Genomic DNA, 144179 nt, shown 5'->3' with positions numbered 1-144179 from the left:
AAAACTATTTACCAAAACAGTAGATGTAGATTGAGTATTATATAGAAATATTTCCACATCTCTAAAGAATTAATAAATGTTATCTTGTAATATACTGCACTAACATTCTTTGTTGATTGGACAATATTCTTGGTAAAGTGGAATTTATAAAGTGTTTGTACAGTTGTTATTTTGGGAAATACAGGTAGATGTCAAGGAGATTGCTTTTATTTGTGCTAAGTAACCTTGTTTATTTCAACAAGCAAGATTTTTTTGGTGAGTTTATATTAAGTTACTATATGAATAGTTTTAGACTGCAGCATGATAGTATTGTGATATGTTGATACATTGATATCAAATTACCTTTAGATTTGACCTACTTTTCTTTCAGTGACTATCTTGCAGGCATATATTTTGACCAATTTTTCTTTCAGTGACTGTATCTTGTATACATATATTTTGACCTACTTTTAATACTATCTTAAGTTTCATCTGCTTTTTGAGCTACTTTTCATACTCCTTTGTGTGTGTGTGTGTGTGTGTGACTATATCTAAAATATATGCCTTGTTTAATCACCTACTTTTTGTACTTTAGGTCACTATATCTATAGCCTGTGCATTTGCATCTGCTTTTCTCATTCCATTGACTGGATCTTGAATCAGTACATTTTTCATACCATGCATATTTTGAAGTTATACATTCTGATTTGTTTATCATTTTTTATTGAGAATGCATGTACTTGTAGTTTGAATAAAATTCCATTATAATGCCTGTTTCTTTATCTTTTTGTTTTATTTTGACTCTTGATGTCACATTCTGATGATAATGTGTTAAATTGTCACATCTTGAATCAGTACGTTTTTCATACCACGCATATTTTGAAGTTATACATTCTGATTTGTTTGTCATTTTCCATTGAGAATGCATGTACTATAGTGTGAATAAAATTCTGTTTTAATGCCTGTTTCTTTATATTTTTGTTTTATTTTGACTCTTGATGTCACATTCTGATGATAATGTGTTAAATTGTCACATCTTGAATCAGTACGTTTTTCATACCACGCATATTTTGAAGTTATACATTCTGATTTGTTTGTCATTTTCCATTGAGAATGCATGTACTATAGTGTGAATAAAATTCTGTTTTAATGCCTGTTTCTTTATCTTTTTGTTTTATTTTGACTCTTGATGTCTCATTCTGATGATATTGTGTTAAATTGTATGCTTAAATCCATCTATTCAGCACTCATTGGGACTAACAAGCACTAACCGGCTAAATTACAAATTCCTCATCTCTTGACTGCACAGTACTCCTGCTAGAATGAAATAGAGAAATGCTCCCCCCCCCCGCCTCAACATTGCCCTTATTGGTTTTATTTCCCTTCCTCTCTGCCTCTCTCCAGATTACTAAAACACAATTTTTTAAAACTTAATTTTTAATTTATTAGTTTTTTCTGTTTATTTAAAGTATATGACTGATACATTTATTACTTCTAAGAAAAGATGACATTCTGAATTTCAATTGTAAGACATCATTGAATCAGATCTTTTTATTTCAAAAGTTCCCCTGATGCTCTGAATGCTCATTTTGCCCTATGCTCTATAAGCAATTCCAGGATTGAAACATACGTGTGGCGAATTCAAAATGCGAATGCCGTTGATTTGGGTTTTCAGTGCAGGAGATGTTTTTATGGACAAATTGAAATACCAGTGCAACTTTCTTCACCCAAATTTAAGATCAGTTTCAACATTTTTGCTGAGTATTCAGAAAAATTGAAAACAAAAGATCAAAGAGAGGAAAATATTGTTTTTAGAAAAGGTGTTTCCACCTTTCAAGGGAAAACAATGAATGATTACTTCATATACTTACTTGTAAGTTAGGTCCAACTGTAAATACTATTATTCAGATAAATGTTGAAAAAGAAAAGATCAAAGAGAGAAAAATAAAAATATTTGAAGAGGTATTTCCACATGTTTTGTTTTGTATGGAAAATGATGATTGATTACAGTATATACTCTCAACTACAAACAACATAGACCGTGATCTGTAGTAATCAGAAAATCGATTGTGAAACTCCATAATTGATTGTGTGTAAAGGGAGACTACTTCCTTTCAGTTTTAGGCAAAACACAAAGGTTAGTAAAACTCCAAGCCACTAAAGCTGATCTGAATTATTAATTCCCTTCACAACTACAAATATAAAACCACACCATATTCCATAGGTGCAAACTTTCATAATTTGGAACATATAGTTATGATTATATGATTAAGTTGTTAAATTCTTGAGTTAATAAATTTAAATACATTTTGATGATTTGTTTCAGTTGAAATGTAAAAACCTTTGTAATATTTTTAAATAATGACAAACAAGAAAACTGTGTCCTTCTATACTTTAAATTATAGACACGTCACATATGAATGAAAGAATGTTGGGAGATTGCAACAGTATTTTAGTTACATATGGTTGATTAGCCATAAAAGTTTGCTTTGATTTAACAGAGTTGTAGAAAAAAAAATAACACAACACAGTAGAAAAAATATTACATTATTATCAGGTTAAAGTATACATTTCATTAAAAGATATTACTCCTGTACTTTTATTAACATTTTGAACTCTTGATCATTCATATAACTGTATAAAAAACAAAAATTTAAATTTGCTCTTAGTAATGATTATAATCAATTATCACTTGGTTAAGTGGAACTGATTATCAATTATGAAGTTCTAACTGATTCCCATCACTAGTGAGTGAGTGTGAAACCAATAAGAAAACTTTAATTTCTTTAGCCTGGTTAGATATTAAATATAAACAAATATAAAATGTAATTGTATCCTACTAGTCCTAGTGCCTTGCCATTAAGAGGTGATATTTTATCATATTAGAAAAAAGAAAAGAAACCCATATGGACGGTATCTACGATGCCACTTTGCATGCACAGATTTATTATATTTTTGTTAAAACCAGTGAGAAGTTCAAGTGTTTATGAAGTTTTGATTCAGTTGTCTTTGGAAAAGATGTAAACATTTAGTTATGTACTAATTTCTGATTTTCCTGACCACATCATGTGGGACATTTAAAATGCAAGAGAAAGTTGTTGTTGTTGTTGTTGTTGTTGTGGGGTTTAACGCCATTTTTCAGCATGCGATAGGCTATGCATGGTGGCCAGTATTAATGGTGGAGGAAGAACACGGGAAGAACCTCCGACCCACGAGAATTTACTGGCAAGCTTTCTCACATAACCACATTGGCCGACAGAGGTGAGATGGCAGTGATCCGTAATGGAGAGCACTTTAGACCACTTGGCCACTCGGGGCCCCGCAAGAGAAAGAACTCCTGAGAAGAAAATGTTGAGGTGCCTAGAATAATAACATGTGCTATCAAAAGTGCATCTCCAGCATACCTGTAATGAGGATTCAATTTGAAAGCCTGAATTCTGACTGTTGGTATATGCAATATTTTTTTGTAGATGTCATCATGGAAAATACATAAAAATCAAACCAAGAGAAGAGTTAATGAAATCTGAAAATAAAAATGTTCATACAATATTGTAACAGTATAAAACAGTAATTAATCAGCATTACAGGACCCACATGTTCCTAGTTAAAAACAGGCCAAACCAGCCAAAAGACTTGAACTTTAGGTTGGGTGGTGTACATGTTGTGGGCAAATAAATACTAGAGATATATCAGGTTAGTGTGGAAACAAAAAGAAAGTGACTAAATGAATATCTTGTTTGCAGTTAAAAAATTGTGGTCCACCTTAAAAAGTTGGCTTGAAATGATTGGCCGGAGTTATCCATTGAAATTCCTGGCTTTGTGTGTGTGTGTTGGATTTTAATATAACTTTAAATAGTTTTCAGTCATATTGCTACAATGTCTGCAGTGTGACAGTTTATAGTAATGTCTTGCATTGGGGCATCATGCCACAGAGATAAAAAATCATATGCTGTCCCACCCAATCCTGACACCTGTCCTAACAGTAACCTCATAATGCTGAGTGCTAAGCGAGGCAACTGCTTGTACCATTTTTATAAGTCTTTGTTATGACTCAGCTGGGGTTGGAACCCACAACCTCCTGCATCAAAGGTGGATGCTCTAACCACAAGTCCGTCAGAGCAGTCAATTCATGGTTTTAATATGGTGCCAAGTTACTGTTGTTCAGTTTCTGAAAGTAAACCTATCAAAAATCAAATCTAATTTGATTAAATCTTTATGTATAGAAATGAAAACTAAACGTGATCAACAAATGACATTGGCTTCTATTGTGTAGAACAATATTATTCAGTAATTTTTTTAAATAATTCTGAAATGGAATGCATTACCTGTAGAATTAACAAAGATAAATACTTGATACTGTTATATTAGTGATCAACTCTCACAGTTCATAAATGCTTCAACAAAGTATACAGTACATTTTTTTTTAAAAAATATTCTGCACATTTTTGCCTCCACCCCTTACTCATTGAAAGTCATCATGTTTCATCACTATGTCTTAAAAGAGTATCCTTGAAAAAGTGCATGAAAAGGGTAAAAATATATGTGACCTTGACCATGGAGATTCAAACTTGGCTGATACATGAGATGCCATTGGAATGAGAAACATAAATGGGGCAGTGTTTATTTTTGTATCTCAAACACCTATCATGATATAAAGCAGGAACACACAAACAAAAATCAGAAAATATGTGACCTAGAACTTAGCCTTTAGGATAAGACTGTAAACATGCAATGCAGTATCTTCTAGGAACTAAATATAAGTATACAAAGCTTCAACCATTATCTTAAAAAGCTGGTAGGTTTGAAAGCAAAAGGGCAAATGTGACTTTAACATTAGCTGTTGATCTATGATCTGGACCTTGAAGATTGGACCCGCCAATGGGGTATGCAATACACCTTTTTGTGATGATATATTGTTCTAATAAATTTAATTCTTTCACCTCAAATATCACTAAACTTAAAGAAAGGGAAAGAAAGTGAAGCATAAAAACTAGGATGTTGAAGATAACATCCACAATGGTAACACACCTGCTAATGACAACATACTTATCTACTAAGTTGCATGACTGAATGACTTTAAGTTACAGAGATAAGTGTAACAGAAAACAAAACATGTTGAACCTTGACCTTAAAGATAGCACCCCAGATGTGGTGCATGATGACTCACCTTTTGATGTACAAGTATACCAAGTTTCATCCCTTAATCTCAAACGGCATTAAAGTAATAGAGCAGAAGAGGATAATGCATCTTCACTAGCCATGGTTCTGATAACCCTTTCTACACCTTGGCATATAAAGCAGATATTTCTGAGCTTCAGGTCTGTGAATTTCATTGGATGCTGTGGCAATGCAGTGGCAAGCCACTGCATCCAATCAAACTTAAATTGATCAAATTTGAACACAGTTCCTACTTGATGGAGACAAGGGGAGCATATAACTTGAATGGACTGATAAACAAGTAATTTTCCAAAGTTGGTCTGTGTTTTCACAAGTACCTTTCACTTAAATACACCTGTAATGACTTCCCTCTGGTACATAGTCATACTTTTGATGATAAACTTCCAAAGTATTCTTTTTAGGTCAATTGCAACCACTGTTTTTGGTGGATGTACAGTGCACAACACTATTGGTTAGTTGGCATTACATACTAAGGGAGTTAACACATGAAATTCAATAGATGTTGCTAGGACAAAGCACAGGTATAGCTATTCAATCTGCCAAGGTGTAGATAGAATTATCGGAACCTTAGCTAGCGAAGATGGGGATAATGTGATGGAACACAAATTGTTCAGCCATAACCTTTGACCCCAACATGGTACACATCATATCTTCTAGTGATAATGTTTAAGTACTGGAAGGGAAATTGTGATGGAAATTAAAAACTATTGGTCATGATCTTGATTTATAGAATAGAATCCCCTAAGTGGTATGTGTCATACCTTATAGAAATGATGCTACAGTATACCAAGTTTCATTGCTGAGTGTCAAACAGCTTTAACATTATAAAACAGAAAGGAAAGTAGGATTGATGGATGGACAGAAGCTCAAGATAGTTTGGGATAATGATTTATATAATAGTATCTACTGATCTGGAGTGAAACAGAGATGGCAGAACACTTTTTTTTGGATGGTAGAAAAGAGAGTGTTTAGTTTAAAGAATGTTTTCTTGAATAAATATTGTATGAACCAAGTACAATCTTTAGACTGTTGAAATTATTCCATTTTGAAAGCTCACATTGTACATGTGACACCTGATTTACACCATAAATGTGTTTTAAATTGGCATAAATAGAAAGTAATTCTCCTATAAGATACTAGTAGATGAAGAAAATTGTTGGGTAGATTTTCAATTTATGTTTATTTATGCATTTTCAATTAACGCATACAATACATATGTGAGCTGTACATGAGTTGCAGCACAAATTTGTTCATTAGAAGTGGTATTAAAATGAAAGCGCTTAAACGAAATTGGCATATAGCGAGTGTCACCTGTATATACATTTCCTTTTGCTCCCACAATTGAAATTTTATTACTTGAGAACATAATGTATGCTAACAAGAATATATTCATGTCTGTGCAAGATCTGGAACATTATCATAGCTTTTTCTGCTAAGAAATACTATTATCAAAATTATACCATAACTGCCAATACTTGTGTCTGTGTGTGTTTATATATATGTGTGTATGTATATATATATATATATATATATATATATATATATATATATATATATATCATCATCATCATCATCATTGGCGACTCGGTCTCGAAAGACCATGCGAATAGCGCCCTTGGGGTGTTGCCTGTCTCTGTTGGCAACGTCTGCTGTGGCTGTGCAGGCCTATACGTGAGTGACAGTCCCTACTGCAGTTGGTGCAGACATACTGGGAAGTCTGCATTACTGTGGTTGCTGTTGCGTTCTTCTTTCTCTTACGTTTCTCTGCCACCAACTGGCCTCTCCTCGCATCAGCGACTGATATGCCATTGTTTACCATCAGTCTCCAGGTGCCTCGGTCCTCAGCCAGCTCTTCCCAGCCATCGGGTGAAATGCTGCATGCCTTCATGTCCCTCTTGCACACATCTTTGAAACGGAGTGAGGGGCGTCCGACTCTTCTCATGCCAGTGGCCAGCTGTCCATATAAGATGTCCTTTGGCAGCCTTCCATCCTCCATGCGTCGGACGTGACCCAGCCATCGAAGGCGGCGTTTAATTAGCAGGGAGTACATGCTGTGGGTACTTGCACGCTGCAGGATCTCGCTGTGTGGAACACGGTCTTGCCAGCTGATTTTCAGGATGCTTTTTAGGCACCGTATATGGAAGGAGTTGAGCCGGCGTTCTTGCCTCATGTAGGTACTCCACGTCTCACTTCCATATAGAAGGGTGCTAAGAACGCAGGCCTGGTAGACTCGGACCTTGGTGTGCTCTGTCAGCGCGTTGTTTTCCCAAACCCTCTTTGTTAATCGAGCCATGATGGTGTTTGCCTTTCCAAGCCTTCTGTCCAGCTCCATATCAATCGAGAGAGTGTTGCTGATGGTTGACCCTAGGTAGGTAAAGTTGTTGACTGCTTCCAGGGTGACACCGTTGATTTTGATTGAAGGGGCAATGGTGGTATCTTGCACGCTGACATTTGTTTTTTCCAAGCTGATTGTGAGACCAAAGTGCGTGCAGGCAACAGCAAAACGGTCTCCCAGTCTCTGGAGGGCTTCCTCGGTGTGGGCCACAAGAGCTGCGTCATCTGCAAAAAGCATCTCCCTGATGAGCACAGCTCTCACTTTGGTCTTTGAGCGCAGTCGTGCCAGGTTGAACAGGCTCCCATCAGACCTGGTGTGTAGATATATGCCATCCGTGGACGTGTCGAAGGCGTAGGACAGGAGCAGGGAGAAGAAGATCCCAAAAAGTGTTGGTGCCAGCACGCAGCCCTGCTTCACACCACTGTTAATTGGGAAGGAAGTTGAGGATGATCCATCATACAGGACTGTTCCCTTCATATCTGCATGGAAAGAGATTATCATGTTGAGGAGTTTTGGGGGGCAACCGATCTTACTCAGAAGTTCAAAAAGGCCCTTCCTGCTGACCAAGTCAAAGGCCTTGGTGAGGTCGATGAACATCATGTAGAGTGGTTGACCTTGCTCTCTGCTCTTCTCTTGGAGTTGTCGTAGGGAGAAGATCGTGTCTGTCGTCGACCTGCCTGCTCTGAAGCCGCACTGTGATTCCGGGTACACACGGTCTGCCAGCAACTGCAGCCTGTTGAGTATGATGCGGGCGTACACTTTACCAACAATACTCAAGAGCGAGATCCCTCTGTAATTATTACAGTCACTGCGGTCGCCCTTGTTTTTGTAAAGGGTCACAATTGTGACATCACGCATGTCTTGGGGGACTACTCCTTCCTCCCAGCAGCGGCAAAGTAGCTTGTGCAGTGGTTTAATCAATGCTGGTTTTCCACGTTTGATAGCTTCGGGCGGGATGCTGTCACTACCTGGTGCTTTGTCGTTTGGAAGGCAGTCGATTGCTTTGCTGAGCTCCTCTAAGGTTGGCACTTTGTCGAGCTCTTCCATGGTGGGCAGATTCTTTATGCTGCTGAGGGCTGCATCAGTGACTGACGTTTCTCTGGAGTATAGTTCTGAGTAGTGCTCCACCCATCTGGCCATCTGTTGCCCACGGTCTGTGATCTTCTCTCCCGTCAGGGATTTCAGGGGAGCGACCCCTTTCACTGTAGGGCCTAGAGCCTTCTTGATGCCACTGTACATGCCTTGGATGTGTCCGGACTCGGCATTGCGCTGGATCCCTTCACACAGTTGTTGCCAGTACTCGTTTTCACACTGTCTAGCAATGCGTTGGGTGTTACTTCGGGCACTTCTGAGAGCAGCAAGCGTCCGTTCATTAGGGCATTTTTTGTAAGCTATGAAGGCTTTTCGTTTCTCCTCGATTTGTGGTTCCATCCTTGATAGGTGTGCATTGAACCAGTCCTGGCTGGGTCGTTCCTTCTTGCCAAACGTTGACATAGCTGTACTGTAGATGGCACCCTTCATGGCGTTCCACTTGGCTGTAGCGTCATACTCAGGCAGGTCCTGGAGAGCCTTGTTCAGGGCAGACACATACTCCTCCACCTTGGCAGGGACTGACATCTGTGCAGTGTTTATGCGAGGACATCCTTTTGGTTTTGTGCGGTGTAGCACGTGTGGCTGTAGTCGCACTCTGCTGCTCACAAGGGCATGGTCGGAGTCACAGTCTGCACTGTGGTAGGTTCTGGTGGAGAGGACGCTGTTAAGGGCAGAGCGCCTGGTGATGACCAAGTCGAGTTGGTGCCAGTGATGAGATCTGGGGTGTTTCCATGACACTTTGTGTTGTGGCTTACACTTGAAGAAGGTGTTTGTGATGCACAGGCCATGGTAGGTGCATAGCTCCAGCAGTCTCTGGCCGTTTTCGTTGGTCTTTCCAGTGCCACGATATCCGAGGCAGGTAGGCCAGGACTCATGGTCCGCACCTACTCTGGCATTAAAGTCGCCGAGGAGGAATAGTGGTTCATTTTTGGGGCATCCTTTGATCTGTTCGTCCAGCTGCCCATAGAACTGATCCTTCACGTCTTCTGATGACGTGAGGGTTGGGGCGTAGACACTGATGATGTTGACAGGACCTGAAGTAGTGGTGAGGCGGATGGACAAGAGACGCTCAGTGCCCCTGTTGGAGGTTCAACCGAGGCCAGGAGATTGTTTTTGATGGCAAAGCCCACTCCGTGCTGACGGGGCTCCTCAGGTTATCAACCCTTCCAGAAGAAGGTGTAGTTTTCCTCTCTGAGGGAGCCACTAGAGGCGAGCCTGGTTTCCTGGAGGGCAACTATGCTGATATTTAGTCTGGTGAGTTCTCTATCGATGATGGCCATCTTTCTGGTGTCGTCCACTTCTCTGAGGTCGTCGGAGATGCCTGTACACATGGTGCGCACATTCCAGCTTGCAAATCGAAGAGCTGGAGTCTTCTTTATTGGTTTCTTGTTTCTTTTGTCTGGTGTGGAATTACCGTCTGCTTGTCATGCTGAACAACACACTGAGCTCCAGACACCCACTGGAGCAGGCAGACGATGGCGGGTCAACACCTTATTGACCGGGGGCTGCCCGGCTTGAGGCGGGCGATAGTTGGCCAGTGGGACACGATGATCCCTCCCACCATCAAAGCTGACCCGTGGCGCCCCTTCCCTATGCCAATCGGGTGGGACTTATAACCCGTAAACTGTCAGCTTCCGTGTTGTTTCCTCACTCAGTAGCGAGACTGGATTGTCCTCTCCAGGGCGCAAGCCTGGGCGTGGAATATGGAGATCCTGGGCTGCCCAGACATCAGGATCCCCCTCTCGTCCTTGCTGGTGGGGTCCAAAGGAATGCTGAGCATGACATTTGGCACCAGTTTGGATGCAGGAGCTGCCGGAAGGAGGTCGTAGTCGACCCCCAGCCGCCTTAGGGGCTCCACTCCTGATTTTCTGTCTGGGTTTACTCCCGTAGCCTTTCCTTCTCCCGAAGATATCCACAAGGCAGTGGAGCCATAATCCAATGGATGGGACTTGGTTGGTTTTGAATCAGAGTTTTCTTCTCCTAGATGAACTGCCTGACAAGGTTAACGAGCTTCATCTGCCCGGGTTTGGGGTCAGAGTTTCCTTTCTCTTAGACTGGTTGCCTGCCAAGGCTAATGAGCCCAGTCTGCCCACCCAGTTATACCGCCGGGTACTCGGTCGCGCCACACAGCAGGCTCTGTTAAAACAGGGGGCACCGCGTGAAGGTGCTGCTGTGGACACAATAGTGTAGGAGAGGCCATATGCAAGTAACCTCCTGCCCCGCAGAGCGAGACAGTGGTCCTGCGGCGATCACTACACCTGGGAAGGAGAGGCTATGAGAGACGCTTCACTTTCCTTTGGCAAGCGGGACGTCAGGCCCAGGCCACGCACCCCCCTATATATATATATATATATATATATATATATATATATATATATATATATATATATATATATATATATATATATATATATATATTATTGATTGTTGTACTTCTGCCTTGTTTCCAATGGAACCATTATCCAGATTTGTGATATTTTTAGACTGTTGTTTGGGAGACTGTGAAGAATCTCAAAAATTGAACTGTTGTACTTGTATGAGACAAATGTTATTGAAAATAAACTAAACTGTGTATTTCTTTTGAATCTTTATTTCCAAATGATCTGCCTAAAATACCTTTCACAGCTTGATATATGAAACACATTTTAATTGTAGAAAGTACCTGTTATGTGGGTGTTCAGTGGTGGTGTGAGAGATGAGTTAGAGCGGGCAATTGCCCCTAGACTACAGGTGACTTTGAAGGCTTATTTTTCTTATTTGCAGCTGAATTTTTCATAGTGTTTCACATTCATCTTAGAGTAACTTTGATAGTTCTTGGCAGAACTTATATGGGGGGGGGGGGGAAGGAGGCAGGTCAGCAACTGACATACAGACTGTTCTCTGTAGAAAATAGGGGTGCCACAAGAGAACTTTGCCCCCAGGTACCTCAAACCTTCACACTGCCACTGTTTGACTAGTTCAGTGCAATTAAAAGATATAATATTTATACATAGCTGTTGGTTTTATGACATTAAGAACTTGTTTGTTGTCTGTGTTACTGGTATAAGCACAGTAATTTTGTAAAACATTAATGCCACTCTGATTAATTAATTGCCATGAATATGTTGAACTTCAAAAATGTTAATAATACGTTTAGAGAATTAATTAAGTGTATAATTTAGTCAGAACTGCAAAATAAAGTCTTAAACCTGATGACTATGTGATAATGACCAATATTTCACCTAAATGAGAGAACACTTTAAATAACCCAGATGTAAAAAAAAAAATATTTTTTTTTACTGGGCTTGGGGTTCTCTGAAGCAGCTGTAGGTGTCACTGACAAGCCTGCAGACTTGTCCCAAAGCTGTTTTTTACGTCATTGACAAGCTAGTATATTTGCCCAAAGCTTTTTGGGTGTCATCGACAGGCTTGTATATTTGCCCCAAAGCCATTTTGGTGTCACTGACAAGCCTGCATATTTGCCCCAGAGTTGTTTTGGTGTCATTGACAAGACTGTATATTTGCTCCAAAGCTGTTTGGGAAATATTTAAAAGCTGACGAGTTCTCCTCAGGCTTTTTAATTGTAGTCAGTTGAATGCAAGTTTTGAAGTGGTATTTGTTTTGACAAAATTAAATGCCCTTCATACATTGTTTCATTAAAAGGATTGAAATTGATAGATGATTTATTTTACGGTATACAACAGTAGATAGTCTAGTTTGTTTAAAGGGTATATAATGATAGTCTGTTATGTTTCTTTTCTATTAATAGGAATATGATTCGTGAAACAAACTTTTTTCTAAAGCTCAGATGTATTCTGCATTAGTATATAGATTTTTTTTTTTCAACAACACAACTTTCTTTGAGGGAAAAGTTTTTGTCATCTATATAAGCCCTTTTTATGGCAAATAAATTAAATATGAAATTATTCAAGTTATAGTGTTAAGAAAAACTGGAGATTTATGATCACCCAGGTGGGAGAATGGGAGTTTTATGGCTTTTCAAAGAGACTTCCTGAAAATCCAGATGTGTCATATGAATGTGGTCCAGAACCCTCATACAGGTGTGTGTGTGTGTGTGTGTGTGTGTGAAAACATGGATTTATATTTCTTTGTTTTCTGATTGCTTAATTTGAGATTAGATATGTTGTTCTCTATAGTCGGCCCATTACATTTATTATGAAATATTAATGATTATGGAGATTAAAACATTAATCAATATTCCATTTTTCAGTGGTACTATCTCCTTCCTGAGTAATATCATTTCACAGAAGATCGCCCCAAATCCAGATGGGAAAATAGCATGGAGGAGTGTCGCAGCATACACCTCTTTTGGGTAAATATTAGTTTTTAAAAAAGCAGTGTCTCTATATATTATTGTACATTATTAGCTTATCTATATAAAGTAGAATAGCTGTTGTACTATCCAATGCATCAGACAGTACTGTTTGTCAGTGTTTACATCATCATTAACACATAAAAACCTATACAGCCTAATAGATCTAAACCATTCTGTCTAGGTCCTGGGCAACAATCAATAATCATGAAACTGAATGGATAATCATGAAACTGAATGGATAACAATGGATAATCGTGAAACAGAATGGATAATCATGAAATTGAATGGATGATCATGAAAGTGAATGAATAATCATGGAACCGTATGGTAGATCATGAAACTGAATGGATAATCATGAAACTAAATGGGTGATCATGAAACTCAGTGAGTAATCATGAACCTGAATGAATTTTCATGAACCTATGTGGATAATCATGAAACTGAATGGGTAGTCATGAAATTGAATGGGTAGTTATGAAACTGAGTGAATAATCATGAAACTGAGTGGATAATAATGAAACTGAATAGATAATCATGAAACTGAATGGGTGATCATGAACCTAAATGGGTGATCATGAACCTGAATGGTTGATCATGAAACTGAATGGATGATCATGAAACTGAATGGAAAATCGTGAAACTGGATATTCTTGAAACTGAATGGTAATCATGAAACTGAATGGATATTCAGGTGTTCTTCGCTATAACACGCCTCATTAATACCAATACCACTCTTATTACTAGCTTATTACAATTGTCATGGATCCCCTTATATGGACATGGATCCCATTAAATTGTCATGGATCCCCTTATAAGGACATGGATCCCATTAAATTGTCATAGATCACAAAAATGGTCATAGGTCCTATTAAATGGTCATGTATCCCTTTAATATGGTCATTGATTCCATTAAATTGTCATGGATTCCCTTATATGGACATGAATCCCATTAAACTGTCATGGATCACAAAAATGGTCATAGGTCCTAATAAATGGTCATATATCCCTTTAATATGGTCATTGATTCTGTTAAATTGTCATGGATTCCCTTATATGGTCATGGATTCCTTTAAATGATCATGAGTCACATTAATATGGGCATGAATCCCATTAAATTGTCATGGATCCAATTAATATGGTCATTGATTCCATTGAATTGTCATGGATTCCATTATATGGTCATGGATTGTGTTAATATGGTCATGGATTCCTTTAAATGATTATGGGTCCCATTAATATGGTCATGGATCCTATTAAATTGTCATGGATCCAGTTAATATGGTCATTGATTCCATTGAATTGTCATGGATTCCATTATATGGTCATGGATTGTGTTAATATGGTCATGGATTCCTTTAAATGATTATGGGTCCCATTAATATGGTCATGGATCCTATTAAATTGTCATGGATCCAGTTAATATGGTCATTGATTCCATTGAATTGTCATGGATTCCATTATATGGTCATGGATTCCCTTAATATGGTCATGGGTCCCTTTAAATGATTATGGGTCCCATTAATATGGTCATGGATCCTATTAAATTGTCATGGATCCAGTTAATATGGTCATTGATTCAACTGAATTGTCATGGATTCCATTATATGGTCATGGATTCCCTTAATATGGTCATGGGTCCCTTTAAATGATTATGGGTCCCATTAATATGGTCATGGATCCTATTAAATTGTCATGGATCAAATTAATATGGTCATTGATTCCATTGAATTGTCATGGATTCCATTATACGGTCATGGAACCCTTTAAATGATTATGGGTCCCATTAATGTGGTCATTGATCCCATTAATGTGGTCAAATTTTGTTATATCATTGCTGCATAACTTAGTTCAATTTATTTTTATTTATTGGGTAATGACAACCAATTACAGTGCATTTAAAATCATTGAATACCCTTTCTTTATGTTTAGAAACACTTTGGGACATAGCCTTGTTCAACATTCCTGAGTATAAACAGTTTGTGCTGGACAAAACAGTACAATAGGCAGTGGAACACCCACCTCCCACCCTACCCCCAAAACAAAATACAGCAAGCTCCAGAAATGGCATTCCCTGGGTGGTTGTCCATGTCATCTGTCTCTTAGGATGGCCCTGAGTATAAGGCTCTCTCACCCATAATGTGGGTCACTTTTATTGCTTCTTTGAATATTGTTATAAAGAAGGAGCAGTATTTATCTTGGAGTGTACTAATAACCATGGGAAAAATAGCTCACATTAACCTGCTTTTAGTGTTCCATTGATTACATTAAGATGCTGCAGTTACCTCTGTTTCTCTGACACTGTTTTATATACAGTTTTGAAACTTCATGAGTATATTTATAACTGAGGTTATTACTCATTACCTGTCACATGTAGGATACAGTGACCTACTTTTCACATATTATTAATTGGTAATCTAGCTCAGTTTCTCTGGTACTGTTTTATGTATATGGACAGTAATGAAACTATGGGTATATTCATCATAGATGATGCTACTCACCATGGACAAAGCATGTCACAGTGACCTACTTTTCTTGTTCTTATGATTTTGTTAAGTGTTTTATTTATGCCTGTTGGAGCATAGAAGACAAAGCATTCCTTGGAATTCTTCTGATGTAGTTTTGATTGATATCAGAGCAACTATTCAGATCTGATCCCAACACCAGTTTGTTTAATACACCAGAACTTCTAATTTCTACTTCAAAAGTCAATGGAGACATGTATTTTTGTCAGATTGGACTAACATCCTATCTTACAGGTATACATCAGACTGTTTTCTACATTTCAGATTTTTTATAACGGGGCCACTTTTTCATAACTTCTACCTTCTCCTTGACAAGCTGTTCCCCAAAAAGGACAAGATGGCTCCACTGAAGAACTCGGATATTGCCAAGATGATCATTTTTGACCGGTTGATTCTTGCACCACCATATCTTCTGGTATTCCTCTATGCTATTGCAATCCTGGAGGTATGTGTAGATAGGTTAGCAAAGTATTTGAAGTACAATGAAACCTTTTTTTAAATAGACTCAATAGCTTACACATAGCTATTGTTTAGCTTTCTTTTTCTTGCCAAAAAATCACACCATCCATTTGATATGCATACATACTCCCTTAGAGCGAAGAATTGTCAGTATGACACAATTCCTTATGCAACTCACCTTGTTCTTGGTATGTTATGAGTGAAAGAAGCAGAGATTGTTCATCTTTTTCAAGGATGTTGATGTGATCAGACATGTGTCAAAATCACCAGAGAAAATTTGCTTTTAGCAGTGTTTTTTTAAACTGCAATTGCAGCCTGGCCTTTACAATAATTCATCTCTAATGGTGTTACATTATCTGTTCATTTTTTCCCCAAATCTTTACTTGTTAACCTTTACCCTCTAGTTTCAGTTCCTTCAGGGACTTGGGATTACTTCGTGTACACCCACAGGGGTTAGATATACTTAGTATCTAAATCATTTTATATCTAGGTACCGGTAAGTCACTGTATGCAAGGAATAATGACAGCTTGCTAACTAACACTGTGTGTTCTTCAGTCTAGATTGACACTTCTAGAACCACATTGCATACTGTATCTATACTAGATATTTGATTCAATGCATTGAATTTTTTCACATTTGCTATTCTATGTATGCATGCATACATCCTTTATTCAATAAAAGCTGTATAAAACACTAAGAACTCTCTTTCTTACATGGAAACAAAGATTGGTAAATTTATACTACTGTTTACTACATCTATAGAGAACACAGAGATGTACTCCATAGGTGGTACATACAAACAAGATGAATTATATGTGACCTGGGCTGTAGAGAGCGATCATGGGCCCTTGGGTAAGAAACACCCGGGCCTCTCCTAGTTCTTGTTCCAAAAGAAAATTCTTTTATAAAATTAAAAAGTGTTGTTCGACCGAGGCCCACTTATGGACCCAAGCCCTGGGGATATATCCCTGGTACCCCCCCCCCATTGTTAGCCCTGTATGTAACATTATAAATTGTTTAATTTATTTACTATATTAAGGAATAATGTCAACACAGCCTGTGGGAAAGTGTGGCCACAAGAATCTTCTTGTGACTGTCATTCAGACTGTATTAAATGTTCCAGATGTACAAGTTGACTATCCTGTATCCTGTGATCTTCACACTAAGGCCTCATAGTACAGGGATGGGATTCTGACTGAATTGTCCCCAATCCATTCTCAAGCACTTCATTTTTAACATTGGGAGTCTAACTAGCAGGCTCAGAATAGGCTAGGGGATCGGATCTGTATCTCCCCTTTCCTGTTATCCAAATGAATCCATATGGGATATGGGGCCATTCACCTCAGGGGCCTTGGTCATGTTTGCATCCTGGGGCTTTTGGATCTTGCCCTCATAACAGAGGCAATATTATGGTTCATGTCCTGCCATTTCCTCATCACTGGGTGGAAACCATTAAGAAGACTAGAGGCTTTGCTTCTTCCAGGACTGACAGATGTTTTCATCTTTCTCCAGCTCATGCCACTCCTTTAGCCCCTACTCACCAAGTTGCAGCATGGGAGTTAGCACAGAGTGTTCCTATACCCTCTTCACCTCCTAGGGACTTGGTGATGCCCACACTCTCTCCAGTTGTGTTCTGAATGATGCTACCTCCATTCTGGTAGATTCAGATGAGTTTAACATGGAGGAAGTACAAGTGATGGCTGTTGTTATGCCCACTCCTTTGTGTTTGTTAGATGTGGATGTTATGGTCTTTTGACAAGGCAATAAATAAAACCTATTGCCTCTTATGCCATGACATGTGCACCAATTCTGCCACACAGTCCATAAAGATCCTTTCCAGTCTAGTAAAGATCTCAAGGGCTCAACCTCAACCAGACCTCCTCCTTCTTCATTCTTTTACAATTGAGAAAATTGCTGAGAGGTTTTTGATGGGCCTAAATATTTCTTGACAACATCAAGGGTGGGCCTTTCCCTCCTGAACGTTGCGACCCTTTGTCTCTTTTGCCAAAGTGGTCCATGAAACCTCTCCAACTTAAAAGATATTGAAGCTATGAAACAGAAAGTCCAATTTCGTCATCATAGCTTCACATGCCCACCTCATCTCAACTGCCTCTTTTCGTCTGCTGAGAGAAGCCTCCTTGAACCCAGCCACTCTTCAACACATGTTGGAAGTGGTGGCCAAGACATCTCAGCATGCATTTTCTGTTTCTATGGCTTTGTTAGCAGAACCTCACATCTGCTGTGACATTGCTTTGGACTCCTCAAAGGTACTAATTGATCATAGTAAAAACCTCTCCTTAGGGCTTCTCTGCTTGAAGCTGAGAGTCTGTTCGGAGGCCTCATTCATAGTGTGGCATCTCAAGATTTGTTGGATCATCAACATAGATCCTTCACATCCACTACTGGTCCATCACATTGGCTAGCAAGTGTCAATGTGAATGACCCATAAGGGCTTTCTGTCAAGATCTTCAAACAGACGCAGCCCCAGCCAGTATTGCAACCTCAAAATGGAGCTCCTCATTCTTGTCCCTCTGGCTCCCAGAAACAGAAACACAAAGAACCTGGAAAGGAAGGGGACATCTCTAGGGACCTGAACCTCTCTTGTCACAAATCCCTCACCCAGACATTCCTGTCAGAGTTCACCTTGATCCCTTATAGTGAATAAGGGGTACTGACTCCAGTTTTGGGAACTGCCTCATCTATCAGGACCACCATCTTTCTCCACCAATCCAGCCTAATGATTGAACAAAAATGGCAATTGAGAGGGTCCTGAATGATCTGTTGTTGTTGTTGTTATATGGTTTAATGCCATTTGTTGGCACAAGATAGGCTTTTCATGGCGGCCGGTATAAATGATGGAGGAAAAACCAGGGAATATCCCAGAAAGAACCACTGACCCACAATAAGCTACTGGCAGGCTTTCTCACATACCCACATTGTCTGAGCCCTAGACTCAAACCCATGCAGACAGGTATAAGAAGACAGTGATCCATAATGCTGAGCACTTTAGATCACTCAGCCACTCTGGGCCCTCCTGAATGACCTGGCATCTGCCTTCTATTTATGTATCTTCTGGTCACCAAGAAAAGTGGAAAGTTTCACATTATAATTGACCTCTCCCTCTCCCCTTTAAACTTATTTCTTCTAGAAAAACCTTTCAAGATGGAGACCACCTCCTCAATGAAGAATGCACTTTGACCATCCAATTGGGCAATCTCCATCAACCTTCAGGAAGCCTATGTACACATCCCCATATTTCTCATCACTTAGACCAGCCAGGAAGTTTTTCAATTCTGGGACCTGCCATTTACAATTTCTTCCACACCTGTAGTTTTCCCCCAGGTTATCCAAATAGTAGCATTATACCTCCATTTACAGGGAATACAAATTATCCAGTATTTCAATGATTGGCTAATCCACAATGTTTAAATCCAGTCCTTTCATTAGGATTTGTATGACAGACACAACATCTGTGGTAACTCGATTTGGCCTTTTGCCCAACCTTGAGAAGTCAGAACTCACTCCATCACAAGACTTCATTTACATGAGGATGAATTTTCTCACAAACCAGAAATTATAGTTCCACTGGATTGGAAAGTTTGAACACCGGCTATGCTAGGGATGCTATGAGTAAAATCTTCTTTGTCTGGGAACCTTGAACACTGCTGCCAATGTGGTTCTATTAGGACATCTTCATATGAACTTTTACAGTTTCTCCTTCTCACAAGATGGAAACCTCACAAAGTTTCTCTATCAACACTGATAATTCAGGGACCAGCATTTCATCACTATTTTCAGTGGTGGATGAATCCTCAGAGATTCATGATTGGAGTCCCCATGCACATACCTGAACCCCCCACTCCTGTCTGTTCACAGACATGTCAGATTCTGGTTAGGCCACTCATTTAGAAACAGAAGGCATAATTCTACAGGGTCTTTGGGACCATCCGAATGATCACACCACTTAAACAACCTAGAAAGGTCTCCTCTGGCAACACATCCATTGTAGCTTATCTCCAACATCAAGGAGAAACACATGCCCCATTATCTTTGTGTGGAAGTCTGGAACCTTCTGCACTGCACTCAAAGTTGAGCATATTCCGGCCAAGAAGAATGTTTTGGCAGACAGTCTTTCCAGAACTGGCAGAGCCATCCTCACAAAATGGACTGTTCACCACTCTGTTTCAGAGTTCATTTTTTTGCTGTGGGAAAAGTCCCTAGTGGATCTATTTGCAACCAGGCTCAACAACAGACTTACATTTGACATTTCTGCTATCCCAGATCAAGGAGTATGGGCTCTGGATGCTTTCATTCTCCATTGGGATCGGCTGTTCACTTGCACCTTCCCACCCTTCCAACTGACTCCTCAAGTTTTCTAAAAGTCAGAACTTCACTGTGGTCTCAGCACTTGTGGTTCAACAATCTTCTTGACTTGTTGATTGCTTGACCCATTAGTTATAGTTCTTGACCCTCACAGAAGTGATATTCTGTCACAACACCAAGGATCCTTCTTCCACAACAGACCACAAATTCTCCACCTTCGTGCTTGACTTATCTCAAGCGTTCTTTCTGCAGAACAGATGTTTGGGCTGAGTTGTCAACTGCATCATTCAGGCAGGAGACATTCAACATTCCAAGGTCTATGATGCCAGGTGGAGAATCTTCTGTGATTGTTGCAGCAGGAAATGTGCTGATCCTAGCTGTCCCTATATAACTTCTGTTAATGATTTCCTTTGTTTCTCTTTGAAAATAAAAAATACTCTGTATCCACTATAAGGACTGTAGAGCTGCCATTTCAAAGACAATTCAGTTCTCTCAAAGCACAGTAATTTGTTTGGATTCACACCTTGCCAATCTTATTAAGTATTTTGAGCTGCAGTGATCTGTCTCATGCTCTCTTATGCCTGGATTGAATATTTCTTGTATTTTATGGTCATTAACTAAAAATCTCTATGAACCATTGAGTGAGGAGGCTTTTCAGGACCTCACTCTCAAGACTGTGTTTCTACCTCAGCCCAACGAGGAAGTGAGGTTCATGCCATATCTTTTGACACTGGCTGTCTCCAGTTTAATTGGAATTATGATTTGGTTTCCCTCCTTTGTCAGCTGTGATTTTTAGCCAAATATCAATGCATTTCAATAGCTGTTTGACCAATGGAAATCCTTAGTCTCAGTCATATTTGTGCTGTGGATGATACAGATTTTTTGTTCCATGAGAGCACTCCATTTCTATCTTAAGGACCCGAAAGATGGTGAACTATGCTTGAGTAGGACGAAGCCAGAGGAAACTCTGGTGGAGGTCCATTGCGATTCTGACATGCAAATCGATCGTCAGACTTGAGTGTAGGGGCGAAAGACTAATCAGACTAAGATAGAGTAGGAAGCATCTCATGGGCTCCATAGACATTTCAGCTGCCACTATTTCACAACTGATTGTCATGATGATCAAAAGAGTGAACCAGTCTCTTACTGATCGAGACCTTAAAGCCCATGAGGTTTGAGCCATTACTTCCTCCTGAGCCTACCTTAATCAATCCTCCTTTTAGGACATCATGATGGCAGGATTTTGGCATTCCCATACTACCTTTCTTCCTGTTACTTCCGCTTGTTATAACAACAAAGCACAGGCATTTTTTTCTCTTGGTCCCATCATTAAAGCACAACATGTGGCCCCAAAATTACCAACATTCCATATCATGGACCTCTGGTGAGTACTTACCATTTTCCCCGATTTTTTTTCTTTAGTTTAATGGAGCATCAGCCAACCCTCCTCACAGACAAATTTAGCTAAACAATAGCTATCGGTAAACTATTGCTGCTATTAAAATGTAATTAATTATAATTATCCATAGGTAATGTCAAATACCCTCCTCCCACCCCACTCTGATGTCCTGATGTATAAGTCATCTGTAAAAATGATGAACTACCTGTGCTTGTTTCGTACATAACATACCAAGGACAAGGTGAGTTGCACACGGAATTGCATCATACTGACAATTCTTCACTCTAAGAGAGGATGAATGCACATCAAATGGACGATGTGGGGTTTTTAGGCATGAAAAAGAAAGATAAATGATAGCTATGGGTAAGTATTGCATAATTAAAATTAGTTTTACTCCCCCCCCAAAAAAAAGCCCCTACATATTTATCCAGACATTGTTTATGAGGGCATCAAGGGTCGTTGATGCAGTTTATTCCATGTCAAGCTTTGGTATATGTAGCTAGTCAAAAAATTATATATTGCTCTCTATGATTGGACACAGCTGAATAGAAACCTGATCCATTAAGATTGTTTATTCAATTTACATTGGAAGATAGTTGGGAATAATGTTTAACATGACCTTCATGGACAATTACATGTTGAATATTAGGAATACGATCTCCATTAAACCTTTCACACACAAGTTTTTTTATATTTGAATTGTGTAATGCATCATAATGATTGCCTAACATGTATAACAGACACTTTCATTGGTCAGTTGATTTAGCTTGCTTAATAACAAACTCTTTCTTTTGGTTTATCTTGCTTGGCAGTAACCCATTTATTGATCAGTTGATTTAGCTTTCTTGGCAGTAACCTATTTATTGATCAGTTGATATAGCTTGCTTGGCAGTAACCCATTTATTGGTCATTTGATTTAGTTTTCTTGGCAGTAACCTATTTGTTGATCAGTTGATATAGCTTGCTTGACAGTAACCTATTATTGGTCAGTTGATTTAGCTTTCTTGGCAGTAACCTATTTATTAATCAGTTGATGTAGCTTGCTTGGCAGTAACCCATTTATTGGTCAGTTGATTTAGCTTGCTTGACAGTAACCTATTATTGATCATTTGGTTTAGTTTGCTTGGCAGTAACCTATTTATTGGTCATTTGATATAGCTTGCTTCTCAGCAACCCATTTATTAGTCAATTGATTTAGCTTTCTAGCCAGTAACCTATTCATTGATCGGATGATTTAGCTTGCTTGGCAGTAACCCATTTATTGGTCAGTTGATTAGCTTGCTTGGCTGCAACCTTTTCATTTATAAGAAGGTACTTGTTCAAAACAGTTTCAACAATGTAGTTACATGTGCCAAGAATTATTGTGAATTGAAGTGGATCACTGACCCTTATTCAGCTATATTATTCTCAGTAAGCTAGATATGTGGTATCTGTAGATGTACCTTTAAATTTTACCCTTTTGTCTGATGCCTGGTTATGGGGAAAATTCTTGAAAATTGTCAGAAATGGAGTAATTTGATAATTTAGTTCATTATCACTTCTCTTTCCAGACTTAGATACTACTACTACTAATAATAATAAAGGTTTTTTTTTTCAGAGGGTGACTCAGTTTGTTACAAATGAGAAACTAATCTACCTTGAGGCCGTCTATTATGTTTGCTTAAGATGCACACTAATAATAATAACACACACACAAACACACACACACACACATCTTTATAAACAATTATTCGTATAAATGCTACATTGCAGCAGAAATGAAAATGTACACCATTTTCTTATGATTTCATCAATCAGATACACCTATTGTGGAAGGAAGAGATTCCTGTAGCCGATTTAATATCATGTGGAATGTTATTCCAAACAAGTGCACCTGAAAATTGAAAGCTAATTTGTAATAGCTCCTAATTTTGCCCTTTTAATAATCACAGATTTTGGGTACCAGTAGATTCACTTTCCTGGAAAATGGTGTGTAAACACCTTGAACATTATTTTGGCCTTTCTCAAAAATATTCTTTCATGTATTGGTAATACTTTGAATGCAAGCATTGCAGTTTGACATTTTCTGTTTGATGATTAAGAATTATTTTACATTCCCTTTCCTGGAGTCTGGAAATTTTTCTCATATTTGTAGCAGTTATGTTGTCCTCAAATTATATTACGGTAGTCAAAGTGTGGTTGAATGTAACTTTTTTGTAAAAGGTGTTTATTTTCTTTCAAGTGTAATTTATATGGTGAGACCACTGCAAGTTATTATCTATAAATATCCCAAGAATTCTATCTAAACACGTCATTTTCAGACCAGCGTTGTCATAGAAAACATGCAGCATATTGCTTTGCAATCTGTCTTTTTTCTGCCATGTAGTTATCAACAAAACTTTTGTTTTGTCCTTTTGGGACCACTAAGATGGCCTAGTGATTAGAGCATCCACCTCGGACGCAGGAGGTCGCAGGTTCAAACAACAGCTGAGTCATACCAAAGACTTATTAAGAAAATCATGCAGGCAGCTGTCTCGCTAGGTACTCAGCATTAAAAGGTTAGTGTTAGGACTGGTCAGCCTGGTGTCAGGATAATGTGACTGGGTCGGACATCATACTACATGTCTGCAACATGATGCCCAAGTGCTAGACATTACTGTAAACTGCGACACTGCAGACATCATAGCAATATGACTGAAATTTTTTAAAGCTATGTTAAATATCCAAATCACACACATTTGTCCGTATTGAGGATCATACCATTTTCCTTGCACCGTATTTGAAGTCTGTTAAGAGCAGTTTGGTTTTCTTTTCAGCTTCAGTAGGTTTGAGCATTAAAAAGATAGTGCCATCAGCATACATGTCAGTTGATGAGACTGCATCTCCTATTTTTAGGGGTAGGTCATTTATGGACAGAACAAATAACAAGAGCCCCAAGATAGAACCTCGTGGTACTCCACAATTTGTCATTTTAGTTTCAGATAAATGTCCATTTAATGTTAAACGGTTGAGACCTTATTGCTCAAATAGGATGTGAACCTCTTAAGATTATCTTCACTACATTAATAGATTTTAACTTTTCAGAAAGAATTTTGTGATCTACTAGGTTGAAAGCCTTTTGAAAATCAATCATTACAGTACCAACTAACTTTCACCCACTTGTCAATCATACAGATAAGTGCAGTTTCACAGGAATGATCATTTTGAAAGCAAATTAATTTATTGAAGTAGATTGTGATCATTGAGATAGTTCATAAAAAACAGTGTACATGCTTTTCTAGTAATTGGGAAAGGGATGGAAGAATTGATATTAATCTGTAGTTATTCATGTCCACTTTTGATCACACTTTATGTAGTGTTGTTACTTTGGCAGTTTTCCAAAATTGGTGAAATTGACTTGTTTTCACACTGTGACTACACAGAATGGTAAAACTGTACTATCAGCAATTGCAGATGCAGCTGCCTAACAAGTCTTGGACCTATCATATCAAGTTTTGTAGATTTAGAAACATCTATGTTTTTGAGGTAATTGCAAACAAACTCTGAACTTATTTCTTCGATTTCAAATTTTGTATCGTTAGGAAGTTTTGTGGAAAAAAAATTACTTTGTTCAGAATGATCAGTCTAACTTGTGTTTTGCAGTCTCAGAGGCAATGTTTACAAAGAATTCATTGAAAACATTTGCAGTGTCATATGGGTCATAGACATGGTTCCATCATTAATTAGGGATGATATATGTTGTTGTTTTTTCTTGTCATCAAGAATTTTTTGGTAGTGGTTTCTCTTTGTTTGTTTAATCATTTTGTTTACTTTATTTCTCCAGATTTTGTATACCTCTTCATTACCCAGATTTCAAGTCATCTCATCTCTCATAGTATTTAAATTTCTGTAGTGACCTGTCCAGGTCGATGGTCATATTTAAATCCATGTGGCTTCAAGTTTATTAACAACTTCCAAAAATTTATCAGGCCATGTGCTTAAAATATCTTCTGTATCATCAAACATTTTGATAGTGTCCCAGGGTATTTTTGTCTAAATACTTGAAGAAATGTTCATTATTCAAAGATTTAAAAGACCTCTGTGCAATAGATTTATGAACATTCTTTTCTCCTACATTGTTCTTGTATTTTATTTTGAGAAAAGTTGCAAAATGATCACTTAAAACAATTTTGGAAAAGAAACTCTTTAAACATTTTCTTTACTATTTGTGTACATATAGTCTATAAGTGTTTTTGAAATGATGTTACCCTAGTGGTTTCTTTGACTAGTGAAATCCCTAAAGGTTCAACAAAATCCAACCAATGTTTCTTTATTTGTTCATTTAGAAGGTCCCTAATTATGTCACCTAATAATGTAAAATTCTTTTCATTTATAATTTTCTCTATTTGAAATTCAAAATCTTCATTCCAGTCAACATTTGAGGATGGATTCTTATACATGAAACCCAAAGCAGGATCCATGCTCCATCTATCATAAAGTATTATTCTTACTATTGCACTGAAATGTTTGACTGACACTTTTCTCTTTTAGGGTCAAGGGACTGAGGTTGCCTTGAAAAAAGTGAAGGCAACTTTCTGGACAATCCTAAAAATGAACTGGAGAGTATTTACTATCATTCAGTACATCAATTTCAGATATGTACCAATGAAGGTAAGAAATGCATTTTGCAAGATTTCTATGTATTTAGTTCATAATCTAAATGCAATTTTTAAAAAAAATTCTAACTGCATGTCCAGAACCCATGATTTTGACCTCTGGACCACACTAATTTGACCCATCACACTGTGTCTCAGTTGAATGATAATATTGCACTTTTTAGATGAAAATATCTGCAGAAATGTGAAACAAAACAGAGGGATTGAACAGGAAGATATATTTACAATTATAACTAGAAAGAAATATGTACTAGATTACATGCTTGATGAGACTTAAGTGACCCATAACACATAGGACCATTATATGTCTTATCAGTTTGTAAAGATGTTTTTGGATCGAGTCAATTTTGGCTGCACTTTTTATTTAACATTTGTGTTTTAACAGATCCAAAACAAGTGTCCTTAAGACCTAAGGAATATTGCAAAGTCCAGCAGCTTTTCCTGTTTTGATGAAATAAAAATGTGTTTATATCAGCTTAAACATTGAAAATGTGGCAAACATAATAAACCAACTTTAACAGTAAGCTAATTTCAGCATAGATACAGAGTAAAAAGTAAATATGCCACACATTGCATGAAAAGAGAGATGTGTAAATCATTGGGATTCGGGAATGTGATATTGTTTACCATGCATCATCTGTCTTGCATCCCAGCATCATCAGTCATGCACCCTGATATCAGCTATCATACATCCATCCTGGCATCATCTGTCATGCATCCCAGCATAATCTGTCATGCACCCCAGTATCATCTGTTGTTCACCCTGGTATCATCTGTTGTTCACCCTGGTATCATCTATCATACATCCTGGCATCATATGTTATGCATCCATTCTGGCATCATCTGTCAAGTATCCCTGCATTGTTTGTCATGCATCCCAGTATCATCTGTCATGCATCCTGGCATCATCCTTCGTGCATTCCAATATCATCTGTCATGCATCCCTGCATCATATCTTGCATCCCTGTATCATCTGTCATGCATCCATGCATCATCTGACATGCATCCTTGCATCATCTGACATGCATTACTGTGTCATCTGACATGCATCCTGGCATCATCTTTCATGCATCTATACCTCATCTGTCTTGAATCCCTGCATCATCTTCAAAGGCTGCTATTTTCATATTCTATTTTAAAGAAACTACTTGACCAGTTGCAATCAAAGTTAGCAGAAAGGATTACTGTATTAAGAGAGTTTTCAGGTATAAACAAATGCCAATCTGCCATTAGATATTGCCATGGATTCTTTAAGTGGCTTTTCAAGTAGCTCTAAATAGATAGGTGAGCTAATTTAATAACGGCTTTTTAAATTTACAAATGATGCTATATTGTTATAAAACAGACACCATTACTGGAAATAATGATTGAAGTTCTTTTTTGCCACCATTGCTAGAAAAAATGTATTTTTTTATATAAAAAAAATTCTTTTTTTTCAGTATCGAGTTTTGTTTGGAAATGTGATAGCCCTGTTCTTCTCCATATATGTTGCTGTCAAAAGGCGTCAAACACCAATCGGAAAATAAATGGCATAGTTGATGGGACAGATTTTTATATTACTTCATTTACCTGGAAAATGCCATAACATTACACAACAAAAATTATTTTTTTACCCAACTCCTTGTCAAGAAGTGTGTTGCAAGTGTTACATGTATTTGGGGACCTAGTCAGATTTTTTTGTTCTGGGAAATTCTGAGTTTTAATGTTTGAACAAATTCTAGATGTTTATGTATGTAATGGTTTTATTTATGGGCAACTCATTTTGTAGTCTTTGCAATAATTTAGACTTTAAAAAAGTTTTTCTTAGATTAATTTGTAAAATATTCCTCCATTGTCTCCCAGTGTAGGAACTTAAGTGAAAAAAATAATTTATAGTCACAGAAGGGACTTTAAGTCCCTTTTTTGTAGAGACCATGGCATAAATTTCCATAGGTGAGATGTAACTGTCATCAAGAGATTGTTTACAGTATGTTGTTTACATTTTGTTTAATTATTTTAAAAGCTAAACATTGTACAATTATTTTCATGGATATCAGTTTTAGTCATTTATGAAAACTTACATGTTTGCTTATGCATTATATTTTGTACTAGCATGTAAGTCAAGTCCAGCTGCAACCGTAATCAGCCAGTGCATTACGTGATTACAGATTTGGGTCTGTGCAGTTCAACTCCTCTCATCAGCGATTAGTAAGTTGGTGAATATGAACATTGATTATTTAATATTTTGGCTATGGATGGATCATTGATTTTGGATGTTTAACTTTATGGTTTGAAACAACCACAACATAAAAATATCGGCAGCTTCCAATGATATTAAATTTAGTTTGAGATGTTAAAGACCTAGGCAGATATTGTTGAGCCCATTTGAGTAAAACCACAAGCTCAGGCTCAAAATGCCAAAATCAGAGATATCAGTGAAACTTCGGGAACACCTGTGCTATTAGAACTTGGGTCTTATAGAATGATGCATGTTAAGAAAGTTTTGTGGTTCTAGTTTTGTTCTATAAAACATTATACATTCTCAGAGTGTTTGGAGTTTGAGTAAGAGTTTCAGAAATAAAGGGCCAGAAATGAGCTATGTCATACTGTATAAGGTCAAGGTGGGGGTGGGGATATTTGATGATGGTATTATAAATAAAACATTAATATATTCATCATACTTCATCATATAGATCATCACCATCATAAAACATTAGTGGAAAAGATCTGTAAGTTGCATTTCTTTTGCCAACCATTTAACATGCAGGTCAAAATACACATTGTGATGATACATTGCAAAGCAGTTTGTTGTCCAAGTGTGTGCTTTTAAAACTCTGCTTGCTTTACGGTTACCATGGTAATAATTGCATTAAACTTATTCTTATACAGGTATGTATTTGTTGTTCATTTATCACATTCAGAACTGGTTATCATCTTAATTCAGTGAGTAATGTTGCATAATGTGTTCTTGCTATGCATTTAATAAATTCTACTCCGACTCATTGGATCAAACTAATCACAGTATTTTTCTTGAATATAAAAAGACCAGGCCTTTTATTCACAACATATATATAAAACTATCTCAACCTAAAAGTCATGAAACTTTGAGTCTAACTTTAATAGGACCATTTTAGAATATTCTTTAATTTTTCTCAGCTGCTAATTTTACAGACATAAATGTGCTTTAAGTGTATAATCTGTGTGACTTTTTTGAGTTGGGTTTCATTCACAAAATTGTTTCAAGAATACAGAGCCTAATCTTATCAGGATAATTATAGATTATCATAACCTGTGAAGTTTGCTATATATTTTTTGGTATTCATTCATATTTACATGAAGTCACATACACACATGTAACAAATTGTTGACCAATACATGAACATTACCCACCTCACATTCATTTATGTAAGAAATGCAGAGAAATGCTGATGTGCAAGTGTTGTACATGATTTCTTGTGATTTTTAGTGATGACTCCGATTCTGTGTCAGTCACACAGGTTGTAAACAACAGATTTTTACATTTAATATAAATTATCATTCTGTGATTACAAAGTTTTAATGTATAGTACATATTAAATCTTCTTTTAACATCATTGACCATTAATCAAATATTCCAGTACAATACATGATTGATATGAAATAAAAGCCTTAAATAAATCAAAATCTTTTGACATAATAATTATGTATAGCAGGTAATTTTCACATAAAATTGGGCAGTTTAATTTTCCCACTTTTATTTGAATAATATGAATATCGACATGAGATCTTATTTAAAAGTGGCCAATTTTTGTTGGATCTGTTTTTATGGTCTTAAATTTTGAGCACTTAATTGTTAATGTCTTGATCACATTAAAATCCTGCTATATATATATTTCTACTTTTTTGCTCTTTAAAAGGCACTTGAGTAAACTCATGAAATCAAAATTGTCATTTAAAAATTTGTGAATTTAAAAATGTTTAACACTTTTAATGGAACTTAAATCTTTTTTTAATTTAAGTTCCTTGAAATAGTCCCAGCTGTATTTGAATATTGTTAAGGACGCATGCAAACTCAAATATTGTTGCAATAACATGCATAGATATAGACCTATTAAATGTCATTGTATAAAGACATGATGTAATACACTGTGTTTTATTACAGATTTAGTAGGAATTCAAACATTGTATTATTCATGAAATCATTATCAGTGCCACAAAGTTTCATTTTTAGACCTATGCTTGTTTGATTAGTGTAAGCTTGCAGGTTTAAAACACTTTATAATCAGCAATGAAAACACATTTCATAACCATAGAAGCATAGTTCTCTTTTCAGTTAACTCATTTGACATTTATTTCACGTGGTGAAAAAGTTGCTACTTCTCTTCGCATTTACTTTTAAGAGTATGATTTCTTATAATGTAATGCTTTTTTATGTGCCTATATGCCATGACTTCCATGTTTGTTCTTCCACCTGTCTGTATGTTACTAATTTCCTTTCTGCACATCAACTTGAGTTTTACACTATTTACAAATACCAGGCTTTGTGGATGGCTTACACTGAGGCTAAGGAAGATCCTTATAGATTTTGGAGTCAAAAGGTCAAAGGTCAAGATCACTGTCAAAATACAGATGATTTCCATGCAATAACTTGAGTTTTCTGGCATCTACATTTAGCCATCTTTGTGGATGGCATGTGCTTGGGGTATGGAGGAACCTAATAGATTTTGAGGACAAATGGTCACAGGTCAAGGTCACTGTTACTTGAAGAAGATAAATGGTTCTGCGCAGTAGCTAGAGTTTTCCATGATCTACATTTACCACACTTTGTGATTTTGAGGTCAAGACCACTATCGAGGAAGAAAATAGTTTCTGCACAGTAACATCAGTTCTACTCCAAAGACCTGTTCTTCTGATGGAGGAAACTGTTGATTTTTGGGTCAGATGATTGAAGGTCAAGTTCACCTTGAATGAAAAAATAAAACTGTCTTCTGCACCAAACTTTCAGTTATCTGCATAGAGGAAAATTTAGCACTGGGCAAGTATATAATGTGCTATTCAAAAATATTCCTATATACAGTATAAAACACCACTATACTAATTTCAACTAAACTAAGAGAAAATCATGTTGTTGTAAAGGCCTTTCAAGTTCATACATAAAATGCCAATCCACTATCAAATTTTGCTGCCATTACTAAAGGTTGATAACCATTTTTATGACCTTTTGTGTAAAAAATTTGGCTGATTTCAACAAATTTGAAGAGTGCTTGCTTGCTTGAAGGTTTTCAAAGTTAATACAAATGATGTTAATTTGTCATCAGATATGACCACTGTTAATAAAAATATTTTTTAAACAAAATTCAACAACTGCTTCTCAAAAGTGCTTTGCAAAATTTAACTAATATTAATGGGGGCCCCGAGTGGCCGAGTGGTCTAAAGCGTTCACCGTTCCAGAACACTGCCATCTCACCTCTGTCTGCGTGGGTTCGAGTCCAAGGCTCGGCTAGCATGGGTACGTGGGAAAGCCTGCCAGTAGCTTCTCGTGGGTCGGTGGTTCTTCCCTGGGTTTTCCAGGGTTCTTCCTCCACCAGTTATACTGGCCACCATGTATAGTCTATCTTGTGCTGAGAAATGGTGTTAAACCCTACAACAACAACTAATATTAATGCAGAGCATCCTTGTATGAAGGTCTTTCAAGGTTATATAAAGGATACCAATCTGCCATGAATATGGCCACTGTTACTAAAAATAGAGCATCCTTGTATGAAGGTCTTTCAAGGTTATATAAAGGATGTCAATCTGACATAAATATGGCCACAGTTACTAAAAATAGAGAAACCGTTTTATGACTTCTCAAACATTACTGAACTGAATTTGACCTTCTTACTAAACCAATTTTTTTTACCCATACAAAGAAAAAGGAATTGCTCACAATTTAAAAAAAATAATAATTTCTGAATTCCTAAATTTCATCAGATTTCTTTGATAAAAAGTTTGTTCACCACAGCACTTTACATTGTACTATTTAGTTTGAATAAATACATTTGTATTCTCAAGCATGTAAAATGCGAGTGATATAAGAGTCATCTGCTGAGTATCTAAAATGGGGGGGGGATATAGCTATCATTATGTCCATCTCTTTGCCCATCTTTAAACCATTTGAGTTACTTCAAACACATTTGGTACACATTTCATACAAGATGTCTGTAGGTGAAGTTTGATACTTAGAATTTCCACGAAGTATTAGGCAACCATGGGGAAAATATAGCATATGTATTAAATAAACTGGGGGTGCTAAACAAAAGAAGTATACCAATTGAGAGTGTTGGATATTTACCAGGATACAAACTGGGAGTCCTGGACCTTAAGTAGTATGCAAATTGAAAGTGCTGGACCTTAAGTAGTATGCAAATTGAAAGTGCTGGACCTTAAGTAGTATGCAAATTGAAAGTGCTGGACCTTAAGTAGTATGCAAATTGAAAGTGCTGGACTTAAGGAGTATGCAAAAATTGAGAGCCAGACCTTAAGGAGTATACAAATTAGAGTGCTGGACTTTAAGGAGTATACAGATAGAGAGAATACTAGAGGAGAGTGCTTGACCTTAGGTTGTATATAAAAATTGAGAGCTGGACCATTAAGGAGAGTACAAATAGAGAGTATGAGACCTTAAGTAGTATAATTATTTAGAATGCTGGAGAGTAAGTAGTATAGAAAAATTGTGAGTGCTAGACCTTAATTAGTAAAGCAAAATTTAGAGTGCCAGATCTTAAGGAGTTTATAAACTGAGAGTGATGGACCATAGGAGTAGTATACAAATAGAGAGGGTACTAGAACTTGTAGTATACGAATTGAGAGTGCTGGACCTTAAGTAGTATACAAATTGAGAGCATGGGACCATACAGTATTCTCAACATGCGTCTTTATTTGAGTTATAAATTGGGGGATGTATCATCTCAAAATGATATGTGTGTTTATCATACTAATCAAGTGCTTATATCTGTATATTTTGTGATTTGAATATGAATTATGTTTTTCAATCAGATATATGATCCTCTTTAATTGCAACCACTTGCATATAACAACCACATCTGTCAAAAGGTCAAGTCTTGTATGTCCTATTAATACCAAATTAGGTATTCATTTACATGTATTTAAAGATTAGATGATCCTCAGTGTTGTTGTACACAAGATTGAGTGTACATTACTGTTATATTTTAATTAGGTGATCCTCAGTGTTGTTGTACACAAGATGAGTGTACATTACTGTTATAATTTAGTCTTATTGAAATTATTTTGTTATCAATTTGTTATTACTGTAGTATTAATTTTTTCATTACTTTGATCACAATATTAGATATGGAGAAATTAAGTCTTTTGCATGCTGGTAAATGATTATGTGATTTGTAATTGTTTAATTCAAATGTTTGCTGATTCAATATTCTATGTAATAATTAATGAAAAATATGTTTATAAATCTATACACAAAAATTTTTATTAACTTTTTGCTTATGGTGATTTGTCTTTCAATAAGTCTCTCTCTCTCTCTCTCTCTCTCTCTCTCTCTCTCTCTCTCGTTCGTATGTGCCCTACAGGCACATATGAAAGAATTCCTACTCTTTCAACCTTTCCGGAGGATCTGGCTAAAATCCTTTTAATGAACATTTTTACTTTACTAGCCATACTGTATGCCATTCTTGTTACTCACAGTAGTTGTTTATATTTCGTTTTCTGTGTGTGATCAATAGCAAATATGAGCCCTAAATCAAACAAATTTTAAATAGATACTACCTCAGTTTTATCACATCAAAATACAAGCATGTAATTGTCACACATGTATCATTTGTGAGGTTCTGTAGTACTTTAGTGCACTTCATGCTATTCGAAAGACACTGTAAATTCTTTCAAGACTGATCCATTTTTACCAACTTATTTATATTCACCTCTGTCTGCGTGAGTTCAAGTCTCAGATTCAGCTAATGTGGTTATGTGAGAAAGCTTGCCAGTAGCTTCTCATGGGTCAGTGGTTCTTTCCTGTATTTTCCCGGGTTCTTCCTCCACCATTTATACTGGCTGCCATGTATAGCCCATCTTGTGCTGAAAAATGGCTATAAGAATACTTGAACATGAGGCTGTTAAAAACTAAGTTTCATGCTCCAGTAACTTTATCTACATATTTTCTTGTCTCCCCACCATAATGCAAACAGTCATGTCGCATGTGCTTATTACAATCTGTAATTGTACAGGGGCCGAGATCAAAACGTTGACAGGTATGAAGATTTCTCAGAAAGACTTCGTGAATTTGTAACCAACTTATTACTTTTCATTGGAATACCTTGACCTGGTTAAGCAGTCCATGGTTGACTTGCACTTTCCTGCACATGTAACCGAGCACCCATTCCCAATTACAATATATTGTTGTGATTCTATCTAATAATATGCTGTTGTTGAAGGATATATATATATATATATATATATATATATATATATATATATATATATATATATATATCTGGATGAGAATCATCGATGTGCTAATGGAAAACTTATCAAGTTTTCTCAAACTCAGAGTTATTGCAGTTGAATAGCACGATTAAGAATAATAATAATCATAATAAAAATAATAATAATGACAAGTTTGATTAAAATCAGAACTCCACTGTCTTAAGTGAAGATCTGACACTGACCTCTTAGGGCTCATGTTCTGGTGACCTTTGAAATAGCCAGGGGTTTCAGAAATCTGAGAGCAAATCAAATGGTTTGGTACATATTGTAGAATCGTCCCCTGTCATCCCCAGGCTAAACACATTGATACTCTTAAGACATGCTGCTCGGTCTCCCAAACACAACGATATAAGACCTCATTTGATTGGCTGATAAGATTTGCGATTATTATTATTAGGGCTGTCAACGGTTACCCGGGTACCCGACCGTAGTGAAAAAGCCGGGAATTGAAAATTAATGACGAGTACCCGTTCACAAAAATAATTGTTGACAATAATATCAAAATATCATATATCATCAGCAGTACGCTGGTCTGAGTTGCAGCTCCAGTCTATATTTAGGAGTAGGACTACCCATTATGCATCAGCGGCCCACTACTAAACGGCTGCTGCACGATGGGCTGTGCGAACGGCTTCACAGTTCAAAACAATACTAATATGTGGACTAAGCGTGTTAACATATCACTTACTCATCAGTCAGCTAACGACCGACAAGCTGTGGCTGACTGCGACTGGGGGGAGGGTGGCAGGGCTAAATAATCTAATGCTGCTATATGCACAGGTTATACTATAGACTCCCACTGCCAAAAAGTCTAGCTTGCCCTATTAAATTGTTACATTGTATAACAAGTAGGCGAAGTGGTCCGCTTGCGAAAATGAATTATTTCTTAGTTCATTCATTTTTTAGTTTTTATTTCATAAAAACATTCACAAAAAACTTTATTTTATTCTAGTTTGAAATTTTAATATTGTAATGTTTTGCTTACTTAAGTGTAATCCTTCTTTAGTATTCAAGTTCTCAACCGGAAGTTGACTTTCACCGCCATTCGCCGTGAGTAATAAATAACAAAACACGCAGTGGAAGTTGTTGGAAGTTTATTAATAAGTGAAACGACATTGTAATATTAATTCATTATTATTGACAAAACAAAATATTATAGCACAATTTATAATAGATAATTTGAAGTACAACAGGAAAACAAATTATCTCCGTCGACAGGCTATCAGCCGTCTCCCATTGGATGTGGGAAAAGTGCGAATGTGAAAATGCAAAAGTGCGAATTGGTAAAATGCGAAAAAGAGAATGCGAAATAGTGGATAAAGTGTGGTAAACAATGTGAAAAATGATGTAAATAGTCCGTTCGTTTCGTTACCCTACAACAATCCAGGTTTGTGAAAATTTGACAGTGGGGTAACTAGGGTTGTACATGTCTTTCATGTTCTAACGGGTACCCGGTTACCCATTAAACGGTGCAATGGGTACCCGGGTGAAGTTTTCCATGTTCTTGACAGCCCTAATTATTATAATAGCATATGCCACCAGAACATGACTCCTAAGTGGTCGCTGCCAGATCTATACGTAGGACAGTAGAGATCTGATTTTAATCAGATTGTAATAATGACATATCACGACGTTAAAGCTTGTCGCAGTGAAAACAACATGCAGAAATTAAAACAATAATACACTACTGCGGGCTCACATTAAGACTCTCCCCAACAAAATTAGCTGGTAACTTGTGGTTGACCTAAACGCAACTTAATTAGTTCATATCGTCCAAGCTTAGTACCTCAGTAGTTATATACATGTCCATGTTGGAAGTACAATATTTCCATTCATCGTGGCAATTCCTATGTTAGTGTCTGCATTTCCTGCATTTCAAACGTGGCTGAGTTAGGGGCCATCGGAACCGCACCTGGGATTGCTCTGAAAGAGGTGGTTAGCATCTTGTAGACGAATAAAAAAGTAAAGGTCTTTGAGTATACAGTCGGAACCAAAGATTCGCCAGCAGTTGTGGCACGCTGTTAACAGCCACGGAAGTGCGCCCATTGACCAAGTTTTGTTTACTCGGAATGACAACGTCAATCAAGTATTCCAATGTGTTTTTATGCTAGATTAACTTGGGCTGATGATACATCACAAATGGGAAACCGATATCTTTAACCTGGATTCAAGAACAGGACCTGGAATGCATCTGGTTGTGTATGTGGTAACACCTCATGATCTGTTGTATTTTGATTCGTATGGGCTTGCACCGCCATATGAAAGTAGTTGATTATTTACATCAGGTTTGTGTAACCTACCGTCCACGGCCTGGTTGTATCCGCTTATTTATATCATAAGGTGTGGCTTTAAATATCGCTTATCCGGCCCACATCCTGCAGAAAGTTGCACATGCCTGATTTAAACCTTGCTTTATTCAACGCTACCATAGCAAACTCAGATGGTCGACTCACAATATGGACATCCTGCTGTTAAAAAACCTGGATGCACTAGCGAGAAATCCAGCCCCGCAAACACTTATTGATTTTGCATTGTTGCTTAGAAGTTGCACTTGAAACATATACAAAACACTTGAAACATGTAAGCAGTGTTTATTGACATTTACCGACACGATAGCGCAGCGATCAGACGCGATCCTTCGCGGTGCTGAGGATTGAACCATGTTTGTCACCAAAGCGGATTTGACCGAGTTTGGCAGCTGGGTTGTTGTTGATGTTGACCCGGACGAGCTTTTTATTTTCCAAGAGCAAACTGAAAAACAGTAAACGTCCAACGTGGACATTCAGAATTTATCTTTAAGTCATCAGGCGCAATCGGGAGAAACCTGACTAAAATCACTGAGTACCAGTGAATCAGTAACGCCAGCGTGTCGGTTGCCTTTATTTTAAAAAAATTATATCGGTGTTTCCAAGGCTGCGACAAAGCAATACATTGATGCAAAGGTCACCAAGGTGCCCTCGCTAATACTCACGGTAACTTTATTTAGCATAGTTAAAGAATGATAACAGAATAAACAATGACGACTTAGCAAATGGCCAACTTTTTTTCAGTACTTGAGGAGACTTTGTTACATCTAAAAAGTGCGCGGGCCTGAATTGTACTTATTCATATTAGTCGGATATAGAAGTGGGTTGGGTACAATGGTAATAGCGCTAAGTAAAGACCAAAGTTAAGGAGCAATATGAAAGCATCCCATCAAACACTATGTTCCAGAACTCATCACATTTACGATAGCCTTATCAGTAGTCGCCGAAGATGAAATTCAGTTTGAAGGATTCAACGTCTATTCAGTGTGTGTGTGTGATTATCGCCTCGATGTCTGCAGCGTGGCAGTTTATAGTGATGTCTAGCACTAGGGCATCATGCCGCGGACATGTAGCATGATGTCCCACCTAGTTACATTATCCTGACACCAGGCCGACCAGTCCTAACACTAACGTCTTAATGCTGAGCGCTTAGCAAGGTAGCTGTGAGTACCATTTTTGTAAGTCTTTGGTATGACTCGGCTGGAGATCGAACCACGACCTCCCGCTTCTGAGACGGACGCTCTAACCACTTGGCCACCGGAGTGGTCGTTTATTCAGAAGGGTACTTAACCGTCTTTGGTGTTTGTGCTTGTGATTTACCAATGCATATACGTGACGGGTTCTAAGCAGCCACGCGATGACGATGTTGAGTTGACAGATGAGGTTGTAGATCGGGTGATGGGGATGCTAATATGGATGGTAATTGTGTTCCACTTGTTAATGCATGTTTACTTCAAACTTATGGCATGAACAGACCCTCATATACACACTAATATAATCGTATCAGGTGCCAAGTACAAATTGAAAGTTGGAACCCCCACCCACCCCCGTATGTTAATACCCAATCAAGGCCAGCTTAGAATCATGGCATTGGCATGCGAAAACGAAAGAGTGGAATCCACTGACAAAACCACGTTTCCTGTCAATTTTATTGCACCAGCATTGACTCAGCCGAGAAGAGAGCAATCTCGACTATTTTTCAACAATGACGTACATGTCAGTATACTATTTCTTGGGGGCAAACGAGACGAATAAGTTCTGACACCAAGCACGTGCCTAATCACTAATCAGTATCAATCTATATTAGCGTGGTGCCAGGCTCCAATAATGCACAATCGCCGGCGACTTAAAGATTCCCCAAGTGGATATTTTCTATAATTGCAAGACAGTTATACCTGTAAGAAAGGGTAATTGCACTTGGACGTAATAAATCTGGACAGGGTCTGCCTAGATAGCATTTGTATTTCGCTGTGACAGTGACTATGACTAGTATACCCTGAAAGTTACCGACGCGAAAAAATAATGGAAGCGGAACAACAGCAGTGAGGTGAAATAACCAAGACAACCGCTTAACTCACAAATTACAAACCCCTGTTTGTAGTTGTAGATGCTATTTGCAGAATCATCGCCGGGACCACTGATGTTACGATGGAGCTGATAAAATAATATCGTTACGGCTGCGTTCGCGAAGACGCATCTATGCAAAAAAATTCGCGGTGGCACAAAATAGTCTCAGCAAATTTACCAAGCTGTACTCGATGGCCATAGAAGATAAAACGATGAGCATGAATGAGCTCGAAATGGTGCTGGTTGAAATGGAAAACCACCAACAATTTCGTGCGTCGATACGGAGCCAGGACAGGAGCGAACCAACAATTGATTTACGGGCAATGCAAACTGAGTAATTGGTTGCCTGTTCTATCGATCTGTCTGCGAGCTCACCGCACTGCAGCTCCCAACCCATAAAAAGGATATCTTCCACACGGGCGGATTCACGTGAATAAGAATCACAGATGCACACGTATGCAAAAATCCACAGTGTGGAAGAGTTATGGGAATAATGAAGAGATTTCGGAGCTGGGAACCGGAACTAATAATCCATTCTTAAGCCCCCATTGTTATACTAAGTGCTGCATACAAAATGAAATCATACTTTTGAAATTAGTCAGATAATTTCAAATGTTGTGTCTGCTGTAATTACACTCGAGAAGTAGTAATTTACATGTTTAGATCATGTTGCCTCATTTGGGAATACGGGTTATTTTTTTTTTTTTACAGGACATTCATTATAAATTTTAATGCGGAACGGAATCATCGGAAACTAAACATTTTTTCTAATTATTACAACTATCTTACTTTAAACTTCAAAAATGCAGTTGTAACGTTCAGTGCTGTTGCATATATAATTTGTGTTGCAAAATGGAAAATCGGCATGCGAAAGGAAGCATTGACAATCAATAGCTCATAAGTAACTCAGTCAGTAAAATCATTAACATTATAAATATTTTCGTTATTTAACATGTACGTATTTTTTAAAGCTTGTCCTATTTGTAAAAAATGTAAATTCGTAACGTAAAACGGAATTTCGGCATGCGAAATTTAATAATTTCTGTGAAAGTGAGTATCAATAAGAAACAAACAATGCGTTCAATTAATACTTTAAATTAAGTATTGTATGTTACTAAGAAATTTATATAATGTAAGCAGAATAATAAAATAATTCAATAATAATAAAACTAATTGCAGACATAATTCCCTTTCGTATGCCTAAGATCCATTTCGAATCACGAAGACTGCACTCTTTACGTTTCCATTTGAAAAAAATTATAAGTGGACATAGGTTCCTACCAAGCGGTTAGGGTTGGTAGCTCAAATGTTTACTGTCTAAGGACCGTGTTAAGATACCCCGGTCAATTTCACTGAGTCGGAATGCTGTTCCTTTGAAGTTTACACTGACATGGGGGGGGGGGGGGGGAAGGAGATGGACGCAGAAAGGTCGAAGTGACCCTTCACAAAGATTTTTCTGGCTTAAATGCGATACAATTTTAATACTCAATGCATTCAACCTTAAAATTTTCTGTAATTCAAAATTCAACACTTGACACAACGAAATGATCGAGAAACACTCTTATATGTTATGATTTTACTGACTGACTAACTTAAGAAAATAAGAAGTTATCGACCATCAATGATTCATTTCTCAGTTTTCCAGGTTGCTGCACAAAATAGTATGCGACTGGATTGAACGTGATAATTGACTGAAGTAAAGTTTGCATTAGTTTTTTGGGTAAAATAGCAAGAAATAGTGTGAATACTTCATAAAAACGTTTATTTTACGATTCCATTTCGCATAACGATCCCCAATTTAGCGCCAAAAAGTTACGTGAGAAAAGTTATTTTTTCGATATTTAGTTGTATTTTTAATTAGGTAATACATTCTTTTATGTAAACGTTTTTTTTTCTTTTCTAGAATTTAATGGAGAGGAATTGTAACAATTCGCGTATGAGCCAAATACATTTTGCACAAAAAGTCTTAAAAATCAAAATATAATGTGATAAAAGGTCACAATATTTTAAATATTTTTTAAAAAATGGCAATTATAATAAATAAATAAATAAATAAATAAATAAATAAAAAAATTATGCTCAATAATTTTAAATTAAATGGCTATTTCAAAGGTGTATTTATGACAGGAAAATAGTATTATTCCATTCGCACAAAAACTGTTCGATTTCATTGCATTTCGTAGAACTCCAATGCGCGTTTCAGACCTATCCGTCCATAACCGCTGTTCTGGTTAGAAAACATCAACATCTCTGTTTATGTACATGACGTTGTGTTCATATTTTTTGTCTCCACTTAGGGCACGTGGCTCTTCCTCTGATTGATTGATTGATTACTTGGATTTACGTCGCGTGCGCCCAAAAGGGCATGTGCGACGGGTTTATTCCCATACAGAGGGATACTAAATATTCCTGGGGAAAGGAATTAGTGCCACGTCCCCCAGGCGTTTATGTGCTCAAGGAGCACTGCTAATTTAGCCGTCAGGTCGTAGGACTATATGTCCCTAACGACCTAAATAAAGGGCTTTCATGAGTGGTAATGGGCCCAACACACACTCACGTTAACAAAGAGTTGATTTCAGTCCGTTATTGACTGAACTAGGTGTAGACCCAAGCAGTATGTAACGCCCGTTGCGATTGGTCGCAACGATTACGTCACATCGGGACACCTTGCTTTAAGGGGGTGGAAAGTGTTCCACATCTCCGACGTTATACGATGTCCAAGAGAGGCAAGAGGGCAATAACTCGGCAAGCCAGCCATGGATGTTGTGCACTCCCAACTAGGCCAGCCCGTACTCAGTCAAATTTAGTCTAGTCGTACTAATGGACAATAATAAATGCCAATAATGTGTTAGCCACCAGTGCAATTGGGTCCAATCAAAACAAGTAAAATTTTCCTACGTCTTAACAATCGTAAAAATTCTAGTACATAGTGTACGTTGTAGATACGCTACAAATGTTTAATAACTAATATGTCTGAGCGACATATAAAAAGATGGGTCACTGTTAGGTCATAAAAGGTTTGAATTTTGAAGCAGTGGATTGACGGATCAAGTTAGCGTACATAATAGTTTTATCGAAACGGGATACCAAGCCAAAATGGTTTTATGGATAAGAGGCAATATTGGTAGCCCTTAGAAGGGCTTTTTAAGCAGAAGTTCCCCTTTTTTCTTCTTCTTCTTTACATTTCTCCGTAATCCTTTTTCCTCTCAGGTAATTTCGGGGAAATGGTAGCTGTGTAGCGTAGACATGTAGTTAGCTGCTTCCGCTGCTGGACAGGGTGGTTCTTGTAAGCCTCTTGATAGAATTGTGTAAGGATTCTGACGCCATAGTGCCTCTCGCTATTCGTTTATTTTTGCTTGTATTTATGTTAGGTGTTTCATGCGCACGTTGCATGCTTATTTGTGTCCGACTGAGGCAAGGGAGCGAGTGACCAGGAAGCCAGGCGACTATATGCAGGCAGGAGTCCGCTTATTCCAGGGTACTGGTCTAAATGGATGTGCTTGCACGAATTTTAAGTTTTGGTTCTTGTGTCCGAAATTGTTCTAAAGATGAGCTAGGTTGGATTGGATGGAAAACTGTGCTGCTTTAGTGTTAGTATGGTCTGTATCACAGAAGTAGGCCGCAGTATTACCTTGGACGTCTTTCATGTTATAGTTAGTTAGAGAGCAGAGAAGAAGTTTTGTTTTTTTAATATTATTTTTATTGATTTTTTTAAGGATATATTTGGGATTTAAGAAGACGGGAACCTTTGCTGAGTATTCAAGTCCCTAGGGACATATCAAAAGCGCCTGTCTGTCTACGTATATTAATCTGGTTTTAGAGAGTATTTGAGTGGGTTGGGTATGCTTTACAGTTTGTTATTTTTAAGCCAGAGGGACACCCTTGCTGCGTACTCAGGTCCCACAGGACATGTCAAGGGTACCCATCTGCTAGTGGAAATATATTTTTAAGTAAGGTCGGGTTGTTTATTTTATGTTTTCAGGGTGTTTTATATTTTTTCTTTTAGCTTGGATGTGTCTAGGAATTTAAGTATGTTTTGGTAGGTCAGATTTATGTTGGGGTTGTTATTTTTAAGGAAATCTGGCTAACTGGTAGTAAATCCAATTTTATTGGGGGGGGGGATTTTTGAAATTCCATTCTAGCTACCTGATATTTTGAGCAGCTATTGAATATACGTGGCAGGTCTTCAATGGTTTTGCAGTGATAGCAATTGTTATTAACAGGCTTGGGTCATAGACGTTTGCCAAAACTTCCTGCTAATTTTATTTTTCCGGTTACGATGCGCTTGATAATTTTTTGGTCCAGGCTGTTCACTTTGGGTGGTTTGATGGACCTATTGGTTTCTTTTATAATGGAGTAGAGTATCCTGCCTTTGCTAGTGGAGTTCCAGTGCTTCTGCCATTTCTGGTTAATATGTTTTTTTTATGCTTTGGGCTTCTGTTATGTTATATCTGAGTGGAGCAGGGTTAGGGTTCCCTAACATGTTTTTTTGCGACTTTGTCGGCTAGCTCATTACCAGGGATTCCTCTGTGCGAGGGTATCCACATGAATTCAACTATCTGATCCGCTGTGGATAATTCCTTATGCATATAGAAAGCTCTAACCAAGAATGAATTGCTCTCTTGAGTTGGTGATGTGAGATTTGATGGATTCTATTACACTAAGTGAGTCACTGATGATAACTGCTTTTGGAACTTGTTGGTCTTTAATCCATTTTAATGATTCTGTTATTGACCATAACTCAGTGGTGAAAGTAGAGCAGTGGTCTGGTAATCTGTATCTCATTTGTATGTTGAATTCGGGAATAACCACTGCAGCTACTCTTCTGGGGGGTTGGGGGTCGGTTGTTTTGGATCCGTCAGTGAACATTTTTACGAAGCTAGAGTAGGTGTCTTGTATTTCCATTGCTACGATGGTTCTGAGTTTAGATTCTTGTTCCAGTTTGTTTCCATAATTGGTGACTCTAGTGTTGATCCTATGGATAAAGTTGTCCATTGGGCGGGGTCAGGGGAGTGAGTGTACTCTTCTTGTAGAGCAAGAGTTGGCAGCTTTTCCCTGAGTTCTAGGATTTGTTTGCCACCTGATGGGTTAGGAACTTGTTGCGGCTAAACGGTTTGTTTCATTTGCTAATGTTTACTTTTGTATGATGCGAGACTGGGTGAATTGTTAATCGATTCGAATATCGGAGGAGCATTTCCTGTCTTCTTATTTTTAATGGCAGTTGACCGGTAAGGACTTTAAGTTCGTCAATGATGTCGATGGTAGAGTGCCAGTGCAAACAAATAATGCTTTCCTTTTTTATGGTATCCAGTTTGTTCAGTAATGTTTGTTACGCTGAGTTGTAATCTTGGCATCTATAATCTAGCTTCGACCTTATAAGTGATCTATAAATGGTTAATAGGGTTTCTTTATTGGATCCCCAGGTGGTCCCTTTAAGATTTCTTAAGAGATTAATATCTTTATTGCAATTTTGAATTAGTTGTTCAATCTGGTGTTTCCAAGTTAGATGATTATCGAAGAACATACCTAGGAATTTTACTACCTTAGCATATTTGATTAACTGGTTTTGAATATAGAAGTTGGGGTAAATTGTCTGGTTATTGCGTTTAGGGGAGATTATTGCTACCGTTTTTTCATGTGAGATCTTAAGACCCCATTTATCTGTCCATCTCCCTATGTTATCTAGGCTTTTCTGGATTTCTTTGACTACATGAATGCTAGCTGGTTTTTCTGCCCTCCAGATGCCGCTGTCATCAGCGAATTGGGAAATGTTAACCCGTTTTGTCGCTAGGTTGAGGTCAAGTTCGTTAATCATGATGTTAAATAGCGTAGGACTGAGTACACTCCCTTGTGGGGTAACGTTTTCAAGGGGGTATTCTTTTGAGGTTGTGTTTCCTACTCTAGTGATTATTCTGCGACCTGTAAGGAAGTTTTCGATCCAGTTAAACATGCGTCCAGTAATTCCGAAGTGGTTGAGTTTTCCTATCAATCCTTTGGTCCAGACAAGATCAAACGCTTTTTCAAGGTCAAGAACGACTGCTATAAGTTGTCTGTCTTATTTTCTTTTGGAGCTGAAAGCTAGTTTTGATATCCGCTTCTAGTCTTAAAAGTTGATATGTGGTGGAGCGCCTGTTACAGAAGCCACGTTGGTTTTCCGAGAGGAGTTTGTTACTTTCTAGGCGGTGTTTTAATCTGTTGGCTAGGATTGTTTCCATCATTTTACATATGTTATTAGTAAGGGAGATAGGACGATACGAGTTAATATTATTAGGGTCTTTACCTGGTTTAGGGATTGGGATGACATTTGCTTGTTTCCAGCTGAGTGGTAGTTTTCCACTTTGCCAAATTTGTTTGAGCAGTTTTATAATGGTTTTTGTAATGTTGTTTGGAAGATTTTTGTATATGATATATCCAATTTGATCTTTCCCAGGTGAGGTTTCTTTTTTAGACCCTAGTGCTATGTGATTTCGGAATTTAAATCTGAGTTCTTGAACCCAGGGACTTTAAAGAGGTTAGGAAATGTGGTTTCAGCTTTCCGTCTGTGTTCTTGGAAGTTCCTAATGTGATTGGTATTACTGCTCATGGCCGAGAAATGGTTAGCAAGTAGGTCAGCTTTGTCATGGTTGGTTGTAGCATTTTTCAGCTTAGGTGCTAAGTTAATAGCTTTCCCCCAGATAGATTTTATTTTGTCCCATACTTGTTTAGAGTTAGATTTGAGGTTCAATTTAGAGTAGAAGTGTTGCCTTTTTTTTTCTTTGGCTAGTTTTATGATCCCTTTAAGGTGTTTTTCTTTGTCTTTATATTGCATGAAATCTATTGAGTCTCTTGTTCGCTTATATTTAAGTGCTTTTTTATATCTATATGTGCTTTTTGACATATCGAGCTCTTTGGTATTAACAGCGGCTAGGGTGTTTCTAAAGTTATCCCAGTCAGCTTTATCATATCTCCATTTGGGTGGAGCTTCATGTATGTTGTGCTAAACTGATATTTGGAGGAAGATTATGATGGGGGAAATGGTCGCTACCTAATGTGTTATCTTGATCAACCCACCAGTTTGCAAGTTGGGCTAGTTTGGGTGCGCATATAGTAAGATCGATTGTTGAGAGGGAGCCATTATCAGGATTAAGTCAAGTTTTAGACCAATCATTGAATCTGGTTAGGTTGGATTCAGCAATCCATTCTTCAATTAATTTGCCTCCTTTATACTTTCTACTTTCTCCCCATAGTTCATTGTGAGCATTGAAGTCACCACAAATGATTAGGTTTCCAGACTGGTTAGTGGAGCTTTGTCGATAAGATTCTAAGTCGATTGGGTTGTCATTGCCCCCTGGGTCATATATATATATATATATATATATATATATATATATATATATATATATATATATATATATATATATTAGTTATTATTATATTATTCGATCCAATGTTGACTAATACAGTTTGAATTTACATTTTTTATTTATGTCTATTGGCATTGAGATCGTTAATGTTCCAGAGTAGAGCAGGGAGTCAGTTAGAAATATTGCAAGTCCTCCTCCTTTTGTCCCCATTGCTACGACTTTTGAATATGGCTAGTGAGTATCCGGATATTTTGGGTATATGTTTCGTATTCTCTGGTAAGTGTGTTTCCTGGAGGCAGATTATGTCAGGTTTATTGATTGCATTATGGATTTTGTGTATTACATCAGGTAGGTTTTTGGATAGGCCCCTGCAATCCCATTGCCAGATAGTAAGTTTTTTAAAAAATATTTTTATAGTTGTATTATCCATTGAGATTGGTGGTGGTTGTTATTATGATGGTGGACTGAGGAGTAATTAGCATGATAATGTTTGGTAACACTTGAGTTTAGGTATTCTACTATGTTTTCTAATGTGGTGTGTGGTCTGGTGCTGTTAGATTTAATTATCTCTTTGAACAGTTCAATCCACATCTGCAATGTGATGATGTTTTGATAACCATGGTGGGGGTATATGACTGTTTTTATTTTTTTTGTATTGTTATGGCTTTGATTTTTTCCTGATTGCATTCCTGCTGATTTGGTTTCAGATTTTGGTACAGTTTAGGGCGGATTAGTTTTTTGTGGAGGTGGATTTTTTTGTGTGTGTTTAGAGTTGAGAGGTTAGGTGACTTCCTTTGTTTCAATTTGATGGAAGTTGTGTTGCTGTTATCAATTGTTCATCTGAATGAATTACAGTAACCAAATGCTCCAAACAAGAGCACAATTTAAGTATGCTCTTAGATTATGTAAGAAGGAGGAAGCAAAACATAGAGCAGACTCGCTAGCACAAACATTTGAAAATGTCGACCAACGTGAATTCTGGAAGTAAGCTAAACAAATTACTACGACAACTTCCAATAAACTACCGATCTGCATTGATGGGAACCATGGTCAGAATAATATATGCAACATGTGGAAAAATCATTTTGAGGACTTACTCAATAGTGTTAAAAATGATTCGAATAAGAAGCACGTGCTTTCAGCATTGAATACCCCTTCTGCTCGTATTGAGGTAATCACACTATCTGAGATCCAAAGTGCAATAGCAAGACAAAAAGGCGGTAAATGTCCAGGATCAGATTTTTATATGTGGAACATTTTAAATTTTCAGATACTAGACTTCATGTACTATTGATGATTTTATTTACTTGTATGTTTGTGCATCACTTTGTACCAGATGATTTCACAAAAGTTACAATTAAACCGCTACTAAAGAGCAAAACTGGTAACCTGGCGGACAAAAATAACTATAGACCTATCGCTCTTACGACTATTATTTCAAAAATATTTGAATGCATCATACTGCAAAGATTTGACGTCACAATCTCCGATAATCAGTTTGGTTTTAAAAAGCAGCATTCAACAGATTTATGCATATATGCCTTTAAGGAAACTGTTAGCTATTATGTAGAACATGGCAGCCCAGTGTTTGCATGCTTTTTAGACGCTAGCAAGGCATTTGATAGGGTCAATCACTGGACACTCTTTAAAAAGTTGATTGATATTAAAATACCTGTCTACATAGTTCATACTTTAGTTAACTGGTATGGCAATCAGCTGTATTGTGTGCGATGGGGAAGCGTACTATCCAGCGCTTTCCATGTAACCAATGGGGTGAGGCAGGGGGGTATTCTTTCCCCTTTGTTATTTTTGTTATCATATATATATATATATATATATATATATATATATATATATATATATATATATATATATATATATATATACGAATTAAATCGTAAGCTCTGTCAGTGTTACGTGGGGTTACATGTGGCACCAAATGCGTTGTTTCTTAACAATTTTAGTTTTGCTGATGATATGTCATTGATAAGTCCTTCTATCACAGGTTTAAGGAAATTATTAAAGATATGTGAACAATACGCATTTCCTGATATCAAGAATCATGAGACTAGGAGTGCGGGAAAGATCGTGAGGGCGAAAGAGAGACGTGGTACCTTCTAGCAGAAAAAACAGCCCTTTTTAGGGCTCCAAAAGATTGCCTTTTATTAAATAGGGAACCATATTTGGCATGGTATCCCTCCTTGACTAAACTATTCTCGAAACAAACTTGGCCCATTGGAACACCACAACAAACTTAACTTGTTAAACTTAACAGTGACAAAACTTGTATATGTCGCTTAGACATATTAATTTAAATAAGACCAGTATGGTTATTTTTATGTATACTAAGTACTGATATTAGATAGATACGTTAGGAAATAGGAAATTTAACAGACTCGTTATATTTGAACTAATTGCACAGGTGAAAAACATATTATGGGTACTTTTTGTTGTCCATTAGCAAAAAAACGGGACTTGATTTGAAATAAGTACGGGCTGGCGTTTTGGGGAGTACTTAACATCCATCGCTGGCTTGCTGAGCACCTTTACACCTCCTTTACCACGCTCGGACATCGTACACGTGGCAGAATGTGGAACGATTTCCACCTGCCACACGCCCATGTGTCCTAATGTGACGTCATCGCTACCGACCAATCGTAGCGGGCTTTACATACTGCTTGGGTTGACACCTGAGGCATTTCAAACCAACTAAGAAAAATGAGTGTGTGGTGAGACTATTCCCACTCATGTTTAAAGCCTTTCCGTCAGGTTGTTAAGGACTAGTTAGTCCTACACCTGAGTGACTAAATTTAAAAGTAGTCTGCGAGTACATAAAAGCCTAGGGGATGAGGCTCTCTTTCCTTCCCCAGGAGTAATTAAAAATCACGCGGTGCGTGATTAAACCAGTGATACATGCTCCATTGGAGCGAAAATCACTTTAATTCAAGTAAGTAAGTTCGGGTACCGTCTCTAGCACTCTTGATGACACCAACTGTCTGAGTTATGTTCTTTCTTGCAAGCCCCTATGTTCCACTTCTGTTTGTGATAATAACTTGTGATACTTCACATTTTCTAAAGTGGAAATCTTTACAAGCCGTACAAAATACAAAATTTATATGACTTTGGCTTTTGACACTTGCACAGATTCTTCACTTTATAAGTGTCACGAGAAAATTGTATATCCAATTTTTACCCTTTTCCAAAACACGCACACACTTGCAGCTTGACCAGAAATATGTACATCTTGTTTTGTGGATAAGTCACAGACAAGTCCAAGCATATATAGGTGATTATGAACATTAGGAATATCCCCTCATTTTTTCAGAAATATCAAAGCTTTTATGTGCATTTTCCCTTTTCCACTCTATATTAGTGCTTAGATTTGTTCCAAAAAAGAAAAAAGAAACGAAACAATTTTGAAAAAAAACAAACTGAATTTTGAATTCAGATTTCTCTCTGTTTATAGTTTTTTTTTCAAGTTGATATTGCATGACAGATTACATTCGCCTACCTTTCCAAAGTGAGAGACATTTCTTCACATGTCATTGCCTTTGTTAAATTCGGTTTCATTGGTTAGTTATCGTTAATCTTTAATTTTTTGATGCATTTCTTTTTGATAGAAGATTTAAGGCTTTCTGGTGTTGTAACGGTATTTATGTTGTTTAGTCTGTTGATGAAATTATTTATAGCAAAGTGCTTAAGATTTTTCAGGTTTTTTTTATTATTTCAAGCCCTACAAAAGGAGACCAAGCTTGTCTTGAAAGAGGATTGAAACTCTAAATTACACGGGCGTGAAGGAAAACATCGCTGTGTTCGTTCTAATCATGCTTGCCGTATCTCTTTGTGTTTTAGAGGTCATATTTCTTCTTAAGTAAATACACGCATCAATAGACAGACAGATTGGGTCATTATCCTTGAGGTTCACTGTACTTTCGGTTCTTTACTTCATACAAACCCCAAATTTATTAGTTTGAAGAAAAAAAAGATAACATGCCCCTCAATACTGTAACACGTCTGTTCTGACTCTACCGATGTGAATGTGAGTGTTTATGTTAAAATGTTTAAGTAAGATATAAAAAAAATGGTCAGCTTGAAAACGCGAACCAATACTGTGACGCTCAGTATTTTGATGTGGTAAGAAGAAATGGTACAATACACAAAGAGGGCTTGTAAGTTTACATTCCAGTCTGTCTGCACTGTAATGGTAACAACGCAAGAGCGTAGGGATTATTATGCCACACAGTCCTAGAACAAAACAATGCATCACCCGTTGTAAGCCATTTCATTGGCTATACTTATTTTCTTACCGCGTTCACTTCGAATTGACTTGAGTAGCTATTCACACAGTGACGAGAATGGCCATGCTTTACTGGGTCTATCCTATAGGCGATTTATATAAAAAAAAATATTTAAGAAAATTAAACTAATGCACGAACAATGGTACCATGGGCGATCCCATGGAAATTGTGTCCGTCTTATTGCAAAATACATCAACATTTAATTTAACCGTGCAGATCGCTAGAACAAACCTCTAATAATACACATTTTGAAAAGTGTTGTGTGACACTGATCGCCATTGTCGCTTAGTGTCTGCTTTCTTCTTCGAAAAGAGATCGTTTCGTCTTGACTATAAAAATTTAATTTGACTAAGTTTTACGCACTACTTGAACTCATACATTTCACGTTTTAGGTGTAAGCCGTCGTTCTCAGTTTTCTGGAAGTTCGTTTTTGCGTTTCTCAGGTGTGATACTATTTTTATGGACCGAACGAAATTTCTTTTGGCGTGAATCAGGACTCGTGGTTTTGTGGCATAATTGGAGAGCATTGATTAAAGCTCAGTTATGTCGTCTTCGAAATCGCTGACACGGATCTGAGCTAACACTTCAGGTCTTGTGTGAGGCGACACGGCACGTCATTGCCTTTTACTTTCTCAATTAAATCGTTTCATCTTATTGCAAAATTACATTTGACTAGGTTTCATACGCAGCAGATCCCTGTATATAAGGAGAGTGTCTTAACGTCAGAGTATTCATTCCACTCTCAAACTGTCAAGAAGATGGAAGAGTCAGCACAGATCGACCTGTTAATCAAATATATGCTAAAAGTCATACGAAAGCATAATTCACAGGCGAAAGTGGCAAACAAACTTACTCTTTTGGTCGTTGATTTGATGAGAGTCATACGAAAGTGTGTAAGTGCTGATGAAGTATGCTATATCTGCAAAGGTAAATGGGTATTTGTCTCCATAATACCTGCTTCGTCTAAGAAAGAGAGACAAAAGTCAAGATACCTAATATCGTTGTCAGGAGAAAGGACACTGGGATTCAGAGTGCCCTAAGAGAAAAGAGAAGAAACAGAAACAAGACGAAAAAGAGAAGAGGGATTCAGACGAAGAAGAAGTTGAAGATGAGGAAGAACTTGTGCCAGTGAAGACATGGAAATGGAAAAATTGACAATGTGAGCCGATGCGTTGGCCCTGATGTGAAATTTCATACTACCTTCTAAAAGAGAATAGACCAGAAAGAAAACGTAAGTATCTCTTGGTCTTGATATTCTATAATAAGGATGACGTGTTTTGTTTTTAACTCACACTTTATGAAATTGCGCTCTTTCACCTATCTCTATCCCTCTGGAACATGTTTTAGTTAGAATTGAAATGAAAGGATGTTTTCCTTCACGCACGCTCTTTAGGCATGCAAGTCGGTAAACAATAGTCAGTCTATTCATCCATCATTTTGTGTCTTGATGTTTTCTAAATCACACACTGATGCCATAAAATAACGGGTTATATGGGTTTTATAGTGTTGGGGGTGGGGGTGGGGTGTAGGTGTTTGGCAGAGTTGGTCATTGCAGTTGAGGGCTTAGGTGCTTTCAAAAAACTTTTTCTTCTTCACTCTGTTTTGATGGAATATAATGGGTTATTTTCTTCACTCTCTGTTGATAGTATATATAAAGGGTTATTTCTTCACTCCGTGTGGATAGTGTATAATGGTTTTCTTCTTCCCTCTGTGTGGTTAGTATATTATGGCTTTTTCCTCTTCCCTCGTTGAGGATAGTGTATATTGGGTTATTTATTTCTTCTTCCCTTTGCGTGGATTGTAGATATGGGGTTTATTTTTTTAAATCTCACCTCTGTGTGGATAGTAGATATGGGATTTGTATTCTTCCTCTTTCATGTAGATAGTATATTTGGGGTTTGTATTATCTCCCTTCTGTGTTGATAGTTTATTTGGGGTTTGTATTATCTCCCTTCTGTGTTGATAGTATATTTGGGGTTTGTTTTTTCCTCTTCCGTGTGTGTGTGTGTGTGTGTGTGTGTGTTCGTGTACGTTGTGTAGATAGTATATTATATTTGGTTGTTTTTTTTCTTCTTCTTCCTCCCGAGTGTGGATAGTATATTTGGGGTTTGTATGCGTTAGCGACGGTGTGTGGATAGTGTATTTGGGGTTTTTATGCGTTAGCGACGTTGTGTGGATAGTATATTTGGGGTTTGTACGCGTTCGCGTACGTTTGTATAGATAGTATATTTGGGGTTTATATGCGTTCGCGTCCGTTTGTGTGGATAGTATATTTGGGGTTTGTATGCGTTTGCGTACGTTTGTGTGGATAGTATATTTGGGGTTTGTATGCGTTTGCGTACGTTTGTGTGGATAGTATATTTGGGGTTTGTACGCGTTAGCGACATTGTGTGGATAGTATATTTGGGGTTTGTATGCGTTCGCGTACGTTTGTATGGATAGTATATTTTGGGGTTTGTATTATCTCCCTTCTGTGTTGATAGTATATTTGGGGTTTGTTTTTACCTCTTCCTGTGTGTGTGTGTGTGTGTGTGTGCGTATGTCTGCACGTGTACGTTGTGTGTGTGTGTGTGTGTGTGTGTGTATGTATTGGTCTCTGTTTGTCCCTATAAAACTCACTTTATCCCTATCAGATACACTCTACCTACCTACCTGCAGTAGCGTGTATTCAGGTCAGCCACTTGCAACACTATTGACATTTATCGCCTAGTGTTCAGTACAGTGACGTCACTGACGCTGGAAATTTCGAGACTATAAATATGGACTTGGGGGTTTCCACAGGTTGTAGCTATACATATTTACTTGAGTTCATAAACAGGAACGTCACTCAAGCTGAGGCTATAAAAAGATAGTAGGGTTTTCCAAAGGAATAACCCACAAGTTATAGCATAAATAGATAGTGGGATTTCATAGGAATTTTAGCTGATTATAGTTATAAATAGATATATGGGTGTTTATCCACGATCGTCACACAAGTTGATATTGTAAGTAGTTACTAATTTTATCCATTTTAGTCTAAACCATTGTAACTTAATTTTCGGGGATATGTTTATTTTCCTTTAAATTCTGGGACAATTTCGTCATTTTAGCGTTACTTTTAGTCACATCCATTTTGTCGTTGAGCATTTCCTTGATTATAGCTATTTATAGCATCATTACAATTATGCAAATTTTTGAACACCCCAGCAAGATTTCAGGTCTTGGTAATGCTTTATATATAAATCTCACGCTTGTATTAGTGTATGTATGTCTCTGTCTCTGTTGTGTTTGACCATCTACCATCATTGTCCCTAGACAGTCCCACCATGTTCAATTCCCCTTGACGCTAGAGTGGCCCATGAGTTTTCCCCATGTTCAATTTCCCTTGACGCTAGAGTGGCCCATGAGTTTTCCCCATGTTCAATTTCCCTTGACGCTAGAGTGGCCCATGAGTTTTCCCCATGTTAAATTTCCCTTGACGGTAGAGTGGCCCAAGGGGTTCTGTAATGCTAATTCCCCTTGACGCTAGGTTGGCCCACTTCACTACTGTCGGATAATGAAGATATGATGAGACATTACCGATTTTGTGTACTCGAACAAACATGCTTCTACGTAAATTTAAGAATTATTCATTGAATATCAAAATTAGAATATTCAAATCTTATTGCTGCACTATGTATTGTGCTCCTCTGTGGACAAACTTTAGTGGATGTATGAAAAGAAAACTAGTTATTGGTTATAATAATAGTCTTCGTTTTCTATTTGGTCTTCCTAGGTGGAACTAATTGGAACTATGACATTCATTTAAATTATCATATTATTAGTAGATGGAACAAATTACTCTTTAAATGTGCCATTTAATTTCTTTCTTAACAAAGTATGACACACTTAATTGTTGTAGATGTATCCGTATACTTGTATTTATGATATTTATGTTCTTTTATGTTTACAATGTTTTTACTTTATAATTATAGTTCAGTTTAGAGGTATGGACTTCGTAGTCTGAAATAAAGAATTTTTATCTTATCTTATCTCATCTTATGTTATCTTATGTTATCTTATCTTATCTTATTACTTATATATTGTTTATAGGTAAATGTTCTGAAACAATATGACCCATTTGTACATATACTCGTGTTAGGATTTTTTAAAAAAGACATCAATTTTTTTTTTAAAAGTGGTACTCGAAAACTGAATCTGTTGGACTTATTTCAGATTTCAAGCCTAAAAATATTATTTTTATTTCTTTTCCACTCACGTCTAAGCGTGGTTCCCCATCTCCCCACCCTCAACCAAAATACCCGCGGAAATTAACTCGTTGATAATCACGAGTAATATTCTCGATGTTAGAGTAATTTCCCCTTAATTACGTTTTCTTTTCTTCAATATAGAAAGTAGTGACATATTAGTATTCATGTGTTTTTGCAGACGTATTCCAAAGTAATATGAATGGTATATCCCAAATTTACACGATACATTTTGAGTATAACGTTAAACACTAATTTTTTTGAATGGAATTTTTACTTACTATTAAGGAAAATGACTATGTATTAGACTTTGGTTTGAATATCGAAAATAGGTGACGCTGTCCACTTGATGGATTAACTAAATCAGTAGGTTTTAGTTAAATAAAAGCTTCAGTTCAGCGATTCCTGGACCATGTGATTATAATTTGATAGTTCATCTTGATCTTGGTCTTGATTAGTTGTTGATTTCTAACGGTGTCAATCTGGTTTTACAAACTAATTTTTGGATGAGAAAAGAAGTCGGTATTTTTTTAAATAAAGTTTTTAATTTCATAAGACCATCAATTTACCGCACAGATCATCCTGTTGCACTTACTTCTACTTACTACTTTTGGAAGTATCAGTTCTTCATCCAAAGTATGTTCTTCACCACATCTGTCTATCCACACCATATATTCAAACCTATTGCAAAGTTGAACAAACTATGGAAGCAAATCATTATTATGGTCATGTACAAGATAAAAATGATAAAACTCAATGACAGTAGGTATACTCAAATACAAATGTCACAAACAATCACAAACACCACAGCTTTTATAATATGATGGACTATCTTTTCTACTTGACTAACAGAATACTTTTCATGTCTTTGGTTATGTGAAACCATTCCAAAATCAGATGTTAGTGATTCTTTCACAGTTGAAGGTTTTAGTGTTAAGCAGAAAAACAGAACAAATCAAATGGCGTTGGTTTACACATGTATAGTAATATATGCTCAAATTCCTTGGCATTTATTAGGTTAGTAATTCTGTGCATATTTTCTTCAATTATAGTAGCATACTGATTCCTTAAAGCACTATAAATAATTTTATATAAAAGAATAATAGCCATTTATTGCAGTTCTTGATATGTTAAGGTAATACATGAATTGAAAGGAACATGATGGAGGCAGAACCATTTATCTCACATTCATTTCATATTCTTAATTCTGGGAAGACATTGTAGCTTGGGTGGTCAAGAATCAGACTCATAATCCAATGTTTGTGAGTTCAATACCTGCCTGGTTAAGCTGTCTTATGGAAAGGCAGGTCAAGGATAATTATCATTTGTGGACTTTTAGATTGTTTGCGAAAGTTACTGTAGACATGTAGACTAATTAAAGTGAGTGTTATTTATAAATAATTTATCAATTTCTTCCTGTCTATACTCGTGTACTAATTACTAATCCACATACATTTAGCAAATTTGTGGGAAAAACTTTTAACTGCAGATCCAAGAAGTAGCAAAATTAAATTTATGTTTTTCATAGTTTTCTGTAATTATGGCATGTACTATATAGATTGCTCTTTTTATGCTCAGATTACACTCTTTTACCATTTATATTAGTAATAATTACGCTTATACCTCTCTTTGGGGTTGGCACATGTGAACCTAAAACAAAGCACTTCAGGTTCACATATAATACAGTTTCCCTAGGTTCAGGTACCCGAGTAATCGATCGTTAGGACTACGGGTACCCAATAGAAATTTCCCAAAGTTTTGACATCTGTAAATGCACTAGTCAGTTCCATTTTGGCAACTGGTACGGTCTCTTTAAGATACAGTAATAAGGGAAACATGTATATATGTGGAGCAGTTCCAATCCATCATGAATTAAAATAACTGCAACATCATTAGCCAATTAGAACACAGATAATGTTCTTTTCCAGTGTATTCTTTTCAGTAAAGCTTTACACTCTTGTGGAATGTGATATACATGGTCTCGTATTAGAATGTTTTTTTGATACCAAGTTATTACTTTTCAAATTGTCAGTTTGTGGAACAAAATATCAGAAAGAAATTCTTTTCCCTTCATCAACAACTTTTTAGATTTTAGACTTTGACAGGTATCTGAAAATTTAATTTCAGATCTTTTTAATTGACTTCCTGAAACCTTGAATGCCATCAAGACTAGTGTAGGGACTTAATATTGATTGAGATTTACAGCAAACTGCTTACCTCGAAAAATACTGGTATTATAGACTACTGTCTAGAAAGTTTGTAGGAGTGAAGGAGAGACAAAAAAGTAATAAAAACATTGGTACATGCTGCCTTTGTATCTGAACTTGCATTAATTGTGCAAACTTTTTTTGGCAATAATTGGCAAGGATTTATGCTGACAGTGGAGGCAGCATGACAGAGTCCAAAGTAGTCCACAATGTACCAACGTGCATACAGAGTTACAGCTGGGACTGTGGGCTGGCATGCTCATCAATGGTGCTCAGGTAAGTACACCTTAGTAATTCCATTTTATTGCATGTTTATCCTCCTTTCTTTTTTATCTTTTTTCTTCTCTTCACAAATGTTTTTTTCTTCCTCAAATATGTTAACCAATCCTAATACCTTAGGAGAACTACTACCAGCAGGCAAATCCAGTACTCCTGAGCTTAAATTTGTTAGCTAAAAGCGATGAGTTTTCTGCCCACCAGTTAGATAGTGATTATTTTGCTTGTATACTGAGTAGCAAGCACGCTACAGACAGGTGCTTCACAAAATAAATTAAAGTGTTTTAGTGTAAAAATGTTAGAGGAGTTTCTGCTTTGTAGAGCAGTATGCTTCATCTTTACAATTCCAACTTTCTGTTCTTTCTTTCATCAACAACAAAGTTTCTGAATTTTCAGCATTATCACTTTCCTGTCTCCGCAAACATAGTGGTGCATAACTGCATGGGCCATGATGGCACACCCCTCACATTGCTATAGATGTAATTAATAGGTTCTTGTCTTATGTCCACTCCATAGTTATTACACGATGCTTTACTTTAACTTTATAGAACATCATTAGGCCTTTCCTACAGGTAACATTGTCTTTCAATGGATATTGTAGCAACCACTTCATAAGCATCAACAATGACTCTTCAGTGCTTTTTCCGTGCACCATCCTTGACATTTTTCTGAAGCTATTTTGAAGGTAGCACAAGAGATGTCAGCTTTAATACCTTTATGACAAAATCTTGCTCTCACATTCCCTCATATTTATTGGATTTTACTACTCACATCAGATATTTCTCTTCATCCTTCCTCTACAATGCCAGCCTGGTCTACAGTTCCAACATCATATGATCATTGACTAAAGGAAGAACCTACTTTCATTTGCTTCCACAGCTGGCAGAGTTACTGATGTCTTGGGCAACTTACATTTTCAGTTACAAGGCCCAAGCATCATCCAACACTCTTTGTAGCAGACACCTTCCCTCGAATGGTTGTTGGCAGTTCTCCAACAAGTCTTCCGGATCTGGTTGTTGTTGTTCTAGGGTTTAACGCCATTTTTCAGCACAAGATAGGCTATACATGGTGGCTAGTATAGCTGGTGGAGGAAGAACCCTGGAAAACCCAGGGAAGAACCACCGACCCACGAGAAGCTGCTGGCAGGCTTTCCCATGTACCCATGTTAACCAAGCCTTGAACTCGAACCAACGCAGACAGAGGTGAGATGACAGTGATCCGGAATGGTGAGCACTTTAGATCACTTGGCCACTTGGGGCCCCTCTTCCAGGTCTGGAACTCAATACTCGCGTAAACAGAGCATGTGTTCCTCAGGTACGAGAATTAGTACAATGGTGGCTTTCTTGCTTATATGGAACAATCCACCTGTTAGAGAATTAATTCACCTGCTCAGTTTGGTCAGTGTGGCTGTAGATATTTTAGTCCTAGGCCACCTTGGTCTTCCATTACAATGATTCTTAGGTCCAAGTGAAGGCCAAACCTTTGACTATTGGACCAACTTTAACAAGATCTAGTTTGCAGGGCTGGATTTGCAAGGTAGTAGTAGTTCTTCTAAGGTACTATGAGTGTGTAAGGATTATGGAAGAAAGATATTTTACTAGAAAAAAATTGTTATCTTAATTTCTTTAACTTTTATATCAAATGGACAATCAAGAGTACTTATCAGCAAGCTGTTTAGTATTAAAACTGATAGTCCTTGCATACAGATAAATATGAATGCTAATTGTATAGCATAATAAAGGCTTTATGATGCTAATAGATTTGTATATTTGAAGCTTTGGTTTGAATAAATTTGAAAATGATTTAATGTAACTATGTAATTGGTAAGCAGGATTGTGTGTGTGTGTGTGTATGTTAGTAATAAAAGGCTTAATTAGGTATGCCACTTACTGCCAGCTGATGACATATTGGCATAGCTAAACATTGATACAGACCTATTATATAATGTAGTAAAATCAAAAGTAACACTGTTTTTTAGTTTGTAGGAGGAACCTTCTAATAGAAAATGGGAAATTGCCTGCCTTCATCTCTGTATTTAGTGGGAACCTCTTTACCATGCACATCCCCGTGTTTTATTAAAATTGTATTCGATGTATTTTTGTGACTGATTTATTTTTTATTTAAATACTACACTTGTCATTTAATTATTCATTAGAGATTCCTCAGTTTTAGAACAGTTGTAAAGAACTTATTGTCATATATATATATATATATATAGAGAGAGAGAGAGAGAGAGAGAGAGATAGAGATAGATAGATTGATAGACAGACAGACAGACAGACAGACAGACACACACACACACATACACACAAGGTTCTCAGTAGATATGTATATTCAGATTTTGATGCTTGGAATATAAATTTTACCCATTTCTAGTAATCAAAATTCCAGTCAGTCTGTTTTTATGACACATGTTGATTTGGGCTGTAGCACGAGTCTTAATTATCCTTGGTTTACCTCTGGTATAAATTCTACTGATTGAACACTATCCATAATAAATTTACTGTATGAGCCAGGGATTGATATTTGCTAGACTGCTGTCAACACCTTGTCAGCCAATAGTATCACATATATGAAAAAAATCAATATGAATTGGGCAGAGCAAACACAGTGCTCAAAGAAAAATTTCTTAAACATAGGCCCAGGGCTGGTGACTTTCAATAAATTACTAGCCCTGACTCAAATTCCATAAACCAGACTCCTATTTCCATATGCCCAAAATTGCCCTATTTTTTATTTACTGTTACATGTCACACAATGTTGCAATTGCTATAGTTTAAATATGAAAAGTTAAAAAACAACCATATTAAATTGACATGTTTGTTTATTCAGATCGCAAAATATTTCATGTCATGCAATGTTTTCCTCCAGCTCCTGAGGTCAGCCATCGTCTAATTGCTTTGTTAATGCCCTCCTTGGATCAACATTATTTATGTTCATTATGTTCTGAAGTGTGTCGTGCTTTATACATTTCTCAATATGCTTTTGATGTTGCTCATAGGTGCCTCATAATATGGGTAACTAGTGTAAGAGTGAGCATGAGACAGCTTCAGTTATTATTTTTTAAACTTTACCTCGAAACCTCTTGAACTTGAACAACACAATAGCTATTAAACAAGACCATTAAAAAATCAAAATGCTTTATTTTGTGCCATCTTTGAAGACTTGAAAGCCATCATGGATTACCTTTGATCCCTTTATTAAGTATGACACCTCAGAAAACATTTGGCCTTAGCTTTCCAGGTTACAACAGTAATTTAATTAACAGCTTATGTACACATGTTAGCCTTAAATTAAATACTCAGCCACATATAATTGTACATGTTGCAAGGACTGTTGGAACAGTTTCAGTCCCCTCGATTCTGGCTGGTTTCTGTAACGCATGGATAGAATGAATAAAAATAAAATTATTTCTTTCAGTTTTCAAAAGCAATAGATTTCAGCTATAAAACAGTGTGTATGTTGTATGCAGCTTTAAAAAGGCATTTTTGTCTTAACTGCCACTGTCATAGTTTATACCAAGGCAATGGCATTTGATGCCACCCACATGAGGTCCCTGGGGATCCCCATCTTCCATTATTTTCAGTGACTGGTTGTTGCACAGTTGCCTCAGAGAGTCTCTCCTACAAGATCTGTCCTGCAGTTAGTCCAGTGACTCAGCTAGGACTTATTCTGAGCCTATAGTTAATGGAGCCAGACCCTTTGCAGGATTTTGTTTATATAGGAATAATTTCCACACCAATCTTGGCTGAGTTCCACTGGACATTATAGACAGAATCCTGACACTTTTGGCAGTACCTCAAGCCAAGATCTCATCAACTTGTCAATGCTTATCTCTACTGGGGACCTTGAGCTCTGGTTGAAATATTACTTATCTCTCCTGGAGTCTTTGAACTCTGATTGAAATATTACTTCTCTCTCATGGGGACCTTGAACTCCGGTTGAAAGATGGTCTCTTGTCTTCATAATCTTGGACGAGTTCAGTAATGAGCAAGCTGCATATGCATAATGAGAAAATTGTGTATCAGATTGGCTGAGCTTGTTACCACTCTGGACACCATAATTTTGATCTGATTTGGATCACTAAAAATTTCAGCATGATCTCACATAGATAATGCATGGGATTTATCATATTATTGAGATGGTCTTGCATGTGACTGGCTGAGCTGTTGCCACTCCAGAGACTATTTCTGATCCAGTTTTGATTAAACTTGGCGAATAGGGACAAGTCCATACATACTAATGAGGAAATGTTGAATCTATATTGACTGAGTTTGTAAATACATTAGTGACTATCAAACTTTAGAAATAGGCTTATATTTTTTTTATGATATATGATGTGTTGCACTGTGAGCAAAAGCTACACATTAATCAGATGATCTTGCTCATGACTGGCTGTGATTCTTATGACTTGAGAGACTTTGTAATTAGGTTAACATCATCAAGATGTTTGATGATTTTTATTATGTGAAAGACTAATGCATATTTCATTTTTGCCACTGACTGACTGGGTTTGTTTTACCACTCTACAGACTATTTTTGATGGAGTTGAGATCAAACTTGGTAAATAGGCGTAAGTCATCAATATCTTTATTTAATGAAGTAGTCAGTAAATTCATGCATATTAATAACATGACCAATGCATCTGGTTGTCTGTAGCAACTATATTTTCATAATTTGATCAAACTAGTTAAATAATCTTACATCATCAAAATGTTATAAGCAAGATCTATGTGTATTTAATGAGGTAATCTTATATTAGATTAGCTAAGCTTGTTGTCACTCTGGAAACTGAATTCCAGTTGGAGTTTACTTCATCTTGGTAAATAAACATAATTTGTCATTGTAATAGAAAGTGAGATCTGTGTATATTATCTCCAGATCTAAATACTTGATTTCTCATCCGCTTGGTAAATGGTTGTTATATCAGGAGGATCATGGATCACTTTAGCTATGTGCAAGAAACAATGCATAATAAAGATGTTCTTTTCTTTTGCATGACCTTTTATCAGGATATATTAAAGTAGGTAAAATTAATACGATAAAAAATTTGGAAGGTAGTTTACATAAATTGTGTTCTTTTAGTACAGGATAAGCATGCTCAGTAAAATGGTCTATTGTTAAAGTATTTTAAGTCAGATGAGAGATAGCAGCCTGATGTGGGCCTCCTGTTCTCCTAAATATGACATTTAAAAACTGGAAACTTGAGCATTGGGTTTATGTTATGAGTGCTATAATTTAATTTACATGTATTTATACAATAATTTACATGTATTTATACAATAATTCACTGCTTATGTTTCTGATTGCAGATATCTAGGTTTTGATCCTCACAATGTCTACACCTCAGACCTTGACTCCCTTCAGTGTGGTGAAAGGTATGAGTAAAAAAAAAGGCCCCAAATGTGGTTATCTTTTCATCTGCCCATCCATTTTCTATTTGTCTCAGTTAATTATTTTAACTCACAAATCACCTGTTTGACATATTTTGTCAAGACTGAAATGTAAATTATCTCACATATTATGATGTGCTTTCTAAGACTTTGATGTCATTGTCTTCTATATTCTGCATAATAGTGGTTCCTATATATTTAATTAAGGTTATTAGTTTGCCTAGTTTATCTCTGTTTAGTTTATATATCTTAACAGCTGTACATATTTCTTCATCATAAAGTTGAAACCATTTTGGACCCCCCATTTTTTTAAAGACTAAAACTCTTACCCTCAAATTTTCACCAAAATATTTTTAATTTTTAAAAAGAGGAATGGACTTAAATATGATCAGTGCCAAAATTATGAGCAAAATTGAATGTTCAATAATAATTTTATTTTGATTTACAATTATTGTTATGACATGTTAACTTAACTTTATTCTGGTATCAGATTTCCTACATTTAGTCAGGGGGCCCCGAGTGGCCGAGTGGTCTAAAGCGCTCTCCGTTACGGATCACTGCCATCTCACCTCTGTCTGCGGCGGTTCGAGTCTAGGATTCAGCCAATGTGGGTATGTGAGAAAGCTTGCCAGTAGCTTCTCGTGGGTCGGTGGTTCTTTCCGGGGTTTTCCCGGGTTCTTCCTCCACCATTAATACTGGCCGCCATGTATAGCCTATCGTGTGCTGAAAAATGGCGTTAAGCCCCAAAACAACAACAACAACAACAACATTTAGTCAGGAGGGCATAAATTTGATTGGCTGAACAATTATAACAAATGATATTCATGATTATGCTGTATTACCTATCTCACCCATAGGCAGTACACCCAGCTGTAAAGATTATTCACCTATATTTGCTATTCTATAAAACACACCCAGCTAAAAACATTATTTGTCCCAATCTGCCACTGCATCATACACACCAAGCTGGAAACATTGCCCCATCTGCAATTGCATCATAGACACCTAGCAATCAACATTGTTCACCCCTACCAGCCAATGCATTGTACACACCCAGCAGTAAAGATTATTCACCTATATTTGCTATTCTATAATACACATCCAGCTGGAAACATTGTTTGTCCCAGTCTGCTTATGCATCATACACTCCAAGCTGAAAACATTGTTTGCCCCATCTGCCACTGCATCATTGACACCCGGGGCAGGCGCCAGACCTGGCCAGACTATCTGGCACCCTAGGCAAGGTTAGATTCTGGTGCCCCCCCCCCCCGAAAATATCAACTTCAAAATTTATAAACAATATATTTTTTTTTAAAAATGCGCCTCCTGAAATCAGCGCCTTAGGCGGCTGCCTAGTTTGCCTATATGGTAGCGCCTGCCCTGTAGACACCCAGCTGAAACATTGTTTGGCCCATCTGCCATTGCATCATAGACACCAAGCAATAAACATTGTTCACCCCTACCTGCCACTGCATCATACACACCCAGCAGTTAACATTATTTGTCCCTGTCTGTCATTGCATCATACACACCCATTTGGAAACAGTGTTTGTCCCAGTCTGCCACTGCATTGTACACACCCAAATGGAAACATTGTTTTTCCCTATCTTTCACTGCATTGTACACACCCAGCTATAAACATTATTTGTCCCAGTCTGTCATTGCATCATACACAATCAGACAGCCCTGTGTGCTGTCATCCCTTTGAGTATTTGTGCAATTGAAAATTTATACTTGAAACAATAATCCCTTGCTAGAAGACGCCTTACAATTAATACTTAAGGGCTACAAGAGCTGATTTCTTACCACAAAAGGTGCAGATTTTGTACCAGATATTTTGTATAAAAAGTTCAACAACTTGTTATGGTAAACACCCAGCTGAAACAAAGTTTTTATGGAACCCAGATTGCCTATTACAAGAAAGGGATTACCATATTTTACATGATTTCCTGAAAATTTAATAAGAGACAGGATTCAAGTCAAGCTTCTTCACCTTTGAGTTGTACATGTTACTGGTAAACTTTGCTGTCTTGTTTTCCAGTATATGGACCATTGATCTTGCTGTCTTGTTTTCCAGTATATGGACCATTGATCTTGCTGTCTTGCTGCAGAAGTATGACATTCGACACAAGCTATGCACAGTCACACTAGGAGTGGACAAAACATACTCCAAAGAGGTAATAATGTTGGTAATCTCAATTTTCATACATCATCAAGCCTTAACAAGTATTAACTATTCTTTATCCTTTGATTTTATATCAAGAGAATATCATTAACATTTTGCTGATTTTACGTACCAAAGAAAATTATAATTAATTACTATATTACTTATAAGTACTTGAACACATAAAAATCTAATAAAAATAGTGTATAAAACATTGTGCTCTACATTGTTCCTTGTACTTACCATACAGAATTGAAATACTCACTTTGGTGTGGGATACATAAAAATTAATTGAGGTATCAAGATTGTGTAGTGTTAACACATATAGAGCCATTTTCACCCGCAGAAATTAAGACTTCTTCATCATATTGGCTAATCAGCTCTGAGATTTATTCATTTCTACCAAAACTTGCTTTCTTCAATTGCAATTTTGCAAATTTAATGTTTGGATGGACTTGTGAAATAGGCAGTTTCTGAGAGTGACAGGATAACCCTTGAACTTAAGACTCCTTTCTGTGCTTTTTTCTGTAGATTCTTGAGAGTACAGCTCATAGTCTGAACTATTTGATTTGTAAATTGTTATTTTCTGCTTAGTAAGTGTTTAAATGATTAGGAATGATATTTTCAGTACAGCATATCTCACATTTCTTGTCTTAAGAGCTATTGCTGGACATTACAGATATCAAATTCAATCACTTGTTTTACTGAAAGTATCTTTAGGGAAGAACTCATAGGCTTTGTCATCTATATCATCTGTACTTTCAAATGGCTCAAACGGCTTATTTAGTTCATCCATAGACAGATCTAATAATTGGAAATACCCGACATATGTTTGTTTTTTTTTTAATATGTCCAAGTGGCCTACATTCAAGCTTTATTGAAAAATAGAGATCCAGCATCATCAACAGCAAGCATTGGTTCACAATAACCTTTGTGACCCAAGTGAAACAAACAAGTGCAGGTTGAGTTTTAGTAACCTCTTTCACATCTGTCTTGTTTCTGTTTGGTTGTTGTTGTATGGTTTAACACCATTTTTCAGCACAAGATAGGCTATACATGGCGGCCAGTATAAATGGTTGAGGAAGAACTGGGGAAAACCCCGGAAAGAACCACCATCTGCTACATGAGAATCCATTGTTTGTTTACAATAAAAAGTAGGTCTAACACTCAATGCTCTGTTTTTAGATGCATGTGTCATCCAGTATGAAGGAATGCAGTATCGAGAATTATTGCACAATTCTGAAAGTATAAAGTTAATGGGGAGAAAAAATGAGTATGTTTAATAAAAGAACTGATGTTGTTTTAATTTGGACATTATTTTCCTCTTCACTTAAGAGGCAAAAGGATTTGCCATTGCCAATATATTTTGAACTTTGTCTTTCGTTTTGTAAATACAGTCAATACCACATTCACATTATAAGTTACATTAAAATGAAAACTAAGATAGTAGTAGAAAACAACGTGGTTTTAATGTAGTTTTGATCATAGAGAAAGGAGTAGAAGAGAAAGCTTTAAGGGCAGAAGGAAAATTTCTAATTACAATGAGTGCATCATAATTGGCAATCATCATTTTTACCAAAAATTACACAATTCTTTAGCCTAAAAAGAACTTTTATAAAACAAAATAAAATTTGTAAAAAAAACACATAACTGAAATAGTAAACGACCAGAAATAACAGAAAATTGAAGCCTGCTTACCCCAGCAAGAAGAAACCATGGGACAATATGACAGCTTTTTTAACATTGTGATTGTCTTGATCATTCGAGGATCAGTTGAATGCATAGTGTTTGCATTTGCAGAGGAAAGAATGGTGTGGAATCATTAAAACCAGTGTCAGAAGAACTTTTTTCATCCATTTTGAGGGCTGTTGCATTAAAAGATTTTTAGATGCAACACTGGATACTATTCATAGTGGCAAAATGTAGGAAATTAGGAGCATATAGAGATTGCCCTCTATTCCTGTAAATCTGAATCATTGAATCATGTATTTCATAGAGGTTTATAATCATCTACAGCATGAAATGATGATGAAAAATCTCCATTATTTTGATCAAAAGGCATTTTTAATATTTTATTTATGACTATGGTATACAGGGGAGGTAAAAGGAGCAATAATAGCAGCAGAGCATCTTCTCAAAAGGGAGAGCACTCTGCCCTGCACATATGCAAACAAGTAACTGAATGGACGCTGTACATATATTGTGAACTTCTGAGAGAGTGGCAGGTGTAAGGTGAGGTTGTATACATTTGCAGCATGCACATTGGAGAGATTGTTGGTTTTACCCTTTTGTTACTTTCATGTATTATGGCTGAAATTTCTTTGGATATTGTACTTGTGGAAATTGTACCTAATCTTAGCACACAGATAACTAAAACGACTGTTCCCTTGTGCTCAAAATGCCAGTCTGAATTTGCCTGCAGTACACTGTCTTTGGCAGTTATTAAAATAGGGAAAAGGAATTTTGACCGACTAGACAATACCAGCTTCTGAAGGTGCAGTGTCTGAATTACCAAATATATAAAATGTAAAAAAAAGTTTTTGGCTCTTTTTTTACAATTTGCCTTAGATGTCCAGGAAGTGAAAATGAGCAAGCAGAGCTAGCATATATTTCAAAGGTGCTCATCTGAAGTAAGGCCAAGCTGTATATTCTGTTACCCATATTACACACATCAGTCATACACTAAAATAAAGGGAATTAGTTCTTTGAACAATACCTAAGATATACAAGGCCTTTTTTAAATAGCCAGTATATCCATTGATGAAAACTGGGGAAATTCTTTTCTTTAAAAATCTAACCCTGTGCAAAATATGAAACTGTTGAACGTAGCCTGAATAACATTAATCATATAGCTAGGTGATGGGTAAGTAAATGTTGTCACATTTTTAGTGTCTTGTCATACAGGATTGGTAGCAATTCAAACATTTTCTTTGGAGGCCTGATATTGTAAAGATTGTTTCATTATGCTTTCTTCATTTGTTTCAAATTGTAAGATGGTGTGTATCTGAATAAAATGTCAATCAAAATATAAAGCAGCAATCTTAATATTTATTAGGTGTATTTTGAAGCTTATGGGCAGTTTCCACAATAATTAGGCTAATATTTTAAAACACCGTGAGTATTAAGAACTGCAGTGTTAAATATAATATTTCATCTCCATGTGTCTTGCTATAAATGGTAATTTTCTTGTTAATTAGGAATACCTAATCATCATGGACTTTATTAATAGATTATATTTTACTACGGTTTTAGAGATTTTACAAGAGGCGATTCACAAGTGATGAGGAGCGAGTCAACAAATTGTTCCAAGATGCATTCACTCTGGGAATAATTATTGAGAAAAGGCATGTTACACCTTTTTGCACAAGTTTTGATAACTTCAGATGTTTTTCTTCTTTAATTTCAGATCTACAGCAAGAAAGAGCTTTGAAAAGAATTTTGAAAAGGTTTATAGTAGAACTTTGGAAATAATGATGTTGGCTCTAAATTTGTGTTTTGATTTGTATATGCCCTCCATAAAGCCAAATGTATTATGTTATGATGTTCACCATCATGATCTGTCTGTCATCAGTTTAGTTTCTGTACAATGCCAAATATTCTGGATAGCTTGCCCTTCAGCTAAGGAAGAACCCTATTAGTTTTAGGATCAAAGGTCAAGGTCACTGAGACTGAAGGAAGATAAATTGTTTTTTTACACAATAATGTGAGTTCTCCACCATATTCAGTTACCAAATTTCTGTGGTTGGGTTGCATTTGGGGTTTAAAAAAAGAACCATGTTGATTTTGAGGCCAAAGGTCGTGGTCACTGTGACTTAATGACTGAAAATAATTTCTGTACAAGGACTTGAGTTCTCCACCATCTACAGTTACCAACACATGTGATTTTCTTGCACTTTGGGTATGGAAGAACTCTTACAATTTTGGGATCAAAAGGTCAAATGTCATGGTCACTGTGACTGAAAGATCTATTAGGATTGATATTTTTGTGATGTTCACAATAACAAATTATTGCACTCATTTCGGATCCCAACAAATGGTTTAACATCTTTAAATTAATTACACAGGGTTTAATTTTGCATGTAATTTTTCTGTTTTTATCACTACTAAAAGTTTAGCGGTGTTTTATTTTAGCTTCCCTCTTTGAGCCACATTGTCTTGATAGTTGAATTGTTATATATAAAGCTGGTTACAGAACTATTGTTCTTATGACCTGATGAATTTAACAATATTTATCCAGTGAGAACTCTTTTCTGAAAATATATTTTGTATGAATTTATTAGGCTCGCCACCAGTCTATCTCTTTGTTGGGAAATACTGCACATTGTACAGTCTAGTCTACTATCTGTTCCATTTAAACATACATGGTACCCAGGGAAGGCAGCTTTTTAAAAATATATGTCAGGGTACTTTGATTTCACAGAGTTTATATTAAAAGGATAAGAAAATTCTAAATTGCATCTATTGTGAGTACCCCACATTAAAAGTGCCTTCCTTGGGTTCCATGTATGTTTTAATGGAACAGCCCTTTTCTGATTTCATTTTATACAGTTACAGTTATTTATATAATACTATGATGGGAACTACTAAATTCATGTAAAATGCACGTAATACTGCAATTGGCATAGACCCAGATGGTCCAGAAAGTAAAACTTGTTTGAACCGATGTCCCTGGTATAAAAGTTAAAATTTGGTTTTAATTTCACTTACTTTTTTAGGGTTTAAGGCCTGAGAGGTTTCACTGTATATTTCCATGCTATTCAGAGTTTAGTTTTATGAGACAAAATTTTAATACCCTTAACTTAAAGTTTTGTAAAAACATAGGTACAAAAAATTTATCATTTTAAGGCTTAGCTTAAATTACCTCCCTTGACTTGTCTAAGTACCATTCCAGGTCAGTTACCATGGAGGAAATCATAGAACATATACAGATGGGCAATATTGCAGTATTTCTGGTAGATTGGAACTACCTTGAATGCATCTGGTGTGACAGACATAGATGTAGGGTGAGTCAAAGATCTCATCATGCCTTCATCAATTTCAGAATAAGTTGACATCATAAAAGAACTTCCTCATTACCTTTGAACCATCAGCATACCTTCACTTTATTGTTTTTGTACCTTGCATACATTTGCATATATAGTCTCATTTTTTTTCTCAAATGTTTTAATGCCTATTAACGGTTTTGCCTTTTCAGGTCAAGTAATATTGGAGTTATTGCCTTTGTACATCAGTTCTCTATCCCCCTCCCCCCATCACCATATCTTTGTACTCTCTATTCTGATGCAATTTGGTGTACATGTCTTTTCAAGCCAAATGTGCCTTTATGGATTTTGTCTTATTGGACAGTTATGCCCTTACAATGAACATTACATCTTTACATGGGTGCTTGTAATTGGTAAAGTTCAAAAACCAATAAACATATTATGATGCAGTTTGGTATGAACATTGTCACATAAACCTACATTTGCCTTTTATGGATTTTGTTTTGTCCATGCTATTTTGGATAAAGTTCCTTGACAATTAGCATCACATCTTCACTTGGGATGTTGCTTGTAACTGGCACAGCTCAAGAACCATTCAGCTTATTCTGGTGCAATTTGATATGAACATTGTCTTCTATACTTACATATACTTTCAATGGGTTTCATCTGAGGTAGTCCAATTTGGAAAGAGTTATATCCCCGTATAAAGCAGATTCTTGTCATTTGATAGAATCTTGGAATGTTGCTTACAATCAGCATACATCAGGAATCAGTTGACAATTTGGTAAGAGCAATGTCTCTTAGACCTAGATGTGTGTTTTACCAGTTTCATATCATCAGCACCGTTTTGGACCGAGTTATGGCTCTTGTCAATCAACTTTATGGATTGCTTGTAATAAGCACAGCTTAAGAGCCATTCAACATATTGGGATGCAGTTTGATGTGAGCATTGTTTCATAGACCTATGTGTCTTGTCTAATCTATTTTGGACAGAGTTATGGCCCTTGTTAATCAACTTTTATCTTTATCTTTACATGGATGCTGTATTGATGAGACCTAGATGAAGTTGCATTTCATTTAGAGGAGCCATGGTCCAATAATCCTCATATACTCCTAAATGGATTTCCAACTTCTGTATCAGGCTCTGAGGAACAGATTGTAGTTTGCAGGATCCATTGCTGTTTTCATTGTGGGCTAATGACAAATCAGATATTAAATAAAAGCAGCCATGATAACACTCAACCCTTTCTAATTACCTTTTATTACATGACTACTGTATTAGTTAGGGTAATATGCCCATGTCATAATTTTTCTATATATGTAATTTGGGTCCTGCTTGTTGAAGTCTCATCCCCTCCATCTATCAGTCTATCTGGATGTTCATCCATCCATCAACAACTTGATTTATACAGGAAAACTTTAGTGAGAATTAATGGATTTTAACCAAATTTGGTATGCAGCATTGTAGTGACAAACTCTTGAAATAGTTTAATTGATTGCCTTCGATGTCATTGTTTAGAAGAGTTCTAGTCTCTTTTGGCCCATTGTCCTAAGTTTCATTTCCTATAACTTTACATTTCCAAGATTTTTGTTTCTCAGTCCAATTTTTTATGTGGTTTTATATTAATGGGACCTTGAATAAGTTGAATGTCCAGCATTCTAAGACATAATTATCACAAATTATGGCCCCAATTGCTCATCATTCTGACACTGCAGACATCAAAGCGATATGACTGAAAGTTTTTTAAACCTACATTAAAAATCCAAAGCACGCAGACACACACACACACATAATAATACCTTGGTTTGTTACTGCTCTGGTGGTATCAGTGATTAGATTGTCTGCCTCGGATGTGGGACATCACATGTTTGAACCCCAGCCAGAACACACCAAAGACTTATAAAAATGGTATTAACAGTTGCCTTTCTAGGCACTTTGCATTAAGAGGTTAGTGTTAAGACTGGTTGGCATGGTGTCAGGATATTTTGACTGGGTGGGACTTGATGCTACTTGTCTGCAGCATGATGCCCGGTGCTAGACATCACCTTAGACTCATATGCTGCAGACATCATAGAAATATACTGAAAAATTGTTAAAGCTACATTAAAAATCCAAATCACATGCACACACACACCTTGGTTTGTTAGATTTCAACTTGATTTGGCATGTAGGATTATATTCATGGAAACCTGAATTGAATTTATTTTCATATTCCCTATACTCATTTAGAAGAGTTATTTCCCCAGATTACTTATCCCCCAAGCTTAGTTTCATAACAATATTCCCTATTATCATGTAGAAGAGTCATTGCTCAGACTGCCAGTCCTCCAGACCTTGGTTTCATCGGCATTACTACTTTACCAACCAGATTTAGCATGCAGCTTTGTACTGATGAGTTGAGACCTTGTTGGATTTCAAAGCTGTTCTTTGTTTCTTAACACATGTTGATCAGTGTAAGGACATGCTGAGCAAATTGTATGCTTATACATCTCTCAGGGGTTGGCATGTATGGGTTATATCTGTAATAATACTTCATGGCTCATAAATGACATTATGTTACCATGCAAGGCAAAGACATAAAGACTGAGGAATCTAGATCTACTTCAAGGTAATTTCACTAGCCTGCTGTTTCATGAATGAAAATGAGTATTTTTCAGGTGTGATAAATACTCTTACATTTGTGCTAATTGCAAATGAAATTTATGTAACTCTTCAAATAACTTAAACCTTTTAGCATTAATTTAACTTGTTTTATTAATTTTATTTCAGATCATCACTTCCTTAGCCTACTTGCAGTTTTGTAATTTATCAGATCAAAAAAGAACTCTTGTTATTTAAGTTTTGCCTTATAAGACAAAATAAACTCTATTAATCTAAAAATTTCAGACATGCATGTGCTTTCCATGCCTGAGTGCCTGTTGTGATGGATATCAAGGTAAATTTATTAAACCAACTCAAACCTTTAGATATTATTCTTGCATTTTACAGCCCAGTATCTTGCAGTTTAAACTTATAGCAAAATCATAAATAATAAGGTCTAATAGCTGTTATGATGGGTTTTTGGAGACTTAGATGTTGGGATATACACAAACATTAAATATACATTTTGTTTTTGGTAGGCAGAAAAAATGTATGTGGTATTGCATAGCGATATGTCATGGTCATAAGGCTGACATGTTTGTGTAGTCACTGTTGATACACTCCAGTAATTGGTTTAAGCAGGAAAAAAACATTATTGGGTTAGGAAATACCTGACCTCAGTTTGCTGATTGCAGAAAACAGGTGACCATTATATACATTAATTTTAATATAAAATATACTTGGGGGGAAATAAAAACGACCATTATAACCAGATGACTGCAATATAAAGGTGGCTGTCAGGACAGGTTTGACTGTAATTCCAGTCTTAGTGTGTGTTACAGGATTGTGGATTCAGAATCTTGTAGAAGGGCTCAGTCACCTGAAGAAATGTACAGCCTAATTTATTTGGAAGACATTTCTGGTCCCATTTTGAACAAAGTGGAAATATTGGTTCACATCATTAAAATCTTGGATGGGTGAGGTTCTCAAATGTTAATTTCATAATCTCACATTTGATTGACTGTGTTTGTTACCACTCTGGATGCCATATTTGTGATCCATTTTTCATCAAACTTAGATTATATACTTCTGCCATCAGGATATTGGATGGTTTCAGTAATGAGTGAAATCGGTACATATTAGTTAGGTGATGTACTTAAATGCCTTGGTCATTCACTAACCTGCAATTTTCTGGATTGTCCTGCAATTTCCTTGATGCCCTGTAATTTCCTGATGTCCTGCAATTTCCTGATGTCCAGAATATTCTACAAGCTTCAGGACATTTGTCCTAGGCCTCATGGAACCATCTGAAACACTATTATATATTTGCATTTAATAGTATGTCAGCACAACAATGGCTGTATGGTGCCAGTTAATAGTTAAAATGTAAAAGTAAAATCAATTTGTATCAAGTGACCATTGTAGTTAAGAAGTAAGTTTATCTCCTTCCCGATGGTACATGCTTAATGCAGATTTCAGTTGTATATTAGAAGGTTATGTGACCATGAATAAATTTAGCATCATCTGTTGCAGGACATTATGTGGTTGTTTGTGGTTTTGACCTCAAGAAGAGGAGACTTTTTTACAAAAATCCTGCATTCGATACAGGTAATTCAGCTATTGCAAATCAAAAGCAGATAATTGTGCATCTTGTTTATTCATCTCATGCTTATAAGACCTATACAAGATTGTCACTTTTGCTAATGTTCTAGGGATCACAAAATTTTAATTGTAGCCTTGAGTACCACAAAGGTATAAAACTATTAAAACCTGAAGGATTAAATTTAGAAATCTGTAATATAATGTTGACATGGAAAAGTAGAAATTTAACAAGTAACACTCTAGATGGATAAAACAAGTAATGTATTAGATTAACTTGGAAAATATCAGAGTGTATGCAGTCTTGGGAATTTGCTGTGTTATATCTGCATGCTGTATTATGCTGTTTAGGCAAGATGATTTTGGGGGCCCCGAGTGGCCGAGTAGTCAAAGCACTCTCTGTTACGGATCACTGCCATCTCAACTCATTTTTCCTCTGGTTCGAGTCTCGGATTCAGCCAATGTGGGTATGTGAGAACGCTTGCCAGTAGCTTCTCGGGGGTCAGTGGTTCTTTCTGGAGTTTTCCCAGGTTTTTCCTCCACCATTAATACTGGCTGCCATGTATAGCCTATCGTGTGCTGAAAAATGGCGTTAAACCCCACAACAACAACAACAACAATAACAACAAAATTATGATGATTTATAGTGGATTTAAACCAGCTAATCAGGAAACGTTTGTGATACACACCACTAAACTCAGGTCCAACAAAAAGTAACTTAAACCTTTCAAAATGTAAACTTTCCCAAAAAAATATTTGCACATTTTTGCCTGAAAGACTTCCAGATTGAATTAACATCAAAATTCCTAATATCTCATTATTAAAAAAGCAAAGAAATAAATGTAAGATTTCCTTGATGTTTTGACCAGATTGCCATGAAATGTTACAACAGCCATCTTCAAAATCTTGTTAGCACTAATGTGCCTGATTGGATGGTCATGTCAGCATGAGGTTTTCACTAAAAGACTTCTTGTAATGCCTAGTTGGTCATAGATGAAAAAGGTGCTTATGTGATGTCCAAGATGGCCACCACTACAGCCATGTTGTAAATCTTTTTATCATTATTCCTTCTGAAAAGAGAGTCATATCAGCATGGGGTTTCCACCAGAAGACTTCTTGTGATAGCTGGTTTGTCCTAAAAGAAAATGGTGCTGCCTGCACATCCAGTATAGCCACAATAATGGCCATCTTGAAAATCATGTTATTAATATTACATCAAAATGGATGGCCATATCAACATGGAGTTTTCAACTTAAAGATATCGTATGATATCTAGTTAGTGCTAATGAAATGGTGCTAAATCTGATATCCAATAAGGTGACTGCAGCAGCCATTTTGAAAACAAGAAATCACATCAGCATGGGATTTTCATTAGAAGAATTGTTAAGGTGTCTAATTGGTCTTAAATAAAAAATTTGCAAATATAATATTCAATATAGCGACCACGTCCACCATCTTGAAAATCTTATCGCTATTCCACCTAGCTGGAAGTAATATAAGGTGTTCGTGAGAAGACTTGTAAAGATGTCTTGTTGGTACCAAATGAAAATGGTGCCAATCTGACAACCATTAGAGCCTCCATGGTGGCCATCTTGAAATTCTTATTATTGCTACTCCTTCTAAGTGAAAAGTCATATCTACCTGGGATTTTTACTAAAGGAGTAGTTCTGATATGGTGCCTATCTAAAATCAATTATGCCTGCGACAATGAACATACTGAAAATCCTGTCACTAATTGTTTAGAATGGAAGGTCATATTGACATGGAATTTGTACCAGTAGTCATCTGATGGTGTCTAGTTTGTCCTAAAATGGTTCCAGTTTTATATTCAATGTGGCTGCAACGTTGGCTAACTTTAAAATCTTGCTGCTTAAGAATATCAGAGTTGGTTTCAACATGCTGCAGTTATAAAGAAGAAATGGTCTTATCTTTAATTCCTAGAAATTCTTTTTGGACAGTAAAGACTAAAGTGAGGGCATACTTAGTTTACAAACACAAATTTAGACTTTTTCAAGATTTGCTTATTAAGCTTCTTTTTCAGAATTGTGTTGCAGTAGAATGGACAAGTTTGATATTGCCAGAAAAAGTTATGGCACAGATGAAGATGTTGTGTTTGTCTATAAGGATGAAAAGTCATGAAACAAGAAACTGCATAAATGTTAATAACAAATCAAACATTTTGGGGATAATTTTTTATAATTGTTCTAATTTATTTAAGAAACACTTTCAAATGATGCGGCAGAGGTGTGTGCATGCAATCACTTTAAATCTTTAATTTATTGGAAGGATTCCTTTTTATATGCATGCTGTAAGATAGAACATATCATGCTATGACTACCATCACCTTCCTAAATTTTTTCCTCACATTAACTCAAGTTATCCACCATTGACAGTATCAAACTTTGCAATCAGCTTGGACTTTGGACAAGTAAGGAGCTTTCTAGTTTTAAGATGAAAAGGCCAAAAGTCATGGCTAATGTGACTGAAGGAAAAATAGTTTCTGCATAATAATTTTAGTTTTCTACATCACAAACCTGGTCTAAATTTTGTAGATTGCTTGCTTTTGGAGTAAGGTACAAACGTGCTTAATTTGGGATAAAATGGTCAAAGGTATTTGTCACTGTGACTGAAAAATGAAAAATGGTTTCTACACAAAAATTTCAGTTCTGAGCCACACATTAAGAAAGAGTCCAATTGATTTTGGGGTCAAAAGGTCAGTGGTCATGGTCATTTTGACTGCATATTTTAACCAAGGTTTGTATGGAGCTTGCACTCAAGGTAAGAAAGGTGTCTATTGATTTGGGGGTGAGAAGGTCAAAGGATGAGGCTAGTGTGACTCAAAGATAAATGGATTTTGCACAATAATTTTTGTTTTAGAGTAAATTCCTTGACCAAACTTTGTGGATGACTTGTACTAACAGTAAGAAAAGAAACCTATAGATTTGGGAGTCCTATGGTCAAAGATTCAAGGTCATAGTGAGTCTGATAAGAACATAATGTTTCTTCAGAGCATGTTTAGTTCAACATTGCATACCTTTACCACAGGCCAGGTCAGTAAGACCCATTGGTGAGTCATCTCCAGAGGCAGCCATACCTACTAGTGTCTACAAGTTTATAATGTACCATTTATGGTACTCTTGTTCAAATTTGAAAAGTGGAATCATCTTTTAGATTTAATACTGATATGGGACTTCACCTTAATTTGTGTAGTAGTGAGTTTCATGGATGTTATTGTTACTGCAAATGATAAGTTTTAATAGCCAATGTAAAATGACTGCCATAAATACTGATAGCTGCGTCAGAGGCATATCTGTAAATATAAGTACAAATTTAAATACCCAATGTAAAATGACTGCCATAAATACTGATATATGTGTCAGGTATATATGTACATTTAAGTACAAATTTCAGTACCCATTGTAGAATGACTGCCATAAATACTGATATCTGTGGCAGTCATATCTGTAAATTTAAGCACAAATTTAAATGCTCAGTGTAAAATGACTGCCATAAATAGTGACATCTCTGTCAGAGGCATATCTGTAACTTTCAGAACAGACAAAAATAGTAATATTTTGTTACACCATGGGAAATGATGTCTGAAAAACTAATTCATTTAGAGTATCATGAGTAGACTTAACAATATAATGAGCAATTTCATCAATTTTTCATAGTAATTACTCCATTAAATGCTGCAGTACAGTGAACATAGAAGATGTAATGAGCATTTTCATCATTTTTACATAGTAATTACTCCATTAAGTGCTGCAGTACAGTGAACATAGAAAATATAATGAACATTTGCCTCATTTTTACATAGTAAGTACTCCATTAAGTGCTGCAGTACACTGAACATAGAAAATGTAATGAGCATTTTCATAACTTTTCATAGTAATTGCTCCATTAAGTGCTGCAGTACACTGAACATAGAAAATATAATGAGCATTTTCATAATTTTTCATAGTAATTGCTCTATTAAGTGCCGCAGTACAGTGAAGTTAGAAAATGTAATGAGCATTTTCATCATTTTTACATAGTAATTGCACCATTAAGTGCTGCTGCACAGTGAAATTATAAAATATAATGAGCATTTTTACATAGTAATTGCTCCAGTAATTCCAGAGTGCTGCTGTACAGTGAACATGTAATGAGCATTTTCATTATTTTTACATAGTATATGCTCCATTAATTCCAGAGTGCTGCCTTATAGTGAACTTAGAAATTGTAATAAACATTTTCATCATTTTTACATAGTAAATTACTGCAGTAATTTCAGAATGCTGCCTTAAATCATGTTATAACTGTACCTATTTACCTTATGTAACTTGACTTATTGACAGCTGTCAGCCATTGACTGCATATTAGTAGTCTTGATTGATGGCTAACTGAAGGTATCAAGTGCTGAATCACTTTGTCTTTCAGTGCATTTTCCCCCATGTTCACATTACAAAATACTCCTATATAAAGGGGAAATGAGATTATGAATTTTTTTAATAAGGCTCTTCAAACATATAACACACACAAAAAACTGTTAACAGGGAGATTCACCCAAACAAGAGGGTGCTCACCAGTTATTATGTACTTTTGAGAGAGTGACGTATATAAGATGAAGTTGTTTGCATTTAAAACATGCACAGTGGAGAGAATGGTGGCATACCTGTATGCTATATTAATGTAATGTGGATGATATTTCTTTGGATATTGTACTTTTGGAAATTGTACATGATTTAAAAACACTGCTAAATAAAATGAATGCTCCCTTGTGCTAAAAAAATGAGCCTGAATTAGTCTAAAGTACACTATCCATAGCAGCTATTAATATAGGGAAAATGAATTTTGCCAAACTAGACAATACCAGCTTCTGAAAGTGCTATGAATGAATTACCAAATATATAAAATGTAAATAAAGTTATCAGCTCTTTTTTATACCATTTACCTCTGAAGTTCAGGAAATGAAAATGACCAAGTAGAGCTAGCACTTTTTTGAAAGGTGCACATCTGAAGTAAGGCCAAGCTGTATACTCTATAACCCGTATTACACCCATCAATCATATACCAAAATAAAGGGAATTAAAGGTTCTTTGAATTATACCTAAGATATACAAGGTCTTTTTTAAATAGCCGGTATAACTAGTGAGGAAAGCCAGGAAAATTCTTTTTCTTTAAAATCCTAACCCTATGCAAAATGCAAAACTGTAGAGTGCCACCTTAAAGCAAATATAAAAATGTATGCAATTATTTTTTTAATTTTCGTATAATTATGTATGATGTTCTGAATAAAATGGTACATTCATATTGATGTTAAGCATGAAAATTAGCAAATTATGCTCATTTTGCTCTTGCTTACATACTTTGCCATGAGGCATGTTTGTGTGAGTAATGACCTTAAGTATGGGGAAATTAGAAGTCTTAGAATATAGGAATAGAGTCAACTTAAATTAAAAACTGTTGCATTAAGTAAAAGAAATATATAGCGAAAACGTTTTTCATTTATTTGCAATGAAATAAAAAAATAAATGATGAGAAAGTGAATTCGCTTCTTCCATATTAAACAATAGGCAAATATTTTTACCCTTTGATCTTTATGAACCTGATGTGTTCCATCCCTTTTCAAACTGTAAAATTCATTGTTGATATCTCAGAAATAATTCTGGCTAGTTTCATGTTCCTGTCATTCAGCATAACATTGGTTGCTATGTTTACAAAATGTAATGTGCATTCTTAAAATAGCTCACTTTTTATCATTGGGGGGGGGGCTGGACTTGTTAGAGACTCTGAAACTCATAAATACTGTTCTGTGGGGGAAATGCAGGAGAATTATTCAAAAGGACTGTTTTAATGCTTGCGACTTAAATGTTTCAGCCATAAAATCATAATTAAATCATACAGTAATAATACCTATATTCTCTTTATGGGGGTGCTCACCAGTTATTATGTACTTTTGACAGAGTGATGTATATAAGGTAAAGTTGTTTGCATTTAAAACATGCACAATGGAGAGAAAGGTGGCATACCTCTATGCTATATTAATGTAATGTGGATGATATTTCTTTGGATATTGTACTTTTGGAAATTGTACAAGATTTAAACACACTGCTAACTAAAATGAATGCTCCCTTGTGCTAAAAAATGAGCCTGAATTAGTCTAAAGTACACTATCCATAGCAGCTATTAATATAGGGAAAATGAATTTTGCCAGACTAGACAATACCAGTGTCTGAAAGTGCAATGAATGAATTACCAAACATATAAAATGTAAAAAAAGTTATCTGCTCTTTTTTATACAATTTACCTCTAAGATCAGGAAGTGAAAATGACCAAGTAGAGCTAGCACTTTTTTGAAAGGTGCACATCTGGAATAAGGCCAAGCTGTATACTCTATAACCCATATTACACCCATCAATCTTATACCAAAATAAAGGGAATTAAAGGTTCTTTGAATTATACCTAAGATATACAAGGTCTTTTTTAAATAGCCAGTATAGCCAGTGAGGAAAGCCGGGGACATTCTTTTTCTTTAAAATCCTAACCCTATGCAAAATACGAAACTGTAGAGCGCCACCCAAGCTGTTACCGGGGAGGATTCACTCAAACATGCTGTTGCCAGATAGGATTGACTCCATCAAGCTGTTACCAGGAGGGATTGACCCAAAAAAGCTGTTACCGGGGGGTGGGGATTCACACAAACAAGCTGTTACGGGGGGTGAGGGGATTCACCCAAACAAGCTGTTACCAGGGAGGATTCACTCAAACAAGCTGTTACCAGGGAGGATTAACCCCAAAAAAGCTGTTACTGGGGGTTGGGGGGATTCACACATTTATCATCAATTGATTGTTATTTCAGGAAGAACATGAAAGTAATGTTTATTATGTTGATGTTTTTAATCTTTGGTTTTCACAAGTTCTTTGTGAGTGGTCATGCCAGATGTGTAGGATAGTAGTAGTCTTCTCTTTTGTTTTAGTTCACCTGGCTGAACGATTTGTTGTTATACCCTTTGTGGATCTGTTCACGATTGCAGTTTGCAACTTTTTCTCAAATACTACTCAAGATACAGAATTTGACCAAATTTAAAAGAAAGCATCCTGGCATGAAGCTCTTAGAAACTTTGTTCCACTTAATGCCAATCTGCCATCAAATGTGGTCACTGTTACTAAAAATAGAAAAAAACCTTTAAATAACTCCTCAAGAACCACTCAACAAAATTTGCCCAGATTTGACAAGCAGTTATGGGTCTTGTTATTAAATATAGAAGCATGTTTAAATGACTTCTCAAAAACTGCTCAAGATACAAACTTTGAAAGAAAGTATCTGCATGAAGCTTTTAGAAAATTGGTTCCACTGATGCCAATCTGTGATCAAGTATGGCCACTGTTACTATAAATAGAAATAAATGTTAAATAACTCCTCAAGAACCACTCAACAAAATTTGGCCAGATTTGACAAGCAGTTATGGGTCTTGTTATTAAATATAGAAACATGTTTAAATGACTTCTCAAAAACTGCTCAACACAATTTTAACAAATTTGAGGGAAAACACCCTGGCATGAAGGTCTTTCAGATATTTTAAAAAATTATTCTAATGTACCATCAGACATGGCCACCATTACTAAAAATAATAAAACCTTTAAATCACTTCCTCAAAAAACCTGATCAACAGAATTTGACCACATTTTTTCAGAAAGCATCCTGGCATAAAGATCTTTCAAATTTGTTTGAATAATACTGACCACCACCAGATATCACCATTGTTACAATACAAGAAACATTTAGACAACTTCTCATAATCAACTCGAAAAAATTTGACACCTGGTATGAAGAGCTTTTATACTTTTTCAGATAATGCTCATCAGTCATCAGATATGGACATCATTATTAAATATTTTAAAATGACTTCTAAAGTGCTCAACAGAATTTGACCAACTTTGACTGAAGCATCCTGGTCCTTTGATTCAGTTGCCAATTCACCATAAAATGCGGATGTCATAACTAAAAGTAGACAAACCATTTTATTGACCAAAGAATCTATTGTCAACAGTAAATTGCATCTTCAAACTAAACCATTGAGCAAAATCCACACAGTTGCCCTGAGCATCCCCAGCTCACATTGGACAGCCGTATCTTTGCTGGGCTTCGTCCGTTTCCACTGAAGAAACTTGACTCAAGGGTGACCTTTGTATGGTCATTTTGTGCCTATTCAGTTTCTGCTGAATCCACTAACTGACAGAATTGATCAAAATTCATCAATAGCATCTAACACAGCATAGTATGACATAATTCCTGTGAGATGTTTTTATATTGGATAGCATCATATTTTACTGATTTTGCAACGATTCATTATATTGCACTGTGATGAAATCATTGACTTTTTTCCGATGTCGTGACCTATTGTTTTGTGATGGCAAACAGCAGAACATTTTCCCTTTTCTGAATCAAGTTGCATTTTAATGTTTAGCACTAAGCCATATAATAAGTCAGTTATTGATTTTCTTGAAGTGACTTAAAGTGAGGTTGAAGTTTTGAGTCAGCAAACCCATCTTGATGCCTCTTTGCACCAGTCAGTTCGAAGCTTGCTGATTCATGACACTGAATAGTCACATTAACAAACATCTATAACTGTGTATTGTGATATGTTGGCAGGATGATTCATTTTGGTGGGTGGGAGAAACGATTTTAAAACTTGTTAGCGCTTTCATTTTAAAATGATACAAATTGATCAATGATGTTGAAGAGACATCTGTAGCCTATGTGTAAGGCCATGCAGATTGAATTAATTGATCTTTAAATCAGTCTTGGAAAAAGTGAGAAAAATCTTTTCTTTAACAATTACAGTATGGTTATTTCTGTTAGATAATTTTGCTGGCGCAGATCATAGACTTTTATCCATCAAAATGTAAAGAATACTTACTGTAGGGAGTGACCCAGCTTATCACACTAATTATTAATGGGAGAGCGGTAGCCAGTCCACACTTAGATGTGCCCCTGTTCTGTTATTGCGTCTTTATTCCTGTATTAGATGGAACTAATACTGTGTTCAAAGTAATATTGCAACATTCCAAAACAGTTATATTTATATATTTAGTGTGGATGGATATATATCATCTATTTTCATATAAATATTTCACGTTTTACAATCTAAATGAATATATGGCATGATGGAACTTCCCCGTAATAAAATATCGCTTGTACCTTGTATATATTAACTTAACATTTATACCCACCCCCCACAATAACTTGTGCACAATAGAGTAAAAAAATATAAATTGCACTTCAACAAGCAAGGGCATGAGTTGCTGAGGGACCTCAACAAAATTAAGAAAGGGATGCTATCCCAGCAAGACATCAAGAAAACCCAGTAGGGGGACTAACAGGGCTGTTTAATGGCTGAGTAGTCATTCTATAATCGCATTAGGAATAATTGTCAGTCAAGAACTGTTACTAATAAGTTGTTCTGTTTTTGTTTTTTGGGGTATTAGTTATATTTATTTTCAAGATAACCAACCAGTGAATGATCATTAGTAACATTACTTCCAGAGGTTTCAAGAAGCATTATGTGTACATGAAACAATTTTGTAGTACATCACTGCTTTTTGTTGTTGATTCAAAACAAAACAAGATTCCATTTTTTTTTTCATAACTTCGGACATTTATTTTGTGAAACAAGCATCAGTGTTGAAACTTGATTTATTTTTGTATTGTTCTGTTAGTAAAATATTAATTCTGTGATGTTATTGCAAGTAAAAGTGAAACTTAAGATCTTTAAAGAAATTTTGAATGCCAATTAATTGATATGAGTTGACACAGGTAGGATTTGCATGCCTTTTAACTTTATTTATCTTTAGTCCACATTCATTATTTAATTTGATACAAAAGACATAATTAGCATGATAATACTTCTAATTCCTATGAACTTTACACATGGTACACTATGCATGAAATGTATGCATAGTTCTAATTCCTATGAACTTTACACATGGTACACTATGCATGAAATGTATGCATAGCTCTAATTCCTATGAACTTTACACATGGTACAGTATGCATGAGATGTATGCATAGCTCTAATTCCTATGAACTTTACACATGGTACATTATGCATGAGATGTATGCATAGCTCTAATTCCTATGAACTTTACACATGGTACACAATGCATGAAATGTATGCATAGCTATAATTCCTATGAACTTTACACATGGTACACTATGCATGAGATGTATGATAGCTCTAATTCCTATGAACTTTACACATGGTACACTATGCATGAGATGTATGATAGCTCTAATTCCTATGAACTTTACACATGGTACACTATGCATGAGATATATGTTTTAACTGTAGCTATGCATTCATATCAACTTTACATATGACATACTTTGCATTAGATACCTGCAAAGTTATCATGCCTGTGATAGACCCAGGATTTCAAGTTAGTAGGTTTGATAGAATTTTTTTATGACCAGTAGATTGTTTTGGCATAAAACATTTTAAGATACTGAAAAGAAAACAAATGCATTTTTTGCCATTGTATGTATTCTGTTCATACTATAATAACACATGTAAGTTTTAACATGATTCAGATTCTGATGGAAAATGTTGTGCAGCATCTTACTCTGTCAATTGATGGATCTAGAGGCCAGATTTTCAAATATATCTCACACATTTAGCGGTCCATGTTGACACCGTTGCACAAATCATTGTCCAGTTTCTTTAGTTGGACTAGACTTACTTGTATGTCTTTTTTCTAAAGGAATAGAAGCCTGACACAAGCAAGTGGACATGTTTTCAAGTTCTCTTGAGATACATTTCAGTTGTTTGAAATGCAGCTGTAGCCAAAGAATACCAAAGTCAGTTGAAGTAGGAGTGAGTTTCTTTAACGCAGTGAAGAAAAAGATACTATTGTTGATGAAAATGATTGGATAGCTTAGTTTCATAAAAAAATCTTGCTGCTTCTTCATCTGACTTTAGCATTCCTCAGCTTCCATCACTTCATCCTTACTATTTACTATTGATAAATATAAAAAAATTCACATTTGTTTAAAACATAGTACATTATGTAATTATGTATTTATCTTTGTATGTAATCTCTATGTTTGTATGTATGTAAGCATGTAAACTATGAATATGTGAAAGCATGAAAAGAAGAAATCAGTGTTTTGTTCAGCTTTAATTACATGACATGCATATTTTAGTATTTTGCTCAAGTATTATCATAAATGTTTTAATTGTTTTGAATAAATCACTATTTCTCTGATACAAAATGGTTTTTGATCTTTTTTCATTATTGATTGGAGAGATATTTTTTGTTCATCAATATAGACACTTGCTGCATGCATACTGTTTCTTTGTCAGGCAGTTATGCATCTCGGTTTTCAGACCTTATGATCTGGCCTTAAGAATTTATGATCTGGCCTTGTATCCATCATGTGTCAAGTTCATTACATGTCTTGGTTTTCAGACCACCTGCCCACAAGTCCTTATGCTCTGACCTTGTATCCATCATGTGTCCAGTTCATTACATGTCTCGGTTTTCAGACCACCTGGCCATAGGTCCTTATGATCTGGCCTTGTATCCATCATGTGTCCTGTTTTGTCTGAGTGTAAAAGATTGACAATCTGGAGTCCATTTTTCTGAATAGATTTTGATTGGACCTGGAATATAGGTTTATATTTTTAAAAAATTGTCTTTGACATATTGTCATCCACACATATTAAAGGGTTGATCCTGAATATGATTGTTTGAGCTTGTTAACACTTTAGAGACCTGATTTATCCATGTTTGTGTGATTGTTAGTTATTGGGTTTTTAACATAGCTTTAACAATTTTTCAGTCATAATGCTACAATGTCTGCAGTGTGACAGTTTATATGATGTCTAGCACTGGGGCATCATGCCACAGACATGTAGCATCATGTCCCACTCAGTCACATTATTCTGATACCAGGCCGACCAGTTCTAACACTAACCTCTTAATGCTGAGTACCAAGCAAGGCAGCTGCTAGTACCATTTTAAAAAGTCTTTGGTATGACTTGGCCATGGTTCGAGCCAGCAAGCTCCCGCATCTGAGGCATTTACTCTGACCATGTTGGCCACACAGAACAGTCCCCAGTTTATAGTGATGTCCTGCATTGGGGCATCATGATGTCTGTCTATACATCCTTTTGTCTGTCTGCACATCCTTTTGTCTGTCCATACATCTTGTTTTTTTCTGTACATCCTTTTGTCTGTCAATACATCCTTTTGTCTGTCCATACATCCTTTTGTCAGACTGCACATCCTTTTGTCTGTCAAAACATTTATTTGTCTGCACATCCTTTTGTCTGTCCATACATTTTTTTGTCTGTATATCCTTTTTTCTGTCTGTACATCCTTTTGTCTGTCAATACATCCTTTTGTCTGTCAATACATCTGTTTGTCTGTCTATACATCCTTTTGTCTGTCCATGCATCCTTTTGTCTGTCCATGTATCCTTTTGTCTGTCAATACATCCTTTTGTCTGTCCATGCATCCTTTTGTCTGTTTGCACATCCTTTTGTCTGCCCATACATCCTTTTTTTTATCCATACATCCTTTTGTCTGTCCAGACATCTTTATTTCTGTACATCCATCCATTTGTCTGTTCACACATCCTTTTGTCTGTCCATACATCCTTTTGTTTGCACATCCTTTTGTATGTCTGCACATCCTTTTGTCTGTCTACACATCTTTATTTCTGTACATCCATCCTTGTCTGTTCACACATCCTTTTGTCGGTCCATGCATCTTTATTTCTGTTCATCAATCCTTTTGTCTGTTCACACATCCTTTTGTCTGTCCACACATCTTTTTTTCTGACATTCATCCTTTTGTCTGTCCACAAATCCTTTTGTCTATCCATACATCCTATTTACCACGTTTCCAGCAGGTGAGGAAATAGATGATATCGCATGTGGTACAGTGCCTTCTTGGTTTTAAGGTTTCTCAGAGGATGGTGCTCCAAGCACTGTTGAAATTGGGATAATTAGTGAATCTTGGGCATAAATTAATTTCTAATCCTTGAGCAGTTTTCCCTTCAAGGCCACACTCTTAGAGATAGTCAGACACCTTTGTTAATTTCACATATTTGGTAAGTTTTCTTACTTCTTTATAAAGCAGAATTGATTGGGATGGTAGTAGCAAACGCTTCACTTCTGGGCATCCTGTAACTGATTCTTCCAGTCTTCTCATCTTGTTCAAAGTCTCATTTCTTCTGACAATTGTATGTGCGGAAGAGCTGGACAAGAGTACTGATGCACTCTTACTGGCGCACTCTTGATTAGACTGATTGGGCTCTCATTGGTTTTGGGATCTTGTAGACTGGATTCCCACAGAGGGTCGCCTTCACTTCTGGTAGAATATAAACTAAGGTAAGATAATGGCTGTTTGAATGTGGAAGCAAACCCTCCTGTCTGCTGGTGTGTCCTAGTCCCCCCCACCCAGTCCCTAACTGGTTTTGTTACTATTGTAACTCATCAGAGGGAAAAAATACAGGTTGATCCATTTATCCAAATGATCCAAGGATCTTCCCTTTCATTGTTTATTGTTTGACAAAATCTGGGACAAAAGTCAGTTTGCATATTGCAAGAGGAAAACTTACTATCTTCTTTGTCTCCATCTGAATTACTTAGATTTTAAATTGTTCATAAGAAACCATGAATTGCTTGTATCTCCTTAGATATAAGAGAAGGAGAATGTATCTTTCAGGAAGAAACTACTTTTACCACCCATAAGAAGTTAATGTATACATATCAGCAGACAGACTGCACTCCCATGAATAAAAAAGGGAGGAGCAATAGTGTCATTCTTGACAAAGACAGTCTTCTAAAAAGAAGGCAGCATTTGTCATTAAGGGATATACAGTTGCTGGGATTGGGTGTGCTCCCCCAACTGTAGGAAGGAGGGGAAGTATAAACACCATTTACCCCTAATGTTGTTAGAACTGAACCCTATGATTGATGGTATGAGGGATTCAGTTGGACTAACATTTTCTAGGGTTCGACTTTTCAGTACCACCAGAAGTGGTGGTACATTCAAGACAACTTTCTAATAGGAGTTCTTCTGCATGCCCCCGGATGCCTCTCGTATTTGTATATCGACATGTCAGATTTGGGGTGTGTGTGCTTATTTAGAGTTAGAAAGGATATTTCTCCAAGGCCATTGATTACAGAAAGAGTGTTTCCTACACATAAACAATTTAGAAGTGAAAACCATGTTATTTGCCCTAAAGAATGTATAGATAATGTGAATTAGCATTGTTCCAAGGCCTCCTCAGACAGCACAACATCAGTAGCATACCCTCAGATGACAAAGAGGTACTAATGCTCCTTTTCTCTCCTGAGTTCTGGAATCTTCTATGACATGCATAGTCAGAAAGGGGTAAACTCCGAGTTCATCATCCATCCAGAACAGACAAAGAGGTCTTAACAATGGTTTCAGTATCACACTTTTGCATAGCCTCTGTTCAGTTTATGGAATAAACCTCTAGTGGACATGTTTGCAATGACACTCGACAACAAGCTTCCAAGTTATCTTTCCCCAGTCCCAAACTAAAGAGCTTGGCAGTGGATGCAGCCTGCAGTGGGATTGACTGTTCAAATATACATATTCCATCATCCCACTCACTTGTACATTGTTTTGCTTTCTAAAACTGTTCACAATGTGCACATGGATTTGCATTCGAACACTTTGGTAATAATTCTGACCTAGATACAGGATATGGTACGTATTTAATACTTGCATGTAACTGAATTACTTCACCATAAGTATTTCCAGTCTTTTTTTTAAATCAATAAAAAACAATCTCTAAGGTCAAAAGTTGTGACTCACTGTTTCCTTAAGAACTGATCCTGTACAAAATATGATTTAATAGTAGCTTCTACTATTGCATTGCTTTCCTTTTCATGGACTCAAATCCAAGTGGAATATCCTCATTTAGTTTGTATAGAAAGGATAATATTGAATAAGAACATGATCCCAGTCTGATCCATTAGTCACAGCCAACATACAAAATCACCATCCTCTTATTTGCTTGAACAACACATGCATTTCAAGCGTAATAATTTTGTAGCTCATTGAAATTTCCCTCATTTTCTTTTTCTTTTAATGTCTTATTGGCATTGCACCTACCTTTTTGTATCAGTTGAGCATTTGACTCCTCAATTCTTGCATTAGTTGAGCATTATCTGTTCTTGCTGTTAACATTTTGTTTCCTTTTGGGGGGATGCCTTGCTTAGCAATTGTTGCTTCATTAAATTGTATCCCCTTGTTTGTTTTGATGTTAGGTTAGTAATTTTTACTCCTGTTGTTTGGTTGATGTTTTATGTCTTAATGTTAGTAATACACAAATGTGGGTACATGAAAGCCCTGTGGAACACTCATCCCACCTGTTTATGATGCACATGGTGCACATGTATGAATGGTTGCCCTCTTTGTTTAATTTGATTGGACTTTGTGGAAAGTCACCATACTTACAGGGGGATGAAGAAGGGCATCCACCTTGACTTAAGTGGATGACCTCTCTATTCATAGGAAAGGGTCTGGATCCCTTCCTGTGCTATGGAAAAGTAGTGTGGCAAGAACGTTTTAGGAGATCCTAGTTTCGGGGATCACCTGATGGCAAAGAATTCCTGAATTGCTCAAGAAATATATGTACAGATAAGGAGTATTTAACCTGGGGGTTCGTGTCATAGGAGTTTAATTACCACTGTGGGGTATTGTTGGGGATGGTAGAGTCCATAAGGCTTTTGTCCTATAACACCAAAAAGATAAATGAGGCTGTGCAAATTATGTGTGAGCATGGTTTCCTCCATTGTAAACAGATGTGACAGAATCCGCTTTAACATAAATGATTCTCAGCAACAGAACAGCTCTGTTTCCCACATTGTCACACTCAATGACATTAGAGTATACAAACATCAAATTTTGTTCTTTGCTTATTTGGATGGGGTTGCATAAGTACTCACAGAAATCAATAATTTTTTGTGAAATTTTTTTGGACTGAGGTGCTATGTTCATGTTTCCACCAAGGCTAGCACAGAAACTAAAAGAAATTCTTATAGACAGCATTCTGGCAGCCGAAAAAAAATCATCCATTTTAAGATGACAAGAAATGGCACAGTAACCGATCTGTAAACCTCGACCTGTTTTCTCAAGAGCTTTGACAAACCAATAGCTGAAAATCATATCAAAGAGATGTTGAGCATTAAAACAATACCCTGGGAGAGTTATCATGACATTGGTGTTCAGCAGAAGAGTAGTTGTGGTGGTGTATTAGATTTGTAAACGAAAGTATGATTTGTGTCCAAGTGTTTTTGTACTTGTTTATTTAATATTTCTCCGATTAAAGTGGTTTGATCTCCAACCACATTCTGGACTTGAGTGGGATAAATTATTCCTACCAAAGCTACTTCAAAGTGAGCTTCATGATTTGATTGTATGGACAGAGGTAATTTGGCTATGAAACAACAATTTGTTATTGTATGGACAGATGTAATTTGGCTATGAAACAACAATTTGTTATTGTATGGACAGAGGTAATTTGGCTATGAAACAACAATTTGTTATTGTATGGACAGAGGTAATTTGGCTATGAAACAACAATTTGTTATTGTATGGACAGAGGTAATTTGGCTATGAAACAACAATTTGTTATTGGGAAACATCCCTGGAACTGTCACTGGATAATGTTAAATTCATTGTTCATTGTTAGGTCGTTCTAATCTCTGAAGAGTCTTATGATGATTTTCCAAAGAGGACTCCAAAATAGGATTGCTGCTGTGTTGGCAAAGCTACCATTACTGTTGCTGTTTCTGTCTTTATATTTTTACGATGAACTAGGACGAAGATAACCCAATACAACTGCTGAGTTAAATAGTCCTCAATTGTTTAGCTCCATGTTGCAAAGTCACTGCACTGATGATACAATACACCTAGAGTTTTTTAAAATTTATATTTAGTGACACTTTCTCCACACCACACCCACACTGGTTGTTGTGGCATTTCTTGGAGAGATGAGTCTCAAAAAGAGATATAGTAGTGTTTAACAGCAGACTGGTAACTTATACTTCTTTTATAGTCGATAACACTGGACAACAAATTTTTACAAAAGTCATGTTACTGAAATAAAATTAGTCAATTCTTATCAATTTTTATGTGCTGAACACGAATATGACAGTCAAATTGCAAAATTGGCTCTAGTTTTTTTGTAATCTGCAAGAAATTAATGTTTACATAACGAAATGCATTCCAATAGTAAAAGGTCAACTGTAATAGCCTACCTATAAAAAATCAAGTCATTGACTACATCTTAGATTTCTTCACCTGTCTCTTGTACAGCTGTTCGGGAGCATCTCTGAGGAGTGTCCAGCAGTAGTCAGCCAGCATTGTAGTGGACCATTTTCCCTGGTATCTTTGTTCCATTGTTGCGATATCTTGATGAAAACGTTCGCCGTGTTCATCACTAACAATACCACAGTTGCTAGGAAAGAAATCCAAATGGGAATGAAGGAAGTGAATCTTTAGAGACATATTGCAGCCAAGTTTCTTATACTTCATCAACATGTCTTCTACTAGTTCCTTATAGTTTTCTGCCCTAACATTTCCGAGGAAGTTTGTAGAAACTAGGCGAAAAGCATTCCATGCTTGTTTCGCGTCACCTTCCAGCAAGTTGTTGAACCGGTCATCTTTGAAAAGCTCTCGAATCTGAGGACCCACAAAAACTCCCTCTTTAATCTTTGCTTCGCTGAGTCGAGGGAATTTTTCATGCAGGTATCGGAATGCTGGCAAAGTCCGGTCAATGGCTTTCACGAAGTTCTTCATCAAACCTAGTTTGATGTGAAGGGGTGGTAGCAAGATTTTCTGAGCCTCAACCAGAGCTGGGTGTTGGATATTGTTCTCTCCAATGGCTACATTCTGCCTGTGAGTCCATTCCTTCCTCATGTAGTGCATTTCCCTTGCTCGGCTATTCCACTCGCATAAGAAACACATGTATTTTGTATATCCTTGCTGCAGTCCCATTAAAAGGGCAACTACCTTCAAATCACCACAGAGGTGCCAGCTGTACTTGTTATACTCAATGGAATTCAGTAGCTGCCTTAAGTTATCGTATGTCTCTTTCATGTGGACAGCATACGCTACTGGAATAGATGGAAGAATGTTTCCATTGTGCAAAAGCACAGCCTTGAGACTCAGTTTCGAAGAGTCCACAAATAGTCTCCATTCTTGTGGGTCATGAGTGATTTTTAAAGCATTCATGAGGCCCTCAATATCGGAACAGAATATCAGATTACTTTCCTTTCTGAAGAAAGGCTCCAATTGCTGGTGGCGCTTTCGATATGCAGTAATTGTGACATCTTCTTCTAGAAGATTCCATTGTTGGAGTCTTGATCCTAGCAATTCTGCCTTGTTCTTTGATAAGTCCAAATCACGAATCAGGTCATTTAGTTCTTCCTGTGTTATTCTGTGTGGGGTTGATGATGCACCACAGTGAAAATCTGGATCACTGCATGCTGATGGACCAGGAGAAGAACAGGTCGACTCACCTTTGTCTTCGTCAGATGAATCAAGAGAATATTCTGCTGGAGGTTCTGGAATAGGAAGTCCCTCACCATGTGGAACTGGTCTCAATGCAGACGGAATGTTTGGGTAGACTATTCTCGACTTCTTTCGCTTCGTTATTCCGCCGGAAAGAGGAGGAACCAAGCAGAAGTAACAGTCATTTAGGTGGTTGCTTGGCTCTCTCCACACCATTGGGACTGCAAACGGCATTGATGACCTTTTGCAATTCAACCACTGTGAAAGCTGTGTTGTACATGTAGCACAGCATATATGCGGAGCCCAAGGCTTGTCTTGGTCACCAACCTTGCATCCGAAGTAAAGATGATATGCCTTCTTCACTTGAGAATTGATACTTTTCTTCTGGTTGGCAAATGTCACTTCCCCACAAATATAGCAAAAATTGTCCGCGGTATTAACACACTTTCGAGGCATTACTGTTCTTTATTGTACGTAAATGGATAAAATAATAAGTTTTATGTAACAGTAGCTTGAACTGTCTCGCACAACGTCTAAAATATTTTAAATGCTGAACCTATCTGATTGGGCTTTATATAGTACACTGCTTACGTCAGCTTCAGCAGCCGCCTGGCATTAGTATAATAGGCCTACACATGTATAGTACACTGCTGACGTCAACTTACTTCAGCAGCCGCATGGCATTAGTATTGCATTGCATCAGAAAATGATGCAATCAACTGTGGATGATGTGAGCATGATGGTATTATGCAATGTTACATCATTATTCCGGATGTTGCTGCAGTCCTACTGGAGAAATTTACACAGTGAAACATAGAAAATGAGGTATATGAATATCTTCAAAACGAGAGCCAATACAAATTTTTCACGGTTATATTCGTGTTCGGCACACCAAAATACTACAGATTAGGGCCTTTTCAAGTCAGTAATGATTTCACTGTTGACCAGTGTAACTTGTGAACAAAAGAATTGAAACTGGATGATTAACATGTTATGTATATTTAATTTGTATGGTGTGTTGGCTTTTGTCCATGATCATATATATATATATATATATATATATATATATATATATATATATATATATATATATATATATATATAGTGTAATAGACCTTTGTCATTAATTGAGGGTAGGAGTTGAGCCTACCTGAGTAATGTCTTTTTTATAAATAATAAATTATCTAGCTAGTAATTGTCTATGATTTTAGATATTTTGAGATCATTATTACTTGGAGGTAAACATGTTTACTGATGAGTTTAGGGTCTATTTTTTATTAGAAATTAAGACTGTCCTAGAAGCAAATTGGCCATGAAATTTGATGGGAAAATAACCCTTATCCTTGTTCTGTTATTGTGTCTTAGTTTTTTTATATAAATATTGTTTGCTTCAGATTTATTCATAACATTTCTTAACATCAGTCCTAGTGGAATCAATTTTAGCTGTGTTCAGTTGAGAGGATTTATTTAATTTATACATTGAATTACACAGTGCTCACTGATTTAGGTCTAAACCACTATTTGAAATTATTGTGAATTCATTCAAGGACATTTTGGATTATTTCATTCTGATTCATCACGCCTGTTTGCCACATCAACACTATTACAGGCTATGGATACATTAGCATTTTCACTCAGAACACCACTGAAATTCATTTGGAATAATCAACACATTTGGACTTGTGATATAACTTTTAGAACTTTTTGTGATTTAATTCGCAATACTGTTTTTTTTTTTTTTCTTTTGTTACATTGTCACTTTGTCTTATAGGGAAATGATTCATTTCTTGAAGTTTACAAAACTTGGCTTCCGCTCTTTTCTTTTACGTAGTTTAAGATCATAGAGTCGCAACAATCCTTTCTAACGGACGTTCATTTCTTGAAGCTGATGTTTTCCGACTTTACGTCTACTTCGATCGAGAATGTTTTCTTTCTTTATCACTCTTTGTAACTGAGGAAGGTAAAAGATCTTTTTAACACTTCTCGTTTCATATCTTTCAATTTATAGTTTTTTTATTCCAAAGCGAACCAAATCTCGTGTTCATTTTTATTCTTCTTGGATCATGCATCAAATATTTAAAACAATCTCATTACTTCCAGACAACATACTTATTTACTATCACACATGAGGGTAGTTATAATGGAGGGATTTAGTTTGCGTTTCATTTAACACTCGTTTTACTAGTATTTCTTTTCTAATATAAGTGGTTCTATAAAGAGTTGTGTATATATATGCCTTCCCTCAAAAATAAAACTTAGATCGGGAGAAAATTCATTTCTTGACAAATACAAACACTCCATGACCAAACATAACTTCCTTTCTTACCACACTGTTAAATGTCTCGCGTACTATGTTCTTAAATTTCAATGTTTTTAGTCTCGATCTGAAGTTTGTACACCCCCTCTCTTTAAATCTTTGTTTTGGTACAAAGAATTCTACCGAAAGCAACATCGCCACTCTAAAATTGAAAATGTAAATTAAGCAACGAAAGTTGAAAGACAAATATTTGAAAATGAAATTTGAAAAAAGAAAAATAAACATGGAAAAATGAAAATAAAATTAATATGAAAATGTATAAATCAAATTTAAGATGAAAATTTGATAATGAAAATAAATGAAAATTCAACTGAAAACAAAATGGAAAATAAAAATTAAACAGAAAATTTTAATATTAAATTCAACAAAATTAAAATAATAAAAATAAAAATTAAATTTGTTCGGTTGATGAAATAGAGTGAGTGTTGAAAAGTAGATAACTAGGTGCCGGATAGCAAATGATTGGGAGTTGGTCACAACAAAGTTCGTGTTCCTGATATATTGTGGAGTTTGGATTGGAGATAACTGCGTGATGCATATTACTAAACTGGGTGGTGGTCACTCCAGACAGAGTGTTGATGGTATAGTGTGGATACTGGCTCGTAGATAGCTAGATTTTTAATGTTAGATAACTGAGTGTTGGTCACTCGAATGGGCCTTTTGGTTAGTAAATGTCATTTTAACGTTAACTTTTCTGTTAGAGGACATAGAGAACCATTCTATTAAACTTATCGAAATTTTTAAATACGTTTCACTTTAAAGGTCATAGAGACCCAAAAGCCAAATGTATGGCCTCAATGATATATGACGATATTTTAAATAAACTAATGCTCCAGAGTTTTCGTGTACTACCAACCTACTGGAATTTGGAATTTCACAAATCAATTTTTTGTGGTCTCGGTTTTTCGCATATCCGTTCTTTTTATATTATTCTAGACCTACATCCCCTTTAAGCTTTGATCACTAGCAGAATTGTCAATATATCTAGTTTATAGTTTAGAATAAATATATTTCTTTTACCAGTAATAAACATTTTATTTCACGTAAGTATGTTATGACTACCAAGTATGTACATGGTAAATAATATCTACGTAGGTTTGTAAGTACAGCCATCACTCTCATAAATTTGAAGATCATCATACAGTTTCGGTAATAAACGGGACATTTATTAGCACTGTTTAAAGTATATAATATTGACGCTTTATTATACACTAAAAACTCTATCTCTAAAGACTGTAATGGAAAAAGAAATATAACTTTATGCACACAATGAGTGCACAATATACTAAATTATCCGTCAATACATTTCTTTAGTTTTGTTTCTAAAGTCGATAAACTTGTCATAACAGTTGGGAAATGTATTGACCAAAACATTTGTTCATACATATTTGAAATTGATCTGCGTACAGCCAAGATGAGTGTTCATGTTTTAACAATCGAACAATTAATACTTAATTAATTATTCATTATCGTAGCTTGTCGGGTTGTATTTGTGGGTTATAGATCGTTCTTTTTAATCCTTTGGAAATTCCCAAAGATCCTAATTACATAATGTCATGTATTTACCTTATTTAAACTTCTTGCAACTTGCTGCAAGCAGACATACAGAAATCAATTGATAGGTAATCAGACTTGACACATCTCGGACACTGTTGTCGCCCATATAGTACAGATACTTTACTGTAATAACCCCCACCCCCCACCCCTAAAGCCACAAGGCAAAATACCCTAATGAGGGTTTGCTTGGGCAGCCGTCGCCGCCCAAATTACATTAATCAAATGATGTATTATGAAATCAAATGATTTGAATCATCAAATGAAATCATAAATCCAGATTCCAAATGATGTGGTTTCACATGAAATGATTTAAGGAACAAAACCGAATGATACGGGCAGCCGTCACCGCGAACACTGCATTAATCAAATGATGTAATAGGAAATCAAATGATTTAACCAAACAAATTAAATGATAAATCCAGATTCTAAATGATGTTGTGTCACATGAAATGATTTAACGAACAAAAGCGAATGATGAATTAAGATTCCAAATGATGTTGTGTCACATGAAATGATTTAACGAACAAAAGCGAATGATGAATTAAGATTCCAAATGATGTTGTGTCACATGAAATGATTTAACGAACAAAAGCGAATGATGAATTAAGATTCCAAATGATGTTGTGTCACATGAAATGATTTAACAAACAAAACCGAATGATGAATTAAGATTCCAAATGACGGGGTATTAAATGAAATGATGTAGTATAAATTAAATGATTTAACACAAAAAATGGAATGATGATTTTAGATTCCAAATGATGTTGTATGATGTGAAATGGTGTAGCATGAAATGAAATGATTGAACACCAACAATGAAATAATGAAGTCTGATTCCAAATGACGTGGTAATAAATGAATTTACTTAGTATGAAATTAATGATTTAAAGAACAACAACAACAAAATGATGATATCTGCTTCCAAATGACGTGGTATTAAGTAAAATGATGTAGTCTAAAATGAAATGATTTAACTCAACAAATGAAATCATGAATTTAAATTCCAAATGATCTGGTATTAAATAAAATGATTTTAACAACAAAACGGAATGCTGAATTCGGATTCCTAGTGACGTTTTATTAATTGAATTTACATAGCATAAAATCAAATGATTTAAACTAATAAATGAAATGATGAATTTAGATTCAAAATGACGTGATGTTAAATAAAATGATTTAAAGAAGAAAATGGAATGAAAAATTCTGTTTCTATAATATGACGTGGTTTTAGATAAAAATACGTAGTCTAAAATGAAATGATGAATTTAATTCCAAATGATTTGGTATTGAATAAGATGGTCTGAAGAAACGAATGGAATAATGCATTTAGATTCTAAAGGATGTGGTATTAAATGAAATGTGTTGAAAGTAAACGGTCTCACTGGGAACAGCACTACATTTTAAGGTCAAACTGCAAATCATCAGCATTCGGTTGAGATTGTTGCAGATGAAACTTTGACAGCCAAGGTGTTTCCGTTTCTATAATATAAACAAGAACTATATTTTCCAATCTCTCTTTCTCTCTCTGTCTCTCTCTGTCTCTGTCTCTCTCTCTACATTAACGAATGTGCGTGTGTCGTTTAACATTTCTCCGCCTTGTACTACGAGAGCTTCCAATTAAGTCTTCAACAAACCTAGATCTATGAATAAGGGAGATTAAAATTTTGATCTTATTTGATCAATAATAATTGCCTCGTTTGATAACCTGACATAGCATACACACTAAACTAACAAGTTTTTTTGTGTACTTGCATTACTGGATTACCTACATGTGCATTAGTCGTCGGCGTCCTAGATGTAATAATTCTTCCTTTATCGCCAATGAATAATTTTCAGCGACATATTACTGCGGAGATTCCTGTTTTTTTCTCTTTCAAAGAAACGAATACGTGAGTAATAAACTGTTGCCTCCTTTGGAGTGTTTTATGTCTAAAACGAGCACAGATATGATTGAATAAACCCAAATTTACCAATGAGTATGAAAATACCAAGGAAATGTGGCATTGATACATTTCGTAAAGGGTTTGTAAAAAGTACCCATAAAACCAGCATAGCGAGTGCTAAGTGATAATACGTTAACTCTTGGGGCAAAGACAGTTTCCGATTTTCTCTCTCTCTCTCTCTCTCTCTCTCTCTGCATAGAACGATGTATTATTATTATTATTTATATGGTAGCTTCTAACATTTCAGTACTGACCCGGTTTAAAATCACCTAATAATAGGACTGTCTTAAAAAATCAAACCCTGTCAGTTTCATACGCCTCCACAAATCATGAAAACAGTATATATATATTGTTTTTTTTCTTTCACATGTGTTGGTCATTAGTAGTAAATGGGGAACTTTAGCGTCAATGGGACTTGAACGTTAAAATATGGGGTTTGCACTTTGGCGTCAATGGGAATTTAACATAGGAATGTCACCTGGAGGTCAATGGGAATTGAACAATGGCTGGCGTTATGGGGTTTATATGGTCAAATCTGTTTATAGGGTGAAATGTATTTGTAGGGACAAAGGGTTGATAGGGACAAACATATACATCCAAACACACAGAAAAGAGGACAGAAATGTTCTCAAGAAAGACTCACAGATAGAATAGAGACTCAGAAAAGAAGAGTCTATTGTATGGGTTCAAATCATTTGTTCAAGTATATACATGGGCTCTCTGGCCTGTGCTTTGGTCTAAGCATTATCCATTTAATACATAAACATTTGGACATGAAACAAACCTATTTACGAGTTATTTAGTTCTTGGTTCTAGTTAACTACAGTTTAAAATTAAAGTCCACTCTTTTTAAAATCACTTCATATGCAACGTATTTACATTTAATGTTCATTTATAAGAAAATGCTAAAACAAAACAAGTAACAAACAATCAAATAGGACAAAGTTCATGTTTCTCTCTATATCCGTCACAAACGTTATTAAAAATCTGGTCAGTTACCATTTGTGTCCTAGCGTAGATGTTTCCCATCACATACTCCCTTTCATTCGTAAATCTGCTAGGTACACTTATCGGTAAGCAAATCAAGGGCAGCCATCGTCTTCTCATGGAGGTACAACATATGCCATATGAATAGTCACTTTTCCATCGGTGATGTCAAATTTTTCTCTCATCGTTTGCATGTCTTCTATAGCCCTCAAAAGTTTGGAAGAAGTTATTTCTGCAGGTGGGCTAAACCCGAGACATACAGGCGAGTTCAAACTGTCGTGATACATAGACAGGCTCAAACGAGTTCGATCTTTGACATGGCCATGACATTTGAGTTCCTCTAGCAGTGAGTCAAGTAGGTCCGTAATGAAACATGCTACTTCCTCGGCTGGAACGTCAGATGCGAAGTCTTTAAATTTCACCGTGTAGGTGTAAGTTGTCGTCCTAAATTTTCTCGAGGTCGCTGTCTAAGTCATTTGGATGTTAAAATACTTCTTTAGGTATACTGAATCCTTTCCCTTCTTGAACGCACTTTGCTGTGATGGTATGGTGGTGAAAGAGGTCAATTATGTTTGTTCCTTCTCTTGTTTCTTCTGCTTAGAGTGATTTGTCTTTCTCGTCGCTTGTCCTTGTAATGAAGCATCGTTCTTGGAAGTCGTCCCTTTGTATACTGGGTGATATCAACATATCCATAAGGTAGGCTACAGTTTTGTGGTCTGGAAGTTGCACTGTGTAAAGGGTCTCTCGTAGACTACCTTAGGTTGAGGTGGGGTGCTCCCAGTATTATCTTTAATTATTACAGAAGACCCACCCTTGCTCGTTTTGTTAGAAATTGAAGTAGTGATAGAGATGCAAAGCTCCGAGCCCCCAGTCAGCGATGCCGACAGATAAAAAACTGAATACACAAAAGGTGAAAATTCAAATAAACAACTATTTTAATGCCATTCAATTTCAGATAATCCTTCCTCAAAAAATTCAATATTCAAAAACCCTATCACTCGTCTTTCTCTCGACCAAGTGACGGCCTATTTCATCATCTGACTTAGTGTGCTAGATTTTCCTCCTGTCCTGTGTTTCTACTCATCTGTAGTATTTCTTCACTGGTACCCAGTACATCTTCAATCCAACAACTACGTCCTTCACCCTTTACTTCCTCCACTTTCGTTCCCTCCTTTTCTTGTCTCCCAGAGACTCGGGACCAACTGTACCAGGGTATTTCCCTTCTCTGTCTCCTACAGTTCCTCCGGTCCCTAAAAGCTTCAAGGACATTAGTATATTCCTTTAGCTATCTAGCCTCACACAAAACAATAATCTATCATCAGATACGCCATCACCTTCTTTGGTCACGCATTCGTGCACATCGAAATACCCATACTTTCTGGTATGGTATACACGGTATCAACTGCTTATCATGCATATATCAATAGCTTTCATCACATCGGTATATATAGATTCTCATTCTTATTATACAGAACAATATCACGTAATCAGACGCATTTCTGAACATTACACTTCTACAAAGTGTACACATATATGCACATATCCATGCGCTGACATATCCGTACACATTATACTGCTACAAAGTATACACAAACAGTCAAATACTCATATTAACTAATGTTGCACACTGCAACCATTAAACAAAGTTATAATTCAATTCAACATTTGCAAATCTAGAATATCAAATGAATAAATGCATGAGGTTACTACGAATTAACCAAATAGCGAATTACAATATTAATTCTTTACATGAATATTGCTCATATCTCAAAATATGTATGTAGATCAAAAACTACAAATGAATCAAACCCTACAAATGATAATTCTACGTACTAACGATTCTAGTAATGAAGTATACATACTGCACATAATTAAAATACAATTACCTTGCCGTAAAAGATTGCGACAATCGAGCAAATAAGCTACGGACCTTTCAGAAGCTTCTTTGTAATTCCCAGAATAACAATGTTTCCCGCCAATTTCGAATGGCGTCGGAGTAGCTTAGAACTTACTTATATAATTCCCGCAAGATGGTTTAGCGACTACTGATGTTTAGTTTCAAAACACTAGATTTAAACTTGCGATTCCAATGGTGGCCACACCTTGCCCAATTCCGAGTGGATGTCGATTCACCCGTGGTCTACATAATTAGCAGACATTGCCCCTTCCCCGGCAGTCTGTCAAGGGTGGATTTACGACCCTCACTTGATGTTCTTTTGAGCCCAAACCGGCAATTTATGCCACTTACCTGTGAATCGCACGCCGCCGAATAAGGCGCCATTAACAAGTTCCTATGGCCATGTTATATACAACTGGTTTCTCTCCGTCTTTTTAATGTCGGCGTACACTCGCAACATTCATGAAGCGACTAATTAGCCTCAGGGTCTAATGTATACATGTTGCAATCTGGCTGTTGTTCCTTACTTATAACGTGACACACTGGTTGCACATATTTTGTCATGGCGTTAGTATATAAACAACTAAGATGTGGTACTGCATTGGTGATGTAATCGTGATGCATAGAATCACACTTGAGTTCCTCGTTGGATTTGAGTCTAATGCTCGATACTTGCTGTTTGAAAGGATTCATTTTTCTCGATTGACGTCGGTAGTGACAACGAACTATTGGTCTTGGACGTTGTCCCTTATTATATGCAACCCAATATCGACGTGACCGTACGGCAAAGTGAACTGCCTGGGAAGCCTCACTCCCTTCTGGTACACGATTCAATACAGTTTTCCAAGGGTCGACTGACGATTTGGTGAGTGGGTACAGGACGCGATCTCCTAACAGTTTTAAAGTTTCTTACAATTTTGAGCGAGCATGGTCTGTCATGTAGGCTGCAATGATGACATTTCCAAATTCGTCGGCTTGTACAAGTCCAACTCATCTTCGTAATTGACCAGGATAAAATCCTCAGGAACGACGTCCACATGTTTTATGTATTTGGTTTTGTCGTGAATCATCTGGAAGTAACGGGAAGGTTCTGTCAAATACTCTGTCTTGGGGAAACACGGTCGTTGTGCCATTTTGCCCCACAAATAATTTAACATCACTTTGGCAAACGATTGCCATCCTTCGTTTTTCTCGATGTGGTCTAAAGTGATGGCTTTCTGCTCCAAGTATTTCTCTTTGAATTTCTTTTGGTCTTCGAGAGTGTGCCACCAGGAAGGATAGCCGCTGGCTTCTTGTTACATTTTCAAAAAGGCGTCCACGTAGTCTGCGAAAATGCCTTTCTGAGTCTCACCGCCCTTGCGGTACTGTTCTGTGTTGGGAAAGTGGTAAATTCCGTCCACTTTTAACAGTTGGTATCCCATGTCCAGAGCTTTGAACAATTCAACACTGACCCACGTTCCCAACAAGGCACGTTCTTCCTGGGTGTGCTGACAAGTTCGGTCTTGATTACACATTTTGACACAAGTACGTCACAAGGGAAACCTCAGTTTTTCTTGGCAAAGGTGAGGTAAAACGGGATGGTACAAGTCGGTGGGAGGCAAGACTTTGCACTTGATCAACCCTTCGTATTGTCGAATGTTGTCCAGATCGTAGTGTTCCGTCAGAACTTGGGTGACCTGCGGAAAGTGAGAATATTTGCACACGTAAGGATACAGCGAACACACGTCCAAGTATTTGATTTCTTCTCCTTTCTCCTCGCCGACTTGGTACAGCAAAGAGGTGGTATATGTCCTTCCTCCGTACAAACTGTCCCTCGGGTTAAGTGGGTCCATCAACTTGTAACTTTCCACGATGCATTTAAACTCGAGATCGATTTGCAAACGTTGATCGTATTCGTGTTCCCACATTTCCACCACTTTGTATCCTTGTTGTTCTAACTTCAATTGCCGCTGACAAGTGTCCTCGCACAAGCCTTCCATGGTACGTTCCAAAAACTGATTTGTAGTGTCACGTTGAGGGTAGCAGAGGGGAAACCCGTGAAATAAGCATTTGTTAAACTCGTACACGATCTTGGAGTTTCTTAAGTCCTAATCATCCACCGAATACGTTCCGATCGACCTTTCGCCTCCTCCGTTGTGGGCATGTTGAATCATTTTGTCTTCCTTGTCGCACAAGTAATGTAGCCACCGTAGGGCTTTGACCGAGTACTGAGGCTTGACAAAGTTTGTCATTTGAGGGCTAATGACAGCCAGGGTGTTTTCGGGTATAAATCGTTGGCGGTACACTAAGGAACACGCTTTGGAAATGGTGCAGACTTCTTTCAAAGGATCGATACTTCCGTTTTCCATGAACAGTTCTCGAAATATTCCACAGTAACGCCGTAATATTTCCACGTCGGAACGACAATACTTTAACATTTCTTCCTGAAAGTCAAAGGGGTCCGAGGCGTGAGCCTGGTACCAAAAGTGGAAAGCTTCTCGTTGTTTGGTACGCATGTTGTCGGGGTCGTAGTCGTGAGCCTCGGGCTAATGGGGTAGAAAGGTGTGTTGATTTGATTCGGTATTGACAAAGTGCGGAACGAAGTCTTTAGCCATTTCTGTCATTCCAAACGTTTTAAGCATTCGAATCAAAGCACGACCAAGTAGCTCATCGAATCTTTAAGCTGTACTTGTCCCACTTGCATGGAAATGATTTTGGCTCCGTTCAAAGTCACTTTAGGAAGTTCGGTGCCTTGCTCCGTATAGTATCTCAAAAGAAACTGTCCATCGTATCCCGAGAAATTGTGAGCCATTACCGTGGCATGGCGATGACAATCTCCGTAACGTTCGATGTCCTCTTGGCTCAACGTCTCGTCAATGGGGTCTAAGATCCATTGGGCGAAATGGGCTAGCTTGTTTGGTCCCCGAAATATTTTTTTCACGATCTCCAGGAATCTTGCTTCAGTGAGGGCAATGACTAAAGATAAGTTCTTTAATGCACTTCTCGCACGCTCGATGAGCCACGCAGAAATTAGGAATGTGGATGTCAGTCTCTTGCATGCATTCGAAATCGAAAAAGATGAAATTGCCTTTCTGCTGGTCATCTTCCTCTTGTTGTGGTTATTATTTTTTAATGTAGCATTCGTGTTCTAAGTTCACGATTTTGGTGAAAAATGTGACATCGTTTCTTTCCTCGACATACGTGTAACTTGGCACTATTGGTACGTATGCCTTGTCCACAAGTAGGTCACAATCTCAGCAGTTGACAAGCACTTTTCTGCTGTGAAGATGTTGTTGGTAAAATGTTGGACTGACAAAAGTGCGCTGACAAGCTGGGCAATGCGCCAGTTCTTGTCCTTCGTCCAGACAGGGTTGAGAGGCCAAACACCTGAGCATTTCGATCCACAATACTTGTGTTGCTCTCGATTATTATAGCCATAGTCAAATTTCACAGTAATAACTGTATCCCAAGAATGCGGTGATACTGGTGATGGCATCGAAATGTTCATCGTGATTATAGACGTGAGTATCTTTTCCGTCTTTGAAATCTTTGACTCGAAACAATAGAGGTCCGCGCACTTCTTGAGGGTGCACTTTCAAGGTGTAGCGTGGACTAGGACAGCTTGCAATTTTTGCATTTCAGGAATGCCACAGGTTGTGTCTTTAGACAGGTCAGCTTGCTGAAACAGGAATTCTGCTTCTCTTTGTTGTTTGGTTCGGTCCGATTGTTGAATAGTTTTCCATGCTCTTTTCCATTATACCGTGTCACGGGATAAACATATCTGGTCTTGAGGGTTGTTAATTTGGACGAGGCTCTGTTTTGTGCTGCGAATGTCGTCCATCAATAACATCTTTTTCCGCCCTGTCCCCTGGGGTAGAGACACGTGGGTCATAAACAGTGTTATTTTTCCATCGGTGATGGATTCGGATCATCCAACTTGTCATTGGATTGTTACACCTGTTGAATCTTGTAGATGACTTTGAAAGGTGTAAATTCTGCTGGACTGCTAAACTGGATCCAAACGGAAAGTCTCAATCGATCGTCTTCTTTGGCTCCACATTGTCGTTTCAGTGTGGTTAACAAAGAATTCCATACATCGGTGATGAACTCTTCTGCTTTCTGCAGCGGTACGTAGGACTTGAAATCTTTGAACTTCACAGTGTAAGCCGTAGTTCTAACTTTTCTAGAGAAGCGCTTTTCCGTCTCTCAAATGTGGTAATAATTGTCGGGTGATATTGGTGGACTTTGGTTTGGAGTAGTCTCTCTCTGTCTGGTCGCAGACGTGGAAGGTGTTGGTTCAAATTCGCTCATGTCTTCGATTTGAGCGAACACTTATTTTCGTGTGTGAGGCGATACGTCACGTCGCTGCCTCTTACGTTCTTCTTCTCTCTCACTGAAATCGTGCGATCGTTTTATCTCGATTGCTGATTCAGAAATGATTTAACCAAGCTCATTCTCTCCATATATACCCTCTCTACCTCTTGCTGTCACAGTGACTTGGTATATTTCACAAGGGCAAGTGAAAGCCAAGTATATAGGAACCCAACGATAGCGGTGCGTCTTAAACACCTTATGCATCTTGACGACCTTTCGATTCAAACCCTACCACAAAAGAAAAATGTTGCAAGAAAAAGAAGAAAAAACAGACAATTGGTGTTCTCAAGAGAGCTAGAAACGGCACTGTGCCGTTAGGACACGTATGTACTCCAGAAAACTACGCTACTCTACAACGATGTCTCCTTCTATCATTCACATCTACTTTGTCGCTGACCATGATTCTACCAACCCTGTTTTATCAGACGTTTTTCTTCATCTGATATTTTTTTAAAACTATACTAAACCCGTTTTTAAAAGAACTATCCTTTTTCTATAGCAGTGACGGCGTATCGACCTGCTGTTACCACTGTTGCTGCACAACGGTGATCCTTCCTAAGACCAAAGTATGAGACAGAGCAAGTAAGTTGTGAAGTTGAGCGGATGTGTCTAAACAACAACTGTCAAGCCCCTATGTTCCACTTCTGTTTGTGATAATAACTTGTGCTACTTCACATTTTCTAAAGTGGAAATCTGTATAAGCCGTACAAAAGTTATATGACTTTGGCTTTTAACTGTTGCACAGACTCTTCACTTTATAAGTATCTAATAATTTACAATTTTCCAAAACACGCACACACTTGCAACGTGACCATATTATCTGTACTTCTTTATTTGTGGATATGACAAGTCCAATCATATATAGCTGGTTAAGAACGCTAGGAATATTCCCTCATTTTTTCAGAAATATCAAAGCTTTTATGTGTATTTTCCCTCTTTCACTCTTTATTAGTGCTTAGGTATGTACAAATAATTTTGATAAAACTAAATTTTGAATTCAGGTTTCTCTCTGTTTATATATTTGTTCTCAAGTTGATGGTGCATAGTAGATTACATTCGCATACCTTCGCGAAGTGAGAGACATTTCTACACATGTCATTGCCTTTGTTAAATTCGGTTTTGTTGGTTAGTCATCGCTAGTCGTTATTCCTTAATTCTACAATTTTATGTATTTCTTTGTTATAGAAGATGTAAGATTATTTGTTAGTTAATTTTTTTTTAAGTTGTTTTCGCACAGTCGTGCAATTACTATTGTTTTAGGGAAAGGAATTCGAGCCACTTCACCGGGCTTTTATGTACTCACGGAGCACAGTTTGCTTGAAGCCGTCATGCAGTGGGACTAAGATTAGTCCATAACAGTCTGAATGGAGGCCTTGATGGCGAGTGGGAATAGACCCAACACGCACTCGACCTATTCAGTCGCTACTACTTAGCTGCATTTAGTTATATATGATTGGTACTGAATGAATTTTAAGTAGTATTAAGGGTGTGTACTGCACGCTATTTATTTTGATGTCTGGCCGTGGCAAGGGAGGATACAGTAGAAAGGTGGTTCCCAAATCACAGGTTGGTGCTCCTAGCCTTCAGGGTATCGGGTCTAAATTGTCTTCCTACACAACTTTGAAAATCTCTGTGCTGTTTTGAGTTTAGAATTTAGCTTAGGAGAGGTATCTGAGTTTGCCACCTTGTGTGGCTGGTCCTGATGGTCTTGGCCCTTTGAGACCACCTTATATATAGGATTCGTGTTTTCGGGTCTTACGTGTCTAAATTATCGTTGTATTATTTGCAGCCTTGTGCTGCTGGGCCTGATGTTCGCTGTTGTTTTAGACCACCTTATAGATGCTAATTCTGAAGTCTTTCTTTTCTAAAGTTGTTTATAGGTTTGTCACTTTGTGCGGCGGGCCCTGATGGTCTTGGGTATTGGACCACCTCATGTACCCTAATTTTGGGGGCCTAGAATTTCTTGTGGTATAGACTGTACTGTCACCTTCGGCTAGAGTGTTAAATTCTCAGAGGTGTTAGTGGCATTATGTGCATGCTAGGTTGTCAGGTATGGCTTAGAGAAAGGGGGAAAAGGAGTGGTTAGATTGAATATAATTATTTATTAGAATTTTTAAAAAAAATAAAATAAAACGAAGTTATAGAGCGGAAAACAACAAGTTCCCCCTTTTTATTCATTTTTATATATATGTATTTCCCCCATCCTATTTCTGTTCCCATTTGCCTTATTTGTTAGGTGTTATTTTATGTGGTTAGATTTGTTTGGTGTTATTTTATTTTCAGGCTAAGTCTATTTGAATAAGATATAGCTTTGCCAAGTACTCGGGTCGCTAAGATGTGTCAAAGACATCTGATCTTATATTTTCCCCTAAATCTGAGTTTCTTAGCCTGTATGCTAGTTATCTGATGTTTATTTTAGGCTAAATCTATTTGGATAAGACAGATATATTTGCCGAATAATCGGGTCGCTAAGACGTGTCAAAGACATCTGATCTTATTTGTTCCTTATGTTTAAGTTTGTTAGCTGTACTAGTTGTGTGATGTTATTTTCTGGCTAAAACTATTTGGATAAGATAGATTTCTTTGTCGAATGCTAGGGTAGCTAAGACATGTTATTGGTCCTTACATTATTTGGTTATCCAGTCTCCTAGTTTATAATAATTGAACTATGTCATTTTGGTTTTCTATTTTGTTTTGTAACCCATATTCATGTATAAAGTTAATTATATTTATATATGTGAGATTGAGGTTAGGGTTGTTACTCATTAAAAATCCTGAGTATGTTTCCAGGGATCCAATCTTATTTTGCTCCAGTTTTAATTTGGTTCTTTCTTTCTTTAGTTTGTGGCAGGTGTTGAATATATGTGTTAGGCCTTCTGGAACCGGCAGTGATAGCAGTTTGTGTTGTGGGGTTGCTGTCCTATGTATTGCCCAAATCTGCTGGCCAGTTTGGGTTTTCCTATGTAAATTCTGTTTATGATCCTTTGATCGTTATTGTTCACTTTTGGTGGTTTCCTAGATCTGGTGACGTTTGTCATGACGGAGTATAGTTTTCTGCCTGTAGTATTTCGGTTCCAGTTTTTTGGCCATATCCTATTGATATACTGTTTGGTTATGCTTATTAATTCACTGACACTGTAGTGGAGTAGTATAAGTTGGGTCATGTAGTTTTTGCTTCGCTACTTATTCAGCTAATTCATTTCCTTTGATGTCAATGTGGGATGGTATCCACATGAAGTCAACTATTTGATGGTTATTATTAAGCCCTTTTATTGACAGATAAGTTCGTTTAAGGAAATGTTCTCTTGAGTTGGTGTTATTATTGAGGATAGACGAAATGACGCTTAGCGAGCCACTTAATATTACTGCTTGTTTAATATTGTTTTCTGTATTTCATCTTAGGGCTTCAATGATGGCCCAAAATTCAGCTGTGTATATGGAGCAATGATCCGGTAGTCTATTTGCCATTTTAATGTTCAATTCAGGGATTACTGCTACTGATGCTGTTCTGGGGGGTTCTGCTATTTTGGATCCATCTCTGTAAATTTTGACTGAATTAGGGTATTAGCCATTATTTCTATTGTGGAAATTGATTTTATCTTAAGCTCCTGTTCATTTTTGCTGCCAAGTTTCGTTAATTGCATGCTGATTGATGGTTTAATGTTAGTTCATGGCATTGTGTCGTAGTTGTTTTGTGATTTCAGCCTGGAAGTTGGCTATTGGTAACACTGGTCAACAGTGAAATCATTACTGACTTGAAAAGGCCCTAACCTGTAGTATTTTGGTGTGCCGAACACGAATATAACCGTGAAAAATTTGTATTGGCTCTCGTTTTGAAGATATTCATATACCTCATTTTCTATGTTTCACTGTGTAAATTTCTCCAGTAGGACTGCAGCAACATCCGGAATAATGATGTAACATTGCATAATACCATCATGCTCACATCATCCACAGTTGATTGCATCATTTTCTGATGCAATGCAATACTAATGCCATGCGGCTGCTGAAGTAAGTTGACGTCAGCAGTGTACTATACATGTGTAGGCCTATTATACTAATGCCAGGCGGCTGCTGAAGCTGACGTAAGCAGTGTACTATATAAAGCCCAATCAGATAGGTTCAGCATTTAAAATATTTTAGACGTTGTGCGAGACAGTTCAAGCTACTGTTACATAAAACTTATTATTTTATCCATTTACGTACAATAAAGAACAGTAATGCCTCGAAAGTGTGTTAATACCGCGGACAATTTTTGCTATATTTGTGGGGAAGTGACATTTGCCAACCAGAAGAAAAGTATCAATTCTCAAGTGAAGAAGGCATATCATCTTTACTTCGGATGCAAGGTTGGTGACCAAGACAAGCCTTGGGCTCCGCATATATGCTGTGCTACATGTACAACACAGCTTTCACAGTGGTTGAATTGCAAAAGGTCATCAATGCCGTTTGCAGTCCCAATGGTGTGGAGAGAGCCAAGCAACCACCTAAATGACTGTTACTTCTGCTTGGTTCCTCCTCTTTCCGGCGGAATAACGAAGCGAAAGAAGTCGAGAATAGTCTACCCAAACATTCCGTCTGCATTGAGACCAGTTCCACATGGTGAGGGACTTCCTATTCCAGAACCTCCAGCAGAATATTCTCTTGATTCATCTGACGAAGACAAAGGTGAGTCGACCTGTTCTTCTCCTGGTCCATCAGCATGCAGTGATCCAGATTTTCACTGTGGTGCATCATCAACCCCACACAGAATAACACAGGAAGAACTAAATGACCTGATTCGTGATTTGGACTTATCAAAGAACAAGGCAGAATTGCTAGGATCAAGACTCCAACAATGGAATCTTCTAGAAGAAGATGTCACAATTACTGCATATCGAAAGCGCCACCAGCAACTGGAGCCTTTCTTCAGAAAGGAAAGTAATCTGATATTCTGTTCCGATATTGAGGGCCTCATGAATGCTTTAAAAATCACTCATGACCCACAAGAATGGAGACTATTTGTGGACTCTTCGAAACTGAGTCTCAAGGCTGTGCTTTTGCACAATGGAAACATTCTTCCATCTATTCCAGTAGCGTATGCTGTCCACATGAAAGAGACATACGATAACTTAAGGCAGCTACTGAATTCCATTGAGTATAACAAGTACAGCTGGCACCTCTGTGGTGATTTGAAGGTAGTTGCCCTTTTAATGGGACTGCAGCAAGGATATACAAAATACATGTGTTTCTTATGCGAGTGGAATAGCCGAGCAAGGGAAATGCACTACATGAGGAAGGAATGGACTCACAGGCAGAATGTAGCCATTGGAGAGAACAATATCCAACACCCAGCTCTGGTTGAGGCTCAGAAAATCTTGCTACCACCCCTTCACATCAAACTAGGTTTGATGAAGAACTTCGTGAAAGCCATTGACCGGACTTTGCCAGCATTCCGATACCTGCATGAAAAATTCCCTCGACTCAGCGAAGCAAAGATTAAAGAGGGAGTTTTTGTGGGTCCTCAGATTCGAGAGCTTTTCAAAGATGACCGGTTCAACAACTTGCTGGAAGGTGACGCGAAACAAGCATGGAATGCTTTTCGCCTAGTTTCTACAAACTTCCTCGGAAATGTTAGGGCAGAAAACTATAAGGAACTAGTAGAAGACATGTTGATGAAGTATAAGAAACTTGGCTGCAATATGTCTCTAAAGATTCACTTCCTTCATTCCCATTTGGATTTCTTTCCTAGCAACTGTGGTATTGTTAGTGATGAACACGGCGAACGTTTTCATCAAGATATCGCAACAATGGAACAAAGATACCAGGGAAAATGGTCCACTACAATGCTGGCTGACTACTGCTGGACACTCCTCAGAGATGCTCCCGAACAGCTGTACAAGAGACAGGTGAAGAAATCTAAGATGTAGTCAATGACTTGATTTTTTATAGGTAGGCTATTACAGTTGACCTTTTACTATTGGAATGCATTTCGTTATGTAAACATTAATTTCTTGCAGATTACAAAAAAACTAGAGCCAATTTTGCAATTTGACTGTCATATTCGTGTTCAGCACATAAAAATTGATAAGAATTGACTAATTTTATTTCAGTAACATGACTTTTGTAAAAATTTGTTGTCCAGTGTAATCGTCCAATTAGTTGATGTACGTGTTCCAGGCACGTACGTTGGGTACTAATTTATTGCTGAATGGTTTATTACATTTATTGATGGCTACCCGGGTGGGGTGTGAATTGGGGTGGGTTGATAATCTAGCTGCATATTAAGGTTAACTCCTGCCTTCTGAAGTGCAGTAGTAATTCTCCAGTTAAAATTCGGAGCTCAGCAAGGGATACAGAAAGGCCGAGTGCTGTACATATTATTAGTGATTTTCTTTGAATCGAGTCTAATTTCTTAAGCTGTTTATGTGGTGCCGAGTTGTATATTTGTCACCCGTAGTCTAATTTATATCTTATTAATGCCCTGTATAGTGTTAAAAGAGTTTCCTGGTTGGATCCCCATGTGGTCCCTTTAAGGTTTTTAAGCTAAGTTTAGATCCTTATTACAACTGTTAACTAGTTGGTCTATATGATGTCCCCAGTTTAGATGTTCGTCATAGTACATACCCAGAAATCTAGCAACTTTAAAAAATGTAATGGTTTTATTTTTTTATGGTAAGTTTAGGGTATTTTAATTTGATTTGACATTTGGGGGAGAATAGGACTGCAATTGGTTTTTTCGTGAGATAGTTTGAACCCCTATTTATCTATTTCCCTATTTTGTTTTGACTGTTTTGGATTTCACTGATAGATGTTTGACTTTCAGGGTTTCCTGATCGCCAAAGTCCACTGTCGTCCGCAAATTGTGACATTTCAATTCGGTTAGAAGTTAGATTTAGATCGAGGTCATTTATCATGATGTTAAAGAGTGTGGGGCTGAGTACGCTCCCTTGCGGAGTACCGTCTTCTAGTTAGTATAGTTCAGAACAAGTGTCCCCCACCCTAGTTATTATTTTGCAGTTGGTTAGAAAGTTTTGGATAAAGTTGATTATTCGTCCGGTAATTCCAAAATGATCTAGTTTGGCTGTCAGTCCTCGGGTTCAGACCAGTTATAAAGCTTTTTCAAGATCTAGAAATTCTGCTGTTAAATATATTTGTCTGCTTTGCGGTGGGAGGTTAGTGCCACTTTGATTGCCGCTTCTAATCGAATGAGTTGATCCGTAGTGGACCTTCTGTTTCTAAATCCACGTTGATTTTCAGAGAGTAGATGGTTACTTTCCAACTGGTATTTAAGGCGATTTGTTATAATTTTCTCCATAATTTTACAGATGTTGTTAGTTAGGGAAATGGGTCTATAAGAATTAAAATTATTTTGGTCTTTTCCTTGTTTAGGAATTGGGATTACTATGGCATGTTTCTATTTATCAGGTAGTTTACCCACAGTCCAGATTTTATAAAAAAGCTTTAGTATAGGGTTGGTAATATTTTCAGGCAGGTGTTTGTATGTTATATAATATATTTGATCTTCCCCTGGCGATTTTGTCCGTTTTAGATCCTAAGGCTTATTTTCCACTCATATAAGGATATTTCACAATTAAGTTTGGTTTCCTTTGTCCCTAGATCTTTAAGGAGGTGTGAGTGGGTTTTTATCCTTTATCCATATGTTGTTGAAAGGATGGGGTGTGGTCAAGGTTACAACTCATTACAGTAAGGTGGTTGGCGAGTTTATCTGTCTTTTCCTCGTCTCTGGTAGTACCTGCTATTTTGGGGGAGGTGTTTACCGTTTTTCATTTAATTGATTTTATTTTATCCCATATTTGCTTGGAGCTAGTTTTGATATTATTTTTAGAGCAGAAATTTTGCCAAGATCTTTCTTTTTCCTGTTTAATTATTTGTTTTAGGTTTTTCCCTAATTTATATGTTGCGAAATCTAATGAGTTTCCAGATCGTTTGAATTTTTTAAGGGCACTTCATTTTTCCTTATGCGCCTGCTTGCATAGGTTATTCTGCCATGGTGCAGTTTGTTTGGTTTGTGTACCACTGGTTTTAGGGATGTTGGAGGTGGTATGTGCTTGGATTGTGTTAATTAAATTTTCATAGAATATATTTACGTTCTCATTTTCTTGGTTTTTTGTAATAATTTTGGTTAATTGTATCCTAAAGGATTCCAAATCAGTTTGATCATATTTCCATCTAAGGCAGTGCTCTCCAACCCGCGGCGTGCATGCCTCATGCGGCCCGCGAGCTGATTTAAAATGGCCCGCCAGAGCTCGAGCAGCTATATAGTCGTTGCTTTTCAGTTTTCTGCTGCGGCCCTCGGCTTCAAGAAAAACATTTTTCAGTGGCCCATGGTGTCAAAAAGGTTGGACAGCACTGATCTAGGGTGTTTGCTGGTGGTTTTTGTTTGTTTGTTGTTGAACCGCCATCTGCAGAGTGATGATGATTCGTATACTGCATCGTACGAAAATATACGTTGTTGAGGGTTGATGGCCTTAACGATATCAACAATTCCGGGCTTGTAGGCTGTAACAATGGACCTGTCGGGTGGCTGGTTTAGGTGAACACATGGTTAGGTTGTTGTTGTTGTAGGGTTTAACGCCATTTTCAGCACACGATAGGCTATACATGGCGGCCAGTATTAATGGTGGAGGAAGAACCCGAGAAAACCCCGGAAAGAACAACCGACCCACGAGAAGCTACTGGCAAGCTTTCTCACATACCCACATTGGCTAAATCCGAGACTCGAACCCACGCAGACAGACATTAATATTACTTGTTATACCCCTACAGTTCCATTACCATATTATTAATTTATTACTGGTTGTGTTATTCATAGTGGTGCGTGGTCATTTAGTTTGTTATATATTGGGGAGGGGTAGGGTAGCTTGGCTATTATAAGTTTGAGTTTGCCTAGATATTGCTCTATGTTTTTTTGTTTTTTTTTACCTGGAGTTAGGCTATTCATGGTTAATGTAATTATGTCATGAAAAACCTCTTCAATTGGGGAGTTGCTGTATTTCCCTTATTTGTGTTTGGTTTTTCTTTAACTGCTGGTGGGTGGGGTGGGTGTTTATACTTTTCCTCATTGGTTGGTACTGTTATTTTTTCCCTAGGTTTTTGTGGGCTTGGCTTTTGATTTGCTTGTGTAGCCCACTAGCTCCGCTCCCATGAACGCTCTTCCGCCTTCGACCCCTTCGGGCCTCGTAATCTTTCCCTTTGGGCTATCCTAGTCACTCTGGGCGGCATTTGCACCACTGGCCCCGGGCGCCATTTACTCTCAGTAAACCACTGCACTGATTACAGGTTATGAAGTTTCAGTGAGGCAAGATTAAATAAAAGTGAGGCTTTCAAAAGAAAAAAAGCTGATTCTAATGGTGATATAAAGTATTCTTTTAATCAGAATTCTATTTATGGAACGCGACTACACATCCAGCTAGCATTTCCGCTCTTGGTCCAACGTGTCTACTGGAGCGATGGGTAGACCTGATAATTTACACAGGTTGAATAAAAAAGGAAATAAAATAAGAACAAGACAACGAATTATGAAAAAGTGTCTATGTTTGAGAGAGAGAGAGAGAGAGAGAGAGAGAGAGAGAGAGAGAGGGAGAGAGAATAAAATTAGGTTACAATATTCTAAGTGAATCTTTTCTCTTACAGCCAGTCCCCTCTCAATACATGCAGGACGCTGAGTTAAATGAGGTCCTACCTTGCAGTGGGGAGATCAGGTGGGAAATGCATTTTGAGCAGAAATTGATAACTTCTTTTTACTGAAGTATTGACTATGTTCTTCGCATTCCTGAGCAAATCATTTTGTATTTGGGTGGGTGGGAAACGTTTCTCGTACTTGACTAGATCTTTGTTCGTTGTTTAACATGGAAAGCTTCATAGATAACCGAGTCTGTGTTCATCGCATTCAACAGAAAATCAATTCTTGCCAAGATATATGACAATATGTTTATTGTAATATATTAAAAACTTATAAATAAATACATTTTGGTTGTTGTTTTCCAAGGCTGGTAACACAGGTGGAATTTTAGTCGCTCCAGATGACTCTGTTTAGTGCTCAGATATATAAAGAAAAGCGTTTATTTAATTGCTTTTATATATCCATTTTGTAATTGTTATTAATACGCCATATATATATATATATATATATATATATATATATATATATATATATATATATATATATATAGAGAGAGAGAGAGAGAGAGAGAGAGAGAGAGAGCATGAATTATGTATGATTTACTTGATCATCTTTGTTACAGGCTAAAATTTAAATAGAGAGACAAAAGTTCGATTTAGATCATAGCAAAAATTCAAAATCTATATTTTTTATCTTTTTAATTGGTTTGACTCATATGATCAAGCTGATGCAATTTTGCATTTCAAGAATTCCTTTCTAACCTGTAATTCCAGAGAAAAAAATATGCAGATTATGACAAATCCTGTAGTGCCGTTTTGATCACTTGACAAGATTACTACCATATAGAAACAAAGACAAAATAATAATAATAATAATAATAACCTTCCAAAGGCACAAACCATAATGTCTTGATGTAGGACAAGTAGAACAAATTCAAAGAAGAGCACACACTTCAGACACATACGCAAAATGTTTATATAAGTAACTTAAGGAAACATTTATTTTGAAAAGTAGTGTTAAGAAAATTCAATAAAATATCCTTGTGTAAACGTTCTTTACTTTGTAATAAATAACAACAGAAATAATGTAAAAGTCATTTTCTTTTGTAAACTAGTTATCAGTATTAGATTACTTGGTAGCTACAATGGCATACATAAGCGTAGCGTTAATGCAATTGCTTTTTTCACGTCTAAACTCCTGAGTTAGATTGATGGGCCCGGTAAATGCAAGGGTGAGTGGTCCGACACCTAACGTCGATGAACCATGACTTTGAAACATGTAACAATCTTAACTCATTTAGTATTGAAAAATGCTGAAATTTATTAATTTTGATGACAGAGCCAACATGCCCTACTGTCTAGTTATATGTTCATATTTATTATTCATATATTTGTATGTCAAATTTGCCTCATATTTGTATTTATGTACACTTAGATTTTTTAAGTTCATCCATTTACCTTTATTTCATCAAGTGCTTTCTTCATTATGGAATATAATATGTGTACACTTCCATGGCAACGAAGGTAGTAGTTACCTTACCTCTCTGTAATTGCACTTTTCGTTTAACTTCTTCTTGTATCATACTCTTCTTTATGCGATGATAAAACTTTCTAGAAAGTGCTTTCAAATATAACCGCTCCGGTGGCCTAGTGGTTAGAGCGTCCGCCTCGGATGCGGCAGGTCGTGGGTTCGATCCCCGGCCGAGTCATACCAGAGACTTAAAAATTGGTACTAACAGCTGCCTCGCTTGGCGTTCAGCATTAAGAGGTTAGTGTTAGGACTGGTCGGCCTGGTGTTAGGATAATGTGACTGGGTGGGACATCATGCTACATGTCTGCGGCATGATGCCCCAGTGCTAGACATCACTATAAACTGCCACATTGCAGACATCGTAGCGATATGATTGAAAAATTGCTAAAGCTACGTTAAAAATCAAAATCACAAATCACATCACGCTTTCATATATAAAGTTTTTATGTCCAATACCAAACAGTGCCATCACTTCATATACAAAATAAGGTGATCAACAATACCCAAACAATCCATGCAAGATAATATTCAATGTAACAATCAAATTAAATTCCTTCCTTTGCACACATTTCATGAATACCATCAGTTACAATTTTTGCTAAATAGCATGACTCTTGCGTCTTCTATAGGTACTTTTTTATCATACAAATCTTATGACCGAAAATGGCAAGGTTGTTTCTATAGGGGTGTTTTGTTGCCTCTCAAACGGAATACCTTAGTTTGACTGCCTTTCTCGTGAAAACACAAGAAAGGTCGCTTCTAAAAGTAGAATGGTGTGCTAGGAACGCACGATATAATTAGAAGTGTGCGAAACACTTTTAAACTCTGTACATTAAATTCACTGAAGAGAAAGTTCGACATAATAGGACCTTGGTTTACATAACATTCATGATATCAAGAGAACACAAAGATCCAACAAGAAAATACTAATGTAATACATTATATCATGTTCTCTTTCTGCTTTCTTTGCACTAGCAGTTAAAGGGATACGGATGTCGAATTTATTTTGCAAAACAATCTTTGCAACGGCAGTAAATGTCCTTTCGCGTACACCCGTCTTTTCCTAGCCCGAGTAAACTTGTAGGCGTATGACATGGAAGCTATTAATTAGTTTTCCAGGTTTTACGTACATACAAAGATGATTCTTCGGATTTCGCTGTCTAGTAGTCCTTTATCTTTTCAGACAGAAGCAGTTATATATATATATATATATATATATATATATATATATATATATATATATATATATATATATATATATATATATATACAAATTGGATTTTGTGCCGAAAAATAAAAACATGTGCTTAATACGATCAATTCGTACGAATATTACTCAAGAATTTATATGCATCCTTTACCGACGAAAACTAGTGAAGTACCAGTACATTAAAAAAGTCCTTGAAACGTACCACCCGAGAAAATATACCCCGGTAAACCGGTGTACACTGCCGGTATTACCTTGCACTAATATCACTTCGACAATCACTACATATATGTATGTACTAATAAATATACACATTTACACATGTGTGAGAGGATGCACAATTGAGTTGATTGGAACAGACCTGGAAATTACAAAACATTTGAACCATCGTGTTATTATAAGCCAATCAAAACTGATAATCCAAAAATTACATCTTTATCTGTCAATAAAAAGTCAACGTTCCCATCATTGGTTGGTTACAAATTTCCAGGTCTAGCTTACTTTTTTGATATGCAGGACAGATTTATCTTCTCAGGATTATCTATGTTTTATTAACAATAGCATTATCAAAGCCGGTCGATGTTATGACAGAAATCGTCCTACATGGCTAATCGTTGTATGGACTCACACTGAATGAATTAGATACTTTGGACAATCAATGTCTTGTCAAGAACTATAAAGATTACAATGTTTTTATTTTATATCTATATTTTAATTTGGATGTATGGACTATGTAGTCTGACATCAAGAATTCTTATCTTACTTTAAATCTCACTGATGTCACGAATTAACCCGGTTTCAGACATTCATTCTGATATCCTTGAATTAGTCCATTCTCTTCTCCTGCACGATACAAACTATATGCTTGACCGTCTTAACTTCGAGCCCGTCCCTGGTTCGTGCGCCATTTTTTATCGCGACTTCACGCGCTTGTTTTGAGATCCTGATGACATTATCTGGGTCATTACCTTTCACGAAAGCGATAGTAAATACTGATTAGGAAATATTCAACGAAATAAAATTTCAAATATATACTACAATTCAAATAAAAGAAAGCACATTACAAATGTCCAGCTTAACTAATGCCATGTGTGCCTCAAGTTGCTGGCCATGGAGCGAGTGTTAGATGTTCAAGTCAGGTCCGCTGTTCACATGTTCGTTTACTGGACCATGAGCGTGAAACCCAGGACAGGTGTTTTTCGTCACGGCAAAGGCAACACAAAACTTGGTTACCGTAACATTCATTTTTTATACCATGTTAGGAAAAAATAAACGACATGGACAACTATACAGAATGAAATTTTTCACAGAAAGATTTAAATATAAGAGAAAAATCTTTGTTATTAAATAACATTGAAGAAAAATCCCATTGCAATTCACCACGTATGTAAATATGACAATTTTTTCTTTCATATTTTTGGAATCGTTGTTTATATCAGTTCATACGCGTGTAAAATAAATGAAAGACATTGCAGATGCAAATATGTAATAATGCAGGACATCATACACGATCGAATTATACATATTGGCCTAATTGCCACATTCCACTCTTATGTCATGTGGCATTTATTTCGGGGGCACGAACCATTGACGTATTTCCGGAAATCGACAAGTCTCGACACGTTTGTAAAAATGGTAGCTGGCAAAGAATTTGGAGAGTTTATACAGATTTTTCATCGTTGAATAAATTAAGCGGATATAGTTGAATACTGTCTATGAAGAGTTTAATAGTTTCACACAATATTAAAATAGAGACGTTACAAATCACGTTAAGGACACGAACTATGGCAGGTCGACGATCTATAGCAAAATGTAAACAAACAAAAACAAAATAAAAATAATTTAAACCACTTTTTCTCTAAATTTGCTCAACAGCATTTGACTAAATTTCACAAATATCATTGATAAACTTTAAGTTTTGTATAAATGGTGATGTTTCCACAATGGTAACATTGCCCAGCCATTGGCGTTAAGTCCAGAAATAGCCTCGGTACATAAATGGACAAAACCGCTTAACACTTGAAAATATCATGAAGGGATAGTACGTTTAAGTTTCTTTAAATGACACTAAACTGCCGAGAACTGTGTCCCAGCGGTTGCTAAAAATGTGGCAAATTTGTCTGTAAGGTTTTATTTGTCAGAAAAAGCTGTAAAATGCTACAAATGAGTAAAAATAGATGAACAACTTCTATTTACAAAACACTGATCAGTCTTTGAACCTATTTGTATGAATGCATCTTGGCCTAAAGGGCTTTTTAGTTTATACAAATAATGCATATCTAATGGCGATTAAAACAGTAATCTGTATTTAAGTTCCTTACATTGATTACGTTGATTACAAGTGATGCTGATGCGTTAACAAATATGCCCGTCGTTAATATAAGCGGAATGTGACAAGGATTGACAAAAACACATTGATATTAAGGTTTTGACATTTTTACGAACAAAGCAAACTGCAAATGACTTCTCAAAAAGCGCTCAAAAGAATTTGATAAAATTTGACCGAAACCATCCAGGCGCTAAGGGCATTTATGTCCATACAAATGTTTTTGGCTGTTACTAACAATAAAAATCTTTAGATCTGGTAGCTGCTATAGAGGCACCGTTTCATGTATTCTTGAGACTAGATATGTTAAAATAGGACTCATATTTTTTCTTCTCGTATCTAATTAAAACAAATTGTGTAGAAGTAAATTTATGCCATGGATTGGAAATGCATACCATCCTTTGCCTTTTTAATTTAAATATCTTTAATTTCCTTGTCTTCCCCTGTTTCCGCCATGAAATTTGCATTGGCAGCATAGACATAAAAAATTATATTTTACGATTAGCATTATAGTTCATACTCAGAAAAAAGTTTGATTCGCTTTAAAATTGACAAATGTTTGTTATCAGCACCGGATCTTGCAACATATCCACGGGAGGGCTCAAAAGCTCCTTCCCGCTGTAATTTGCATAAATACTTGTTATGCATGTTTTTTTAATGCATATTTAATTTTGGAAAGATTGTTTACCGTTTTTTGTTGTTACAATAACAAGGACCCGCTTGTCATGAGTAGACTGGATTATTGACTGGAATCTTAGTGTATGTATTCTGAATTTGTTCCATATCTGTTATATTCTGGTTGCATCCCGCTTGCTCAAGTCCATTATGTACGTACAAAAGAGACTATTCTTTAAACATTTCCATATTTTAACGATAATTCAAACTAGCTTATAAGATTGATTTAGTAAAGACAACAAATATGGCATTCAATACTGTGCATTCAGAATTAATATTACATATGATTGTGGGGTATCAAAGTAATCAATTATACGTTTTAAATACAATGATCCCAAAGAATCGATTTATATTTATTGACACGTAGTTGATTGTAATGGGTGAGAAAATAAACGATCCGAACTTTATTTCTTGCTGTTTCATAATCAAATTTTGTAATTCCCCACTGGTTTATTTACCATAAGGAAAACTTCATTGGCTACTGGTCACATCCTCCGCCATAAAAGCCGTGCATTTTCTTGCATCATTCACTAACCGAAATAATTTCGTATTACTAATGTGCTGAAACTTCAGTTGAATTTAATTATAATTCATGGCAACAGGGCAGATGGCCAATTTTGTAATTTTGCTGTTATTTTTCGCCTGTGTCAGTTGCACTCTGAATATTAAAAAGGCACACATGTCGTACGTTCCCTCCCGGGATCTTTCTTTGATTTTGGACACTAGAACCGCCCGGAGTTTTATAGACTGTTTCCAGTCCTGTGTCCAGAGATCTGACTGCCTCTCTGTGTATTTCACAACGGCTACCAAACTATGCGATCGCAATTCAGCTGAATTGCCCGCGAATGCAGCAAAAACCACTGTCCCAGACATTATTTATGCCGATTCGGGGCTATCCCAGGTGAGTGCAAAGTGCAATACCAATCGAAGTGCCATAAAATGAGGATGAATTTGAACTGTACCTTTTTGTTGAAAATGAGAAAGTATAATACATTTATGCGTCCTTGTGGGAGCAATTGACATAATAATATCACTGAAGTTAAAGAAAATTCAAGGTCATAAAACACTTATTTGGTCCGTTAGAATCTTCATAAATAAACCGTTTTCACGTACATATTAGCTGTTGGGATCATAAACAACAGTTCCCGTTCAAAACTATGGTTATTAAAACGCTGAGAAATAGTTTGCAGCCATTTTATCTGCTACGAATGATTTTATATACAACCAAGTCTTCTTGTGCGTACGAGTGAGTATGGACTCACAATGTAACCTAATCATGTCTACATCGTAAATGATTTTTTTATTTTTTTATTTTGCTATGACTTAAATGCTGAGTTGAATGTAGACGACAAAGGGTTGCAATCCAAAAGCAATTTTTCTAGTTATTTTTCAAAGAACCAATTTTTGTAACTTTCCTTGAATTTAAATTACACAAACATTACCCAATTTTTTGGCGTCACATAATCATTTTCAGGATGGAATAATGCAGTAAGGGAACCACAGCCCCCATATGATAGAGCATTTCCTCATATGTTCTTCAATTAAACCATTCTATGATAAATTCTTTACATTAGCCCAGATATAAAAATATCAAAAATTTAGCTTGAAGGACAAAAATATAACTAAAAAGCTTAACCTAAATAAAATATATTAGATAATGAGGTTTATTATAACGAGACTTTAGGGAAATTTAGAGTGATACATATACTATCGTGACACTTGACTTTCCTCTTTTTGGCAACTGATATTTATCGCTACTGATACATATGTACAGACCGTCAGCTTTCTTATTGTTGGTCAATTAATAGTTAGAGTTTTACCAAACCTTTGTATCATGCATCGCGATTGGTAACAAGCAAAGAGGGGAAGAAAACCAAGCAAAACAAAACAAATAAGAAAACACACACAAGTAATTAGCTAATAATACAGGGATGGAACTATTCATATATCCAATTGTTCATCGCGTGTACTGCACTTAAATATCCTTATAAAATTCGTTATTACTTGTATAACCGTATACGATTATAAGAATCGAACGTCATATTTTAGAGGAGTCATTCACTCTTTAAGACTTCCGTTCATGCATAACGTGTACTCGATTTTCAAGTTTCATCAATCCTGAAAATATGATCAATTCTGATCTGACAACCAAGGAGGTCACTTGAACGTTGTAGCTCAGGGTTGTTTGTGTAATACGAGTATAAGCAAACTGCTAGCAACCACAGTTTTCCAATATGACGACTGATATAAACTAATTTACATTCGTTCCTCCTGATTCTTACAGCTTGATCTAAATTCAGTACTTTAAGCCCAAAATTGCATACGTTTTTATGGCGAAAAAATCTTTCATATTTATTTAGCTGAATTTGTTCTCTCTCTCTCTCACACACACACACACACACACACACATATATATATATATATATATATATATATATATATATATATATATATATATATATATATATATATATATATATGTGTGTGTGTGTGTGTGTGTGTGTGTGTGTGTGTGTGTGAAATTATCTTTACACAAATACAATATACTTAGCATCGCTACCCATTTTTAGTTATGTGGTTACCTTTTTGTACGCAAATAATAAGTTTTTTCCCCAATTCCTTTCTTATATGGTACTAACTTTGTATGAAGTCTTAAGTTTTACATTTACATTTTCTGCTCACATCAACGGCGTAGGGAGAAATCTCACGTGAAAGTGAATTCTGGTGTCCCTCTAAGTAAAATTCCGCGAGGGTTGCTTTGGGCTATTGGTATGTCACTCTGGCGCATATATGGTAATTTTCTTTCATGTTTCCAAGTTATTATTTTCAGTACAGTTTTAGGAAACTAAATTTTAGACACGTAACAAAAAGCTTTCGCGTTTTAGTTTATTTGAAATATGTTGCCAGCTTATCTTCACATGTACATCTTTTCATCCACATTTAACAGTGTTACATCAAAGAAGGCCCTCAACACTGTATTGAAGTTCTCTCTAGGTCATGTATGTCAGACAGCCCCTTACCAATTCTTTACCGGAAGTAGCATTTCCGCATCCAGCTAGATTGCGAGTTTTACGCTGAAGTGTAAATACGTAAACAAATGTACATTTCCTGGTGATTTTTTTAAAAAAAAGTTATGAATGTTGCTCCTTGTTTGGCATGTCCAGGAATCAAACACACTCCAAATAAATAAAGAGGCTAAGGAATCCCATCTATGAACTTTTACAACGAAACAGAGAAAAATATATTTTAACCGACGAACCAGAGTACCCAGATAAAAACGTGCGTTGGTATTATTTACACTTAAGCTTATAATCGATCATATTTATAGCAAGCCACCTATACACGGTTTTCTATGAACTTTCCTCGCTTCAGATTGTTGTAGTAACAGGAATTTATATTTGTTTTCTCTGTCTATTTAAAGAAAGAAAAAAAGTGTTCCCTCATAAGTAGTAGGTGAATGGGGGTTCTGGCTTACTTGCCCATGAAATTTTTTTTTTTTTTTTTTTTTTTTTTTTTTTTTTTTGTAGATGGGTGGTAGATCTCTGGAGGTTCTGGTACACTGTCTTTTTTACATAGTGTTTTGGCTCCCTTGCGAGGGTTCTGGAGAAATGCCGATTTTGAACACAAAAATTGCGGTTTTTAGGGATGGATCAATTAGAGGCGTGATTGTAGCACAGCGAAGATGTCTCAAGTTGGGGTCGAGCGAGAAGAGCCATAAACCCTAGTGGGAATTTAGTGAGGAGGAGTCCAAGACGTGGTTGAGGCGTGTGAAGAAGTTGATAGCGTCTGCAAATAAGGATCTGAGTTATGTGCCAGAGATGATTTTTTGTGAAGAGGGTGAGGAGGAGAATAGCCAAACCTGTTCTACTCGGAACATGTCTTGGTCTGTCGTTTGAAATTCCTACTCGCAAAACGACCCTTGGATGGGTTCTCCTGAAGAATCTTTGAGAGTATACGTGATGGGAAGGGTTTTCTGAATGGTATCGACGACGAAGACTTCCTCCATCCAGTTAGAAGTGTATCCTTTTACGAACGTGGATTTTCGTCGGATGGTTCTGATGCGATCACCTGTTTTGAATTTGGCAATAACAAGTAAGACTTCTGAGATTTGTTGCTTTTCGTCTGGACGACTCGAAGAGGCTTCTGTGGTGGTGCTTCGAATGTAGGTATGATTGTAGCAGTTGACGAATTCTGGAATAAATTCTAAGTATCGGTTGGTATTATCGCTGTTAACTCTTTGCCACGTGTTATTTTTGAGATTACGGTTCAAGCGTTCGATGACCGAGGAGTTGAGAGGATATGAGTGCTGTACAAGGTAATGTTATTTTGCTCAAATCAGTCTGAGACGGTTTTGTTATAACATTCGCTGCCATGATCTGCCCTGAGCCGATGATGTTTTTGTGTGTCTGTGATTTGATTCAGCGCCTGTACGATAGGAGCTCCGTTTTTGTTTTTGAGAGGAACGACCCAAGCGTATTTACTAATGACTTCGCTGACCGCCGTTATGAGATAATGGACACGATCGTTGTACGCGCTCTAATGTCTCTTGTCGACGAGGTCTGCCGACCATATGTCTTCCACGTCTACGGCGATGACTCTTCATCGTGGAAAATGCTCTGATCTATGTAACAGGTGGCGTGACGCATCGCGATGTGATCGACACCATTGTAGGGGTCCTGACCTGGCATTGGTTGATCGTACTTATCCAGTTATCGATGTCCGCATACTTTGCAGTCTTCAACACAGTTTTCTTTCCATGTGAAGGACTTGGCGGCTCGTAACGAGCTCACAATGTCTACAACGGTTGATGTTTTAGACAAATTAATCAATAATTTTGATAAAATGCTATTTTTTTGATCGACACATGGCACACACAGTACTAGCCACAGGTGCTGTCGCTGACATTTTGAAGCCGTAACGAGTTATAGACGGCTCCTTTACACGCCGAGTTTATATGTTGCGTAACTTCATCGAGAGGAGGTAAACCAAACGAAACGAAATATTCTACGTCGTCCGAGCGAGGATCGTTGACAATGGCGACCCAGTGGGTACCCTGTCCATCATATTTATTTTGAAGATTGACGATGCAGCTGTCGTCGGCGTGGATATGTTCGGGAAGTTGATCATTGGAAATAACACATCGGAAGTTAGGAAAGGCCGAGAGATTTTCGAGATCCAAGTTGTTTAAAACCTTATTTTTCTCTTGTTGGAAATTCCATTGACACATGTGTTGCCTGGCAGCTGGAGTCCTCGACCGATACCGTGCAGTCCATTCAGTAAGGTTCTAGATAGTCCCGCGAGGAGAAGACCGATAAATCTTCCTTGCTTGGACAGCTGAGACGCGAATAAGTTTATGACGATACCTTTCGAGCTGCTTTATGCCGTAGGGTCAACATGAATTTGTCGGGTCTGATAAGTGCTGAGACTTTGAGTCGGATGGAGATAGGTCTTCGATGAGTGTCCGCCACAGCAATACTTGTTTTCTGCTGTGGAGAGAGCGTGACGTCTATTGGAATGTACGACATTATGACGTGATATTAAATGATAATATCATTTTTCCGACGAGTCGTCGTGACATTTCGACGACCACGGTTAGAACTACTATGATTGGCCATGCCAATTGATGAGGTGACGATGGCTCGTATCTCTAATATTTCAGTCATCCTACTCACGTTTTTCATATCCTTTTCCGTGACACTCTTAACCAGTAAACCATATTTTTGGTTTACATTACCAAGTAATTCACTTGCGGCTACAATGACGAAATGTTCTTCATCCATAGGTACTCCTGTCATGGTTACATATTCTTGAATGGCATTCACTTTGTTTGCTCAAAATCAGATAACCATTCTAAGCTCGAATCGGGTTCTGAATACTTAATATTTTTGATAATATTAACAAGAGCCTCAAGAATTTTTGTGTCTTCATACTCTTCACTTGAACTGATTTTTCCCCCTCTTCCTTTAGCTTTCTTTCTGCTTCTTTTATCAAGTCCTGCTTGTTGCAATCTATCTTCTTCTGTTTCCTTTTTAAGTCTGGCTTGTTCCAGTCTAGCTACCTCAGTTTCCTTTTCAAGTCTTGTTCCAGTCTATCTTCTTCTGTTTTCGCTTCAGGTCTGTCTTGTTCCAGTCTAGCTTTCTCTGCTTCAAGTCTGGCCTGTTTCTCTTTCTGCTTGGCTTCTTGCTCTTCTTGCACCTATTTCATTGTGAATTCTCTTGTTACCTCCTTAGTTTCTGCCTTTTTTACCAGTTGATGCAGGTTGTTTTGGAGCTTTTACCTAAGTTGGAATTTTCGATGGAGATGGAGGTTGTTTTGCAGAAGTAGGTTTTTACTTTAGGGGTTGCTGCTTTCGGCGTTAACTCCTCCAACAACTATTGCTGTTGACGCTGTGTTGCCAGGGGCGTTTTCAGCATTTTATCTTGCTTATTATCGTACGTCGTCTTGACTTCATCGATTTTAGCGAGTATTGGTTTAAACAAATATTCAGCTACATCACGTCGAAAGGAGTGCTGACCTATTTTGTCTTCGAGCACGCGTTGGCGTTACGCTAGCCGCTTTTCGATAAACCTTTTGAGGATATCCTCGCGTTGACTACGTGTAGCAACATGTTTTTCCTCGACCACATATACTAATCAGGCAGGCACCATTCGTCAAAACCGTTGCGATACCGTTCCGGAATTATTTCAGCGTCGCGATGAAACGTCATGAAATCATGCTTGGAAGATTCGGCGTAGCAGTCTTTGAATTGTCCGGAGGTGATTCCCTTGCAGTGGTCTCTTGCGATTGCGTCCACGTCTCGGTTATCCAACCCCGAGAACAGTACAAAGCATTCAGTGTTGCGTCGGATGTATTAAGGGACGTCATAGTACGACAGAGTGAGATGAATACTGTTACATCGCTTGTGCCTCGACAACGAAAAGTACTTGCATATATTACTCATGTTTGCGCGGTCGATTTTGATGTCGTTAAACACGATGATCTTGTGCAGGCTAAATCCAGTGCTTCCATCGGCTGAATTTCGTCTGGATCTGCGATCGTGAAGACGTCTGTAGCAATACCGTTTTTAGCAACGCTGTTGACAGAGATACAGTCACCGATAATACCGTTGTCTCCAGCATAGTCTTGCCACGACCAATCGGACCCAGGATTATGTAATGACAGTTCGGCATCAAAAGTTCGCGTATAAGTTAATGATGTTCATAGCGTATATAAAATCAACGTAGTGAATCAATCATGTCATACGTTACCTTTGGAACGCGATGGGTTCTGGTGGCAATTCCTCGTCTGGCGGCTATGCAGATATGCTGGGTAAATACTGGTCAAAAATTGGGGGCACAGTCAGTGGAAACGTCGCAGTGACGGAAAAATGTTAGTTATTGGAAATGTCACAAGCGATCTAGACATGTGAGAGTCGTTACTGGACTCAGTAAAATAGGGTCAATGAGTTACCATTTTGGAACAATTGACCGCTCGATTTAGATTGACAGAGAAGCTGGAGGAAATTACACGCCCATCGTGATTCAGATGGTGGAAGTACTTCGTGTGAATAACTCGAATTACAACTGACTGATGGATATCAACGACACACAAATTATCCTATACAGAATGACCTCGATGCCTATCACTGACACCACTCAAACGATCTTAAACTTTAACCACATCGATGAAAACTTGCCAGCGGAGCAGCGCTGAAAACTAGAATCGTACTATCGATATTATCATCGACGAGCCTACTTCTACAAACAGGCATATCGACGTTATAAACGCATCCTGAGAGTCATTTCAATGATTAATTAGTTGGCGGTGAGAGCGACGGGGATCATCTCTACGGGCGCACTGGGTAATGAAGTGATGCTGATGTTGTCCGGTGTGGGACTGGAGTTGCAGACGATGATAAGGCATCCTAAGCCAGAATTAGATGCCAAACATTATTGCACCAAACAAGCTATGTTGGCCTATCAGAAAATGCTGAATAAACGACGATCGTATCAACGCGGGGCTCCCTTCGACATGATGTTAATCAGAGAAACGAGAACCATAGACGACCTCACCTTGGACATGGTCGGCTATCAGTGTACGACTCTGAGCCGGTTCGACAAAAAATATTATCATACATAAAAACAATATGTCTGATGAAGAAGTCGTTGTGACCGAGTTTATCTTCCACCACCACGAAGCGCTCTACGAAGCCATCGCCATAGTGTTACGAAATAATGTACCTATGCACTTCGAACTGACGTTGACTAAGGCGCAAGGAACGTCGCGTAGAGAGTCATTACTGAGGTGTGGACGTGTCTCAGGACGGCATTGCCAAATCTTCTACGACGAAAATTTGATCTGCATGCGATGTGTGAGCAACCAAAAAAAAAACGTTGAAAATATTTAAGTTGCCTTAGTATAGCATCATGGAGGACGTAGAAATGGTCCAACATGTAAATAATACGATACATGACATAAATGACATACGTCGTCGTGGAAAACAAGGAAGATCTCGAACAGGCCATCATCAACGCGATTCATCTCAATATAGAAATCCGAATCAATCTCACTGACCAAAGTCGTCGGGATAGGAAGGGTGGTCATTCACACGGTAACGCAGCAGAAACTGCTCTACGAAACAGGCACGCTTAACGTGACTTAAGATAAAGAACTTCTATTCAAGCACTGCATTTCGTGCATGCAGCGAGAAGACCTACACGTACACGATGGGAAATCACGTCGCACTAAACATTATCTCTTGTCATATATTAGTGTATGGGCTCCTAACTTTGCCTTCTTCTCTCGCTTTTTAACGGCTCAACACCGGATGGATCTTCCATCGTGTTTCTTGCGTCATGTTTGATCTTTGCCAAAAACTAATTGAAAATCTCTGTATGAATTTTGTGTTTAAGGTCGTTCTTTTTGTCGTAGTGATATTTAACCGCTCGGACCAACGCAACGCTGGCACAAGTGAAGTTGACATCATACCCCTTCCTGACATCCAAAGCAGGGTTTCGTCCCTGGGTTTCTACGTTTGATCAACGCATAACGCTGCGCGCAGTATTCTCTCTTACATGGTCTGTTGTTCTACTCGGTAATTCCTTGAGGCAGCCACACACACTTATGTGTTCCATTTGTAGGCGTTGTGCTATATAATGCACCTTAAATTTTTATTTCACGAAATTAACAAACAAATATAGAAACAAATACGGGGATATTATATAGCATTGCCATCGGTACAATGTTAGACCTAAATCTTGTCTTAAGTAAAATTTAACGATCAATTAGAGAAGAAGAAAAAAATATCAAACTATTATATAGCATCGACATCAGTGCAATGACAGACCAAAACCTTGCCTTAGTATGTCCTAAATGCAGAATTATGCAGAAAGGTGATGCTGATCCGGGTAAAGGTTTTATACTTCGTCACGATGTTGCTCGTCGACTTAAGAACGTCGCTCATCCGCGATAGTGGGACGAAGACATAGAAGGACGAGAGATCATCACGTCTCAGCGGCACATGAAGCAAATGCAGAATCAATACAAAGCGCTCACTAGAAAAACCGCCCAGCCTTCCAAACTCCTTCGACTTCAGCTTGAAATCACTAGTCGATCACTACGAGCTATCGTCGGAAAGAAACTACCCAACCTCGATCAACAATCATTTCAAGGACAACGCGATCAGATCACACATCTTCCGCTCCCACGACAAACAGAAAAGCGTACAAAGGTGCCGGCAAATGATTTATTTACGATCATCCTCATGTAATTCAGGTGGACCTGCCAAACCACTTCTGCAGTGGATTCTACATCCCACTGTCCAAGCAGAACTAAATGCATACTGTCAACAAATTTGGAGTCGCCTTCAACATTCATCTGATCAAGGAACTGAAAATCATCGACCTATAGATCAGATCCAAGTCGCTCATCGTGTATCGCAGCGTTGATTTCAGTCACATCGTCATTTATCCAGCGTCGCATCAACGGTCTGGATTAGCTTGGATCTTCGCACGAGTCAATTATATCTTGATTGAAACTTTAAAATTCACACCGTTGCTCGGAAGTAAGTATTTGTCTCTCCCCAAATCTATTATCGCCACCAAGGCGTGCATCAACGGCAAAAACGACGATGATTACTGTCTCGTCTGTATGCTCCTTTCTGCGTTACATCCCGCTGAGGACAATGCTGATCGTGTCTCCAAGTATAAGCCATATTCTGACACAATAACAACTACCGGAATGACCTTTCCAGGGGCGGTCAAAGACGTTCCCAAACTAGAAGCGCTCAACAAAAGGACTTCCATCAACGTCTTTGAGTTCAATTTTATGATAAAAAGCAGACGACCAGAAGTTTGTGGTGTATCCGCTGATGATCTCCAAAATAGCATCATAACGCACTATCAGTTTTCTTTATTACCATGTCCATTTCGTATAAAACAAAGACTTCATTCGCCTATGTCGATCTCAGTACACCAAGCATAAAAATCGATGAAGTGCTTTCCACAACCCCGAACGACTTCACGAACACGTCACTGCGGAATATAGCCAAGAATTACAGACGATTAAGATAACACACGATGGCACGCTTAATTTCGAACATCACCACAAAAAATACATCGCCTTCGACTGCGAAGCAACGCTGAAAAAAGTAGAAATGCCTTCTTCAGATCCTGGTCGATCTTTTATTCAGGCGGAACATAAACACGTCCCATGCTCGATCGGATTTAAAGTATGCTGTTCCGTCGATGAATCACTGTCGTAGGAGTATCGTCAACAGTGAGGACTGCATTCCATGTTTTTTTCGAACAACTTGCGATGAAATGGAAACGACTTCAAAAGATACGAAAACATTAAGCACCTATCGCTTCACTCACCGCACAACAGCTACGGAGGCATAAGATAGATCAATGATATCACATCTGCGATGAACTCTTTCAACCACACGTCGCCAAAGTGAGAGACCACTGCCACATCACTGATTGTTATCGAGGAGCTGCTCACGACGACTGTAACTTTCGATTCAGAGACCCAGACTTCATATCGGTGATTACCCCTAATCAACGTGGGTACGACGGTCATTTCATCTTAGCCGCTCTCAACTCGTTAGAAACTGTCCCAAGTTTAATCACCTCGACAAGAAATTTGGTTCATAGGCTGATCTTCTCTAACGAAAATGAGTCTATCCCTACGAGTACATCGACGCGTCCTCAAGATTCAAACGAAAAGTCGCTAACACAACAAAAAGACTTTTATTCTCATCTCAGCTTGAACGGTTTCACCAATGAAGAACACTAATACGCGTGTAAGATATGGAACAAATTCTACTACATCACTCCCATAGATTATTGCAATATTTATTTCAAAACGGATATGCTCCTGCACGCGAATATCTTCAAAGGCTTTCGCCTTCCCTGCCTCAGTCAATATCGACTCGACCCACTATGGTTTTTCTCCTCGCCTTAAATTTCCTGGTAGGCTATGCTCAAACACACTGGAATGACTTTAGAGATTTTCACTGACTAGGACATGTTTATGTTCACTGAGCAGATGATTCGTGGCGGCATCTCCATCATCAGCAAAATGCACGCTGTGGAAAACAACAAATAACGGCGCAACTACGACCAGACCAAAGCGTCCGTGTACATCATGTATCTCTATTCTAACAATATGTATGAACTGGCGATGTCACAACCACTTCTCACCAGAGATTTCCACTAGATCACCTTAGAACAATTTCTCAAAGAAAGGCAGGCATGATACGTCGACAACTATGGCTATTTCGTCGAAGTTGATCTAACCTATCCAGAACATCTTCACGACACTCACAACGATTATTCCTTTTGTTCTGTACACATTCTCGTAGACAACTTAATGCTGTCTCGAGAAGAACTGCCACAAAAGAAACAGTTCGGCCTCGGCGAATCTATATTAAAACAAACTAGTACCGAATATCAATTAAAAAAAACCACACACTACAAAATGCAATATCGATTATTCGAACAAGCTCTCTAGCATGGACTCGTTCTCGACCAAGTTCATCACGTGCTTAAGTTTAAATAATCCTCGTGGATAAAAACCTACGTCGATCTCAATACAACACAATGTGCCAAAGACACACCAACTTCGAAAAAGTCTTCTTCAAGCTCATGAATAATAGCGTCTTCGGAAAAACAATGGAAAACATAAGACGTCGAAAAAACACCGAAATCGTTAATGAGCAGCGACGAGAATTGTTGTTGTTGAGTTTAATTATAGTGGCGTGCGCACAATTGTGCATGTGCCACTTTTTTCTGACCGCACCGCAGCCTGCTAGTTGTTCCTGGGGAAGGGGATGGTGCCACCTCCCCCAGGCTTTTATGGATTCAAGGAACCCTGATAGTTTGGCCTCAGTCTGTGGGTCCATAAAGGTCCCTACAGTTGAATGGTTGGCTGTCATTAATGGGAAGGAGAGCTCGGGAACGGTCCTGCTTGCTTTACATCGCTAGTTTCTTGTTGCATTTGCCTGGTGTTTCTTGCGATTTTTTTATTTTTTTTATTTTTTTTTCTTCTTCAAAATGTTCTAAAAGGAGGGGGATGTTCTATGCTGTTTATAGAGGTTCTTAGTAGAAATCATGTATGAAGAGATTTTCAAGGTTATTATGGTATTACTAGTCGAGGTGTTTAGGGTGTGCTTCCTACGTTATGTTATTTATAAGTTTTTAGATATTACCTCTTTAAGTTATTTATTAATTAATGTTTTTAGAGACTGAATGTTATTTATACTTTATTTAGCAAGAGACCGGAGTCCTAGCCGATTACACGGTTCGTTAAGGACATCTAGGACCGGAATCCTAGCTGATTACTCGATTCGTTAAGGACATCTAGGACATCCGATTTTGCGGTTTCCTTAGTTTTTTATAGGTGCTTCATAAGTGAATTATTTATTAATACTTTTATAAAATTGAATGATATGTTATGGGTTTTTATGTGGTGGCTTCTAAATTTATTTAGCTAGTTACTGAGTCTTTTGGTTTTGTGGGGATAGTAATTATATTTTTTCCTAAGTCCTGCTGAGTCTATGAATTGATTTATATTGTTTATTTTTATTAAAGTCCATAAGTAACTCTGGGTATGTGTGTGCTGATCCAATCTCTTTTTGGTTTTTGATAAATATTTTCCGAGCGGGTTGATATTTTGGGCATATAGTGTAGATCTTCGGTGGTGTGGCAGTTAAAGCAGTTAATGGTTGCTGGTTTGGGTCCTATAAACCTTCCAAAACTGCTTGCTAGTTTAGTTTTTCCTGTTATTATCCTGTTCATGGTTTTCTGTTCTAAATAGGTACCCTTAGGGAGCTGTATGTTCCTATCTACGTTTTTTTTGTTTCATGGTGCTTTTTACCTTTTGTGGAGGAGTTCCAAAAATCTTGCCATGTTTGGTCTATATATATTTGTGCGAAGCTTATTGCTTCTGTAGAGCTATAGTTAAGCTTGATAGAGTTTTGATCTCCTAGTTTGGTTTTTGCAACTTTGTCTGCCGTTTCGTTGCCAGAGATTCCAATGTACGACGGTATCCACATGAGCTCGACTAACTGATGTGCTGTGGTGATATCGTCGATTAATTGGCATGCTCTGTCGAGGAATTGTTGCCTAGAGTGTGTATTGCGATTTTGGATCGATTTGATAACGCTTAGGGAATTGCTTATAATGACTGCTTTAGGTATTTGGTTGTCTTTGATCCATTGTAGTGATTCAAGTATAGCCCAGAATTCAGTGGTGTAAATGGAGCAATAGTTAGGTAATCTGGATCCCGTTTGTATATTGAATTCAGGGATGACTATTGCTGCTGCTGTTCTTGGTGGGTTGTTTGTTTTTGATCCATCGGTATATATTTTAACATAGTCCGGGTATTTTTGGTTGATTTCGTTTACCAGTACAGGTTTTAGTAAGTTTTCTTGTCCTTCTTTATTGCCTAATTTGGTAGCTTCAATGTTAATCCTTGGTGGTTTTTGTAACCATGGTGATTTGTTCTGGTCTGTATTGTTTGTTACCTGTTTTTTTTTAGTAGAGGTATCTTTTCTCTTAGTTCAAGGATTACTTTGCCACTTGGTGTGATGGGTATGATTTTGGGTTTTAAAAACAACTTTACACTTATTTATAGTATTTTGGTGGGATGGTTGTCTGGGTGGGTATCTAATCGAATGGAGTATCGGAGGAGCAGTTCTTGCCTACGTAATTTTAAGGGTAGTTCTCCTGTTAGTGTTTGTAGTTCTTCTAATGATGTTGAGGGGAGTGTTTCTGTGCATAGTAGTAAGGCTTTTCTCTGGATAGTGTCAAGTTTTTGTAGTACAGGTTGCTTAGCCGAGTTATATGCTTGGCAACCGTAATCCAGTTTTGATCTAATTAGGCTTTTATATATCGTGAGGAGGGTTTCCTGGTTGGATCCCCAGTCAGTCCCTGTGACGTTCTGAGTAAATTGAGATCTTTGTTACAATTCTGGGTGAGTTGTTCAATGTGCTGTTTCCGTGTGAGATGGTTGTCAAAGAACATTCCTAGGAATTTTACTACTGTTACGTATTTGATTAATTGATTTTGTATATAGAAGTTTGGATAGACTAGGTTGTTATTTCGTTTTGGGGTGAATATGATTGCCACAGTTTTTTCATGAGATATTTTGAAACCCCATTTGTCCGCCCATCTCCCTATGTTGTCTAGGTTCTGCTGGATTTCTTTAACTACTGTGTTATTGGCAGGATTTCCATTCCTCCATATGCCACTATCATCTGCAAATTGTGACAAGTTTATTTTTGTTTCGGCTGCATTGAGGTCAAGGTCGTTTACCATTAGGTTAAATAGTAAGGGACTTATTACACTGCCTTGCGGTGTTCCATTTTCAAGTGAAAATTCTTCCGAATGGGTGTTGCCTATTCTTGTGGTAATTTTCCGGCCTGTGAGGAAATCGCCAATCCAGTTTAACAAGCATCCAGTTATTCCAAATTGGTTTAGTTTGGCCATTAGTCCATTGGTCCATACTAGGTCGAACGCTTTTTCTAGGTATAAAAAACCGCTATGAGGTTGCGATCGGTTTTCCTATGTGCGTTAAAAGCGAGTTTGATGTCTGTTTCCAATCTGAGAAGTTGGTCAGTGGTGGACCGTTTGTTCCGATAGCCACATTGATTTATGGAGAGTAGGTTATTGGTTTCTAGGTGGTGTTTTAACCTATTTGCGATTATTGTCTCCATTATTTTGCAAATATTGTTTGTAAAGGAGATGGGTCGGTACGAATTTAAGTTGTTGGGATGTTTACCTAGCTTGGGGATTGGTATTACTATGGCCTGTTTCCGTTTGGTGGGTAGTTGGCCTTTATCCCATATCCTATTAAAGAGTTTGATTATGGCTATTGTTATATTGATAGGTAGTTTTTTTGTAGATAATGTAACCTAACCGATCCTTACCAGAGGATGTTTCGCTTTTGGATCGTAGGGCTATCTTCCATTCATGTACTGTGATGTCGCTATTTAGGTGAGATTCTTTTGTTCCTTGGTCTTGAAACATTTGAGGTTGGGTTCCCTCCATTAGTTTTTTGTGTTCTTGAAAGTTTCTGGTGTGATTATTGTTGCTACTCATGTTCGAAAAATGCTTCGCTAGTTGGTCTGCCTTATCTTTATTTGTTATGGCATTTTTAATTTTTGGGGCTGAGGTAGTTGCTTTCCCTTTGATGGCTTTTATCTTGTCCCATATTTGTTTTGAATTTGATTTTAGACTCAGTTTAGAGAAAAAGGTTTGCCATAGATTAATTTTAGCAGTTTTTATAGTTTGTTTTAGTGCTTTTTCTTTATCTTTATATTGCTGGAAGTAGATAGAACTTTTGGTGCGTTTATATTTATTTAAGGCCCTTTTTTTGTCTTTATGTGCTATAGTGCACTGTTTAGTCCACCGTTGTCTTTGGTATGCATCGGTTAGCTGCTTCTATAATTGTGTCTGTTATGTTATCATAATACATGTCAATACTTGGGCTTTCTAAGTTATCTGGATTTACTCTAGCTAGTAATAATTGGAATTGGTCCCAGTCTGCCTGTTGTTACCTCCATTTAGGTGGGGTTTCGTTTGGAATGTGTTGAGTTTTTGTTTGAATATTGATTGTGATGGGAAAATGGTCACTTCCTAACGTATCTTCCTGATCCACCCACCAATTTGTGATTTGAGCCAATTTTGGGGTAGTGATGGTTAGGTCTATAGCTGAAAGAGTGCCATCCTCAGGGTTTATTCTAGTGTTCGACCCGTCATTTAAGATGACCAGATTGTTCTCAGTTATCCATTTTTCAACCATTTTCCCTCTTTGATCTTTCTTTTTACCTCCCCATAATTCACTGTGTGCGTTGAAGTCGCCACAGATCATTACATTGTTGTTGTTGTTATTAGTGATTGCCTTTAGTGAGATTAGGTTGGTAGGGCAGAAGGTACCCCCTGGGTCGTATGCATTTATTATTTGAATGTTTGTGGTTCCTATATTTATCATTACTGACATTATTTCGATGCTATTATTGATGTTTAGGTTAGGGGGTACTTCTATTACTTCATAGTAGATTAGTGTATCTATTAAAAAAATTGCTAGTCCACCCCCTTTCTGCCCCATGGGTCTGTTTTTAAAGATTCCCTGGGTATAGCCTTATAGTTTGGGCAGGCGTTTGTGTTCTTGTGTTATGAGGGTTTCCTGTAGGCAGATTACGTCTGGTTTTACGGCCGTATTATTCAGTTTGTTCTGCAGTTTTTAAAGATTCCTCTGCAGTTCCATTGCCAGATGGTGATTTTATTATTTTTTGTACTATTCATTTTTGACGTTGTCTTTATCTGTTAGTCTTGTGGTCCAATCAGCTAGTATGGTGAAAATGGTTTTGAGCGTTCTCATTATGCTACTGAGATCTTGCATTAGGGTTCCTGTTGTTAGGTTCATTACTTCCTGTATTAATTCTGTGTTGGGGTGTGTGTTAAGTCTGGGGATTTTTGGGGTGACAGTTTTGTTTGTATCTGGAGTGTTATCAGGGTGGTCATGGTTTGTTACAATGTGGGTTGTAGTTTTTGGTTCTTTTGTTTCCTGATTCGAGGGTATGTTTTGCGGTGCAATGTTTTCCCTTCTGATTCTGCGTGGAGAGTTTTGGTGCTCATTGATTGTTTCAGAGGTAGATTTTGGTGTGTTGGGGTTGTTTTTACAAATAATGTTTTTGGCAGAATGGTAGGTGAGGTGTTTTTCGTTCATTAAGTCCACTATTTGTTTCTCTTTTATTGCAAATCTGCATTCTGCCGATCTAGGATAATGGTTGTCTTTACAGTTAGCACATTTTTGTTTAATTGTGTGGCATTCTCCTTTGTGTTGACCTCCGCAGTACTTACATCTTGGTTTGAATCTACATCTGAGGGCATAGTGTCCCCAGTGCAGGCATTTGGTGCAAAATCTTGGCCTATTTATGTAGTTTTTCAGCTTATGGCACACTCCTGACTGTCCTAGTTTTATTATTGAGGGTATTGGCTTGGTAGCCTCTATAACTGCTTTGTTTGTTCCTTGTCCCTTGTAATTTTTAAGACGATATACTTTGGTGGTCTGTGTTCCATTTGCTGTGAGTTTATGACGTAGGAATTCATTGCTTATGTCCTTGTTGTATCCGTTTAGTGCTATTACTTTTTCAAAGATAGTGGTTTTAGTGGGTTCAGCCAGATTAGTTGTGGTTTCACTGTGTTTGGAGTTCGAAGTGACTCGTGTTTTCCTCTGAGTGCTATGGTGTCTCTCTACTTTGATCTTTATTGGCCCTATAGTTTCAATTTGGATGAATTTTTCCACCTGTTGAATTGTGCTGCATTGGACAATCAGGTAGTTTCGCCTTGGTCTTATCAGTTTGAATTGTCCAGTGTGAATTTTGGCCAGTGCTGTCATAATACTATTGGTACTTAGACTAGTAATTCTGTTGCACCTGCTGTTTATGTATATGGTGTGTTCGATGGAATGATAATTGTAAATTTTGTTTTGGGGGTTATGTTGTTGTTTTATTTTCTGTTTTGAGTTAACCTTACTTGTGGGTTTTGTTTGGTTGTTTTGGGGTTTTAGCTGGCCCTTGCCATTACCTAGGTATGTGTTTTGGGTGTTTTGGGTTGTTTGGGGTCTTTGGGTTGCCATATTAGTGATGCTGCTGGGTAGTTTTGTAGTGTCTTATTCATTGGATTTGTTCCCATAGGTTTGTGGTTCCCTTGCTGTTATTATCCCAGATGGTCCAGGAGTTTGGCTTGAGTGTAGAGTTTCTTTCCTAATGTTTTGATTTATTGTTGTTTACTTGATTTCCTGTTGTTGGCTTGTTTGCATGTTTCTAGAATTGGTTATTTCATTTTTGGTGAATTTTGGGGACTGGTTATGGTTATGTGGTCTAATTGTGGGGAGTTTAAGGTATGTCGGTTACTGTCAAATTCATTTGTTAGGTTTGGAATAGTGGTGTCTATATCTTCATTTATGTTTGGTTTTTCCGCTTTCTTGAAGAGGATTGGCGATAGTATTGGCATTGTATTTATATTGTTCCCTGGAGTGTAGTTTTGTATTTCTAGTAGTTTCTGTTGGTGGGGTGAGGGTGTGTAAGTTATGTCTGCTAGTTTGTGGTTTGTTTGGTCTGTGTTTGCGACCAGAATTTGGGATCCCAGTGTGATGTTGGTTGAATTCGAGTTTGCTGTGGCTGGTACGGCTTGCGTTAATCTTGCTTGTTTTACATGCTTTATTGGTGCTGTTTGGAGTTGTGATACATCCAATATTTTTACTGATTTATTGAGAGGGTTGTTTGGTGGTTTGTGTGTTTGCGTGTTTGGATTGAATAGAGCCATTTGTTTGGACCTAGTTTGCATTCTTCTACTTAAATTGCGTATAGCATTGAATGATGACTTATCTTTTGTTTTTGTCCTAACCCAGTCTGCTCCTCCGCTAGAAGACTCTCCTTTGTTCCTTTGTTATTCTGTTACGTGTTCCTATCGTTCCTTTGTTTGAGAGTTCCTTTGTTCTGTGCAATTCCTTTGTTCACGGCTTGGCGGTTTGCTAATCGTTTCCTCTTCTTGGTATTATTTCTTTGCTCTTGTTTTCCTGTTCCTTTATTCTATTTTAATTGGTGATGGTGGTGGCCGCACTCAGTAGAACTTTTAAAATTATACACCAAGCCGGTTTTACACAGCAAACAAATCAAGCAAACTGAGTATAAATAATATTTACCATTTTCGAAAATGTCGTGCTGATTGAAAAAATACTACGATAATTTCACCTCATGGAACTTTGAAGGTTGAACATTTCTATTTTCAGACTGCTGGTGGAACAACAACAGGTAAACTTTTTGTGTGGCTAAAATCTCCCTTAATAAATAACTAAAAATCTCCCTTAATAAATAACTGTCTCCCTATGTATGTATGTATGTATGGCTATAAGTGAGAACGAAATAAGGAAAGAAAGTATAATATACAAAGAAACATTTGAAATAGTGTTTAGAAACATCAGAATTAATATGGGGTTGTAATTAGAGAAAAGTTATATAATATATAGTACGACGAAATAGAAATGTTCAATTGTATAATTGAGTAATTGATACAGCAGCGAAATAACTGCGGCGGAGGGGCTGACGGAGAGATTGCCCGGGCGCCAGATGTCTCCGGGCGCCAAACAACTTATCATTTTTTTTCGAAAATGAACAAAATTGTGTGTTTATAAATTTGTTACTCTTAATCCCGACCCTTCAGCAAATTACAAAACGCACATTTATAACAAGAATTTGCAAACTCATTTGATGCGAACGTGTGCTTCATGAACAAACTGCTACTTGGCGCAACCCGCCATCCCCACCCCAACATCCAGCTAATCCTCTTTCACATCACAACGAGTGAGAGGGATCCAGACATCGATCAATTCTATCGCCTGGGCACAAATCAGTTCAAAATAGACTCCCATCTTCGAATTCATTAGGCAACCAGTAGTGTTTAGTTAGATTCATGGGAAGGGGCACTGGGGCTTATAGTTTTGAAAGTGTCAGCAGATGTCGTTTCTTTCAAATAATGCAGATTTCTTTAATATCGACATTTGAATTTTTGTCAGTTGTGATTTGGTTGAATCGTGTTTGTATTGCCAGCTGTGTATTGCGTTCGGTAGAGATCAGTGACTTCAAACTGGTTTTAAACGAGCGAAATTCGGGAGCGCTGTTTTGATGAAAAAGGAAGTTTAGGAGCACACAACGCTCCCCAAACACTAGCTCACCCCACCCCCGTGAACGCTCTCCCGGTTTCGGCCCTTTGGGACTCGTATTCTGGCCAATTGGGCTATCTCGTCGCTCTGGGTGCTATTTACGCGTCTGGACCCTGGCGCCATTTACCCTTAGTATACCACTGTCCTGACAACAGGTTATAAAGTTTCAATGAGTCACGTTTAAATAAAAGTGGGCGTTTAAAAGTAAAGCTGATTCTAATGGTGATAGAAAGTGTTCTTCTACTCAGAATTCTTTTGATTCCACTTCCTAGCTATCGTTTCCGTTGTTGGTCCAACGTGTCTACTGGAGCGGTGGGTTGACCTGATAATTTACACAGGTTGAATAAAAAGGAAAGTTTGAATTTAAAAAAAAATACAAAATAATATAAGAATTATAAAAAATCGCGCGCGTGTGTGTGTGTGTGTGTGTGTGTGTGTGTGTGACAGAGAGAGAGAGAGAGGTTAAAATATTCTCCGTGAATCTTTTCTCTTACAGCCAGTCCTTTCTCAATACAAGTGGGATGCCGAGTTAAACGAGGTCCTACCTGGCAGTGGGCAGATCAGGTGGGAATGAATTTTGAACCGAAATTGAGAACTTCTTTTTACTGAAGTATCGACTATGTTCTTCGCATTCAATAGCAAATCATTTTGTATTTGGGTGGGTGGGAAACGTTTTTCGTACTTGACTAGATCTTTTTTCGTTGTTTAATATGGAAAGCTTCATAGATAACCGAGTCTGTGTTGTTACTGTTTTCTTTTCGGGGGGGGGGACGATGGAGGTTTACACTACACATAAGCCGATTTATGCAAATTTTGTTGAAGGGATTGTTAGCAGCTAAAATTGGGGGTATGGTTTGAATTTTGTGTCCCAGCCTAAAATTTCTGCCATGTGCGAGGAAAGAGTTTTTTCAAACACACTGTAGCTATATTTAACCAGCAATCATAAGGTCTCACTGGATAGTTTTTCTGGTGAATTTTCATCCAACAATGACCGATTGCAAAGCAGTGAGAATAATTTTGCACTAAAGATACAAATAAAACCAAACTAATGATTTTTGTAGAAAGCATACATGTGAGATTTTGACTGCAGCTATCAGTTTAATTCCTGATGCAACTGGTGGTTTTTATACTGAACCAACACTGCCAACAACCCCTAAATTTTACATTCATGTTTGTCATGAAATAGCTATTTTGAATATTTTCCAGTGATAAGGCAGCTAAAAGAATCAGTATGTGCTTTATGGATGAATAAAGTTCAGTAGTACTATAGCAAATAAGCATACTTTTCATCACTTTTCATGGAATTACATAAGGACAATCTTTTATTGGGATTAATTTCATAGATGAGAAATACATACGAACAATCTTTTGATGGGATTGATTGAATTGATGTGAAATGCATAAGAACAATTTTTTATTGGGATTGATTTAATGGATGGGAAGTACAGCTACAACTATGTTTCAAGTAGTTTTACTCGAGTTGTGCATTATTTTCAGTAGTACTATTGCTATTGCTATTATTATGTTTCGTGGTGTCATTCATCTATATGCTCTGAGTCTGAGTCTGAGCCTGAGTCCGAGCCAAGCATTCAAAGCGAAAATGATTATATGTTTTATAAAAATACTTGCAGGATGGCGGAGCTGGAAACCTTGGTACAGTTACTGCAGATGATGGCATGATTACTGGCGACCACTGGTGGCATGTCTCGTGGGATCTTGGCCAAATTAACAATTACCGGATGGATGCAAGGTACCAGGATCTGATAATTGTCGGATGACCATGATGCGAGCATAAGAATAACACGCACGGCTGTGACAGTCTCAAAAGACACGGGCTAATATCCGTCGGTAGTTGAAACGTTTTGTCGGTGTACAAAATTAAAAGAAAAGTACTACTGTCTTTAAAAATCGATTGTGAATTGACGTGGTTCTTTGTGTGGGTGCGTATGGTAGTTTAAAGATTTGTGAGATTTTGTGATGATTTGAAATAAAATGCATACATAAAGGCTCTAGTTTCTTCTTGAGCAGAATTATATAGAACGTCAGAAGTGTGTATACTCATTCTGTGTGCAGCGGATGCATTTTGATTTGGTCCCGTCCATGCTTCCGTATATCAATCTGTCCGTCCGTCTGTCCGAGAAGATCGTTGGCAGTCTTGCACAACACTAGCCAACAGAAACAATTGGTTGGTATATTTGTATGCTTATTTAGTTGACGTGGTGTGATAATGAGGTCATTATAAAAAAGATTGTGTGCATTGTATGCAATTTTAGACATGTACTTTTCCTGGGCAAAAAGAATTGTTAACATGATGAGGTGAAAAACCACACGAGGTAGAAAAGTAAAATTTTAGAGGCGTATTTGAATTCATATATGGTCGAACTGTAACGAGCTTCATTCGAATACAGTAATTGTTCATTTTTTTTAAAAAAATTGAAAATTTTGGGCTCGGGTTATTTCTTTAATACTCAAACCTTGTTTGAACAATTAAGGAATAACACACAAAACACACAAATGTAAAATCTGATAAACATATTTGCACATACAAGGCGATGGCTTCATTAGAATTTCAGGCCACAATTGTAAAAATATTTACATATTTTGCAGAAAACTAATATTTGTTGGTGAGGTTCCTGCTACATCTCAAATGTTAATACCAAATACAAGCCTGTTGCGTCCATTATTTTATTCTCACAGCTGACAAAAAAAAAAAAAAAAAAAACGTATTTCGCGCGAGAATCATTAAGCATGCGTATACGTACATGAATACATAACATATTTCAAATACACAAAAATAAAGTAAATTTCAATATTGCTAAAATAAACGTTTTGACTTTTGTTATACGGAAACCATGTTAGCAGCATTTGAGCA

At 37.1% G+C, this 144179-nt stretch overlaps 2 protein-coding genes across 4 annotated transcripts in view; both read left to right on the top strand.

The window, feature by feature from the left end:
* Positions 1–29104, top strand: part of LOC149775660 (peroxisomal membrane protein 2-like) — a 31556-nt gene extending 2452 nt beyond the window's left edge. Inside the window, exons 2-5 of the mRNA XM_089943690.1 lie at positions 12795–12896; positions 15686–15866; positions 26113–26232; positions 27677–29104. Coding sequence (XP_089799816.1) covers positions 12795–12896; positions 15686–15866; positions 26113–26232; positions 27677–27763 — 490 coding nt within the window. The 3' untranslated portion in view covers positions 27764–29104. The remainder of the gene's footprint in view (positions 1–12794; positions 12897–15685; positions 15867–26112; positions 26233–27676) is intronic.
* A 25948-nt stretch (positions 29105–55052) lies between these two features.
* Positions 55053–115584, top strand: LOC149775659 (protein GUCD1-like). Of its 3 annotated transcripts, none has more exons than XM_089944185.1 (9): positions 55053–55139; positions 57301–57417; positions 62730–62795; positions 64888–64987; positions 68227–68318; positions 69866–69977; positions 72844–72892; positions 74071–74145; positions 76178–85393. In XM_089944185.1, exons 2-9 carry the CDS (start codon positions 57326–57328, stop codon positions 76273–76275), a joined length of 684 nt encoding a protein of 227 aa, XP_089800311.1. In that variant the 5' UTR covers positions 55053–55139; positions 57301–57325; the 3' UTR covers positions 76276–85393. The 3 variants fall into 3 exon arrangements, with proteins under 3 accessions (XP_089800311.1, XP_089800313.1, XP_089800312.1); XM_089944186.1 differs by having other exon boundaries at positions 55069–55139; positions 57316–57417; XM_089944187.1 differs by lacking the exons at positions 72844–72892; positions 74071–74145; positions 76178–85393 and adding an exon at positions 115373–115584.
* Positions 115585–144179: the final 28595 nt, after the last annotated feature.

This window comes from Sinohyriopsis cumingii, chromosome 19 (genome assembly GCF_028554795.1).
Source record: "Sinohyriopsis cumingii isolate HCF-2022 chromosome 19, ASM2855479v2, whole genome shotgun sequence".
Taxonomy (NCBI): domain Eukaryota; kingdom Metazoa; phylum Mollusca; class Bivalvia; order Unionida; family Unionidae; genus Sinohyriopsis; species Sinohyriopsis cumingii.
This window is presented reverse-complemented; position numbering and strand designations above follow the sequence as displayed.

Excerpts from the sequence above, each read along its gene's own strand:
- LOC149775659 (XM_089944185.1), top strand. The coding sequence starts at position 57,326 with ATGACAGAGTCCAAAGTAGTCCACAATGTACCAACGTGCATACAGAGT. Across the intron at positions 57,418-62,729 it reads TGCTCATCAATGGTGCTCAG|ATATCTAGGTTTTGATCCTC; the intron begins GTAAGTACACCT and ends TTCTGATTGCAG. Across the intron at positions 62,796-64,887 it reads TCCCTTCAGTGTGGTGAAAG|TATATGGACCATTGATCTTG; the intron begins GTATGAGTAAAA and ends CTTGTTTTCCAG.